The 144,179-nt window shown below is 45.0% G+C and overlaps 1 protein-coding gene across 1 annotated transcript; it reads right to left on the reverse strand.

Annotated features, from left to right (window-relative positions):
* Window positions 1-20,985: 20,985 nt before the first annotated feature.
* Window positions 20,986-86,493, reverse strand: XKR4 (XK related 4). Its single transcript, XM_009904122.2, has 2 exons — window positions 86,301-86,493; window positions 20,986-22,673 (listed from the first exon to the last, which is right to left on the reverse strand). Exons 1-2 carry the CDS (start codon window positions 86,422-86,424, stop codon window positions 21,727-21,729), a joined length of 1,071 nt encoding a protein of 356 aa, XP_009902424.1. The 5' UTR covers window positions 86,425-86,493; the 3' UTR covers window positions 20,986-21,726.
* Window positions 86,494-144,179: the final 57,686 nt, after the last annotated feature.

The following is a 144,179-nucleotide window of genomic DNA, read 5'->3' on the forward strand; positions in this document are numbered from 1 at the left end:
CATGGTGAATTCAAAAGCACTGGCATGAGTGGAAACCCACCTTGCTGAGACAGAGGTGGTTCCTCTGAACACTTCAGCTGAGCACACACACACACCAACTCCTGCATCCCCATCCTGACAGCTGCAGGAAGAGCTTGGGCACCATCTAGGCCAGCAGCAATGCAAACTGGCACCTAAGGAGCGAGTTACTCATGCAGCCTGATGAGCTCTGAAACAGGCACCATGAAAAAGTCCTCTTTGCAGCCTCTGCTTGAAAAAATGGATGTGTGGGACCTGGAAAGTGCCTAGACAAGGAACACTACCCTGCATGGATGAAAGCTCAGCCCTGGCAAAGCAGCAGGCTCCATTACACATCTCTCCACCACGCCTCACTGGCTGTATCTCCTCGCTGGCTCTGCCTGCTCCTGCCACAAGATCTGATCTGCACACTTACCCCTGGACACCCAGGTGCAGAGTCTTATATATTTGTCCCAGGCACATGCTAGGTAAATAACAGAGACATCCTGAACCCAGGAACTTCTCTGCTTTCTTGCCCCTGCAGCAGCTGCCTTCATAAGAGGCAGAGCATCTCCCCTGAGGTCTGGCTTCCCATAGGGTGCATCCAAAAGCACATCTCTGGTGCTCCTTTTGAACTGAGGGTAGTAGAGAAGGCAGAGCAAATTATTGCTTCTGATAGCTTAGGTTTCACAGAAATGTCAGAGAAATTCTTCCAGGCAAACTGCAATGAGCACAAGATTTCTATGTTCTTCTAAGATTTTGTTTTACTTGTTTTGCTTTGGTTTTTCTCTCAGGCTGCTCTGTTTTTCCTCTTTCTCTAGGAAATATGAGAGCTATGAGCTCAAAAGATGGTGCACATAAGCAAAAGTACTCCAAAGGATAAAAGTGCAACCAAACTCTTCCCTTCCCATTTTAATTCTGCTTCAGGGAGAAAGAGAGAGAGAGTCTGTTATCCTCTCTGCACAGCCAGGAGCATCCCGTGGCACACAGGCTGCTGGTGAAAGTGAATTATCTGTGCAAGGAAAGTTAATTAAAGAAAAAGGCTATTGAGATCTGTATTCAAAACAATGTTGCAAGGAGTTAAATTTAAACTGGGGGTTTCTCATCTCCTCCTTGCATGCACAGCCAGGAGAATGGCAGACAGAGCTGGGTGGAAATTCACTGCGGGGAGTTCTCAGCCAGCACTCAGGGAGGGGATGTACCAAACCAGACCCTTAGCCCATATGCCACTTAGCCAAGGCAAGCACTGGTGAGAGCTGCAAATCCCTGCCAGGCAGGCTCCCCTTCTGCCTTTCCCTAGGGATGCACAACAGGTGAGATGAATCCAGACCAAGCAGCAATGCCCCTGCACCAAGCAGGAGGCACAAGGACCTTGTAAAGGGGCAGAAGGCACTGGTGAGAGCTGCAAATCCCTGCCAGGCAGCCTCCCCTTGTGCCTTTCCCTAGGGATGCACAGCAGGTGAGATGAATCCAGACCAAGCAGCAATGCCCCTGCACCAAGCAGGAAGCACAAGGACCTTGTAAAGGGGCAGAAGGCACTGGTGAGAGGCTAATGGGATCAGGCAAGAGCAAAAATGGTCAGTTTGGTTCCCTGCTTCCCAGCCTGTATTTTAATGTCTCACCTTCCAATACCTGAAGGGATCCTACAGGGAGGCTGGAGAGGGACTTTTCATGAGGGTGTCTAGAGATAGGACAAGGGGTTTGAAGCTGAGGGTTAGACTGCATCTCAGGAAGAAGTTCTTCAGTACAAGGGCGATGAGACTCCGGAATCAGTTGCCCAGGGATGCTGTGGATGCCTCCTCCCTGAGGGTGTCCCTGGCCAGGCTGGATGAGGCCTTGAGCAGCTGAGTCTAGCTGAGAGGTGTCCCTGGCCAGGCTGGATGAGGCCTTGAGCAGCTGAGTCTAGCTGAGAGGTGTCCCTGCCCCTAAGTGGGGGAGCAGATGATCTCTGAGGTCCTTTCCACCCTGAGCCACCCTGTGATGACTTTCAGAAGCCCGGAAGTTAGCATCCCCTTTGCCACTCCTCCTGGCCGAAGAGAGCTTTCAAACAAGACTCTGGAGCCATGGTAAAATGACCACAGTGTACTTTATTTAATGATTTTGGTACCTTGTGTTGCAATAAAATTAAAAAAAATCTACAAAATCCAAATAGATAGAAAAATTTTCAAGTTTTCCTTTGAAGTCTTCCAAGACAAAAAAAAAAAAAGAAGAAGAATTAATAAGGAAAAGCAAAGAACCCAAAACAGAACCCCCCCAAAAAAATTAATAAACCAGCCCCCCCCAAAATATTATATATTAAAATAATAATCAAGGCATAACCAAAGGAAAAAAAAAAAGAAATAGTCAGTATGAAGCACTACTTTCAACTTCATTTCATCACAAATTGCAACTTGACTTTTGAACAGACCAAAAGAACTATGGTACTGCAGCACATCAAATACTTCACACACTGTGTTCTTTACTATAGCACATGGGAAACCTCTGCCCCAGCAGGCAGGGGGAGGGGAGGGGGGGAAGGGGGGGGTCTCTAGCCAATAAAAGACACTCTTCACAATCTCAACTCTAAAGGAATGTTTGTATACATGGATTCAGAATATATATATTTACAGGAAGAGTTTTATTCTTTTCTTTTCTTTTCTCTCTCTTTTTTTTTTGTCTTTTTCTTTTTTAATAACTATTTTGCTTCTTCATTTCAAATAAAATAACAAATACATTTGCTTTGATTCTTTTTTTAATCATCTTTTTTTTCCCCCTTTCCTTTCCTTTTCTTTACAATGTTTACAAGTCAAAGCACAAGGTCTGCAATGATTATCATTCACCTCGAGTCACTGTGCTTGTACTGGGAGAAGGAGGGGGTGGGGGGTGTGGGGGGTGGGAGGAGGATATCTACACTGTTCCATAGACACAACTGTGACCTTCCATCACTTCTTTATTCCTGCAGTGGTGACCAAGGAGTAGAAGCACAGTAACAACTGTTTTGTCAGCACAATCAGTGTAGAATGCAACAGTTCACAACAGAGAACTGAGAGACTCTTGGTCCATTTCTGTCCAGTTTTGCTGTTTGCCTGCCTACTGTCTGCGTGACATAAGTTGTCTACAAGAGAAGAGTTCAAATGACACAACTTGAGTAGGAAAAGAGCACACATTTAAGTCTTTATTAATTATTTTTTTAAGGCAAATTAATAAGCAGCTTATGGTGTTTTGTTTAGTTTTTTATTTTCTCCCTTTGAACTAGAGCCTAAAAGAACCAAAATAAAGAGAGACCCCAAAAAATTATGTATGTTCTGCCACTGTCAGCAATGATGTCCTGTTCAATTGATCTCCTCTACCAATTGATCAACATGGCTTTGAACCTGGCTATTCAAAATGGAAAGCAAAGCTCTCCCCCCCACCCCCACCCCCTCTGCTCCCAACCCTCCTCTCCTCCCCAGCCCCTCCTCTGCTCCCCAACCCCCCCCCTCTGCTCCCCACCCCACCCCTAAATCCCCAGATATAGAAAGTGCATGACTCCATATGTGCCAAACCAAAACAAAAGGCAGCTGAGGTAGTTAGATGTAAAATGGTTTCATGGAGAGAGGGGAAAATAAAACCACCACCACCACCAAACCCCAAACAAAACCAACATTAAACACCACCTGAAAAACTAAACCCCAGGATATATCTATGGCAGCAACTCAGTCACTTGGGATTGTTTACAGCATGCAGCAACTCAGAGCAGGAAACTTTAGGATTTAAAAAGAAAAGAAAAGAACAGGAAAAAATGATTTTACTGATGGGATGAATGCAGAAGACACTGCTAGAATCTGAGTTTCAAGTATCTGAGTCCATTGGCATGTGCATTTTTGTAGCAGGCTTTTATTTTTACAGGATTAGGAAGTCATTTACTTGTTCATCAGGCATCACATGGGAGCTGGCCTGCCTCTGGGACTGCAGCTGCTGGAAGGGCAGCAATGCACTGCCAGTGCCTGAAGATGTGCCACCAGGCGTGCCCAGAGCCAGCTCAGCTTGGGTGAGCTTCTACACACGTCCTCCATGGGGTCCTCCTGAGAGTCATAAGGCCAGGGATCTGCCTGTGGCTCCTGGGGGCTGGTCAGAGAGATGTCTTGGGATGTGCCCACAGTTCTGCCCATGTGAGGGGAATCCCTCATTGATGTTCCTGCAGAGCCTGTGTACACACCCAGCCCAGGCTGCACACCAAGCAGTCACCAGAGAGAATCAACCTCCAACTTGGACTACAGAGTCACAACTACTCTTAGACCTTCCTGTCCATGTCCAGCACCATTGCATTTCAGCCCTCATCTGGAGTGAGGGATGATGGTCCCCCTCTTGTAGACAGGACAGTCTCCAAGAAACTGTGGCTCAAGCCCACTTGAGCAGGAATTTGGGCTCATAGCATGGTCCCACAGCTCCAGCTAACAACCCCTGGCACAGCACCAGCTTTCCTTTCCTTTCCTACCTAGAAAGAGGAGCAGAAGACAGCTTTTTCTACCAAAGTGCACAACCTGAGTGTGCAAATGCAAGAGAAGACTTCAGGCCCTGGGACTGAAGTTCATCAAAAATAAAAAGCCTGCTTCTAGGAGACAGACAGAGAAATCTGGAGCTGTGTTCCTGTCTTCAGCAGCATCAACCTCATGCAACCCATTGCTGAATGGCCAGGGCACTGGCTCTTCTCAGCCCTGCTGTTGGACCCCACTGCTGATGGTCACAACATGTGGGTACGCTCAGTTTGGCACCACAAAGCCTGCACCAGGCACCTGCCTTGAAGAAGTCACAGCAGGGAGCATCCCAGCCTGAAACAGCTTTGATGGGTTGGGTTTATTGTCTTGCTTGGCCTGTGAAAATGCAGGGTTTGTGTTTCTGATGTGTGAGCAGATGGTTTACACAGAACTTCTGACAGAGAAAAATGTATTTGTGCCTTCTTTCATTTCTGTCTTCAATTAAGCAAGGAAATCCTGAAACTCCATCTATCTATCTATCTATCTATCTATCTATCTATCTACCTACCTACCTACCTACCTGCCTATTTTACCTTTCTAAGCTCCCTGTCTTTTGATTATGCATTTCAGGAGTGGTGTGATTTTGGCCATCTTGAGCAGCCCCAAAAGAGCCCTCTGATGTTCTCAGCAAGCTGAACCTACTTAGTAGGGTGGCAGAGCCACGGGCAATTGCCAGTTAACACTTGCACATCCTGCACATCCTGGGCCTTTCATTTTTCCTACTCCTTGCCCCAGAACTAAATGAAAAACTAGGGAACTGTAGTGTGAGATTTCTTGGTGTGGTGCTGCAGCTGTCCCCAGACTGTGTCTGGAATTCCTGCTCAGTTGCTCAGATTGGTTTTGTGGGGTGTTTTTTGAGGGGAAGAGGGAGTGGGGCTCTAAGAATCTCAGTTTCTCAGAGGACTCAAAGCTTTGTAGCTAGCTTCCTGCAAACCTCAGCAGAAAAAGATATTCTGATTTTGAAAGGGGAAGAAGTACTTCTCAGGCTTTATTCCATAAACCACACAGATGTGAAAGGCACACCCATGAAATGGATGGAAAAAAACCTTTTTCTCCCTGTGAAACAACAGCAGAGGCAACCCCTCAGCTTTCCCTATCTGTACCAGTTTGCAAAGGACAGAAAACCACAACCTGCACCTTTGAGGGCTGCATTGCACCAGCCAATGAACTACTTCTTAGCACTGACCTCTGCAGAGGAGGCCTCCAGCTTGATGTTTCAGTTTTGGTGTGGTGGGTGTCTGATGTACAGAGGCATCCTCCTTGCTGCCTCACAGCTTTTATTCACCACCTTTGCTCTTCAGAGGCATGCTACAGATGTCCTCACGGCCCTGTACTCACAGACAACATCTGCCCCAAGAAGAAGCAGTCCCTCTCCCCATCAGCAGTTCAGCTGTCAGTGGTAGCCATCAAAGAAGAAGAGAAACTCTCCCTGCACCTGCCTGGTCCTACCCTCAACGCCATCGAGGTGCCTCCATCCCCTTCCTGTACGACCCAGCAGTGAGGACTGAGATGAGGTTTGGCAGGATCCAAACCCTTAGATCCATTTTCAGGGGGAGGGCTGGGCTGGCAGGCTGGTGAGGAAAACAGAAGGACTCTTGCCTGAGCTTAGGATAAAATTTCACCTCCCCCACTTGTCCAATTTTTTGGCTGCTGCCCTGGAGGCCAGTGACTTAGGCTTTATGGAGAGAAGTGGATTGAAGTTTATAGCTGAAAGGATATATACACATATATTCATCTCTTTTTTTTTTCATAGAAAACATCAAAATACAATGAATCAGCTGTCTGAAAATGCAAACAGCTATTTTAATTTACCCTGGAATCCAGCCAGGTTACGTTGGCCTCATCCAGTGACTTGGAAGACCTAGAAATGCTTCAGTGTTACTTCCAGGGGGCTGGTTTTTAATGCAAAGCCTTCCTCAGACATTTTCATTGCCTTTGCCTAATCAGTCCTGGGTGCACAATGGCAATTTCACTTGATAGCAGAGTTCAAGCAAGCTATGAAACAGTTATTAAAGGGATTGCTTACAAATACATTTCACTTAGAGAGGCATTGAGGAATTGAAAAGCAAAATGCCCATGTGCTTACTCCTGGGGCTTATTGGACTCCATTAAAGTCAAAAGCCAGCAATCCATTTGCTAGGGTGGACCTTCAGGGAAGCCCTTTATGATTATAAACTACCTGTAATCAAAGCAAATCCCAGTGTAATAAACGTTCCTGTCCAAGTGCTGGTGTAAGTGCGAGTTATTGATGTGGTCTGCCAGGCAGGATTTCTCTCTCAGTCCTTTAAGGGTGTCTTTTGGTTTGGGGTTTGTAGATAATTCAAGAAGGTTTTGTAAGCACAACTGTTCTCAAGCCTCACTCAAAATTGCTTTGGAAGGCTCAGCCACTTTACCAATAGACTGGAAGGACTTCTGCAGCCCATATTTCTCCAAAAGAAATCAAATCCTCCAGTCCACCTGAAAACTAACCTTGAGTTCTGTATCTGAAGAGATGAAGGGTGGAAGCACGAACAGCTTAGCTTGATCTGAGTATACATGTTGCTGTAATGACTGCAGAATGGGCAGAATTACTACTGCCTTTATTAATAGTTATGGTCAGAATCCATTGGAGTTGCCCAGTGTGAATCATCAGATGTGCTTGTTCCTTGCACATCACCAGTGTCAAGAGAACAAAGTATACTGAGGAAGAGCAATTAAAGTTGGGTTTGGTTTTGGTTTTAGTTTTAGTTCCTTCCCTCCTTCCCTCCTTCCTTCCTTCCCTCCTTCCTTCCCTCCTTCCTTCCTTCCTCCCTTCATTCCTTCCTTCCTTCCTCCCTTCTTTCCTTCCCTCCCTTCCTTACCTCCCTCCCTTGCTTCCCTTCCTTCCATCCCTTCCTCCCTTCCTTCCTTCCTTCCTTCCTTCCTTCCCTCCTTCCTTCCTTCCCTCCCTCCCTTCCTTCCCTTCCTCCCCTTCCTTCCTTCCCTTCCTTCCTTCCCTTCCTTCCTTCCCTTTTATTTTTTTCCTTTCTTTCATTTTTTTAATGATATATTTTTATTTATTTATAATACAAGCGGATTACAGAGAGCTGCACCAAGTTTTAAAGCACAGCTGTACTCTGGCAATCCATCAAATCAGCCTGCTAAGGAACTCTTGCTTATTTACATCCCATCAAGTACCAATTTCACTGCATTTGGCTTACAGGAGGAAGATGACTCTCCCCCTTGCTAATGCCAGAGGTCAAATCCAGAAGTCAGGCTGAGCTCTGCAGCATGAGAACTAGCAATTACTGAGCTGGCATTTGAGTAAAGAGGCAGGAAAGCAAGGATGGGGAGAAGGACAGTGCCAGCCTCCACTGCTGAGCCAGCCTTACACAGGGTGTGACACCTGCAGGAGCACATGGCAATGCTCATCTGCTAAATCAACATTAGCTTGTTAAGAACATACCCCTCAAAGACCAGGCAACAAACTATCTGTGCTGTTGAGCAGAACAAATTCTGTAGGGGCTGGTTTCTGCCCTTGAGAATCAATGGGAATCGATTTAAAGGACCTGCAGTCCTGTTACAGAAGAGGTGCAATGGATGGCAGAGTTTTGCTTGCTAAGCCAACAGGACCCCCAGTTAGTGGCTGTTCTGTCAGCCAAAAGCCACCACAGAAACAAAAGAGATTTACTTCTAGTTTGCTATGGGCACACAGCAGAGCTTTGGAAGGATGAAGTAAGCTAGTTGAGCAGCAAAACAGAATGGCCAGCTTTAAAAATGCTCCTGCTTTGCACTTGATAAAATGCCTTCAGCATCTGCATCCTCAACTTGCTTTTTCTTCTTTAATTGTAGAGGTTGTCTCACTAACCAGGTGTTCCACAAAGGAATTGTTGAGTTCTGCACTACAACATAAGCAAGTCTGTCAGGTAACCTGAGCACCGTCTGCTCTTCTTGGTGGGGTTTGCATGTGAGACTCATAAGCACAGGAGGAAAATGGAAGCAAGGCAGAAGATTAGAAGAGTGTCTAGGAGACTTTACAAACCTGTCTGAATGCCTCTTTGAAGAAAACAGAGCTGTCATGAGGTGTGACACTCATAGATCATGCATGAGACTGTGGGTGCCTCCAGAGTGATTTCTGCTGAAATCAGATGACACTGCTCCTGCCCCTAAACCAGCAAGAATGGATGGTGACTTTTAATTCAGCAGTGATTTCCATGATGAGCTGAGTGACAGAATACCTGAGTATGAACAAATACTATGAGGGCTCACCTACTCTAGAGATTCACAGCTCTTCCTTTATTATAACAAGGCTCCTCCTACACCATCTACTCATCTCCATCCTCTCTGGGTTTTAACCTGCTCTGCACCTTTACAAGTGCACACCTCCCCATGCATGTGCTCCTCAGCTGTGCCTGGACAAGTTGATGTGAGGGCTTTTAGCACGAAAGGAGCCTGCTCCTGCAAATCCACTGTTTGCTTGTGGATGTAGTGCATGAGGAGCTGAGAGCAAGCACAAGCACTTGACCCCCACCAAGCCTATGATATTCCATCTTCTGAGCCTCTTTTAAACCTTAGGGTTTGTTTTGTTTTCCTGGAAGCCAGCTGAGATTTATCCTCTCTAAAGAAAATAATAGTAATAATAATAGTAATAATAGTAATAGTAGTAATAGTAATAATAATAATAATAATAATAATAATAATAATAATAATAATAATAATAATAATAATAATAATAATAATGTAATAACAATAATAAGTTATTTGAGCTATAATCTATTATAAAGTTCTATGATTTCTACATTTAACAATCCCTGGCCTTACAGCCTACAAACCCCCTTGTCTCTCAGGCCTCAGTTTGAGACACTTTTAAATCTTATTGCTAATAAACAACTCCTGTCAATGGCAACACAGTTATGCCTAAGAAGTTTTCCTTCACTGCCTCGCTGTGTGTTCCAGTTTGCATCACACTCAGAATGTTCTCACTCAGCATCTTTCCTAGAGGAGAGGGTAATTGCACCACGAGTAGAATGTTGGCATTAAGGTTTGTTGGTTTGGGGTGGGGTGTTTTTTTTTGCTGCTGAAAGACTCTGCTCCTCTCTTTATGCACTGAAACCACAGGGACAGCTTTTCCACAGTGTTTCACAAACACCTCCTAATCCTGACTGGAGGGAAAACTTCTGTGCTTTCATGTCTCTTTGATCTCTGGCCTCCCTGCTAAGGTTGCAGTGATGTTTCCACAACAGAATGTGTGAGCACAGACTTCTCACTGATGCACATCCATGTGCACCCTGTGCAGATGGACTGGAGGGGGCTGTGACAGCTCCCTGCTTCAAAACTCTGCACCAGGAGGGGGTACAGCCACGCTGTGAGCCCTTGCTGACTTCTGTGTCGCTGTCACTGTGTTCCTCCAAGCACCAGAGTCAAGTTAAATATTAAACCTTGCTCCTACTGCTGTTTATAAACTGCAGGTGTGCTAACCCACATCCTTCCTGCTCATGGAAGGACATAAATGCTTTGCTGATCAGAAGCCTTTTTTTATGCAGAGCTCATGTTTGGCATAGGCAAAATTATAATTCCTTTTTCCCCCCACTTCTGCTTCAGTGTCAAAGTAGCTCAAATCCACCTAGCTGTTAAAAGCAATGAATAAAAGATTTTCTCCACTCATTCACCCCATTCTTGTGCTGTTGCTAAAGGTGGTATGTGTTTTGTTAGAGCCATTTCTCCAGGATAGATTGTTCCACAACCAGCACAGTCATCTCAGAAATGAAATTGTACTGCTGCTGGGGAGAATGACTTTTTGGCTGGTAATGAACTATATGACCAGAAGGAAGTTTGGCCAGCTCCCCACTGACAGGAACAAGAGCTGTCTCAATCCTCTTTTAAATACAACTCCTTGCATGTACATAACCAGCTGAATGGATGAATGATTCATAAGATGAACGCTGAAAGCTTAGCTAGGATGAATTTACTAATGCTACATCTCTTCTAGAGCTCTCTTTCCAGTGTGGGCACCATGCTGAACACAGCTAACAGCAGCTTTCTTCCCCCCACCCCCCCAGCTGATTAATGTTTGCTCATGGGAGCTTGATTACTGTATTACAAGTCACAAATTTGCAAGATTAAAAATGTCTGCTGAATTAATTAGCTGCAAATCAACCCCAGTGAAGCTCAACAAGTTCCAAGCTGTTCCAGCAAATAAAAAGGGGGAATCAATAGTGGCCACAACTGCATGACAACATGATGGCCCTTTGTGACCATACCTAGTGGCAGCTGCCCTCTCTTGCTGACAAAGGAAGGTCTTTCATTGTCCATACAGTGCTGTCTAAATCCTGCCCAGATCCATGTGGCAGTCTTGTTGATGGCTGCAGTGCTCCTGCTAAAGTAGCTCCTGCGGGTCAGCCTCACTACCTAGGGGGAACTGGGGCTGGATAAGAGCTGCCTGCTCTGTCTTCCCCTTCAGCAAGAGTGAACACCTGCAGTGCCAGCACTGGGGCTGATCATGGCATGGATGGATGCTGGCCCACAGGGAGGTTACATGTACCTGAAGGGGGCTACAAGAAAGCTGAGGAAAGACTTTTTACAAGGGCTTATGGTGATAGGACGAGAGGGAAGATGGGGAGATTTAGACTGGAGATTAGGAAGAAATTCTTTACAGTGAGGGTGGGGAGACACTGGAACAGGTTGCACAGGGAGGTGGTGGCTGCCCCCTCCCTGGAATTGTCCAAAGCCAGGCTGGATGAGGTCTTGAGCAACCTGGGCTAGTGGAAGGTGTCCCTGCCCATGGCAGGGGGGGAGGAACCAGATGATCTTGAAGGTCCCTTCCAACCCAAACTACTCTATGGTTCTTTATGATCCTATGTGTCCTGACACTCCTGGTCAGGTTGGATGGGTCCCTGAGCAACCTGCTCTAGTTAAAGATGGTTGGACAAGATGATCTTTAAAGATCCCTTCCAACCTCATCCATTCTACCATTCTATGACACATACTTGACCTTCAGTATAGGAAGTGCCTTGAGTGGTTTGTAGTTTTTTCCTCAGCTTCCTAAAACTGAACATGAATTGTTAGCAAACATGATCTAAGAAACAATCTGGGGATAAACAGATAATTAGTGCCAAACACACCCTGGAAAAAGCATCAGTAATGGAATCTTCAGACCCAGCTACAGTGTATGCATGGCACATTCCAAATGATACCTGCATTTGGAGTTCATCTTCACTACCTAATCCACAAACTAGCAAACCTCTCCTCCTGACAGCCTCTATCAGGCAACTGCTCTTGGGTGCTCTTCAGCCAAAATTCCAATGAACCATCCCAGCTACTGCAGAGCAATTCCTTCAGAAACTACTGCCACTGAGGACTGATAGGGAAACAAATACAACCAACATTACATGAACCAAACTGAGCCCTTTGCCATCCCAACATTAAATGACCCAAAGGTCCAACTGATCCCTTTGCCATCCCAACATTAAATGACCCAAAGGTCCAACTGATCCCTTTGCCATACATTAAATGACCCAAAGGTCCAACTGATCCCTTTGCCATACATTGAATGACCCAAAGGTCCAACTGAGCCCTTTGCCATACCAACATTAAATGACCCAAAGGTCCAACTGATCCCTTTGCCATACATTAAATGAACCAAAGGTCCAACTGATCTCTTTGCCATACACTGAATGACCCAAAGGTCCAACTGAGCCCTTTGCCATACCAACATTAAATGACCCAAAGGTCCAACTGATCCCTTTGCCATACATTAAACGAACCAAAGGTCCAACTGATCTCTTTGCCATACACTGAATGACCCAAAGGTCCAACTGATCCCTTTGCCATACATTAAATGAACCAAAGATCCAACTGATCCCTTTGCCATACATTAAATGAACCAAAGGTCCAATTGAGCCCTTTGCCATACATTAAATGAACCAAAGATCCAACTGATCCCTTTGCCATACATTAAATGAACCAAAGGTCCAATTGAGCCCTTTGCAATTTGCCATTTGTCTCTCTCTTTTTTGACTTGATTAGCTAAATGTGACAATTCTTTATTTTGTACAAATCTTATTGATTTCCCTCCCCCCCCTTTACCTCTCTATCTTTTTTCCCCAACCATCTTTGGCCAAAATAGTTAAGATGATGAAATACATCATTGGCCATATTTCCACCATGACCTTTCATTATCTACTGCAAAGCTGTCTGCAGTGATGGCTGCAATGTGCTTTCCAAAACTGTTCTTTTGGCAGTTTTCATTTGATTACCCCTTAATAAAGGTACTCCTGGTGCATTGTATCATTTTTTTTTTAGGCTTAAGAGCTTAAATGAACTGAAAGATTGAAGCCTAATAGAATCTCAGGACTCACTGTCATGTGTCCACACACACACACACATATATATACATGTTTATATCTAAAAGTGTGTTTTATCCTGTAGATCAGCCCCCAAGTATGAGACATGATCCCACTAGTTTTATTATGAGAAAAGCCAAACACTTTCCCAAAGTGCACCCTTTATAGCATGCCCCAAACTGTGGGCACTGAAATTACTCCTTGCATCTGCTGGAACCTGGGCAATCTGCACACAGCTGTGGTTTAAAAGCTCTGCCCAGAGAAAACACTTCTGCTCCACATGCTTTGTGAGACAGCACACAGCCTGGCTGCCCTTTGCTCAGCCCAAACTGATCTTTGAGCCCAAACTGGGATAGCAAAGGGAGTGCACCACGGGCACAGGAGAGTAGGGATGAGCTCTGTGGTGTAGCTGTGGTGCACTTGCAAAGTTTGCCTGAGCTACAAGAGGCAAGCAGGTGAAGGTGGCCAGAGCAGCACACAGTGCATTAGTAGACCTGATTCAAGGCAGTGTGTAGAGCTTCAGGTTTTGTCACAGTGCTAACCATGGCCATGCAGCTTTTGGTCAGGCTGCAAGGTGAGCAAAGGGATTTTGCATCTGCCCCATTACTCTGGCTGGATGTGGGCAATGGCACTGGACCTGCACTACTGTAGAGTCCTCAGTGCTTACAGATGCCAAATACATCAGAATACTGAAGTATGTCTTGTTGCACAGGATAACCTTCATGTTTCCCACCAAGAGGAAGAACAGGTCAAAAGAAGAGGGAGGGAGCATGCCCTTCTCCTCAGTAGCATGCAGCCCTGGAATCTTCCCCTGAGAGATAGTAGCTGGAGATAGGAATCATTGCTAGCTGAAGAGAAAACTGAGCCTGGCTCTCCCCTCAGCCTCTTGCTCAGCACAAATCTACTGCTGGAAAAGCAATCATGAGCATTTCTGTGCAAAGCTCCATCTGACAGCACAGCAGAGGACCCAAGCCCTTCAGGTGAGATGGGCAGAAGCAGGAGATCCTTGCAGGCTTAGGTGAGAGACTGGAGCTGAGTTACTCTGCACTGTGAAGACTGAAGTGTTTCTGATCCAGTCTGGAAACCACCTTTTAGGTGATTGAGAAGTTCAGGAGCTCCTGGTTGGTGCACTCTGGGGGATCACAGTATTAACCACAAGGCTCCTGATGTGCCTCCACTGACTGTGTGCTGCATCATGCCAGGCAACTGGTCTCAAGGTGTTGTGGCTTTCATCCAGCACATGCAGGTGGTTCTCCTCTCTGTGGGCTCTTTGGTGCATGAGGTGGGGAGAGACAGTGCTGGACTGTGACCAGGCCTTGCCCTGAGCAGACTCATAGCACCCAAACAGCCTACACCTTGCCTTGGCACTATGTTATGTCTCTGAAGGCTCTTCCAGACCCTCAGCTCACAGCTTTTCTACCTTGAGGAAATCACTTACCCATGACATTCTGTTTTGCAGTACCTCTTACATACCAGGTGCCTGAGTGGACACACATTTCACACTAGAAATGCTTTTGTAAGGTTTAGTTAAGTGCAAAAAAAAATCCCAACAACAAAACCCAACCCCAAACCATGCCTTTGTTAAAAGGATGTGGATTTTCCTCCAGCAGAAGAGATCTCATGGAGAAAAGCATGCCTGGGACTAGAGCATGCCCAGGGTAGGATCCAGCAGCAGCTGCTTCTAAAGATACCTGAACTAAGGAAATGTTTGCATCCACAGCAGCTGTGCCTTGCTTTCACCAAGTTACACCAAGAGGTCCATTATATATAGATAGATATTTAAGTTTATCCCACCCATTCCTAGAAATGAGCTTTTTGGTTGCATTTTTGGCTGTTTTTCTTTTGCAGTGCCTTGCATACAGAAGTTTAGAGTTGATCTTTCTATCAGTTGGCCTCTTCTCTCACAATTCCTTGGAAAATCAGTGAATACAGCATCTATGACCCTGTTGTAACTATACACAGCATCTATGACCCTGTTGTAACTATACACAGCATTTATGACCCTATTGTAACTATACACATCTATAACCCTGTTGTAACTATACACAGCATCTATAACCCTTTTGTAACTATACACAAGCTTCCCTCTTACCTCTCTAGCTTATGCAAACCACCCCATAAATGTGCTGAAGAAGACTTTCTCCCCCTGTATCTGGCATATCTGTCCTCTTTGCTCCAAGATTCAGGGTTGGCACATGGCTTACTAATGGGTATCCGAGGTGCTGTGCATAAGAATGAAATGCTTAGCATTCAGAACAAAATGTAAGCGCAGGAGCCAAGCTTGCACAGTCAGAAGAGTTCCTGCACCTGAGTGTGGGGGTCAGCAGCTGGCTTTTGTAAGGCTGGCTGGGAATGACTGGTGCCAGAGGCATTTGGCAAAGCCTCCCCAAAAGGCTCACAAAATGGCAGCTCGGTCAAAATGGGCTTGTTCTGAAATGTTTGACGTGACAAGGAAAGAAGAAGAGATGCTTTGATTCATGCAGGGCTAGCACTAAGTTTAGAGTATGGATTTCTGGCTAAGCCAAGTGACACTTAGGCTCTTTGGTGTGAGCCAGATCTCCAGATGACTTCAGACAGGAGCTAGGAGGTGAAGACTTCTGCTACCGTGGTCTGAATTCATGCAGTTTTCACCCACAGCCAGGAGCTTGGCTTTCTCATATTCATACCAGTGAAACAGGGAAGAAATCCCACAAATGCCTGCAGTGAGGGCACTATGGTGAAACAAATGGCCCCAGGGGATCCCTCACACGTTAAAAAAGCTTTGTGAATGATCTGTAGATCAGTGACATTAACCTTGGGTGAGCAAGGCTTTGCAAGGTCATTTCCACCTCTCCTGTACTGAAATCTGCTCAGACCACACGCGAGAAACGCAGATCACTCAGCAATCCGCAGCCAGGTGAGGATTTGTTCCCAAAGAATCACTGGAGGTGAACTGCAGGAATCTCTGGTGGGCTTGGTTTGTTCTGAATTTCCAGGTTTGAAAGGACCTGTTCTCATTTTGCATTGGATCTGTTTTATCAGAACAAAGAGGGCTGCATTCGCTGCTGTCACGAACAGACATCATTCTCTAGCTGCTCAAGGGAAGCTTTCATAACGTGATGGCCCTTCACCACTGGCTTTGTGCTGAGAGCATGGGCTTCAGCCAAGCTACTCTAATTGCTACAATTAGCAGACTTAAAATGGCTTACTGTATATTTAGACAATTCTTCCCACATCCTGCATTGTTGCACTACAGGAGTTAGCAATTAGAGAGCTGGGCTTGCAAAGCCACAGCCATGTGTCGTGATTATCTTCACCACACACCTCTGGCTGGGACTCATCCTCAAGAGCTTGTTTAGCTGGATGCACAGATGCAATTTACTCTGCTTCCCACCCTGCACAGGCGCAGGAAAGGCAGCAGTAGGACCCCAGCAGTCTGCTGAAGTCTTTTCCTTGGCATTGTGCAGGCAGTGCAGGGGGTGCAGAGTAAATCACAGCATCCCAGTCCCACTGGAGTGCACGGCTTCAGGGGTGGAGCAGGCAAAGGGCAGAGGCTTTGGCAGCTGAAGCACTGGCAGAGCCAGCTAAAACTCAGTGCACCTCCACTTTTAAGGCTCAGTGTGATTAAATCACAACTCCAAAACTGTTTAATTTGGGTCCTCCAATAAGCAACAAGCCAATATTTGCTGGCTAGTAAGAAGTAAATTAATATATTGTGTGATGGGGGGGTGGGAGGGTGTGACCCTTTCCAAACAAAGCAGCACTCACACTCCTAGAACCACTCATGAAGCGCTAGGATGGCTAGACTGTCACATAGAATTGTCAGGGTTCAAAGTGACCTCAAGGATCATCCAGTTCCAATCCCCCTGCCATGGGCAGGGACACCTCACACTACAGCAGGTTGCTCACAGCCACATCCAGCCTGGCCTTCAAAACCTCCAGGGATGAGGCGGCTTCCACCACCTCCCTGTTCCAGTGTCTCACCACCCTCATGGGGATAACTTCTTCCTAACATCCAATCTGAATCTCCCCATTTCTAGTTTTGCTCCATTCCCCCTGGTTCCATCACTCCCTGACACCCTAAAAAGTCCCTCCCCAGCATTTTCATAGCCCCGTTCAGATACTGGGAGGCCACAAGAAGGCCTCCTTGGAGCCTTCTCTTCTCCAGACTCCTTTTGAAAAGGGTATGGGTTTAGCAGCCATTCACCACACACCAAAGGCTGCAGCTCCATACAATTTTCCTTTACCTTCTCTGCTTAAAAGCCTACAAAACCAGGCAGCATTTATTTTTGGAAGGGAAACTATCTCCAATGGTACAGAAAATAGAAACTTTGATGTTTTGCCAGGGAGGGTATAGTTGATATGCCATCAAGCCCATACAAACACAAGCACAGAAACATCTTTCTAGCACAAGAAGCATATTGAAATTGACTAAACAAAAGTGGGAATGATCCTTTTTTTTTTGGGGGGGTCTTCATTATTAAATCTGCAAGGGGGAGAGGGGGGAAACAAAAAAAGTATTGCATGTAAACAAATTAATGAAGGTTGATTTTTTCATAAACAATTACCCTACCATAAGAACAAATCACTTATAAAATAAGACAGAAGGTTTATCTCAACATTTGCTTTCTGACTGATGGTTACCTGCCCCTCAGCTAGCTGGAGCAGTGGATGCTGGGGACAGTGCCTTTTCTGCAACACACAACCCCCAAACTCTCCACCTTTTAGGACCAAGCCTTTAACCAGCTAAGCTACCATCAAATCTGCTGGCCAATTTGGCTCAGTAGAACAATGCCCACATAATTCTTACCCCTAACAGAGAGATGTGATTGCTGCTCCTTATCAAAATGCAATTACCAACCCTTCTGTTTTCCTGTGTTCCAGAATGAAATTTCAAAGACCTGATATTTTTTTTCCCCCCTTGGTCATTATTTGATAAGCAGAAGTTAATTATTTTTGCAATGATAGAATTATATATTTTATTTTTTTTGCTATTGCTGTCTTCACTGAAGGTTATTGATTTTCCCAGCTGTCTGGGGGGGAAAAAGAATAGTGCATATAGATTATTAACTGTCCATAAGGCCATCATGGGATTTCAACGTGGACTGTGTTTGATCTTCTCTTCTCTCAAGCAACCAGCACCAGAACAAGAGGACACAGTCTCAAGCTGTGTCAGGGGAAGTTTAGGCTGGAGGTGAGGAGAAAGTTCTTTACTGAGAAAGTCGTTAGCCATTGGAATGTGCTGCCCAGGGAGGTGGTGGAGTCACCATCCCTGGAGGTGTTCAAGAGGGGATTGGATGTGGCACTTGGTGCCATGGTTTAGTAGTCATGAGGTGTTGGGTGACAGGTTGGACTTGATGATCTTTGAGGTCTCCTCCAACCTTGGTGATTCTGTGATTTTTTGGGTGACTATTCACAGCAATGCAAACCAAGAAGCTGTCCCTGCAGTCATCTGAGTGGTTAAAGGTGGTTGCCCTGTTCTCAGCGCAAGCCTCGCTGATGTGACTGATGGTTTTGGAGAGCTGGTTTTGACTCGGTGTAAAATCATAGAATCATAGAATCAGTTAGGTTGGAAAAGACCTCAAAGATCATCAAGTCCAACCTGTCACCCAATGAGTCCTCCCCCATCCTCAAAGAGCCAGACTGAATCCTGAAGACAAGATGTCCTGCCACGGGTGGTGTGGTGTACTCTGACCCTGCAGCAGTTTGCTTAAGATTTCTCTAAGCATCCCTAAAAAAGCCCCAACCAAACAAAACTGCTGGGAGAGTAAAGGAAGTGTTAAGACATTAAAATCCCCATGGATACGTAACGCCTGCGTGTCCTTCCCTCCAGAACCAAACAAAAGCAAATCAAATGAACTCACCCCAAACCTTCTTCAGACACAGCGGGCCAGGCCATAACCTCTTCTAATCAAAAGGTTTGAGGAAGATCAAGGCAGGATGAGAGGGACATCAGAGGAGGCTAAGCCTGGCTGGTGTCTGTGGCGCTGCCCCTCTCCCCAGGAGGTGCTGGAGGAGAGCAAGAGCTTGCGAGCTGCTGTGCCTCACTCATGCCCTAATTCCAGACTTGCTCAATCAGCAGCAAACACATCAAACTGCTTCCAACAGGAACCCTCAGCTCTTGGATGACAGAGCTTACCACCTGCCTTGTCTGGAAGGAAAAGCAGCAACTTCCTTGTGTGAGCTGGTGTTTGATTCTGGAGTGAAGGCTCTGCACAATTTGACAGGATAAAGGACTTGCTCCCAAAACCTTTTTTCTTGGGGTTTTTTGTTTGTTTTTCAGTGGTATGTTTTCTGACAAAATGTGAGTGCTTTTCTTGGAATAAGCAGCTGTGTCTCCATGGAGGGAAGAGCAATCACTTTGTACAAAGCTTCAGGTTTGGACTATCAAAGAATTGTTTTATTAAAAACATTTTTTATAGAGGCAGTTGGCCACTGCTGAACTTGAAAATACTTCAGAAACCCTTGCAGGTGTTTGCTGATCTGCGTAAAGTTCCCTCTGCCTCGCAGACTGCTGCACTTCCACAGATGTTTTGCTGTGAGGAACTGTCCCCAGCAAAGCACGCCAGGTATCCAAGGGTTCAGTGCTAAAAAAGGGGTCGACATTAAAAATGGCTAATTGAACAGATACAAACACACACAGCCTGCGCAACCTCGGCCATCCCATAGTACAAAGAGTAAGAAAAGGAAAGACTGACATTTACCCAGCAGCATGTACAGCAGTGACTGCACTGGAGGTACCTGACAGGGAAGATTACAACACCAACCATCAGGTCTTCTCCATCCTGACAGTGCCACTTACAACAGTAAAAACTCTTCGGCTGCGCTTCGCTCTCCTAAAACGGACGGAAATAGTTACAGCAAATCCTCGCTCGTGGAATCAAAGTGTTGCTTCTGGAACCCAATTGATGCTCAGGGAATCATCACCCGGTGTCTTTGCAAGCCACTGGACATCTGAAGCAGGATCCAGGGTTTCTGGAGCAGTTCTAAAAGTACCCGTGTAGGCTTTCACATGGCATTACACTGCAAAACAAACCCGTGCCGTGGTGAGAAACAGGTTTCTAGCAACCTGCCCCCAAAAAGCCAGCTGATAAAATTCATGGACCAATTCTTAAAATCTAAGCTATAAAGAGAATGAAATGTATTAAAAGATCTGAGGTTTATAAAAAGCAACCTTTTCACACCTTGGTGGTTGTTGTTTGTTTTTTTTTGTTGTTGTTTCTGTGGTTTTGTTTTTACTTTACAAAAATATTGAAATCATTCATGAGTTTGTTTTGTTGTTCTGTTGTTTCTTTTTTTTCTCTCTGCACCAGCTTTAAAAAAAATACTATCAAATTTTGGCTTGCACCTTGAATGCATCTGAAAGCACCATCAGGGGATACTTTTAACACAAAGGAGGGTACCACTGACCAGATTCAGGGAGGTATTTAGAACCCAAAAGCTTGCAGCCAAAGCGCTCCGTTACAAGAGATTCGACGTGCGTTGGAGACATCGTCTGGACACAAGCCTTGGCCAGGCAGAAGAGAGTCTTCCACACAGCTTGCTTAGGTTATATTTCGGTGAAGATACTTACTAACAGGTGGCTGAAAGCCTTTGAAAGCCATGGCTTTCACCTCAGGTTGGGGGGGTTGGGGGGGGGTGTGGGAAATCACAGCTGTCTCTACACGTTGAGGACTTGCTTGGTCTTTCCTGCTTCTTGTTCTGGCAGGGCTCATGCCACTCGTCAGCTGTCCCTCAGGCAACATCAACCTCGCAGTTCTACAATGTTTGGCACTAGAAGGGTATGGCATGGCACAGTCTCTTGTCACCCCTGCGTACATTCACACACCGAATCGCGAGTTCTCGCTCCTGAAAGAGAGATCTTTCAGTGTGTTCATCTCCTTGGAGTTTCTTCTGAAATATCTGAATGGGGTCCTCCCAGAAAAAAAAATAATGAAGAAGTTTAGAATATGAAAAGTAGACTTCCCTGTTCTTTTACACATGTACTGGATTAGTAGTAGTATTGTTTTTTTTTTGCAAACTGAACACTGAATCATGATTATCATTTAATTTACATCACTACGTGCTAGAGCTCCTTAACTTCTCCTGAAAAAAACCCAGAAGTGAGCTGCATAGGATTTCTGTTGAAAGTAAAGAACTGAAAATTGCATTGGAAAAGACTTTAAAATCCCAGAGGAAAAAAAAACAAACCAAAACCAAAGCAAAACAAAACAAAACAAAGCAAAACAGCCAAACAACAAACAAACCAAAAACCCAAACAGTTCTGGCAGCATTAATGTTCATCACCTTAATGAATCAGATTTTAGTTCCTTTGCCATTGACAGCCTTACAAACATGACAATGTAGTGCTTGAATGAAGACCTATTTTTGCAACCCTCAGTCTAGTCTGACTGGTTGATTTATGGGAGTGTTGAAGATGACCAATGCTCCTTTTTTGACCTCAGAAAACAGTTTTCACAACAAGCAACAGTTTTGTTGTTTTTGAAAAGGTGTGGGGGGATGTCTTTTTGTGTTTGTTTGGGTTGGTTTTGTGTGGGGTTTGTGGGTTTTTTTTTTTTGCCATTGCTTATGGAAATATCAATCATTCATTTCTAAAATAAAATGCACTACTGGCTAAAGTTGAAAGCTCTGCTCAGAGCCTCCCTATAGCTCTGATTTTAGGGACTGTGCAGTCGGAGTTTCATAGCAGCAAGGAGTCGTGGGTGAGTTTCCCCAGCTGAAGAAACTGTGTGGGTCAGGGTTTGGGGGGGTTCGGAGGCTTTCAGGTGCTGCTGCTGTATCAGTGTCCTGCAGACAGACTGCACACAGTGGATCAAATGATAATCATGATGGTAGCCAGACTAAGAACACTACAGCTTGCTGCTCTACTGGTAGTACACAGTTTAGTTACGCCTACAGCCCCTTAACGTGGACTGTAAGCTCGGAGCTTCTTCAAGCTGCGGTTTGGTTTTTGTTTACAAGGTGGTTTCGTACTCCAAGCGCTCCTGGATCAGGGCATCGTCTTTATACTGTAGCCGCGGAGGAGCAGGGGAACATTCAAACGCTAAGATGGCCTTCCTCAGGCTCCTGTCCAACACGTGCCTCTCCCAGGCTGGGTACCTGTTCCTGAACAGATCGATTTTAATGACAGACTCCTCAATCCTTGGCGGGCGGGAGGAAGGCGTGGACGGTGCCGTGGGTCTCACCTGGAACACCGGCACGCACCCATCCCTCTCCGCGAATTTCTGATCCCGCTCGCTCGTCACGCTCCGGTTGTTGGAGATGGACCTCAGAGTGTTTGTGGCCACCTCCGGGGGGAGGGTGAAGGCGGCGGCAGGGTCCTCACAAGCACAGCTTGGCGACTGCCCAAACCTTGGTCCGTTGGGGTGGAAGAAGGCATAGTACATCAGCATAAAAACAATGCCCGTTAAAAAGCTGCTGAACACTACACACAGTGCTGGTATGGCGAACGCGTCGGAGATCGGGGGGGCCTTGTACAGGTACCAGAGAGCACTCAAGGCTGTGTTTTCTAAAAGGATCACAAAATAGTAAATGAAAAGCCTGCAGCGTGTCCTGCCTTCCTTGACATTGAACCAGCTGAAGATGTAGATTATCCCAACCACCATGTCGAAGACGATCTCCTCCCATTTAGTGATGCAAAACTCCGTCTCGCAGTGGACGATCCAGAAGGTCATGATGCACCAGTGCAACACGATGAAGATCCCAAAGTACAGCTGGAAAACCGAGGCAAACAGAGCAAAAGTAATGACCCTCGCCGCAATGGTGAAGAAATGCCAGCAAAACTGGATGATAACAGCCATGTAACTGATGGGCTTCTTGTCATCGCGGGAGTCGCGGAGGGCTTTTTGGTAGGAAGCCAAAGCCCAAGCCAGGGACACAAGAGATGCAGCAGCAGTTAGACCTAGGAGTAAACAGGAGATGCAGTTAAGGCATAATTAGCACATCAGCGCCTGGTTGACACCGGCAAGATTCCTGCTGCTTTAAATGCTCCCTCCACCGCTGCCGTAACTAAACCTCTTCCCTCTCCTTTCACTCAGCCAGCACTGAGAAATGGACCTGCTGAGACCTCATTGCCCTGACAGCGTTGGATACACACAAACAAGAGTGGCTATCAAACTGTGTTCTGAAATGTTACTCTGGTGATTTTGTGTCTGAAACAAATGAATTCATTCCCAGCTTGAACAAGTAGGGAATAGGTGTCTGTCAGCTGTGTCATTTAACAGGACCTACTGTGGGGTTGGTTTTAAAGGAAGAACAGGAGTTTTCTGATTTTGTAAGTCAGTCAAGAAGCCTCATATAGAGCAACCAAGTCTTCTGGAGTTCCAGCATCACTAACAATGTGGGCAGAAATCTCCATTTTAAACTAAACTAATAGAATCAGAAAATCATAGAATCAACCAGGTTGGAAAAGACCTCAGAGATCATCAACTCCAACCTATTACCCATCACCTAGCACTTCATGAGAACTAAAGCATGGCTTCAAGTGCCATGTCCAATCCTTTTTGAACACCTCCAGGGATGGTGACTGCACCACCTCCCTGAGCAGCACATTCCAATGGCCAATCACTCTTTCTGTGAAGAACTTTCTCTTCACCTCGAGCCTAAACTTCCCCGGGAGCAGCTTGAGACTGTGTCCTCTTGTTCTGGTGTTGGCTGCCTGAGAGAAGAGACCAACCCCCACCTGTTTGAAGCAGGTCCAACCTACTTCAGAACTCTTGTTACATCCAAATTCAAACTAAACTGCCTTGCTTTTGATGAGAGAGAGAGAGAGAAAAAAATGTTGCCCGTTTGGGTCTTTCTGCCACCGTAAAAGAGAATTTTAATAAGCAGGAAATGCCAAAACTTTATTTTCTTTCAGCTGGAAATCAAATTGATTTTTGATACATGCTGGAATGTTCTACTGAATTGAGATTTTGAGTTTAGATGCTCCTAAAGCAGGGAGTTATGAGTTAGTGCTCATACAGCCAGAGCATTAGGTGGTGTCTTCCATATATCAGAGAATTGCCTATTTAGCAAGGCCCTGAACAATCATATTTCTGGGAAACCAACCAAATGACAAATGTAATTCACTTAAAATTCTATTATCATGAGGTTCTCAAATATTATTTTTGTGAAGATAATTCCTGCTCAGTTGAAAATACAAAGACCTCTACATTAAATAAAAAAAACCCCTTTCTATGCATGTTTGGTATCTGTATTTTTCTTTTTCCCTTGAGTCAGTTGCGTTGCTGTTGGTTAAAAAGTTGTTTTGCAACTGAGTCTAACTTTTAAATTCATTTATTTCCATAAACTACCAGAAAAATACCTTGCAGTCCCATTTTAAAAGTTATATAGCTCAGCATAATTGTTAAAATGCTTAACACACATACATAGCTTCCTGCTAGAAGGGAGCAATAATTCTTCTTCCCATGAGAGTGGTGAAGCCCTGGAATGGGTTGTCCAGGGAGGTGGTTGAGGCCCCATCCCTGGAGGTGTTTAAGCCCAGGCTGGATGAGGCTCTGGCCAGCCTGATCTAGTGTGAGGTGTCCCTGCCCATGACAGGGGGGTTGGAACTGGATGATCCTTGTGGTCCCTTCCAACCCTGACTGATTCTATGATTCTTTACTAGAAGATAAATTTTGCTTTAGTTATGGCTTGTATCAAGCTGCCTTGGATGGAAATGGGAATTCAATTAAAATGGAAAAGCCCAGCTTCCAGGTGTATTTATTATTGAAATAGAATGGCAATAAATATGTTGTGTACAGGGGGAGGGAAAAAAAGGTATCAAACATTTTACACTTCAAACTGGTTTATCACCAGAGCAAATGTGGCATACAGCTAATGGATGAATTCAGAGGTCTCAGCGTCCCAGACTTAGAATCGATTCACAGAACATTTGAAGATAATAATGCTTCAAGCCTGCTCCATTTCTATGCTGCTCCTTACCTTTGAATTTGTTACTGAAGTAAATCAAACTGAAATGAAGAAAACATTCCTTTTGTCTGCCGTTGAAAGCTGTTTAACCATTTCACCACCCTTTGGTTCTGGAAGCACAGGCAGTAGTTTCCTTCCCTGTTCCAACAGCTTCCTTTAGAGCTTCACCATCAAGAATGTGTCACTTAAATATTATAAATGGCATGCAAATTTTGCTAATATGGAGTGGTAAATTTCAAGCCTAAATGTCTCTTGACTGCTGAAAAAGAAAGTTTATTTGAAACCAGAAAAAGGCAGACCCCAGAATCATTGAGGCTGGAATCATCCAGCCCAGCCCATGAGCCAACACCACCACATCGACCAGACCATGCCACTAAGTGCCACATCCAATCTTTCCTTAAACACCTCCAGGGATGGTGACTCCACCACCTCCCTGAGCAGCCCATTCCAGAGTCTAAATTATGGGAATTCTGAAGGAAAAGAATCTGTTTCAGCAATCCAGCCTGGTTTAGCACACTAAGGTTTTGCTCAGCAAGTAGCACAGAGGATTCATCACTCTCAGGAGGGATTGTGTTTGCTGCTGCTCCTCCCTCAGCCATCGGCAGGGTGCTGATTACATTTTGAGCTCCCCTGAGTCCACGAATTTTAAACCCCTTTGTTTTTAAAATAAACAGATTGTTTAGCCTGGAGAAGAGGAGGCTCAGGGGAGACCTTCTTGCTCTCTACAACTACCTGAAGGGAGGTTGTAGCCAGCTGGGGGTTGGTCTCTTCTCCCAGGCAACCAGCACCAGAACAAGAGGACATAGTCTCAAGCTGTGCCAGGGAGGTTTAGGCTCAAGGTGAGGAGAAAGTTCTTCCCAGAGAGACTTGTTAGCCATTGGAATGTGCTGTGGGAGGTGGTGGAGTCACCGTCCCTGGAGGTGTTCAAGAGGGGATTGGACGTGGCACTTGCTAGCATCACAGAATCACCAAGGTTGGAAGAGACCTCAAAGATCATCAAGTCCAACCTGTCACCACAGACCTCATGACCAAACCATGGCACCAAGTGCCATGAGGTCTCAGGTGACAGGTTGGACTTGATGATCTTTGAGGTCTTTTCCAACTTTGTTGATTCTATGATTCAATAATAATAATAATAAAACACAACAACAATCAGCAGAAGCAGGATAAACTTAAGTCTCTAGGGAGGATTGTTAGTAAAACTTCATCATGTTTTCTTCCCACGCAGATGCCTGGATGCCAAAACACCAACGTTTCTTCTGGAGTCCTTCATGGAGAGAATAAACTCTCAGCAATAAAGACAGGAAGGAGAGGTGGTATAAATTGTTACTTTCATTTCTGACATGGGTATTTGCTTTTCACACTGGGCTGCCTTTCAGTGGCCATGGTCTCTGGAGACAGCACAAGCAGCTAAAAACGCAACTCCTCTATTTCCTGTGGGAATGTCTGAAGTATTGAAACAACACAGTTAGTTTCCCTCATGAAATGAAAGGTTTGGAAAGTTAGATGGATAGGAGAAAGGATAAGAGAATCTTTCAATACAAATGGGCCACTCTGAATGAGAACTCAAAAACAGTATTTATCAGCAAAGGAAAGAAGAATGTGGGAGAGAAATCCATACATTTGCTTTGCAAATCTAACTTCAGTGACCTCACACACTCCCTCAGAGGTTTGTAGAGATATCATCAGTTTTGCATTAGGAGGTGTAAAATCATTCAGTAATGCACAGAGAATGTTCCAACCCAAATGTTAAAATTCATAGGAATTTCCAGTGTTCTAATGCTAATTAATTCACAGGCATGGTCTGGAACAGAAAGAAGCAAGTAAAATAGCAATGTAATTCTGTTCTTTAAATAGCCATTAATGGGGAAACATCCTTGGTTTTTACAGAGCAGTTCCAGAGATACTGGCATGCAGGGGAGAAAAGACACCAGGGGAATATACAAAAGGAAAGAACTGCCAGTTAAAGTATCATGGATCTTCCCCTTGTGCTATTGGCAATGCTGTTAGGGATGCAGAATTAAGATAAGGCTAAATGCCTTCGAGGGCACCATTCAATTTTCTTTATTGATGAGACCAGGCACTAAAGAATTATTAGAAGTGTAATTAATAATGAGAACAATAATGTAAAAGTGATGGAAATAGCAGTTTGCTAATAAATGTCACTATGTAAGTCATTCCCTGGGAATACTTGGAGACAAAGTGAATTACTGCAGCAGGAGAATTCATTTATTAGAACGCTTGCTGACTCTGTGCTCATATAAGCCTCTTTATCCCTATTTCTAAAGAACTACAAGCAATTTTTTTTGCCACTATCAGACCAAAACTTTAAAGGCACTAATGTGGCACCAGGAGAAAAGGATATCAGACCCAATGGCAAGCAAATAATGTGTAACATTGCAGGCAGTTTCACTGCCACAGGTGGGAAGGCTTATTTGCCATCCAGAAACAAAGAGAGGAGACAGGACTGTGACCTGTGGAGCCACTCTTCATGAAGAACAAGAACCAGCCTCCACACTGACAGTCTGAGAATCACAGAACTGTTGAGACTGCAAGAGACACTGAGATCATCATGTCCAACCACTCCTCTAGGGCTCACAGTCTCAGCTACTGCCAAGTTGCTACCATCAAACCAATTTCCTCAGCACTACATCCATTTCTTAAGATACTTGAAGTGAAGTCACACTGCCAGAATATGCTGGCTGAGGCCAGTTACTACCTGAGTGAGCATCCTGGAAGATCTCTTCTCTGCCTTCACAAGTACCTTCTCCAAATATTTGTTAGCTGCTTGTTCTATTAAAGACACATTATATTTATAAGGTACAACTTAGGAGTCCTTATTAGCCACTAATCAAGACCAGTCCTTCACAGGCAGTGACAGCCGTCAGGTACTCAGGTAGTCATGCTGTCTGTATCCTGCCAAGCTTGGCAAGACAGCAGGAGATCATTTTGCTTGTTAGGAGGCTAAACTTAGGCTTCTGTACTTTCACAGCTAGACTCCTTGCCTGTTAGGTAATTTGGTATCTTTATATTCCAGTGAAGTATGTGCAGCACAAACATACCCACTGACTCCAGGCTCATTTCCATGATTCGTACTTTTCTTTTGAGCAAAAAGTGCTTTTGATGTCTTGAGGTTGCTGCGAGTAGCTCAGAGCAATCAAGGGATTATCTTGAGGCTGCAGCAAGCCCAAGCAGAACAAAACCCCTGCCACTGCCTCTGAGGAGCAAGAGAACACAGTGCTAAGCTAAAGAGAGGGCACCATCTATGGGAGAAGGCTCCACCTGCACTGCTCACTGCACACAGGGACACCTTCCATGGAGTCAACAGCAGATAGAATCTTAGAATGGTTTGAGTTGCAGGGGGCCTTTAAAGGGCACCCAGTCCAACTCCCCTGCAGTCAGCAGAGACATCTGCAACTAAAGCAGGTTGCTCAGAGCCCCAGACAAGATGCAGTAGCTCTTGTGTTTTAAAAACATACATGTTTTGAAGCCAGGAATATGCAAATAATGACCACTAATTGAGTTTTCTGATTTGTTTTCCATCAGCATCCCACAAGGAAACCAGCTTGAAATGACCACACTGGCTGCAATGTGTTGAAACATATCAGAAGTAGTATTTGATGGATCCAAACTCCCTCCTAAATTCCACCCCCCTCCCCCTCCCCAACAGATACTGATCATCATCAAATACACCTCACAGATTCACCCTGGCTCTAGAAATGCCTGTTGAGGATTTGGAAGAGGAAGGGATAAATATATTCTTAATACAGCAGAGATCTATTTATTTATTGATGGATATTGCACTAGCAGTGGCCAACAAAGAGAAGATTAGAAGCCATGACAAGCTTTGGCATGAGAAATATTCCAACTACCTCACATCAAGCCTTGTCACAAATCAACAGCACAGGACCAGGTCACTGGCAACGAAACACTGGGTTCATGCAGAAAGAGAGCACAGAGCCATGACTCCCTTTAAACCTCCCTAAGCCAGAAGTTTAGGATTGGCTTACAGTGGTCCTTAGACTCACACTGGCTTTCTGAAGGGGGATACATTTCAGCCTCATTAACCAGCTGCTATTTTCCCCATGTGCACATTAAAGTCATTCTGAAGTTAGTAGCTTATTTGCCACGATTTGTCCAAGACATATTTTATATACATATAAACCATTTTTCTGTGTTTGCCTTTTAAGCTTCCCTAAGCTTTGCAGCTCTGAAGAGATCTGAGGGTAATGCCTGATGGAGTGCCCAGGGACAAAAGGCAATTAGTATCACTCTGGAAAGGAAATCGATTTAGCATTTGTGCAATCCCTCTTAGCAGAGGGAGAAGTGGGGCTGTTAGCTTTGGCTGCTACATGCTGCTGTTTCAGTTTCCCCTGGATCAAACTGAGATATTAGGGTTCTCACTCGTTGTGGTGTTTCTTTGACTTTGAAAAACTTCAAATCTCTTTCCACAATAATTCATTCAACAGACTGATTTGCCTCTTAGTGGAAGAGTGATCACTACCCTCCTCTCCTCCCTCCCAAAAGGAAATCCTTATTTTCACCTGCTGTGCACACAATGTAAATTGAAGCAAAGTCTAACTTCACCATCTGAAAAAAACATTCAGCATATTCTGGAAAGCAGGAGATTAATTCTGCTTCTACCTCATGCTCAGCTTTGGATGATTTTTAGATTTCATGGTGATATCTTTGGCTTCAATATTTGCACTAAAGCCATTCATTATCAGTAAGGAAGCTCTACAACTACAGCTCTGCCTGTCTTGGATATATCTAGAACATGTCCATGTGATGAACATAGGGAAGTGTCATGGAGCTGTCTATGCTTTATATGCAGAGTGTATTTAGAATGGAATGGAATGGAATAGACTAGACTAGAATAGAATAGAATAAACCAGGTTGGAAAAGACCTTCAAGATCATCAAGTCCAACCTATCATCCAACACCATCTAATCAACTAAACCATGGCACCAAGCACCCCATCCAGTCTCTTCCTAAACACCTCCAGTGATGGTGACTCCACCACCTCCCTGGGCAGCACATTCCCATGGCCAGTCTCTCCTTCTGGGAAGAACTTCTTCCTAACATCCAGCCTAAACCTCCCCTGGTGCAGCTTGAGACTGTGTCCTCTTGTTCTGGTGCTGGTTGCCTGGGAGAAGAGACCAACCCCCTCCTGGCTACAACCTTCCTTCAGGTAGTTGTAGACAGCAATAAGGTCTCCCCTGAGCCTCCTCTTCTCCAGGCTAAGCAACCCCAGCTCCCTCAGCCTCTCCTCACAGGGCACAGCTCCAGACCTCTCCCCAGTTTTGTTGCCCTTCTCTGGACACATTTAGATTTGCTATGCTACACACAGACAGATAAACTGGCACAGTTGGAAGACTCCAGGAGAAATAATGACTCAACATTTCCTCTGAAAAGCTTTTTCAATATTTATATGTGGTTTGTGCCAAAATTTTGCACCTCATTGCAAGATCTAATTAATCTAATCTACATTCTTAGTGCTTGTCTAGAAGATTGAAAAAGCTTCCCTGGCTTCTTGCCACCAAACTTTCTTTGTTCTTTTTTTTTTTTATGCACAAATATCTATACAGATGATCAAATTACTTCTGCAGCCTTTCCCCAACATTTTGGGCTGATCGGTCCCTTGAATTTTTATATCCAAATGGTTGATTGATATCCCCTGGGACCATTTTTTCCCTACTCTGTTCCTGAAAAGTAAGGTTTATTGAGGTGGAGGAATGTGAGCCAATTTGTGCTTTCTCAGACACTCAGTGCTTCCTTCTCCTCTTGCAAAATATGTGCCATAGGTGATGGCTCCAGCACCTCATTCATTTTGCTTTTCCTTCCAGTGTTTCTGCCCCTTAAAGCCTTCAGCATCACCTGCCGCCCAAGTGTTCCTCAGGACACCTCTCTTTATCATTGCATCTGCAAGGTTTTCAAGCAACTCTCTTCTCAGTGCTCCTCATATTTCTTGCTTTTCAACAGGTCTCCTAACCCCTATATTTTTTTTTCTCTAGAGCTGCTCTGAACCCTCAAACCGGCCTCCTTCCCTTCCACACCCACCTCACCTGTTGTCTCCATAGTCTTGTGGCTGTCCCAGCACCAGGAGAAGGTGCTCAGGCCTCTGCTTTTAGGTAAAACACATTGATGGCTGAGGCATTGAATAGAATAGAGTAGACTGGAATAGACTAGACTAGACTAGACTACAATAGACTAGACTAGACTAGACTAGAATAGAACAGAATAAAACAGGCTGGAAAAGACCTTTGAGATCATTGAGTCCAACCTATCACCCAACACCATCTAATCAACTAAACCATGGCACCAAGTGCCTCATCCAGGCTCTTTGTAACCACTTCCAGTGATGCTGACTCCACCACCTCCCTGGACAGCACATTCCAATGGCCAATCTCTCTTTCTCTGAAGAATTTATTCCTAACATCCAGCCTAAACCTCCCCTGGTGCAGCTTGAGACTGTGTCCTCTTGTTCTGGTGCTGGTTGCCTGGGAGAAGAGAACAACCCCCAGCTGGCTACAACCTTCCTTCAGGTAGTTGTAGACAGCAAGAAGGTCCCCCCTGAGCCTCCTCTTCTCCAGGCTAAGCAACCCCAGCTCCCTCAGCCTCTCCTCACAGGGCTGTGCTCCAAACCCCTCCCCAGCTTTGTTGCCCTTCTCTGGACACCTTCCAGCAACTCAACATCTTTCCTAAACTGAGGGGCCCAGAACTGGACACAGTACCATAGCTGAGACCATAGCTGTCTGGTTCAGGAAGACATCACAGTCTACCACAAAACCTAGGCAGCTGCCATCTCCTACTCCTCCCAGCAGCAGGCCGGTAGCAGCTCACTGCTCTGGTGTCCAGGCAGTACAGAACTATAGACAGGTTGCATCTCTCTGTTGCATCTCTCTGCATCTCTCAGACTTTCTCCCCAAGGTCAGCTCTTCTGATTTCTTTTAACAGCCAGTCCTTTCAAAATCCTGTGGTGGCTGGGTTCTTAAAAAGATCCTCCTACAGCAATGAATTCCATAAGAAACTCATATTCTTCTTAATTGTAAAGGAAGTGTCGGGTTCATTAACTGCCTTATATTTTAATATGAGATGTCACACTGAGGACAAAAGTCAGCTTGTGGGAATAACTAGCAAGTGAGCAAGGGCATTCACTTCTTCCTTCTTTTTCCAAAGCAACCCTCATTATCTAGGGCATTTCAATTCACTTCCTTCTATTCTGATTAATTCTCCTCCTTGCTGAATTATGTCACCAGAATCACCCCTGCCCCGTGCCTCGCTTCATTTTTATTACCTCTCTTTCTCACAATGAGCTGAGAAAAAAACCTGAATACAACAGTCAAATACTCAAGGTAAAGGTCCAGAGAATGCAGGAATAGAATTGTTTGCTGTCACACGGTTTTTCTTTCTGCATGAAAATAATTTATGCTATTCACAGAGCATCCAGATCCAGAAATTCCCAATTTAACATGAAAATGGACAAAGTAATGGCTGTAATCTCTGCACATCCCATTTGCAGTGCAACTGCACGAAGAGTTCACAACCTGCCTATCTCGGAGGCCTACAGGAAATGTGAGTGATGTTCCTGCAAGGGATGTGCCTGCCAATATTCAGTTAGTAAAACACATTATTTCTGTCCCCAGTATAAGATTCCCTCTCCTTTATCTGCGCTGAAAAGGTGACAAAATTTCCCCCTTACAGCTCCATTGTATTCATCTGAGTTATTCAAGCTGAGCAAGGTATTAGCTCCCAGAAGGTGCCTGCTCCTGTGAATGGGATATTGTAACAATGCTTTGCAGATCTAACACCCTTTCTTAAAATATTTTAGTATTCTCTTCAGTCATTACATCATTCTTAAAATAGCTCATGAAGAATGTCAGTATGGCATCCATTTTCCTGCTGGATGGAGCAGGGCAAGAGGGGCTGAATGCTGTGCCTGAAATGCCAGCGTGCAAAACCTGCCGAAGAGAAGGAGCCCTCGAGTTTGGAAGCAGAGTCTATTACCCCAGCCACAAGGTACAAGCCTTCAGGAGCACCTTAGTACCACTTCACAGCAGCCTCTTTGGCCAAGCTTTCAAACAATAAATTAGCTGTCTGCCTTCGTGCTGTGCTTATGGAGCACAAGCCCTATGAGGAGAGGCTGAGGGAGCTGGGATTGTTCAGCCTGGAGAAGAGGAGGCTCAGGGGAGACCTTATTGCTCTCTACAACTATGTGAAGGGTGGTTGTAGCCATGTGGTGGTTGGTCTCTTCTCTGAGGTAACCACCAGAAGAATAAGAGGACAAAGTGCCAGGGGAAGTTTAGGCTGGAGGTGAGGAGAAAGTTCTTCGCAGAGAGAGTTGTTAGCCATTGGAATGGGCTGCCCAGGGAGGTGGTGGAGTCACCATCCCTGGAGGTGTTCAGAAGGGGATTGGATGTGGCACTTGGTGCTGTGGTTTAGTAGTCATGAGGTGTTGGGTGACAGGTTGGACTTGATGATCTTTGAGGTCTTTTCCAACCTTGGTGATTCTATGATTATCCACCATTGTCCAGGAGCCAGCACTGCAGTCTGTGCCTGCACTGCTAGAGATAGCTTATCAGGGTAGGGTTGGGTCTTTGGAAAGTTGTTTGCTGTGTGAGCAGGTTACCAAAGAGATCAACAACTTCTTTGTTTGGGAAGCCTGTTGAGTTCCATTCAATCTAACAAGAGCAACTGGGCTTTGAAAATGAGTCAAAGCAACAAGGAGAAAATGTTTTCAAATTAGCCAGTCCTGGGCAGCGACAGAGGTTTCATCCTTACCAGCACATGGTTAGAATAACCACACTTCAGAATGACCATCATTAGGCTTTTTGCCCCCCAGAGCTACATAAATAAAACCATCTTATCAAATTGCCAGCTTTCTACATCCTAGATGAAGAAGTGTCTAATCTATCTTCTTGCATCTGCAGGTGAAGCTCTGTGCCTGTGCTCACCCAAGGCAGCACCTAACCACTGTCTTCCAGGCGTGCTGCCAACACCTGCCACAAACATTGGCACATCTTTGGGTGAGGACAGGAGAAAGAAGTTTCCCCAACCTTAGATGCTGCTCACAGGATTATCACAGCAGTGACAGATCTGTTCAAGACTTCACATTTGTGCAAACAATCTTCTAATGGGATTCATGCAAATTCACTGGCAGAACTTCTGAGATGAGCGAATTCTTCTTAGATTAGTTCTACAGAAGTGTAAAAACTTCAATAGCTTTCCTCATCTGGGTATTTGTGAGCACACACTCCACAGATCAGTAGCAGGATTTGCTTCACTAAATCCTTACAGGCCTTTTGAAAATGCCTTCTCTGAAGTATTTAGCACCATTATTCCATCAAACACTTTGACTTGCACTTATCATTTCTGGCCAGTGGCACATTCCAGCACAGTCACATCTGGCGCTCCTGTACTTGTTGCTGCAGTGGATATATTCTGCTGTTTAAATAGCAGCTGAATAGCAGCACTGGCTAAGCAAGGACATTGCCTGAAATCCATATTTTCTGAAAGATGAATGGAGGCAAAGATTTGCCACTTATCTTAAAATGATTCTTTTCTCTGTTTAGAGCAGGAATCAAGCAGCTATTTTATTGACAGATTTGTAAGCAGGACGCTAACAAATCCCCCTGAGTCTATAAAAAGCTGCTGTACAGTAGGTATCACCAACCTGAACAGAGTTGTTACTGCATGATAATAATGTCCTCAGAATAGAAGTCTATAATGTGAGCACTTAAGCTCACAAAATGAATGCCAGGCTATCACACAATTATTCCTCTGCACAGGGTATAATTACAGAAACTGGAGAATATTCTGGGCTTGCAGTTTCTCTATTGTTGGGCTGTTTGGTAAACTTGATTGGCAGCTTCTCTGTTCATTTTTTTCCCCCTCTCCCCCAGCAGGGAATCGAGTCGTGCAGTCACTTTGAGTGACAGTGAAAGCAAACTGATTAATAAGCCAGCACCCCACACTGCATTTCAGAAACTGCAAACACCACCCAGGAAAAAGGAATTGAAGTAGCCAATTTGTGTGCTAAGTGACTTTAGAAGGCATGCAGGATAAAAGAACTGAGGAACAAAATGGGATGCCAATCCAGGTGGGCTGCCTGCAGCAGGCATCCACAGCACAGGACGCCTTTGCATCCCGAAAAGCCACCACTGCACACCTTGGCTAAAATGACAACTAATGAAAGAAACTGTTCATGTAATTAGTTTGATGATTTGGGGGTGGTTGGGCTTTTTTGTGGTTTTTGGTTTGGTTTGGTTTTGTGGGTTTTTTTTTGAGATGAAATCAACCAAAGCTCGCTTTGTACCTTTGAAGACAAATGCATAAATAATCACACATCTGTCACAGGAAATGTAGGTCCTCAGCCCCCAAAGCAGCTGGAGTGACAGATTTTTGCCAATACAGGAGGCTGGTATAAATTAAAGCAGCTTGAAGGTGGCTGTCATTGGCCTTTGCTGCTAACAGTTTTAAAGGACTATTGATTCAGCTGATGAGCTCTGGAGGAGCGTGGCCACGCTGCCTTTCCCAGGGCCATGCTCTCTGCACAGGAGGGAACAGCTACTCGCCTTCTAGAGCATCAAGGGATAGCTGCACACTGCAAAGCTCTCCTGCAGTCCCTGGCTGTGAATTAAGGGCTGCTGGGTGGTGGGAGGGAGTGCCTGCATTTGTGAACCGGGTCATCCTGCCAAGCAATGCAAGCCTCTTTCCTCAGCTACACAGCATCAAAGCCCCAGAAAACTACCTAGGCTAAATGGTTGAGAAAGAAGGTGGGGAAAGAGGGTGGGAGGAAAGAAAGAGGAGCAAAGGCTTAATAGTTGTGACTAGAAACCCCCTGTGATCCTTTCCCAGAGGAAACACAAGGCTCCCCAGAACTGCTTTCAGTACAGGCACATAGTCACATGCGAAGAAAGGAACACAAAGAGCTGTTTGTTAACAACATTCTCTTCCTTGTGCCGCTGACTGTGTTTCATCTTAGGGGCAACACTTCGTGCTGCTGCTCGCGGAACGGCGAGCCACTGCACAACGCGGTGCAAAGGCGACACGCAACACAGCAGGACTGCAGTCATGTTAATTCCATCAGCAGAAAGGTTTTACTTGAAATTTGTGAAAAGTTCTGGCTCCACTTTCAAAAGTAACTTGCACTCTGCTCTCTGGCAGTATTTAGGTGTTTAAGCCCCCTGATGTCAGTGGGAACGAGACATGAAAGCCCTTCAGATGAAATCCTATGGGCTAAGATCTCCACATTTAAAAATAACACTGACATGAAGTTTTGCTGTGAGATCTCTATTACAGCTCAAAAACCCCCATTATGTTGAATCCTCAGTGCCAGTTCCCATTCAGTTACAGCTCTGGAAATGTAACCTGAGGGCACATTGACCTGGTCCCTTGCTGAGGACATATTCACTGCCTGCCTGGGAAAATTACACTTTCCCCAAGACTTGCACTATGTTTTCAATGGCAGGTTTCTTCTGCTAACTTTTTAATTTTCAGCCTTTCCCTGCTGGTTCCAGGGGCAGACAAAGAGGCTTTATCTAGCTAAGAAACCTGTATATCTTTTTCTGCTTTTGGTCAGTCAGGCACCCATTAACTTGCCTTTTCTCTGTGCTAAAGCTCCTGCTTAAACAACAGCAGAAATCAATAAAACAGCCAAGACGAGGTAAAAGCACCATTAGAACAACCTCCCAGGAGGGAAAACACATCATCATTCAGAGGTCAATATATTTATAGAGCAGAAGTTCTTTGACAAATTGCTAATCCTTTGCAGCAGCCCATGGCTGTCACTAAACCCTGCAAAGTGAGCATGGAAAGGTGGAAGGTCCCTTTCCAACCACTGAAGACATGAGCAGCCATATAGGAATGTACCTTTTTTTTTGCCATGAAGTGCACAAATGCTGCATGCTAACCAGCCACAGGTGTAGATAGGTGGAACTACCTACCAGGAAATCCAGGCCAGTGCAAAGAGGCACACTCATTCACCATGTACTCAAAGCAGAGAGCAGGCAACTTCGACACTGTCCCACACCACATCCTGGTCTCCAAGCTGGTGACACATGGGTTTGATGGGTGGAGCACTAGATGGATACAGAACTGGCTTGATGGCTGCACCCAAAGAGTGGCTGTCAATGGTCCATGTCCCAGTGGAGGCCAGTGACAAGCAGAGTCCCTCAGGGATCAGTCCTGGGACCAGACTTGTTCAACATCTTTGTGGGTGCCATGGACAGTGGCATTGAGGGCACCCTCAGCAAGTTTGCTGATGACACCAAGCTGTGTGGTGCAGCAGACACACTGGAGGGAAGGGATGCCATCCAGAGGGACCTGGACAGGCTGGAGAAGTGGGCACAAGCCAACCTCATGAGGTTCAACAAGACCAAGTGCAGGGTCCTGCATCTGGGTGGAGGCAATCCCAGGCACAAATCCAGGCTGGGCAGGGACTGGCTGGAAAGCAGCCCTGAGGAGAGAGACTTGGGGGTGCTGGTGGAGGAGAAGCTCAACATGAGCTCTCAATGTGCACTTGCAGCCCAGAAAGCCAATCAGATCCTGGGCTGCAGCAAGAGAAGTGTGGCCAGCAGGGCAAGGGAGGGGATTCTCCCCCTCTACTCAGCTCTGAGGAGACCCCACGTGGAGTACTGCATCCAGTTCTGGAGCCTCTATTACAAGAGGGATGTGAACATGCTGGAAGGTGTCCAGAGAAGGGCCACCAAGGATGATCAGAGGGCTGGAGCACCTCTCCTGTGAGGACAGACTTAAAGAGTTGGGGCTGTTCAGTCTGGAGAAGAGAAGGCTCCAAGGTGACCTTATTGTGACCTTCCAGTATCTGAAGGGGGCTACAAGAAGGCTGGGGAAGGACTTCTCAGGATCTCAGGTAGTGATAGGACTAGGGGGAATGGAATGAAGCTGGAGGTGGGGAGATTCAGGCTGGATGTGAGGAGGAAGTTCTTCACTGTGAGAGCGGTGAAGCCCTGGAATGGGTTGTCCAGGGAGGTGGTTGAGGCCCCAGCCCTGGAGGTGTTTAAGACCAGATTGGATGAGGAGTTGGCCAGCCTGATCTAGCATGAGGTGTCCCTGCCCATGGCAGGGGGGTTGGAACTGGATGATCCTTGTGGTCCCTTCCAACCCTGACTGATTCCGTGATTCTATGAACTTTCTGGCATAACCTCCCAGGGTCATTTTTGCCCAAAGCACAGCACCATCCCCCCATCTGACCAGATATGTTACTGGCAGTCATAGGGCATAGAAAAAAAAGGAGGTAGACATGGCCAACTTTTCTTCTGAATTAACTGAATACAGAGGAACAGAGGAAGCATCAACACGAACGGCTTCACATCTGGCTGAAACATCAAACATCCAACCCAGAAAACATTCCAAACCCCTACCCATGATTCTGACAGAGAGGAAATTACTATTGTCCCCTTGCTGTTTGTGATTATCCTCTCCAATCCAAAGGAAAGATGTGCCAGAATGATTTTTTTCTCCAAAGAATTTGGGTTTTGCTCAGGAAAAAAAACCAACAAACAACCACCCAACAACCATTCAACAGGGTTCAGAAATCCTCAAGGTTAATTGCCAAATGCTACATGACACCATGTCAACTTCTCTGTGGTAAATATAGGCTTTTGATCAGCAGACTGTCAACTGTATTTATTTATAAGTCAGTGTTCCTAGAAACACATCTAAAGGCTATACTTAGAGGTTGTGCCACGGTACTGCAGTGCTGCAAAAACTGGTCACATATGGAGGCAAACAGTTGGGAAAGGTTAACCCTCCTCAGCCGTGATGTGCTCTGACATCCTGTGGATGCCAACTGGCTGCAGACAGCACCAGAGAGGAAGAGCTGTGGGCATGTCAGGAAAGGAGACAGCTGCATATTTGGATGTAAATTCACAGCTTGAAAGGCTGGGATGGGGAATCTGCAGGGTTATTGCAGGAAGGTCAATGATATGGATGCTAAGACTGGGAACGGGCTCGCAACTGACTGAATCCTGAGTGAGTTTTGTGTCTGAGATCATGAATATTTATTCCAAGTAATCAATTATTTATATTAGCATGGATACAGTGTGATATACAGTATTAGTTCAAAAGCATAAGGCATCTAGCACAGTCAGCCTAGGCAAGCAGGCAAAAATTCTCCAAAAGGCTTTCAAGGTCTAATTTGGTGCAAACTCAAAATAAACATGTCTCACCCTCATCTGTCCTGAGACAATCTCCTCAGCAAGTGTGAGCTGAGTGTCAGTAAATCCAGTTTGTGATGTACTCCTCTTCCATCTAACAGAGCCCACACTACCAAACAACTCTCTCAATTAAAGCCTCCTCAGTATCTAGGGTTGAACCTCAGACATCCTTGTGAAGTATTATTATGTCTCTATTTCTAGTTTGTTAATCAGAAATGGAGACTTAAACAGACTTCTTTGGGAGATGTTGACTATTTCAGCAGTTTCTTTGATATAGGTCTCTTCCAACCTGGTCTATTCCATTCCATTCCATTCCATTCCATTCCATTCCATTCCATTCCATTCCATTCCATTCCATTCCATTCCATTCCATTCCATCCCATCCCATCCCATTCCATACTTTGGGAACTGAAGAACCATCAGCTCATCCCATTCTCTCCATGTGGATAGGTTAGGTGCCTTTAGAAATCAAAGGCAGCCTGACTCAAGTCTTTAAGCTTGGTGTAAGATAGCTGGGTAAAACTTAATGGACAAGGATATACAGACAGTTGGACCCTAATTCCTGTGAAACTACAAGTGCCCAAACCAACAGAATGGCGTCTGGGAAAAGCTGAAAGGTGAATCCATCTCTCCCATGACTCAGGTCCTTTCTTTTCTACAAGGCTCTCTCTTCTCTTGGCAAGAAGAGGAGATTATTCCAGGGTCAAGAATTCTTTACAGAAAGCATTGAGCTTCTTCCCTTAAGCCCATCAATAAGTCTTGGAATGCATGCAGTGCCCAGAGCGTGTCCAGAGAAGGGAAACGAGGCTGGGGAGAGGTCTGAAGCACAGCCCGACGAGGAGAGGCTGAGGGAGCTGGGGTTGTTTAGCCTGGAAAGGAAGAGGCTCAGGGGAGACCTTCCTGCTGTCTACAACTACCTGAAGGGAGGTTGTAGCCAGGAGGGGGTTGGTCTCTTCTCCCAGGCAACCAGCACCAGAACAAGAGGACACAGTCTCAAGCTGCACCAGGGGAGGTTTAGGCTCAAGGTGAGGAGAAAGTTCTTCACAGAGGGGGTTATTTGCCATTGGAATATGCTGCCCAGGGAGGTGGTGGAGTCGCCATCCCTGGAGGTGTTCAAGAGGGGATTGGATGTGTCACTTGAAGCCATGGTTTAGTTTGTCAGGAGGTGTTGGGTGATAGGTTGGACTTGATGATCTCTGAGGTCTTTTCCAACCTTATTGATTCTATGATTCTATGATATTTCCCTCCCTGGAAGTGTTCAAGGCCAAGCTGGATGGGGCTTTGAGCAGCCTGGCCCGGTAGAAGGTGTCCCTGCCCATGGCTGAAGGGTTAGTGCTGGATGATCTTTAAGGTCTTTTTCAACCCAAACCACTCTGTGATTCTGTGGTCACAAAAGTACAGCTCAGAGGGGCAAACAATCTGTCCGTGGCATGTTAACTCTGCAGAACCAGACTTCTATATAGAAATGTAATAGAAACACCATCTGATCATTAAAGACACTGGCAGAGAAAACAAAGGAACCCAAGGAAAAGCCATTCACTCATGTTCACATCTACAACTTCTTTTTGCTTGGAGAGTGTTTGAAAGCAAATGTTGCCCTTAAGGGTTTCTAAGAGAGAAAGTAAAGTCAAAAGGAAGATGTTCTGCCTTGTAAATTCAAAAGGAAGATGTTCTGCCTTGTGCAGGCCAAAACAGAAGAACAAGCTAATTGCATATAGGCAGATTTAGGCTTACCAGTGAAGCTAATCCATCTCTAGTATCTTCTTTTCAGACCAGCCAGTATGGTGTGTGGTCCTGTGCTGCTATGACTGGGGCTCTGCAGCTCTGCAGAACCATTTCCTTGTGTATTGATGTTCCCCCACCCTTTGACAACCTTTCTGGCAGTCTTTGCTGGCTCACTGGGCTTTACATGAGTGTGGCTGGCTTCATGATGCTTGAGGGAGCATCCTCAAAGGTAATGGTCCTGACAGGACCACTTAAAGCTTTCATATGGCTGATGAAATCTCTGCAGGAATGCATAGCATCCTTTAGGCAGGAGAATTAGGGTGATGGAGACCTAGGTCTTGCTGTTGAGTGGCAATAAGTATTGATGAGTCTGCAGGAGTGGATGCTTGCTTATTTGGTTGCTATAAGTATGGGCAACTGTGTAATACTTAGGTGTCTGAATCATCAGCCAGAGGCACCATCTTGTGATAATTTCTCAATTTGTTAGAGTCTTTTTTAAGTACCTGATTACCTCCAAATAACAGTGCTGGTGACTCATTATTTTTTAATAGCAAAGCAAGAGAAAAGCCTCTCTTATGCATAAATACCAAAGAAGAAAGGTGAAGAAGACAGGAGTTGCCACAGGCAAAGGTGCATCTGGCAGTGGCCCAGATCAGTCACACCAACAGGACAGCCAAATCTGGATTCATGTTTTAGCTACCTTCAATTCTCTTTCTCTTCCATGTCTGCTCCCACCTTCTCTTTGGACTTGTATAGCATTTATCACCCAGAACACAGCAAGGAGCCCCACTCTTTAGGTATAGCCTCTATGAAAAGCCACATCTGAACCTACCATCTGCTAACTTCCCTTCTTAGTCATCAGATCTTGTACCAAAAACCCTGCAAGCCCCTGGGCACTGCTCACTGCACTAACAAGTTCCTAGCAGATGCAAATAATTTGAGTTTTTAGTTGTCAGAGAAGGCTGTAAACATGCCCCACATGTGTCCAGTGTCTTCAGTGTAACAACACATCTACTTTTGGCCTCCAAGAATGAGAAGAGGAGCTGCCAGTAGGACAAAGAAGAGACTGCAGAGCTGAATCAGGCGCTGTAGGATTGACTCATCCCTGGTGGAGGGTGGACAAAAAACAACGCCAGATTTTTTTCTGCTGCACAGTGGGCTGTTCCAGTCAGAAAGTTGAGGGAGAAAATGATACAACTTCTCAATAAACCCCCTAAGGATGAGAATAAAAGGACGTTTCTGCATGTATAATACATGTTCTTCACCATGAGGGTGGTGAAACACTGGAACAGGTTGCTTGGGGAGGTGGTAGAGGCCCCATGCCTGGAGACATTACAAATCAGGCTGGGGTTCTGAGCAACCTGATCTAGTTAAAGATGTCCCTGCAGACAACACCAAGTTGGGAGCTGGTGTTGATCAGTTAGAGGGCAGAAGGGCCCTGCAGAGGGACCTTGACAGGCTGGACAGATGGGCAGAGTTCAACATGATGACATTCAACAAGTCCAAGTGCCAGGTGCTGCACTTTGGTCACAACAACCCCATGCAGTGCTACAGGCTGGGGTCAGAGTGGCTGGAGAGCAGCCCAACAGAAAGGGACCTGGGAGTGCTGATTAACAGCTGGCTAAACATGAGCCAGCAGTGTGCCCAGCTGGCCAAGAAGGCCAATGGCATCCTGGCCTGCATCAGAAATAGTGTGACCAGCAGGAGCAGGGAAGTCATTGTGCCCTGTACTTAGCGCTGGTTAGGCCACACGTTGAGTCCTGTGTCCAGTTCTGGGCTCCTCAATTTAAGAAGGACATTGAGACACTTGAATGTGTCCAGAGAAGGGCAACAAAGCTGGGGAGGGGTCTGGAGCACAGCCCTGTGAGGAGAGGCTGAGGGAGCTGGGGTTGCTTAGCCTGGAAAAGAAGGGGCTTGGGGGAGACCTTCTTGCTCTCTACAACTACCTGAAGGGAGGTTGTAGCCAGGAGGGGGTTGGTCTCTTCTCCCAGGCAACCAGCACCAGAACAAGAGGACACAGTCTCAAACTGCATCAGGGGAGGTTTAGGCTCAAGGTGAGCAGAAAGTTCTTCCCAGAGAGAGTTGTTGGCCATTGGAATGTGCTGCCCAGGGAGGTGGTGGAGTCGCCATCCCTGGAGGTGTTCAAGAGGGGATTGGATGTGGCGCTTGGTGCCATGATTTAGTAGTCATGAGGTGTTGGGTGATAGGTTGGACTTGATGATCTTTGAGGTCTTTTCCAGCCTTATTGATGCTATGATTCTATAAGAATCAAAGTAGTTAAGAAAACAGGGGAAAAATGAAACCCAAAATTGGAACATTTTGTACCACAGAAGGCAAAAAGCAGCCATTCCCCCTGCTTACTTGAGTTTCTTTTATGGCTGGATTATCTTTCCAGACAACAGGAAGGACAGAGAATAGTCAGTCTGCTTGTAAGAGGAGTGATTATGTTGAATTGGCTGAAGAACATGGTGTAGTCAACAAAATGCACGCAGGACCTGCTGCCCTTAAAGTCTCTAACTGCTGCCTACTTGGACAATTGTCCTAGAACCCATTTTGGTAATGAGGCAATCACAAAAAAGTGTTTGCCCTAGAGCTATTCCAGTATGAGATTGTGAACCAGCTGCTCCAATTGCCTTTGGAAGGGGTTGGTGACACGCACACCAGCAGCAGGGCTCATGCAACCAATTCTTATTTTCTACTAGCAGTTCCACACAAGTATTTCTACAGGTTGAATTAGGAAACTCCCCACTGGCTACAAGAAGCTTGGAGGACTGTTTACAAAGGCCTGCAGTGATAGGATGAGGGGCAATGGGTTGAAATTAGAGAGGAGCAGATTTAGATTGGATAAGAACAAGCTCTTTACCATGAGGCTGGTGGGACATTGGAACAGGTCGCTCAGGGAGGTAATTGAGACCCCATCCCTGGAGGTATTCAAGGACAGGCTCAACAAGGCTCTGAGCAACCTGATCCAGTGCACACTGCAGAGGGGTTGGACTAGATAGACTTTGGAGGTCCCTTCCAACCCAAACCATTCTGTGATTCTATATTCTAGGGACTGAAATGATTGCCAACTTATTTCTTTCTTGCATCTGATCCATGGGTCATAAATATAGCTTATCTTATAAATACATCTTATCTATCTTATCTTATCTTACCTTACCTTACCTTATCATCTTATCTTTATGGGTCATAAATATATCTTTCAGTCAGCTGATATCAAAACCACACATAGGAGTCATTGTTTTCTTACAAAGAGTTATTAACTAAGGCATTATTCAGATTCTTAGCACATCAAGGTTTCCACCCCAGGGTGTAGGTATTTTCATGTCATTTAATTTCACAGACAATCCTGTCATGTCTCCCCCCACCCTTTCCAACAATAAATGCTCTGACAAATGTGAGATTAAATAAAATCCTAGGCACTACACCAAGCTCCCTCTAGAAATACCTTATGCTCAAGATGAACTTTACAGAGTTGGTAAGATGACTTATACAGGCCTCAATGGATCATGCAGGAGACAGTCTAGAGCTCAGTTAGTCATGAAGAGTATTTGGCCCAAGGCACTTACTCCTGTCAATGGAGTTGCAGTGCTTCAGCAACACCAGCTGTAACAGTAAGAGATGGGTTGCACCAAATTACTCAGCTTGGAAGTGACAACAGCTGTTGTTCTGGCATGTTACTTGAAAGGCAGAAGATGGGAAGGTCTTGTTTCCTGAATTATATTGGTATCTGCTCTGCTGTGTGTGTGTGAGAAGGTGAGAGACTGAGCTCTGTGCAATGACAGCAAGAGGTTGCACTGAAGTGGCCACTTAGGAGTGGGAGGAATTGCATTTGGTTCTAGGTAGGCAGAGCAGAAGGAGGCCTATATATACCCCTGTGATACAAATCATGTCATCCTTGTTGGCTAATATCCATATGATCCCTTGCTGTCTCTGCCAGCTTTTCTCCATTTATCACCTTTCAGTCTGGATTGATTCATACATCCCTCCTACAGAACACCACACAGCTGGCAGTACATCACATCTACTCACAACCCACATTAAACAGACAGGAAGGCAATTACCCACAGCTACTCATGAGGTCCTGCCAGAGGACAAAACCAGAGCAAGGTAAGGACCACGCTACCCACCCTGTCAGGACCTGCAACATCTCTTTCATAATAGTAATGCACAACTTCTCACATGTCTGGAGGAATTAGAGTCTATAACTTGCTCCTTCCGCTGCCAGGCAGGTGTGAACGGGTTCACGCAACTTATTTCCCACATTCAGATCCCAATCAGAGAAGCTGATGGAAACCAAAAGCCAAAATTACCCTGGCAGCTCCTCTTGAAAGACCTCCATTAAAAAGTGGAGGAAAAGCAACTCAGAAAATAGCCAAGACTCTCACCACCAAACGTCGAGAGGTTTTGTGCAGAGCCTAAGAGCTTAATCTGCTTCATTTCAGAAGAACTCACACTCTCCAACAAACTACAGGCTGCATGGCCTTCACAGTCTGGTAGGTGAAAGAGATTTTAGAACATGCAATGATAGAAGTTGAATCAGTGACTGGTGTCTTTCTGGTACAGGTTTTGGGGCAGTGTAGACCTGAGCTATCTAATCTTCAAAACAGCTCGGTGAGGAATGGCCCAGCTGATGACCATTCAAAGCAGCCTTCCAAGGCAGTTCTGCTTGTGAACTCTTTTGTAACTATTCAAGCTATAGCTTCAATACCTTGCTTATAGCACAAGCCCTGTGAGGAGAGGCTGAGGGAGCTGGTGTTGCTTAGCCTAGAGAAGAGGGGGCTCAGGGGAGACCTTAATGCTGTCTCCAACTACGTGTAAGGAGATTGTAGCCAGGGGGGTTTGGTCTCTTTTCCTGGCTGGCCAGCACCAGAACAAGAGCACACAGTCTCAAGCTGCACCAGAGGAGTTTTAGGCTGGATGTTAGGAAGAAGTTCTTCCCAGAAAGAGAGACTGGCCATTGGAATGGGCTGCCCAGGGAGGTGTTTAAGAAGAGACTGGATGGGGTGCTTGCTGCTATGGTTTAGTTGATTAGATGGTGTTGGATGATAGGTTGGACTGGATGATCTCAAAAGTCTATTCTATTCTATTCTATTCTATTCTATTCTATTCTATTCTATTCTATTCTATTCTATTCTATTCTATCAAAGATACATTAGTAGAACCCCCCCAACCCCTATAGTGAAAGCTTGCATCATCATTATTCTCTGTTCTGGACTAGTTAGTTAGTCATGAGGTGTTAGGTATTAGGTAATAGGTTGGACTTGATGATCTCTGAGGTCTTTTCCAACCTGGCTGATTCTGTGATTCTATGTTTCTATACAGCCTTGTAGTCCTGGTAAATTTTAAGAGCCAAATAGCTCCTTAGTTAAGAAGAGTTAAATGCAAAGAGTAATTAACCATGCAGTAACTTGCTTTATTTCTAATTCCAGTGTTGCTTTCATTGACAACCCCCCCAAGTGTTCTTTGGCTACCAGGAAAACACTTAAAAGAAGCACTGCAGCATTTAAATGATGTGGATGATCTCTGGTACAGTTGCTTAATTAAACAGCAAGGTTTACCCAGGCACAGCCCAAGGCATAAAGCTCTGTTTGATTTAGATCCTGGCTATCAAACAGGTCTGGAACTAGTATGCTAAAACCAACAGCTCCTTTTTATGAGTTGACAGGCATCTCTGTGCTAAGGTGTATTAAGGGAGAGACCCTCGAGTCTGAAAACTCATTTTCACTTTTCAGTGAGCAGAATAGAAACCAATTCACCTAAGGGTTTTCATCTGGATTTGTGCAGGGCTCCTGTTTTCATTTACATTTTTATGTTTATGTTGGGTGCAGTTTCTGAACTAAGTGTAAGCTGTGCATTTTCTAATGGTAAAGTTTTATGTGAAGTTTTATCTAGCACCGAAGCACTACGTAGCTGCAGTCTGTTCCTACTCCCATAAGGACATCTGTGTTGATCAAATCCTAGCAGATTCAACTGGGGACCTCAAGAGCTAAAAAACTTAACATGCTACAGCCTGAGCTAAAACAAATGCAGATTTCTTGAGTAGCACTGTAAGAAACTAGGCACAGGTGGAAGACAACCTGCTACATGCTGCCTAATACAGAATGGTTTGGAAGGGACCTCCAAAGGTCAACCAGTCCAACTCCCATGCAGTCAGCAGGGACATCCTCCACTAGATCAGGTTGCTCAGAGCTTTGTCAAGCCTGACCTTGAGTATCTCCTGGGATGGGGCCTCAACTACCTCCCTGGGCAGCTTGTTGCAGTATTCCACCACCTCATGGTAAATAACTTGTTCCTAACATCCAATTCAGATCTACTTGTCTCTAATCTCAACCCATTACCCCTTGTCCTATTGCTGCAGGCCTTTATAAACAGTCCCTTTGCAGCCTTCTTGTTTCCCTCTTGAGGTACTGGAAGGTTGCCATTAGGTCTCCCTGGAGCCTTCTCTTCTCCAGGCTGAACAGCTCCAGCTCCCTCAGACTGTCCTCATAGCAGGCTGACCATTTTCATGGTCCTCTTCTGGACCCATCCTCTCAGGTCCATGTCCTTCCTGTGTTGAGTGCCCCAGAGCTGGATGCAGTGCTCCAGGTGAGGTCTGCCCAGACTGTAGGATACACAACATAATAATGATCCAAGTCTTAACCAGAACTAGTTAATACCTGAAGATGATATATCTCTATCACAAAGGATTTCAGGCCTTCTGGTCCATATATAAGAATATTTGTACTTTCCAGTTGAAGAAGAAATATCAATATTCAGACCACTACTCCTGTTTGCCAGTGTAAGCTGACCCCACAAAGAAATCTTACTTGAAATGATTCATTCACAGCCTGCTTAGAGATTAGACCTTTCTCTTACTTGCCTCTGAGGATTTTATAAGCTGTGGAGGGCTGAACTAGGTCAGATCTAGAAGCAGTTTAAAGATGCTTTGAAAAAACAAGGTACTCTACTTGAATGTCTCAATGCTGAAGTTTTGGTCTCACTTTTATCCAAGTGTTTCAATTACACTGAAATATGACTCTATAAAGTGACTTCAAAAAGGCTTTTCCTAACTTATGGAAGTCTAGTAGAAAAAATACTTGCAATGCAAGCATGCTCTTTCTCCATACATATTAAAAGGTTCTGCTGACATTACATGGTTATGATATTGTTCAGTGTAACTTCAAACAAATGACTTCAGGCTCCCCTAGAAAGCCCAGCTATAACTACCATGGATTTGTGGAAGCAGTTGGGCATACAGTGGACACACAGCATGATTTTGGCTCATAAATGTGATGAATAATTGATCAGCAGCTGTGGCAACTAACCATTTTCCACTTGCCGGTACCAGAAGGCAGCACAGCATTGTCTTCCCTCATCCTGCTCACATCCTTGCCCAGTTTATTGCAGGCCACTGCTATACTGGGGCAACTTGCTGAGTGGCTGATGTAAGCCTCTGAGCCTTCATTCAGCACAAGAAAGCCCCTTTAATTGTAAGGCTTTGTATTAAGGTCATGTCAGGTATTGAATTGGTACAAATGAGTACTGCACTTGAGCAGGATCAGCCAGTTTGCCACACGTGTGTGTCTGCACTGAATAGTTCCTTCCTCTGCCCTTTGCCCACTGGGGGTTAGTGATGCCATTGGAAAGTTAAAGCCTTTTCCTGTCTCTGGACAGGTAACAGGAGAAGCTGCCTTGATTTTCTCAGACCCTGGTGATGTAAACACAGTTAGGTAGCACATTACCTGTGTGCTGGATGGATGTGAAAGAGTTCCAACGTGTCTGTTGAGAGTGGATCTGATAAACATGTCATGAATTGATTCATTGCTGCCATTGCAGCTGTTAAGAGGTCTTATACAACCATGTGGAATGCTTGGAATTGCTAAACAAAAGTTACATCACTCCATCTCTCTAGTGCATTTTTAAAAGGAAGGTTGGACTCATTTCCAAGAGCTTCTTTGATAGTGCTGATAATACTGTGATTAAGCAGGCTCTTCACAGACAGACTCAACAGTTTGCAGTCACAAAAGGGTCACCACAGATACTGAGAGTTTCTGATCAAAGCCTAAGTGAGGAATTCATTTATGCCATCAAGTTTCTCATCTAAGGCTATGTCATTTTCATTTGTTTCAGGGTAACAGTCATGTGCACACCTAAATACATTTCAAATGTTGATTCTTGATACCCTCCACAGCCTGAGAAAGTCTTACTTTATGTTCACTGTGATCAGGCTACAGCTTTAGAAAGGTGACTGGTGGCCTCCTGAGTTCTTTCCTTTCCTGTCTTGCACTCCTCTTAAAAATACCACCTTTAAGAGTGAAGAAGGAGCTTATTAATACTCCCAGGTATTCAAGGGTACAAAAGCCTTTCACAGAAAGGATGAGAACCCCCAAAAGATGGTTGAAGGCTCACACTTAATGTAGCATGAAAAAGAGTGGACAGAAAAAGAGACACTCCAAGTCTGAACCTTAAGCTTGTTGAACATGGATTTTCATTGTTGGTAAAACTGAAGCAGGAGGAGAGAGATATCAAAGGAAGGAAATCACAGGCTGTCTCTAAAGACACCTTTTAAATAAAGCAGCTCCAGTTCTGTAGCTTTAGGGATCTCAGTAGGGCTTCAAGGACTCAGTAAATCTGGGTCTGGGTTGCACTGGACTCCACAGCCCAAAGTGCTCAGGCATCTCTCAACATACATCTCCAATTCTTCCAAAGGTTTCTCTCCCCTTTCTTGATGAGTACTTCAGTAACACACTAATCCACCCCTGGGCCACTTCCAATTCTGCCTGCACTTCACTGGGATTCCAGCTCATGGTGTTTGAGTGAAGTAAAACTAAAAACTTAGGACCTTAGAGAGATTATAGGTACTGCAAATACTGCTGGCCCAGGAATTAGGGCTCTACTCTCCCGCTCTTTGCTCTGTGTTTTTAATGGTGGAAGGTTTTTCTCAATAGAAATACTGACCTTAAAAGTTTGACTAGAATAGAGTAGAGGAGAAGAAGAGAAGAGAAGAGAAGAGAAGAGAAGAGAAGAGAAGAGAAGAGAAGAGAAGAGAAGAGAAGAGAAGAGAAGAGAAGAGAAGAGAAGAGAAGAGAAGAGAAGAGAAGAGAAGAGAAGAGAAGAGAAGAGAAGAGAAGAGAAGAGAAGAGAAGAGAAGAGAAGAGAAGAGAAGAGAAGAGACCAGACCAGACCAGACCAGACCAGGTTGGAAGAGACCTTCAAGACCATCGTGTCCAACCCATCATCCAGTTCTTATCTTCTTTCTCTCTACTCTCCTCCATATGCCTTAACCTTCACCTCCTCTATCAGAAACATTTATATGATTAAGGAAGCTGCTGAGAAAACCAGGACTTTAAAAGCTTGGGTGGCTGAAGTTATCCAGTTTAGAAGGTAAAGCCCTAAGCAGCTGCAACAACACAAGGGTGAATGGTAAGCCTCGGGAGGGGACAGGAATAAAAAGGTTGCTTTGACACTTATCTTGTGGTTACAGGCTGAATCTGAATGACCAGTTTATGAGCCCAGAAGTTGTCAGCATCATTTAATAGACTTTAAAAAGTTGTGAGTGCCTTTCTACTGCTTAGGTGTGCAAATGATTACTTTACATGCAAATCAAAGGCTGGCTGTGGGTTCCTTTAAAATGCTGCCTGAAGCGTGGTTCTTTGCTGAAAAGCTACTGGAAGAAAACTACTGCAAGAAAAACACGGGGCAGGGTTTGTTTTTTTCAAATCCAATGCACTTAACATACAACTCAAAGCTGTGCTGTTTTTTCTGCCACTGATAAAACAGGATACACTTGAAAGTGACACTAGTGTCTTACTTCAGCAGCTATGACATTTCTGCATAGTTAGGGCTAAATCTCGGATCATGGAAAGGGATCTTGGTGCTCTTTTGACTAAAGAATGGGCAAAACCTTCCCTTAGGCTGACACATTGCTGAGTGGTGGAGAGCTATGACCATTGTCCTCCAACATGCATTGAGTTTCAGGGGCAAAACTAGAGATTTTTCCCAGCTGTTTTGAGGGAAGACTAGGAAGAACTAACCTTCCCTTCCCCAGCAATGCCAGCCACTGCTTGCAGGTGCTTGAAGACTGAGGAGAGAGTCACAGAATCACCAAGGTTGGAAGAGACCTCCAAGATCATCAAGTCCAACCTGTCCACAGACCTCATGACTAAACCATGGCACCAAGTGCCACATCCAATCCCCCCTTGAACACCTCTAGGGATGGTGACTCCACCACCTCCCTGGGCAGCACATTCCAATGGCTAACAACTCTCTCAGTGAAGAACTTTCTCCTCACCTCGGGCTGAGTCGTCAGTTACTTAGATGATGCACAAGCTGAAACAGCAGCACCCTTTGGAGCTTTGTTGGAGGTTTAAGGACCCTTTGGGTAAGGGCTGGCAGGGGGCTCAGATGCTGTGCTCAGCTTTGCATAGATTAAACCAGTTGGCCACTGTTTGGTTGCAATAAAGGGAAACAAAACTAATGGGTTTTAGTTAGACTTAAAACTGTGCCACCCTGGATCATCTGGAAGAAAATTCTTTCAGAAGCAATGAGGACTATTTATGGAGTAGAGTGGAGGAACTTCCCAGTGCAACTTAGAGTGTCAAATCTTGCAAGAATTGACAGAAGAAGTGGAGAATGTTAGTTGTTCCTAAGCACACCCAGAAAAACCAACCCAGTTTCAAAATCAGAATATGTAAGCATGGTTGCCTCACATTCCACAACAGTCATGTGAGCTTGACAAAAGATTTGGGGGAGGAAAGAAGCAATTCAAGCTGCCTGATGACCAAAAAGCATTAGGTGGTTTTTGTAGGGGTTGCTTTTTTCTTCTTTTAGAAGGAGGATTGAGATCAGCTGTGAGTCGTGTCATTATCTACAATTCTTTTAACAGCAGCATGGAGAAAAGCTGCCAAAGCATTTAAAATTAATTCAATCAAGCTAAAAGGAATATGTCAAACTGACTTCTTTGCCTGCAAATTACAAAATTATCTCTAGTTAAAATTAGTTTCTAACCATCGTGGAGAGGGAGGAGACGAGCTCCTAAACCTACTGTAAGCTGTGATGAGGCTGTGATGTAGGCTGAGCCCATCAGAAGTATTTGTGAAGTCAGCTGCTGTTGGTGGAGCTGCTGAGGTGCATGTGTGGTGCACATGTGATAACCACTGGAGGACAAAGGGGAAGATAATAGTAACTGTAAACTATGAATAGCAAGTTATTAGCATAAAGAAAAAGGAGAACCATCTAGACACTGAATTATTCTCTCCTTTCCACAAGCCAGCACAGCATAGCCTACTTAACTCTTGCATATAGCAGAATTTGTATTTTTACTTATTACTACTAGCTAGAAATGTCAATAGAATTTCCCTTAGCAAATGTGGTTTGAGTCACATCTATCTTCTGGTTCCTGCCCTTCAACACAGGGACCACTGCAGTCAATTACATTGTTATCTGACTCACACACGTGGACAGCTTAGTCAGTGACTTTAATTACTTTCTCATCAAAGCCACGTTGGACAGTCTCTGGAATTTTTTCTTTGCCTCCTAGGACGTTGTAAAGGACAAATGATTTTTGCATCCTGCTACTCAGACATGACAGGAAATCTTTTTGTTTAGTTATCTCAAGTCAAGGTCTACAAAAACCTGTATGTATGTGTGGGTTGGCAGTGGACTCTATCTCGTGAGATCTGACAGGCACTGGATGCCCTGATCTCCATGGATTAGTTTCAGAAGCAATAGGCAAAAATGCACCTCTCCACTCACAGACTCTGTGAACCTGACTGAAATCAATATATTAACAGAACCCTTTTGTTAAATGAGACCCTTCACAATACAAATCTGTTTTCAAGTGCTCTCCACTGGAATGGGGATTTAGTAGATCCCCTGCTTACATGCTAGTTAATTAGAATAGAATAGAATAGAATAGAATAGAATAGAATAAACCAGGTTGGAAAAGTACCTTTGAGATCATCAAGTCCAACCTATCACCCAACATCATCTAATCAATTAAACTATGGCACCAAGTGCCCCTTCCAGTCTCTTCCTAAACACCTCCAGTGATGGGGACTCCACCACCTCCCTGGGCAGCCAATCTCTCTTTCTGGGAAGAACTTCTTCCTAACATCCAGCCTAAATCTCCCCTGGTGCAGCTTGAGACCGTGTCCTCTTGTTCTGGTGCTGGCTGCCCAGGAGAAGAGACCATTTGTGCTCTGCTCTAGCCTTGTCAGAACTACTGGATGGCGAACACAGATTCATTGTTTCTTTCCAGATTGGTCCTAACTGTAACTGCCAAGACACCAATCTAGAGGGTTAATTTCCAGTTTGCTCTAGAAATTCAAAGCATCACATCCCCAAAACCAACCAAACAAAAGATCAGACTGTTTGGAGCTTATTTTGAATGTGCAATGAACGTAATAATACTTAAGTACTTCTTATCACTCCTAAAGTCCATGAACACGTGGGTAAGAGATAAACAGGATGCAATTACTCTTCATGTCATCAACAGAGGGATGTTGCACTATTATTGTAGAAAGCAGGGCAGACACCTATAGCAGATGCACTCATAAAACACATCCCAGGTATACTAAAAACGATTCCCCCACGGGCCCAGATGAAAACTTTGTTTTATCAAGAACACTCATTTCCCCAGAAAAAAGGTGTACTGCAAATGTCACTGATTTCTTTTTGATAGCTACAGCTGCCAGTCCCTGCATCTAAGAGGGGCATTTGAGTCAGTGTTTGAATAAAAATAATCATGGCTTCAGAGAGAATAAAACCCTATGAAATTATAGTCTAAATACTGTTGCCTTTAGAACAGACAAAACTGCAGCTGTTCATTTCATGAAGAACAGATTTAGCGACAAGTAATCAGGGTGAGAACTTCTCAGAGATGTGATAGCTCTGATTGCAGAAAGGACAATTACTCCTACATGGTTTCTAGAATCCTCGAATCACTGAGCTTGGAGGGGCCTGGGTCACCTAGTCAGACTCCTTCCCAAAGTAGGATCAAGACTGAACACAAGCAAGGCTGCTCAAGGCTTTTGAAAATCTCCAAGGAGGTAGAGTTCACAACTTCTCCGGACAATCTGTTTCCATACCTAGTTCTCTCTTGCTGACGTTTCCCCCCTGCCTCTTATATACAGTCAGAACATCTCCTGTTTCACTTTGTGATCATTGGTTCTCGTATTCCTCTTGTGCAACACAGAGAAGAACCTGCCAAGAGGAGGAAGTGATATTTCCTACACATTTTCCCTAAGCATCTCTTCTACTGGCCACTGTCAGAAACCAATTACTGGTCTAGAAGAACTTTTAATTTCATCAAGTGCAGTGCCTCATGCTCCTGTGACAGAACCTCCACTCCTTTTCTATGCAGATCACTGAAGAGTAATTTCTGACTTCTTTTTTTCCAACACCACCTCTCAGCACCGAGTGACATAAAGAGACACGCAGCAAAGAAGGGTGTGATCTCCAAATAGAGAGGTGGCAAAAGTTGTTTGAAGCACTAAATGCCTCACATGTTGGAATTTAGAAACATAATTGAAGAAAGAACCTAATAAGTTATGGTGCAGGGATCAGGAACAGAAAACAGCATGGAGGAGGAGCATGCAAAAAAAAAAGTGCAGGTGGCAAATGTGCATTTGTTGGTAAGTGTGTCAGTATGACTGAACTGGAAACTGCTGTCTCCCACTGCCTGGGCACTTTTGCACCTCTGCTCTTACATAAACCTGCAAGAAGAAGAAACTGCAAGTGGCAGAGTGGAGGTGGGGACGCGTGATCGCAACCACCCCCACTCTGGGAGGCAACCAGGCATTGCTGAAGGAAACAACAGGTTCAGACCTGTAGGAGTGCAGCTTGGAGGTGATGCCAATGCTGTTGAAACTAGTGACTTGACTGGTTTGTTAGGAGCTGAGCTGGAAGCATGTGTGCTGTAAAAGGTTTGGGCAATGCAATAGAGAGCTATCACGTAACAAGAAGACTGCTTCAGAATCCTTATCAGGGATTAAAGTGGGCTGGTACTGAGCTGATGATCTGAGCACACTCTTGATTTCTTCACACAGAGTTCAGATAGGCTAACAGACTGCCATTTAAATATGTCAGATTCATTTTGGAGTTTATGTAGCATTGAGAGGCACTGGGATTTCTCTGTTACAGCTTGAAGAGCAAGTACTGCACTGCCTTTTGTTCACTCTTCTGTAGCCTCTCTATGCAACTCCTTCAGAGTTGGGATTTTTAGCTTTTGCTGCAAAACCTGCTTCTTCCTTAAACAACTTACTTTAGGACAAGTCTGTAGGGAGAACAATACTTTTTATTACAACAACTTCACCTTATTCACAGATTGGAAGGGACCCTTAAAAGTCATCTTGTCCACCTGCCCTGCAGTCAGCAGGGACAACTCCAACTAACTCAGGCTGCCCAGGGCCACATCAAGTCTGAGCTTGAATGTCTGCAGGAACAGGGCCTCAACCACATTCCTGGCCATCCCTCCTTAGAGCATCCATGGTTACATTATTAATTACAATTTCCTTAGAAGAAAAAAGAAAAATGGATTGCATGGCATTCTTGGAACTGGAATCCTCCTCAACTCTGCCAACCCATACACTGGCAGTATTCACTTGGCACTTTCAACACACAAAAAAAAACCCTCCACAAAAAAAAACCAAACCAGCAAGAAAACCAACCAACCAACCAACAAATTTGAAGTAAATATTATATACACACACAAAAAAGTAGCTGAAACATTTAGTCAAATTAAAAACTGCCCACATGCACCCCCTAAGTCATGGTTTCTAGTAAACACAAAGTAAGCTGTTAAAACAGGGAGTAAAAACGTGCCAGATATTTTGCTCTTTTTAAATCCCTCAACTTTTAGATATTAATTTGGTTTATAAAACAAATGGTGGTGGGTTTTTGTTTGTTTGTTTGTTTGTCTGGTTTGGCTTTTCTTGAGGTAGCACATGGCAGAGCATATGTTTTTGCAGCTCTATAAAAAAAAAGTGTAATCATTAAGGCACTGCAACTAGGGGATGGGAAATCTGCACAGATTTCACAGTTGTGCCCCAAGACCCTTTCCCTCCAAACTCTGCCTGCTCACACACCATTTGCATTTGAGGAGACTATAACCTACCAAATGGAAACAGAATGCAGCATGGACCATAGAATGGTTTGGGTTGGAAGGGACCTTTAGAGCTTATCCAGTCCAAACCTCCTACAGTAAGCAGGGACACCTACAAATAGATCAGGTTGCTCAGAGCCCCTTCCAACCTGACCTGGAATGTTTGCAGGGATGGGGATGGAAGGACATCGAGACACTTGAACGTGTCCAGAGAATGGCAACAAGGCTGGTGAGAGGCCTTGAGTACAAGCCCTATGAGGAGAGGCTGAGGGAGCTGGGATTGTTTAGCCTGGAGAAGAGAAAGATCAGAGGTGACCTCATTGCCCTCTACAACTACCTGAAAGGTGGTTGTAGACAGGAGGGGGTTGGTCTCTTCTCCCAGGCAACCAGCACCAGAACAAGGGGACACAGTCTCAAGCTGTGCCAGGGGAGGTTTAGACTCGAGGTGAGGAAAAAGTTCTTCACTGAGCGAGTCATTCGTCATTGGAATGTGCTGCCCAGGGAGGTGGTGGAGTCACCGTCCCTGGAGGTGTTCAAGGGGAGATTGGACGTGGCACTTGGTGCCATGGTCTAGTTGTGAGGTCTGTTGGAACAGGTTGGACTTGATGATCCTTGGGGTCTCTTCCAACCTTAGTTACTGTTTCCAGGGCCAGTCACACCAGGCCCTGCAAAGTCCAGCACCAGAACAAGGGGACACAGTCTCAAGCTGTGCCAGGGGAGGTTTAGACTCGAGGTGAGGAGAAAGTTCTTCACCGAGAGAGTCATTTGCCATTGGAATGTGCTGCCCAGGGAGGTGGTGGAGTCACCATCCCTGGAGGTGTTCAAGAGGAGATTGGACGTGGCACTTGGTGCCATGGTCTAGTCATGAGGTTTGTGGTGACAGGTTGGGCTCGGTGATCCTCGAGGTCTCTTCCAACCTTAGTGATACTGTGATACTGCGATGTATATGGTGTCCTTTCTGGAGACAAACTTGTGCTTGGTGTAACAACATGCAGAAAGTTCACTGCATGGTTCACTGCATCTCCTAAAGCAAAGCCATCAAAACATGCCCTCAAAAGTCTGCATTGCACAATGGGATGGCAAGTGCATCGTGGAGCAGCTTTATGATGCATTTTTCTAGGCTCTTGCAAAATGCCTTTGAACTTCCTTCCACAGTAGATAACATCAACTTTCACCTTGTGCACCAACAGCGACTACTGGCTGTATTTAATGAATTTAAACTGTCAGAACTTCTTTGTCAGGTGCCATTCCCTCACTGGGAAGTTAACACCCTTGTAACTTGATTTTTTGGTTGTGGTTTGTTTTCAGCTTAGCAGAACAATTGGAACATTAATAACGAGAAAGAAAGGAACATTAATAACGAGAAAGAAGGGCACATTAATAACGAGAAAAAAATCTGAGATTGACTTTTCTGCACAGTCTCTAAGCCTGAGCAAACGAGCTTAGAGAAGATATTTTCTACTGGCATGTCAGAATATGTAGAGAATGTATATTTTATATATAGAGAGAATACATTTTCAACTGAATGCACCACACAGAGATAATTCTGCGCCCAGCTGGAGGCAAAGTATTTGCTTTAAAATAAGATTCAAATCTGTTTGGAAGCAATTTTTGAAATGGACATATTGAGAAGCACAGATAGCATTATGCTGTGGTATTAAAAAAAGCACCAGCTCAAAACCTGGGAAAGTGCAGAGATTAGCCAATCAGAGGGGGAAAAAAAAACCAGGAAAGTGGAAGTTTTGATTTAATGGAGAAAGATAACTTCTTGTAATTATCTCTTCCTTGGCTTTCCTTTCTGCTGCAGATACACTTTGCCCAGTCTCTCTCCTTTTTGGAGAGGAAAGCCAGTTCAGGCTGCCTTCCCATGAAAGCCTCTTAGATCCTTTCAGCAAAGTGACAGGGGTGAAAAATCCCACCTTGATCCACGTTCAGACAGGGGGGTGGCACTTCCTGCCTTTGCCTCGTGTTTGTTATTTCTCACAGGCATAGCCCATGGCCAACTTTGCCCATTTCAAAGTGCTGCCTACTTTCACGCTCGTGGGTGAAGTATTGCCTTTCTTCTTGCAAGGGCAAGGACACTGACATTGATTCTGCTCAGGCTTTAATTTAAAGAGGACAATATAACGGAAGCATTATGTGCACACTTGTCTGCTCTCAGCTCCACCATTCATCACAGTCTCAGATCGCTTAATAGGTGTTTTCAACTGGGAATGCCCCTTCTGGGCAAATGACAAGCTTGGGATTCTTTGAGGGTTGCCCTAGAGGAATGTGGCAGACAAGGAAACAGATTAAACAAAGCTGATGTTAAAGGAAAAAAAATCTGAAGTGCATCAGTGTCCCTGGAAACTTTGCTGTTACTGCTTTTCAAAGGTCACCCAACATAAGCCTGCGAGGGAGGAGTCAGATGCTACCAAAAGGCAGGAATTTCATCCAGCTGATCTTTGTGCCTCTCTCCCCCCACTATCTGCCACATCGGTTCCACCACCAAGACAGCAAGCAGGTGAGGAGGATTTTTCCCAGCTCCCTTTCCTTTTCCTGGGCTCAGACTCCCTCTCATGGCCTCTGGCACCACTGCAACTTTATCTCCCCCCACTTACCCAGTCCTAGGAATTAAATGCCCCTTTCAGTGTCATTGCTCCCAGCAGAAACTTAGTAGAGTCAGCTTCCCAGAACTCCACCACAGCACCTGGTCGTCTCCACATGGACCTGCCTGTTGCCATTTCCCCATATTTTCCTTCTAGCACATAGAAAAACCTTGCAGTGACCTATCTGAAATAGCTGTGGGGTTTTTTTCAACAGAGATTTAAACCCTGGGATATCTAAAGGCAGGGATAAATTTTCACTTCATTTGCTATGTGCTACAAAGACTCAGGCATAAAGCAAAGAAAATGAATGTCCGTCCTAAGCTGATCATTTTCCTTCTCAGAATGAGTGCATTGATTGGACAGGACATAGTGGTTTTGTCTTTTAATAATCTTGGTGAAATTAGGTTTGTACATACTATAACTTTTGCTCACTTATGTCTTTAATCTATAGCAATTCTCTTGATGTTATTTTCAGCTTCTAAAGTCCTGTTCTGGTAACAATTTCTGGAACCAAACTGAAGTGCTTCCCCAACGCAGGAGTGACTGTCCATGATGTTTGCTCTGGTGAGACCCCACCTGGAGTACTGTGTCCAGCTCTGGAGCCCCTATTACAGGAAGGATCTGGAGGTGCTGGAAGGTGTCCAGAGAAGGGCCAAGAGGATGAGCAGAGGGCTGGAGCTGCTCTGCTATGAGGACAGACAGAGCTGAGGCTGTTCAGTCCGGAAAAGAGAAGGCTCTGAGGAGACCTAATTGTGGTCTTCCAGTATCTGAAGGGGGCTACAAGAAAGCTGGGGAGGGACTTTTGAGGGTGTCAGGGAGTGATAGGACTGGGGGGAGTGGAAAATAAAACCTAGAAATGGGTAGATTCAGATTGGATGTTAGGAACAAATTCTTCCCCGTGAGGGTGGTGAGACACTGGAATAGGTTGACCAGAGAGGTGGTGGAAGCCTCATCCCTGGAGATTTTTGCAGCCAGGCTGGATGTGGCTGTGAGCAACCTGATTGAGTGTGAGGTGTCCCTGCCATGGCAGGGGGGTTAGAACCTGATGATCCTTGAGGTCCCTTCCAACCCTACGATTATGTGGTGGGACAAACAGGCATCACCTGCAAACAATGCCCTAGAGAGTGGATTAGGAAATCTAAAACACCTCTGGGAAAGTAATTTCCTCCATTACTCCAAAGTAAGAAAGTCATGGGCTGTGATTATTACTTTTCTTAACAAGCTGTAGTGGCTTAGGAACCCAACATCCATTTTTCATTTCAGGAAAAATTGCATGGAAGAAAAGTGCAAGGAGAGAAGGATGGATGCTCACTGCAAAGCCACGGTGCCAGCTGGATGAACACAGCAGAACTACCTTCACTTTGTGACCCAGCTGCAGTGTAGCAACAAACAGCTTCTAGTTCACAGCTGTCTGGATAGGGATAACATCTTAAGCTTTGCTCACAAAAGTGTCTGTGTTACCAAGGTATGATGAAGGGGAATCTGAGGCTGTTGAGATTGGCTAAACAAATGTAAATCTGGGAAAGCTGCCCTTGAGCCAGTGCTCATGGCACAGGAGGAAGCACTCCAGAGCACTTCACCTCGCGCTGAGCTCTTCAGCTCTCACAGCATCGAGTCTCTAAGTGGCTCTTCACATTTGTTCCTTTATCCAGAGCCTGTCAAGCTGTGGTCAAGGGGTCTGCAGCGTTAGCCAGCTCTAGGCACCAGAAGCCAGAGCAGACAGTAATATGGCTTGGAGCCTTCTTCAGGAAAGCCAGTGTAATTATTGTTTGCCCTGACTACAACCCCAAAGTACACTGGTCCCTACCCTGATAAATCTACCACCTTCTTGAGGACAGGACCTGTCCTCCTCATAACTGTCATGACCATTTCATCTATTGCCTTCCATTCCCTCTCCTTGCCTCTGCTTTCCCAAAAACACAGCCCCCCACTGCCCGTCGGCCCAGCTCTTCTTGGTGCTCTTTTGTAGTCTCTCTGGTCCCTTTCACTCACAGCAAGAACTTCAATAAAATACCTGAATTCAGAACAAAAGTGTCCTCTCCTTCATTCTTCCTCAAATCTCATCTCCATGCCACAGGTAGGGCAGCTGACAGCCTGCAAAGCTGTTTGGTATTTTCAGTGGCTATTTATACGGGGTACTTGGTGCTGTGGGTTAGTTGCTTGGGCGGAGTTGGATTGGTGATGGGTTGGACGCGATGATCTTGAAGGTCTCTTCCAACCTGGTTTATTCTATGTATTCTATTCTATGTATTCTATGTATCTCTCCCTTCCATTTTTTGTTATGTTTCTGCTTTGCCCTCCATGTGTTTTAACTCACTGTGAGTTAGTGCTTTCAGTATAGGTAGGGATGGCACATACCACAATTTGGCAAGCTTGAACAAGTATAACTCAATACTACCTCAGAGTAAAACAGCAATTAAAGAGAAACAAAGAGATCCTTACAATACTTTCTGCATGTTCCTAAATGTCCCTTGACAGAACCCTGCTTGCTTAAATGCTCTGCAGCTTTCTGGCACTTTCCTCTCAAGACTGCTGTGGTACATCTTCTGATTCCATTCCCTCATCTTTATGTTCTCCAAGTCACACTTTGAATTTCAGCTTCAAAAGATAAGGTATCATGAAAGAGACACTGTGGAAATTCTAAGTGTAGTAGACCATTTGTGAGAGGGAAAACAGGATGCTTTCATGTATTAACTTATCTGACACGAATGCTCTGCTCTGAATTCATACAGCTTGAATCAAACCAGGAAACCAGAATTTTGATTTAATAGCATGCACTCCAGATTTCCTGGAGAAGCCTGAACAATAGTGATCTTTTAGCTGAACAGTGCTTGAGTCTGGAAAGCAATCAGTATTTGAGTTTGTTATGCAACCATGAGTAAGAGCAAGCAACTTGAATTGTAAAGTGAATGATTTGCATTGTGCTGTCTCCACTTTGTGCTGGATAGGGGAGTGATCTTGCACACCATTGCTCTCTTCAACACTGGAAACTTTTCTCATTACTTTGCACCTCCTGAAGTGTTGTATGGCTGTGTAAAGTGAGTATTTAAAACACACCATTTAGCTGTAATCCTGCTTTGCACAGCACACAGAGAAGAGACTTTGCATGTCACTCCAGCTGTCCATTACCACAGACATCATGACCTCTTCACTTACTAAATTTGTCATATTTAGAAGCATAAAACCACCTTTCTCATCCTCATGCCCACTTCAGGAATCGATGCTTTGATGCATTAAAGGGGCACTTTCAAAGTCAACTTGCATCTCCATCTCCTTCTCCCTATATTAACATCATAAAAGGAATAGAAGGAAGTTTAAGTAAGCCAGATGGCACCTCTGGGGCTGAGGTAATACCCTGCCAGCATGCTTCCAGATCACTTACTCTCAGCTTGTTATATGGAAGCTGGAGGTTCCTGTATCCCAAAAATGTGTCAACATAGCAGACACCAGCTAGCTCCTGTGATAGTTATTAGGGAAGACAGAAAATGCAGGAGATACTGAATCTCAGCCCACCAAACATTAACACATGGAACACACTGTCATTTTTGCAGTATCTGGACCATCAGATGGCAGGGCAAGATTGAAAGAAAAAGCTAAAAACAGGACCTTAACCAGAGCTTTGTGGAGTGTGTTAATTACCTACAGGGGAGAAGATGCTACAATGGAAGACTGTGGTTTAAAGTCCTTTTCCTGAGACTCTGGAGCTTGCATTTGTTCCGAGTGAGCAGCATGTTGTGCAGGGACTCTGGGGTAAACCCAGAGTGGATGTGTTTTGTGATCAGTGGACTGTGTAATGAAACACTGATGCAATATATTTCCCTTTTTCTGCAGGAGAGTCCCTCTGGGATTGGATGTAGCTACATTTGATATTATAAAGTATTTAAACCTGGCAATAAACGTGTGCATATCTGCTCCTAAAAAAAAAAAGGCCTGCATTTTGATGCACTGACTATTTACTATGTCTGGAGCTGGTTATTTTCCAAGCAATATAACAAATCTGCCTTGCCTGCCTCTCTTTCAGTGCTTTGGAACTGTGTTACATGCAGCACAGCAGGTATAAGGAAACACTTTTTCTGCTGTGAGGATGCTGGAGCCCTGGAGCAGGCTGCCCAGAGAGGTGGTAGATTCTCCTTCTCTGGAGAAATTCCACACCTGCCTGAATGTGAACCTGTGCAACCTGATCTAAGTATGCCTGCTTTAGCAGGGGCATTGAACTAGATGATCTCCAGAGGTCCCTTCCAATTCCCACCATTCTGTGATTCTGTGATTTACTCAATGTGGGTTTCTGGCAATATATTTATTATCAGAAATCATACAATGGTCCAGGCTGGAAGGGACCTCCAAAGGTCATCTAGTCTGACCTAAAATATAAAGGTCAAAGATATGAAGGACAAAGTTTGAACTCATTCCCATTAGGTTTTTTCAGCTTCATAAACTCTAAATTATACTCAGCAGCACCTACTTAACCACCAGCCATTCTGATAAGAGCCACCAGAGCACTTCCAAGCTTCTCCTGGAAGAGCACGCCTAAATTTCCCCAGGAGGTGTTTTAAATGCCACAATCTATGCACTGAACTGCCAGAGCTGTCCCATCACTCTCTCTTTCAATGCTCTTCAAAACAAACAGGTTCGGCTGCATTACTCCAGCCGAGAACTTCTCCGCGAGGACCTGGGCCACCACCCCGCGAGGTGTTCAATGAAAACACTGTTCCCTCTAAAACTCCCTAGGGGAACTCCCTAAAAACCTCAAGTGCAGGATGCTTCCAGCTGCGGAACGCGGAGATGAAGCTGCACAAGCGGCGCGGGGTCAGCCCCGGTCAAGGACGACAAACTGCGGTCACAGTAAGGACGTCAGCGCCGGTGGCTCCCAGCTGGACCACCACTAGATGGCGCTGCGGGGCTGACCAGCGCCGGGACCGCTCCCTCCTGCCGCTCCCCAGCTTTGTCTGAATGAAGGCTAAGCCAGCTAGGAAGGGCTTCCCGTACATTTTGACAGCCAAGGGAAAATAGGATCTGCCAGCTGAACAGTCCTGCTGCCTCCCTCCACTATGAGTAAAGCACCGAGAAGGCTTTTCTGGGCTGGTTCCTGCATGGGGATGGAGTTTTCTCTCACGTCAAAGTCCCTGCGGCTTGCAGGAGTGGGAAATCCTGCTTCACAGCTCACTTGCCTGAACTTTGACTCATACAGCAGAGTTGCACCCAAATGTTTTAGGAGATCCTTGTGCTCATAAATTTTTTGCACCTTTCAATAAAAGATGGGGGCAGTCTTTTCAGCAGGGCCTGTTGTGACAGGATAAGGGGTGATGGCTTCAAACTAAAAGAGGAAGATCAGGCTAGATATAAAAAAGAAAATGTTCACACTGAGGGTGGTGAGACACTGGCCTAGGTTGCCCAGAGAGGTGGTAAATGCCCTTTCTGTGGAACCATTCCAGGTTAGGTTGTTTGGGGCTCTGAGCAATCTAGTTGAAGCTGTCCCTGCTCACTGCAGGGGAGGCGGACTAGACGACCTTTAAAGGTCCCTTCCAAACCAAACCATTCCTTGACTCTGTGAAAATTCCTCAAAATAAAGCTGACCTGTCACAGAGACCTTGTCTAACCTCTGCAGAAATGTCCCTCCCAGCCTGAACTTCCACATGCAGCAGCTGCCAAGCAGCAGCATCCCTGATGTAGTGGGAAGAGGCTGGAGTTTTTTGATTCCACACACAGCTAAGCCAGATGGACACAAACTGCTCATTACAGATCACGTCAGAGAAGCTGCATGAAAGACAGGCTGGAAATAGATGAAATTCCATTTTAATTGCAGAGGAATCACCTTTGGCTAATATGGGGCACGGGGATGCTGAGTAAACAACGGTGCTAGAGGCAACAGCAACCTTTTCACATTGCACTGCTCAAAAGTGAAGAAATAAACAGGCTGCATTAGCGAGGCTTTCAGCCTGGAGATCTGAAAGTAGCATTAATCCCTTGGATGAATTATAAATTAATACACTGGTGAAGCATTAGGAAAATATACAGGATTAATTGCAAATGTGACCTGAGCTCCTTGACCTAGAAGCAGTCCTCAGCTTAATGAAACTCCTGGAGAAGCCTTTGTTGTGGTAACTAAGAGGCACTCTGCGTGCACGACGAGTAAACAGTTCAATAGTAGAGGTGGATCATGTTCTGGCTGACTATGATTTCACTTCTACAGACCTATTTGGCAAAGACTATGACAAGATGTTTATAATCCATACTGCCCAGGACATTTAACTGCCATTAGGGTAATTTTTGAGGGTGTTCCACCTACTTATGAGTCTTCTTTCGAAGGATGACACCAAGTTGGGAACGGATGTTAATCAGTTAGAGGGTAGAAAGGCTCTGCAGAGGGACCTCGACCGACTGGACAGATGGGCAGAGTCTAATGGCATGGCATTTAACAAGTCCAAATGCCAGGGGCTGCACTTTGGCCACGGCAACCCCATGCAGAGCTACAGGCTGGGGTCAGAGTGGCTGAGAGTTGCCAAACAGAGAGGGACCTGGGGGTGATGATTGACACCCGCCTAAACATGAGCCAGCAGTGTGCCCAGGTGGCCAAGAGGGCCAATGGCATCCTGGCCTGTATTAGGAATAGTGTGGCCAGCAGGAGCAGGGAGGTCATTGTGCCCCTGGACTCTGCATTGGTTAGGCCACACCTTGAGTACTGTGTCCAGTTCTGGGCCCCTCAGTTTAGGAAGGACATCGAGACACTTGAATGTGTCCAGAGAAGGGCAACAAGGATGGTGAGAGGCCTTGAGCACAGCCCTGTGAGGAGAGGCTGAGGGAGCTGGGATTGTTTAGCCTGGAGAAGAGAAGGCTCAGGGGTGACCTCATTGCCCTCTACAACTACCTGAAAGGTGGTTGTAGACAGGAAGGGGTTGGTCTCTTCTCCCAGGCAACCAGCACCAGAACAAGGGGACACAGTCTCAAGCTGTGCCAGGGGAGGTTTAGACTCGAGGTGAGGAGAAAGTTCTTCACTGAGCGAGTCATTCGTCATTGGGATGTGCTGCCCAGGGAGGTGGTGGAGTCGCCGTCCCTGGAGGTGCTCAAGAGGGGATTGGACGTGGCACTTGGTGCCATGGTCTAGTTGTGAGGTCTGTTGGGACAGGTTGGACTTGATGATCCTTGGGGTCTCTTCCAACCTTGGTTATACTGTGATACTGTGGAATACAAGACATTGCTACCAAGACATAAAATGCTAAGACTTAAGTATTTTTCTCCTCCTTTGTCTTTAATTTATTCTTGGTAGTTGAGAGATCAGACCTTCTGATTAATCAACTTGAAGCTGCTGAAGCAAGGGAAGAATTACTTAGTGAAGAGTTTTTCCATTATTTCTATCACTTGCATAATCTCTCACAGGAACGACAATATCTACCCCAAACATAAAGGAGTCAGCAAGCAAAACTAGCTAGACATAATCCAGGCTCCCTGGCACCATGTACCTTCAATTTACTGATTATTTCCATCCAATATACTTCAGAAACAACTTCACAGCTCAGGCCTCCTTGGCTCTATTAGCCTCCTTTTTATTTGATTTGAAATCACTCTAAAGGTAAGAAATCATGCTAGCTGCTAGATACTATCTGTTAATTGCTCCTGCAGATAACGAGCACCCTAAGGGGTGAAAAAAAGGTTACAAGGCCTACAGAGACACATCAGAAATGCATAATTTATGCTTCCTCCAGCAGTTAACATTGCAATGTTTCTGTGTGCACAGTCAATCTTAGGCTGTTCAGCCTCCAGCTTTTCAGGCATTTCATGGTTCACCATTAAACAAACTAGTGAAACCTCCAAAAGAGAAATCTCCTTAGGGCTTTTCCCTCCTAAATCCTCTTCTATCATAAGCCTCAGTTGTTTGATGGTGAAGGAATTTCTGTTTGCCTGCCCTTTGTTCCTCTCCTCACATCCCCACTTGCAGCCCAAAAGAAGTGCCAAGCAGTGAAAAGTGTTTAAAATAATTAGCTTGGCACCTTGATTGCAAAGCACAAATTATTACTACAAGCGAGCAATGCCTGCAGGACCTCTGATATAATTGTTGGGTTTGTTTATGCTGACAAAGTGTAATGTTTGCATTTTGTTATTCAGATGTTATTAAGATCTTTGAGACAGTGAGGATAAGTCTTCAGTCTACGGAGAGGCACTTGGGATGACTAGAACAATGTAAAATGTAGTGCAAGATCGGCACCATCACGTCTGCCTGTGAGAACCAGTTCAACCAGGGGCCAGAGAGTTCATCTTCCAGCCCTAGAAAACCACTTTCCTTACGCATGCCCCATTGGCAGTGCTTGCAATACAGGGGGCTTGCAATTAAGTGGCCTCATCTCCTTTCAGAGATTCACAGGATGGTTTGGGTTGGAAGGGATTTTGAAGATCACTGAGTGCCAAACCTCCTGCCACGGGTAGGGACACCTTCCACTAGCCCAGGTTGCTCAAGGCTTCATCCAAACTGGCACTGAACACCTCCAGGGAAGGAGCACCCAAGACCTCCCTGGGCAACCTGTTCCAGTGTCTTCCTGCCCTCACTGTGAAGAATTTCTTCCTAATTTCTAGTCTAAATCTGTCCTCCTCAAGCTTCAATCTGTTCCCTCTCACCCTATCACTACAAGCCCTTGTGAAAAGTCCCTCCCCAGCTTTCTTGTAGCCCCCCTCCAGGAACTAGAGGGCTGTAATAAGATCTCCCTAGAGCTTTCTTTTCTTCACCTCTCTCAGCCTGTCCCCATAGGGGAGGCACTCCAGCCCTCTGATAATCTTCATGGCCCTCCTCTGGACCCACTCCAGCAGTTTGATTTCCTTTGCCCCACCAGTGCTCTGAAGCAGCTGCCGGACGCTCGTGGTGCCGGCAGTTGGTCTACTGAAATGATCTTGCTGATGAGATCTCAAGCATTTTCTGATTCATTTAATTCAGATTGTGCCTGCCAGGATGAATTAGACAAACCAGTTGTATGAGGACACTCCTAAGGTATCATATGGAAGCTTTTTCTGTACAGGGCTGGAAGGCTGATCCTGTAGCAGGTGGAACATGCTGTTCCTTCCTCTGTCATTTTGAAGGCAGCCTCTGCACTGTAACTCACTGCATGACCTGTAGCAGTGTTAAGTCACAAACATTTCATAGAATCATACAATTGTCAGGGTTGGAAGGGACCTCAAGGATCAGCCAGTTCCAACCCCCCTGCCATGGGCAGGGACACCTCACACTACAGCAGGTTGCTCACAGCCACATCCAGCCTGGCCTTCAAAACCTCCAGGGATGAGGCTTCCACCACCTCCCTGGGCAACCTGTTCCACTGTCTCACGACCCTCATGGGGAAGAATTTCTTCTTAACATCCACTCTGAGTCTACCCATTTCTATTTTTGTTCCATTTCCCCTAGTCCTATCACTACCTGACACCCTAAAAAGCTTTCTTGTAGGCTCCCTTCAGATACTGAAAGGACCCAGAAGGTCTCCTCGAAGCCTTCTCTTCTCCAGAGTCTCTTACACACAACTGCCATGAGTTCAAGCGTAAGACAGCATCCTGTTTCCAGTCAAACTTTTAGCTTAGTCCTGAGTGATAATGTAGGAAAACTTTTCATGGTGGAAGAATTCAAACTGTCTCAGATACTAAAGCAATACAAGCTCCTGGCATGTACAAGGAGCCCCATGGAAGCTCTCTCCACAAATCTTTTAAGCAGGCATGCTACAACGGAAGGTGTAGAAAAAGCGAATTTGTGACCATCTCCCTTGATTTTAGCCACCTTGAAGTCAGGCACTGAAACTAAATTAATTACCTGGGCTGCATTTCTACACCACAGAGAAACAAACATATCTGAAGGGTAAATCATTTCATCTGCACTGGATGCCGCTCAAGGAAGAATGTCCTTCAGGTGCCTCTCTCTATAAAAGTACCTTAGGACATCTAACTTTTAAACAGAACTACAATTGATGAGATTAATCCCACCCTTACCATGTAGTTTCCTCAGCACCATCCCCACCATTCAGCAAGGTATTTAAAGACAGGCCCAAGCTTTCCACAGCTGAATAACTCCAATCACACGGTCTGGCTTAAGTATCTTGTTAAACCAGGACTTGATGGTTTCTTGAATGGACTGCTTAATGCTCTGCCCGGCTGACTCTGTTAGGCTCCAGGCTGCTTGTTTATGACACTAATTTCCTTCAGCTTTCTTGAGCAGGAGCCTCCATATTTCAGAAGACAAAAGGGGGGAAAAAAAAAAAAGACCCTGTTCTAATTTCTTGATATTTCCCCAAGAAATACATGGCATCATTTACTGCCACGCTCTGTGCTGCAAGCCTGATGAAGACTTTGAATTATTTCTACTTTCCCTTGCCTGAACCTTTTAAATTTATTTATTCTCTGCTGTTATTTACTGAGACTGTTTTATCTAACTCTGTTAAGTGTTCTGGGAGGCAGATGGTATGAAATGCTCCACACATAATAAAGACTCATTGTTCAGGCAGCTCCTGTGGCAGTTGATTGTAGAGATTACAGTGCTGGGCCATAAATTGTCCCAGTCCTGTGTAAGCAGGACAGTGATGACACTTGATCTTCCCAATTAAAAAAAGAAAGATAATAAAAATCTTAGGTTTTTTGAGCATCTTCCACTAATTCTTCACATGAGGATCTAAGGAGCATTAAGCAGACAGTTAGCAGCTCTCGGTTTGGTGTAATGTTGAGCTCAAGCAAACATTTCCTCCACAAGTAGCTAAGAAATACCTAGTTTTAAACAGTTTTTCCTCTCTTGTTGACTTAACTCTACATGTTCTTGCATAAAACTCACACTCATGACAGGAAGAATTGGAGCCTGGTCTAGTGGGAGGTGTCCCTGACCATGACAGGGGGATTGGAACTAGATGATCCTTAAGATCCCTTCCAACCCAACCCATTCTATGATTCTATAATATTCAGAGTAGCATTATAAGAAGGTGGGGTTCAAAAGCCCACTGAACCCAATGGAAAACCAAGCCCCCAACCAAGCAGACAGCAGAAAGGAGAACACTGCTAAAACAAGCTCATTGGAGATAGCTTGAATTCTGGCAGAAAACAAAACAAGCCAAAACAAATGTCAGCTCATTTAATATACAAGCCAGACGGAGAACCTGAGCCAGATGATCAATGATGTTTGAGAGAGTTGGCATATTCCACCAGAATCCATCTAAAAGAATCACTCACAGTAACCCTGTGGCAGCAGAAGATATCTGAGAAGCAGAACTCAAAATCACTGAGCCAAACTGAACTGAAACCTGAGCCAAAACCAGAGCAAACCACTCTTTGTCAGGAGCCAAAGCTGAACTCATACCACCTTTTGTGCCCTTCCCAGTGTCAGATGCTTGTGCTGGGGGCCCGGTCCCCAGGGCTTGCTCAAACAGCCCCAGCGTGGAGGGGCAGCAGCTGATCTGCTGTCCTGCAGGACACAGAGCCTTTTGGCTTCCTCACCAAAGATCCACAGGATCTTTGCCACTGACAGACTGGTTAGGAGAGACTGTCTGCCCTACCTTCAGGTCTTACAACATGAGTTACACCTGGCAGGGGGGTCAGCTGGAGATGACCTGTGTGGATGGGATCCCCATGGGCAAAGAGTGAAGCAGGAGTGAAGGTTATGCTATGACAATTGCTACCTTGACTGGAAGAAAAGGGCCATGTGCTTTTCTTCAGTGTAATGCTGCAGAAGACACTCAGTCCCACAACATCTCACAAGGGCTTTGAGTGAAGCTTGTGCAATGATGAGAATTAAACCCTTCAGTGAAAGCTTGCTGGGTCAGTTTCATGCTCACACTCTGCTGGACAGTGCCTTTATCTGTCTGCCTCTTTCTTCCCCAAACAGAGCAGCACATTTCTTCTATTTTAGACCTAGTTTTTCAGTATCCTTGGGCTATAGCACTTCATGGAAGCAAGAAGGTATAATTTTAGCATATTTTAGGGTTTTTTGTGCCATGCTGTCTCGATCTGCCTCCTTACCTCCTTTTGTTCCTTTCCTCTTAAGCAGAAAGGCAACAGAAACCAAGCACTGAGGAAAATGAATACTGCTCCCTGACAACAAAATCTAGAGCCAACTGTTGCAGTCAGTTTTAATTTGCATTCCCTGGTGAAACCCTGAAGCTTACTGGGACATGGAAACACACAGGCTAGAGCAATTTATGGTCGTGCACATAGCTGCTGCTTTTGTAACTTCTCCCTTGCAGCTGTTTAAAGGAAATGTTAGCAGAGATGCAGACTTCTGCCAAACCTATGCAGCTTTGAGGAGGTCCATATGCAGGGTGAATTCTCAGTCCTGAGTGAAAGGAGGTGGGCAGCATTCTCATGCCCCAGCTGGAGAACAGTATGAATTTGGGATCTATTTGCCTGGAAATCCCTAACCTCAGCCCTGAGTCCCTCCACAATCTGCAAACAACAAGGAGGGAAAAGTGTATTTAGGAGGGGGAATGGAAGGGAGGACAGGAGGGAGGAGGAATAGGATTTGTGACTGTGGATTAATAAGGCAGAGAATGAAAATTTGGGCAGTAGTGCTGAACTGGAACCAGCATCAAACAGTCACTGTGAAAAACTAATAAACATTTTAGCACTCACTGGTGAGGTGCTAATGAATTTGTGTCTATGTTTTTTTGTGTCCATATGGGGGAAGCAATCAAAACTGGACTATTAGTTAGTTAATTAATACTGCCCTTAAGGAAAGGTTTTGTTCCTCTTGGTCATCTTATTGGCAGCAAAAAATTGAGACCCACTTACAAGTAAGTTCACAGCCTGATAAGCATGAGATACTGCAGTAAAAGAGCAAACATGAAAGAGAATCTGAGGGTGTTCCAGAGAAACCCTGCTGTTTTAAATAGATATTCAAAATCCAGGGATGATTTTAGGGTGCTTATTAATGGAGTCAAGAAAACATTACAAGCTACAAAATATCTTGTGACTGGATTATTATCTGTCACAAGACTGTAAGATATTAATCAGTATTAATTAATCATAAAATGCTTTCAGTTGGAAGGGGGCCTTTAAAGGTCATCCAGTCCATCAATGATTAATTAATGATTATCCAGGTTGAATAGAACCTTGAGCAATGTGGTCTAGTAGGAGGTGTCCCTGCCCATGGCAGGAGGGTTGGAACTAGATGATCTTTAAGGGCACTTCCAACCCAACCCATTCTGTGATTTCACAAGGTATCATAACAAGAGAAATAGTTTAAGGACTTTATGTGATTTCAGTTTTTTAAAGGGGCAAGTAGCCATTTGGGGCAATGGGCACTTAAAGGATTCCTCTGTAGCCATGACGTGTTTACAAACACACAATTGCAAACTTAAAGTTGCAGATGCTTCTCCATTTGAAAGGCAGGTAACCTATTCCTGTGCTTCACTATGGATCCCTTTTCCCAACTGTAGGTACTCAGTTGTGAAGATGTTTGTCAAAGTTACAGGAAGAAACCAAAATAGCATCCCAAAGACTTGAGCTAAAAGTCTAGTGTTCCCTTCAGGATATCCCAACTTTCCTCAGACTTCAGATCTTTATCTTCCAGACTTGGCAGTAGAGGCATTTGGCAAAGTTTTCTAGACAGTTCTTGGGATGAGGAATGTGGTCCCTGAGAGCCATCTTTCCAAGTCCTGCCAGCAGGGCTGTTTTATTTCATGGCAGGTAGAGCTCATGTCCCTAACTGGAAATGTCTCTTAGTTGAGGGCTTTGTTCTACAAATTACTCGTGTTTAGGAGATTTGTGTAACCATCTCCTACAGCACCTTTCAATTTTACTCTCTACTTCTGTATATGCAGTGATCTGCCACTTCTGTTCCAAGGCTGCATAAAGAACTCTCTACTTAGCATCAAATCTGGAAATCAGTTCACAGTGTGTACAGATATCAAGACTGTCAAAACAGGAGATATTTTTAAGTGTCTGATCTTCCACATTTGTTCTGCAGAGCCACTTTAGGTACTTCTGAATGTATAATCTCAAAGACTGTTCCTTACTGATGAAACCTCAAGTAGGAGAAGAAAAATCCACAATGCAGAAATGTTGCCCAAGTGTAGTCACAGATGAACACAAGACAAGTCTGGCTGCTCTGGACTTGCAGGACAGTTACTGTGTTGCTGGTAACCACCCCCCAATAAGCAGTTCAGGAATATCCTGCCATAAAGAAAAGGGCTTTTTCTTCCTCAGGAAATAGACCTCTGAAAGACACAGCATATAAATACCTCCAGAATGGTAGGATTGTAAGCATCTGCTGTTGAAATTCTGGTTATGAATAATGAGGAGGTTCTTCAATCCTTGGTCACCCCTACTGGTTCCTTGTTCTCAGTGATACTTCATAACAAAGGGGTTGGATTAGATGAACTTCAGAGGTCCCTTCCAACCCCTACCTTTCTGTGATACCTTACACAAGCTAATGTTTTCAAGAGGGCATTTTCTCAACACACAATTTTGACTGTCAATTTAGTAGTCCTCTAGCCTTCACGTTAGGTGAAGCGTGGCTGACGTGCTCTCCCAGAGGTCATTTGCAGCTCTGTACATTTTATACAGCTGATTTAAATTGGGTAGTAGAAAAAATACCTTTACTGAGTGAGTGGTTAGGTGTCAGAACAGGATGCTCTAGGAGGTGGTGGAATCACCATGTGTTAAAAAACCAAGTAGATGTGGCACTTCAGGACATGGTGGTGTTGGGTTGGTGGTTGGACTTGATCTTAAAGGTCTTTTCCAACCAAGATGATTCTACGAGTCTGAGAGCTTTTTTCAAAGCTCTGTTCCTTCTCATTGTGACACTGCCATCCCAGCTTCAGACACAAACACAAGATCCTATCTGTGGGGAAGAAGACTTTGCAGCCTTCTTACATTTAAGCTTTTTTATATTGGGAAGCCTTTTATACAGTGACAAGCTGGGACCCCCTTTTTAGATTGCTCTGGGTCTTGGCCCACGTCCCTTGTTCAAGCCTCAGCTAAAAGTGAATTTTTTACAGCTGCTTGAAGTCATTGAGATTTGAAATTTAGAAGTGAAATGCTGACACCACCTTCCCTATTACAGCATTTAGCCGCTTCTGTCATGCCGCAATCAGCCCTGTATTGTAAGTGTCTGTGTTGTGAGCATCTCTGATCTAAACATTTGTTAGCTTAAAATACCAATTCAATTGCAATCCATTATGCTCTGCTCAGAAAACCCATCTGGCTCCAAAGGCTGCTGCCACAAGATGTGCTGCTGCTGCTGCTGTGAAGCCAAAGGATTGATTCTGCCTTTGCTTGCACTGCTCTGCATCTCCAGGAATGGCATTGAAGTAGCTGGAAGTGAATCACCTCAGAGCAGGTGTTGGGGGTGAGTCAGACAGGTGTGAGGCTGCATCATGCACTCTTTCTAATTTGTTTTCCCTTTTTTCCCCCCTCTACCTTCATTATCAAGGAATTGAAATTGAAAGTCTAAAAAACAAAACCCCAAACAACCAAACCCCATCAAAACTAGGAAATGCCTTTGAGGTTTTTTTTTCCTTGAGGAGATGATTGTAACTCCATTTCTTTCCTGCTCAATCACTATTCAAGACACTTTCAGGCATTTCTGAGACAGCTCTTTAAAACAAAACTGACTCTATAGGAGTGGAGAGTAAACCCCTGCTTTCTAAAGGAAATGCCAAGAAAAAGATATAAAATATTCATCACCTAGAAGAATCACTTTCTACTTTTCAGTCTCTTATTGTGCTTGCAGGTGAAAACACCTGATTAAAACCCTCTGGATGAGAGTTTTGGTCTCACAGCATGCCTGTGAGATCTGCCAGGGCTTCAGTGGGTCTGAAGAAAAGACACAGGAAGCCATTTACAGTTTACTGTTGCCTTGGACTCACATTGTGTGTGTTCTGCCTTCTGCTGAGCAAAACCAGCGAAGAGGCCAGTTGCCTAGGAAAGCAGTTCTGGTTTGTGCTATATATAAGTAAGAAAGATGACAAGCTGCTACGAGTACTCGGGGAGTAAATGCTACCATGCCACTTAGGGTCAGGATCAAGAAGATCACCAGAGCTCAATTTTTTTTTTTATGGCTTTGGGGCAGCTTACTCATTAAGCTTCATTACCAAGAGTGACTAACCCAGGAGTTCCAGATGAGCTCTGAATGCCTCTCTGTGGCACAAGAGACCCGAGAAAGATCCAATTTAACTCGATGGGCAACAGGAACATCCCTACCTTTCCAGCCATAATGACGCACTCAAGACATTTTTCCACAGAGCAGGAAAGAGAATCTGAAAGCACCAAAGGCACTCATCAAAACCTGCAAACAGCCTGAAGTTGCATAAGCTTTGGGAGGGCTTTGAGGCAGGGGTGGCAGCAGATGGCTGAAGGAGGGGTACACCCCGTCGCTCGCTTGCCCCTGTGATGGGGACGACAGCAGGGCTCACGAAACAGCCCCTGAGCTACCACATTTTTTAGCACAGCTGAGAACAGTAGGCTGGGAGGGAGGGGGAGAGGCGGTTTGGTTTGTTTAATTTCACAAATTGAAAACTGCAGCGAGGCAGGAGGTTTTCTGTGAGTCATTCGGACGTCCCCACCGCCGGGGACACGGCAGCAGCCTTGCTCAGAGCAATGCTGCAGCTGGCAGAAGGGGCTTGCTGCTGCTGCTGCTGCTCTATGTCACATGTGAGTCCCAAAAGCCCCACGGCCCCAGAGCCCAGCACCTGCAGGATGCTCCCAATCAGTCCCTTGGCCACTCTCTGATCCTGCCATGGGGGTGCTGGGTCCTCCCGGTCACACTGGGTGGGTGCTGCCAGAGGGTGTTGCTGTCAGAGCTCCTGCTAAACCCTCTGACAGTCCCAGATGGCTGCTAGAGGGTGACAGGGAGGACTATTTGTGGCTGTGACAGGAGAGCCACACTGACAGAGGATTCAGTTCATGCTTTTGACTCAATTATGTGAGAGTGGAACAATGTACCTTGGAATGTCCACAGGGTGGGGAAGAGCATGCAGAAGCAGTGTCTGTTAAATGTAACAGACTGGGATCAATAATGATTCAGTAGCCTCATAACAGGATATTGTTCCTGCCCAGGCTATTTAACTCCCCAGAGCACAGTGGCCACCCATGCACAAATGATAGGCTAAATGCCCCAATCCAAACTAAAACTAGAAATTCTCTCCCAACTCTAGCACAACAGCCATTAATGATTTGCTTTTAACTTGAGTTCTGAAGAACAGGATATATTTCACCACTTTATTAACTGACACACTGCAAGAAATAACACCCAAAGGAAAGAAAAAAACCCCAAATAATGTGAAATTTATTGTCATTATAATTTAGCTGAGGAAACTGCAAACTAATAAAGAGGATAGGATTTTATAGGCTTGTATCCCCATTAGGTTAGGTAGAATTTCAAGCCTAACACCAAAGCAAGCTATTTAATAACTCTGTCTAAAGCAATGGACCTGTAATGGTCCTGTTACTTGCTCTGGTGAGAGCTCACCTGGAATGCTGTGTCCAGCTTTGGGGCCCCAACACAAGAGAGACATGGACCTGCTGGAGTGGGTTCAGAAGAGGGCCACAAAGATGATCAGAGGGCTGGAGCACCTCTACGATGGGGACAGGCTGGGAGAGTTGGGGCTGTTCAGCCTGAAGAAGAGAAGGCTCTGAGTGGACCCCAGAGCTACATTTCACCGTCTGAAGGGAACCTACTAGCTGGGGAGAGACTGTTTAGAAGGGCCTGTGGTCTTAGGGGAAGGGGCAATGGTTTGAAATTGGAGCAGGGCAGATTTTGGACATCAGGAGGAAGCTCTTTACAGAGAGTGGTGAAATACTGGAACAGGCTGCTTAGGGATGGAGTTGACCCTGCAGACATTCAAGCTCAGACTTGATGTGACCCTGAGCAGCCTGATCTAGTTGGAGGTGTCCCTGCTGACTGCAGGGGGGAGGTTGGACCAGATGACCTTTGAGGGTCCTTTCCAACCCAATGCAATCTGTGACTCTGTAAAGCCCAGCCCAGTGAATAGTCTTTATTCATGAAAGTAGTCCCACATACTCCAGTGAGAAGGTGCCCACAGGGCTGAGCCTCCTATGCCAGACTGTGACTTTCATTTGAGTCTTGCTGAAGCACTGCCTAGTCATCAATACATGCAAAACTCAGAGCACAAAGCAAGAAAGCCATGGGGTTTGTGTATACTTGCAGTTTGATGCTCATTTGGTGTGTGCATAACAGGAAAACACTGATCCTCATAAAGTAATTGACAGATAAGAAGTTCTCCATAGAAAGAGTCATTGCCCATTGGAATGTGCTGCCCAGGGAGGTGGTGGAGTCACCATCACTGGAGGTGTTTAGGAAGAGACTGGATGGGGTGCTTGGTGCCCTGGTTTAGTTGATTAGATGGTGTTGGATGATAGGTTGGATGCCATGATCTCAAAGGTCTTTTCCAACCTGGTCTGGTCTATTCTATTCTATTCTATTCTATTCCTATTCCTATTCTATTCCTATTCCTATTCTTATTCTATTTCTATTCTATTCTATTTCTATTCCTATTCTATTCATATCCTGCATATCCTGCATGCAACTAAACCTGAACACCACGTGAGACACATTTTACAACACAGAGTCCTACTCTGACCTGCAACTTCCATCTAAAATCACTCTCCAAAAGAACTGTTGGCCACAAAAAGTGATTTTGCAGATAGGCTAAAAGAAGAAGAAAGGAAGGGATGCATCGTGCAGTAAAACAGAAAATGGCTGAAAAAATATCAGTGGTGTGTTTGGACTAAATCTGAACTACTGCATTGGCTCCCCAAAATGAAGCTTACAGGGCTGCTGCTGCATGCTGAAGACTCCCAATTAATTCTCATCTGCGCAGTCTTTGGGCGAGGCACAATCACGACTGAATTTTCTCACGGCTATATCAGAGACAAGAAAGCTTTTTCTGTGCCAAGCATGCATCACTTCTTCCCTCCTACCCCTGAAGTGAAGGTAGCAGTCATAGAAAACACAGCAACCCAAAATGAAACGAGGGGTTTGCTCGTTGGTACATGGGCTTTTAGCACAGCCAAAAGGGAGCAGGAGGATGTGCCACAAACTTTCTGACGTTCCCCAATGGATCAGATTCGGTGTGTAGGCAACGTATCACACTCCCAGAAACTTGTGTCTGGGCTGTCTTTACCACTGTGTATATATTAGCAGCTTTGTGGAGCCACTGTTAAATTTAAAAACCTTGAAAGTAATATTAGGTTGTTGGGGTGGTTGGGGGTTTTTTGCCATTACCCCTAACAGTGAGGAATTTCTCTTCACAATACCTCCAGGCTCATTGTGATCTGAAAGCCTGGACCCATCAGAAGGGAGCAGCTGATGTGCTGGCGGGCATGGCTGCCCTGCAGAGGGGTCTCAGCAGGCTGAGAGGAGCCACAAAAGAAGACCAGCAAAGAACAACTCTCACAGGTTGCTAATATTAACTCAGCATTGAGTTGGGGTTGTTACCCTGGAGTAAAGAAAGTTCAGTGCACTTGAAGAGAAAGAAGAGAAACGCTCACTAATATCTTCCCTGGCTGACTTTCAGAGGTTGAGCTCCTGTACACTGGGTTTGTCATGGATGTGCTGAGAAACAACATCATAGAATTAGAGAATAATAGGATGGTAGGGGTTGGAAGGGAACATCATGCCTTTGCCAACTCCTTTTCTTCCTGCCAATACCTGCCACATCGCATACATTGCCGCCTTCTACATTTACAAGTTGTGGTGAGGTGTCCCACCTACAGAGAGATGGAAAAGACCCCCAAGATCATCATGTCCAACCATTGATCCTAATCTACAAGGTTCACCACTAAACCATATCCCCAAGCACCAGATCCAAATGACCTCTAAACACACTCAGTGATGGTGACTCAACCACCTCCCTGGGCAGCCTATTCCAACATCCAACCAATGATGGATGAATGGATAGGGACAGGACAGCTATCTGGAAATGCAGGATTAGAATAGAATAGGATGGGATGGGATGGGATGGGATGGGATGGGATGGGATAGGATATGATAGGATAGGATAGGATAGGATAGGATAGGATAGGATAGGATAGGATAGGATAGGATAGGATAGGATAGGATAGGATAGGATAGACCAGGTTGGAAAAGACCTTTGAGATCATCGAGTCCAACCTATCACCCAACACCATCTAATCAACAAAACCATGGCACTGAGTGCCCCATCCAGTCTCTTCTTAAACACTTCCAGCCATGGGTGAAGGACACTGTAAGGTTACAAAGAGGGCTCTAGGGTTACAGAAACATCATGGACTTGCAGCCATACCAACTGAAAGGGAGCTGCTATTCAGAGAAGATGCAAATAATGGTGAAAACGGTGTGTGTGTGACTGGAATGACAGGCTGCTGTTTCAGAAAGGGATCCCTGATAAAACAGATTCTGTTTGCATAGGGAATTACCTTGGGGAAAGATAGTGGGTAGCTGTTAAAAGCCTGCTGTAGAACTCCACAGTTAAATGTGGAGATGGATAGAGACGTTCAAGCCGTTATTACAGGGAGGGATTCTGCAGGGAATTGTCTCCCCATGGCACACTCCCATTTCCCAGATACAGACCAGAGAACAAATGCTACTGAAGGCAAATGCTACTCCAGATATTCTGGAGTTTATCAACTGACAGATTTTCTGACAGAAAGCAGGGAGGCTTCTTTCTAAACTTAGTTACAGAAACTACTGAGGTTGTTACAGGACAGCTAATGGTAAAAAATAGCATTGGATCACATCATGTTGGGTTCATTTAAACAGAATGGAGGCCTAAACAAAAATAGAGGTGTTGGTAGGTTTGTCTATCAGATTTTTAACAAAGTGAGTGAAGGCAGCAGAAGCTAATTGTTTGGGGGACTTCTCTGTGGAGGAGACTTGGATTTTCTTTAAGGCAGAAGACAGATGATTTTCTGGAGCTTTTAAACCCTGCAAAGCAGAAACCTTCCACAAAGAGCCTCAAAACCTAGCTGCATGCAAACCCACCTCAGAAATGGTGCCTAGATGGGAATAGAAAAAGGATGATCAGCAATAGAAGCTGTGCCTCTTTCCAATGAGGAATCTTGATCCAGAGCCAGCTGATAGGAAATGAGAACAGAAAGGAAATCTGCACTGCTGTAGGTGGAAACAAAACTCTTAAGCTCCTTATTTTCACTCAGTGCAACCAGAAAACCTCTGTTTCAGGATTCAAAAGAAGGCTGGTGTATCAAATCCTGCTGCTGGTGAGCAGCATCTCAAGTGACTCTCTCCACTCAGAACTGGTTCTATGAGACTGGAAAAGAGGCAGTCTGGGGAATTTCACATGCAAGTGGCTAAAGCAGGACCACAGCTTAGGCTTCTATTCAACACAAAGCTTTAGAGCAGCTTTTAATGCAAAAGTGAATTGAAAATGATGGTAAACATAAAAAAATATGAAAAGTAACAGATCATATGAGCCACAGAGTCTCAGCTAACTTGGTATCTTTCTTTTATAAACCCTTGCTCAAGGAAAAAACCCCAATGTGGCAGCTTTAATCTGTGAAACCTTTGACAGAATGGTGATTACCACACCAAGGGGAAAGGCCTGGTGAAGCTTGAGAAAGCGGAGATTAGTAGAAGGTAGCTAAGGCAGATAAAGGAAGTAGTTAAAGAAAGATAGTGCAGGATTATAGGGGGAAATTCTTGGGCTGGAGGAGGATTACTCTTACCCTTTTCAGTACTGATTATCCTTGAAACCAGTCTTGTCTGGGTGTTTCTCTTAATGACCTTGGTTTCAAAAAGTAATCTACTAATAAGGTTTTCTGGGACATTATTGATGAAGGAAAGGAGAGTGATGTGTGGAAAACAACAGGAATACCTTGAGGCTTGAAAAGTAGAAACGAGATGAAATTTCATTACATGCATTTAGCTGCTAATAATTTATTTAGTTGGGGTTTTTTTTTTGCAGCTTTATCAGTGACATGACACCTGAAGAGCCTGTGTGTTTTAAAAGATGATGAAATAGCCAGGATTAACCAGTGCAATGCCCAAGTGAACAAGGACAAGGTGGTGGAGTCACCGTCCCTGGAGGTGTTCAAGGGGAGATTGGACGTGGCACTTGGTGCCATGGTCTAGTTGTGAGGTCTGTTGGGACAGGTTGGACTTGATGATCCTTGGGGTCTCTTCCAAACTTGGTTATACTGTGATACTGTGATACTGTGACTTGCAATTCTAGATCACACCTAGTGAGATATCACAAAATCACAGAATGGTAGAGCTTGGAAGTGACCTCAAAACCTCATCCAGTCCAACCCCCCTGCCAGAGCAGGAGCACCTATACCAGATCACACAGGAACGCATCCAAGTGGGCTTTGAGTATCTCTAGAGAGGGAGATTCCACAACCTCCCTGGGCAGCCTGTAATGTGGGAGCACTCTGTACAGCCTTGGTCATCCATATTCACCACAGCTGAATTCAGACTGGAACTGCTGAAGGGCAAGTCTATGAAGATAATAAAGAGAATGACAGAACAAGCAGCAGGAGGAAGGACTCTTACTTTCTCATCAACATGTCTCTTATTCCCTAATGCCATCTGTCTATCACAACAGTCCCACTGGGCAGGGGAGAGCAGTGGAGTGCCTTGTCTGGAAGGATGCCCATTTGGGGTGGCTGGTAGCTGCTCCCTAAGAAAAACCCTCACAGTTGAAGCCTGCCTGATTTTCCCTTCTCATTTGTATTTTTTTTCCCCCCAGCATTAAAAAACCCCATAATTATCTGTGAGGTGTTGGCTCTTCTTTTGTGTTTGATTGGAGTAGTGCAATGGATCTGAAGTTCTTACAAGTCAGGACTGAAGGGCAGAAATGGACTTTATAATGGCATGAACCTCATTCCCTTAGGGAACAAGTAGCAAACCAGGGGTGGCACAAGAATAAATAAGGACAGGCTGCTGATGAAATTAAAAAGGCAGAACAGCAGCAGCAGGTCTCTGTGAATCAGAGAATTAAACTTCCAAGTGGTGTATTAGATAGAAAGGGTACAACTAGTTTTAACATCATAAACAAGTTATGAAATGGATTATATGACATGATTGCCTTCAGGAAGTGCTCTCCTGTCCTACCAGAAACAAGAGTGTGCTAGTGTGGGGGCTCTCTCCTAACAAATAAAAGATAACAATTTAAGATATGCAAAAGGGCCTACAGAGCAGTTTAAAAGCCATTTACAGAAGACACAATTACTCCATAGTTTATCATATTTGTTCTTCAGCACTGGAAAAACTTGCTTTGCCAAGCTGCTGGCAGACTCTGTGACTATTGCTTGCCCTGTGACTACTGCTTGCTCTGCTTTTCCTTCCCTCTGGAAGGCTGGGCACCGGACTGCAGTGGTGCAGAACCTTGACAGCGCGGAGCAAACCAGTGGCAGCTTGCCCAGAACTCAAATGCTTCTCCTTATTTCCATACAAATATACACTGAAGTGGCTAAGATTTTACATCAGAACTAATACACACTGAAGTGGATAAGATTTTACATCAGAATTCTTTTTCTTTTCTTTCTTTCTTTCTTTACTTTTTTAATGTATTATTTCAAGGGCACTGCAAAGGTAGGCAGCAGTTTACAGAGCAATCCAAAATTGCTGTGAAGGTTAAAGAGCAAGAAAAAAAGAAAAGCCAGGTAAATGCATAGCTTTGTCCTCACAAATTTTAAAGCCCTAAATGAATTTCAGTTTATTGCACTGATATGAAAGGAGTTTGAATTCCTGATGCACGAGGATCAGCTTTGCCAGAGGATTTTTTAATGAACTGGCTAACACAATTTCCTTCTGCCAGATAAAGTTAGGACCTATCAGCCATGCCATAAGTGCAAGCAACTTCTTGTTCAGCTCAGGCAGAAAACAGCATTTTGTTTGGAGTAGAGAGACTGGAGGTTGGTGTCACTGTGAGCCGCTGGCTGCCGTGTCAGCAGATGAGCAGTGCAGGAGTTTCCAACAGGGCTGGGAGAAAATGGGAAGATGGTTGGCCAGAGAGATTTCAAGGGAATGCAGTTTCAGCAGTACTCAGCAGCTCTGTGGCAGCGTGGTGACTTCAGAGGAACTTGATGAATTTATAAATTCACAAATGGGATGGAAGGGACCTTCAAAGGTCATCTTGTCCAAACCCCTGCACTCAGCAGGGACACCTCCAACTAGATCAGGCTGCACAGGAACACATCAAGCCTGATCTTGGATGTCTCCAGGGATGGGGCCTCAACCACATTCCTGGGCAGCCTGTTCCAGTATTTTACCACTCTTATAGAACAGAACCTCCTTATGTCCAACATAAATCTACCCTGCTCCAGTTTCAAACTACTGCCTCTCATCCTACCACTGCAAGCCCTTCTATGCAGTCCCTCCCCAGCCTTCCTGTAGACTCTCTTCAGATAGTTATAAGGTGTCCCTGGAGCCTTCTCTTCCCCAGGCTGAACAAACCAATTTTTTTCAGCTTGCCTTCACAGGAGAGGTGCTGCAGCTCTCTGATCACTTTTGTGACCTTCCTCTGGACCTGCTCCATCAGGTCCATGTCTCCATTGTGTTGGGGAGGCCCCAGAGCTGGGACACAATGCTCTAAGTGAGGTCTCACAGGAGCAGAATGGAGTAGCAGAGTCACCTTTCTCGATCTGCTGGCCCATTTTGCTTCCACACTACTGTCAGTCTATGTTAAGAACTGATACAAACTTTGATTAGACTTTGATTAAACTTTGATAGAGACTTTGATTAACACTACTGTATGGAGAAGCCAGAACAACCCCCCCAGGGGCTGAGGAAGAAAATTGTCAAGTGCTGACTAGCCAGCATAACATGCAGTAAACAGGAATGAGAAGCTGATCTATAATTTAAACAATGTGTTAATTAATACAGCATTAACAACGGAATCTGTGGTAAATCCAGGGAGTAATCTTGCCTATCTGCTCATCTAGGAGCAGCTAGAACACCATGCCCTTGACTAAGATGATAGTCACTGTATGCTAACTGATGGGAGTCTCTCTCCAATCAGAAGATCAGCAGGATCCTTTGCTTGCTGTTTTTTACTAACTTTAAGATGGGAATGCTTTCTAAAATGGAATGGTGTAGTGAGGAAACAGAAGGATGTACAAGGAGACTGCCAAGGGATGACTGCCAGGCTATGAGTGCTGAGTTGATGCACATTGGTACACAATTCCTGCTAGAAGTTCACACTCTAGCTTTTTAATTCAAGCTTGGAGAGTTCAGGCAAGCACTAAAGAATCCTTGTGATGATTCCTCTGGGCTTTTGAAGTGGCCCTCAAGTGGTGGTGTATGGGACACAGAGGGAAGGGTTTGCATAGACTGAGTAATAATTTTCTTGCTCTTCATAGGATTGCAGGTACCTGCCTGTATATGTTTCTTACCTTGATTAGCAGGGCTTGAGGACTGAAACAAGAAATAATCCACACCTAGCTAACACCCATTACAGAACAGGGAACCTTCAGTCACGCCAACAGCATTCTCCTGGTGGGAAGGATGCTGTTTTGGTGCATTTGGAATGGAAAAGATACCATTTCATGAATAAAGCTTTTAACAGCTCTTCTTTCTGGTCATTAATGGCTTGAAATTAGAAATACCCTGCTTATAGCCCAAGACTTTTCCAGTATCATTCATTTCCCATGCTCTATTTGTGGTTTGTGACAGAAGTATACTTTAAGAAGGTGGAGCAGTGATGGCACTTATCAACTGTCATGATAACTGGGGCCTGTGGGGGACAGAGAGCTAAAAGAACAATAATAAAAACCAAGTAGCATTCTCTGAGCAAATAAAATCAATCCAACACTCTGTTTATTGATCCATGCTGGCAATAGCTATAACAGGCTCAGTGGATGGACAGCTGGCTGGAGCACAGAACTTATGGCTAGGTCCTTTAAAACACCCAGCTGTAGCACAGCAGCCCTGAGAGAAATTATGCTTTCCTTATGCAGCTCACAGCAGCTCTCCCATCCTATAGTGCAACACATTATTCCCAACATTTCATTAAAAAAGGAGAGAGAACAGAAGAGATTTTCACAGCTGGCAATGTACTAAAACATCCCAGCTTTCATCAGGGGAATATAATGGTACTACTGTTTAAGAAATGCTGCAACCTTGTTTAATTTTCTTAGCTCTTTTCAGTGGGGCCTTTTCTCCTTGGAAGATGGGGAAAAAAATAGAGGAAGAGAGGATAAGTAAATATTTTCAGCCTTCTCAGGTGGAATCCATAATTAGGGCTTTATTCCTTTCTGCCTTCTGATACATAGATTTCACCAAGCTGATTGCAGGCTTCAGGAACCATTTTTGCCTTTTAAATGGAAGCATTTCAGGTTTTCCTCTAATTAACAACCACTTGCAGAGTACATCACAGGCTTAGTGCCTACTCACCAGCCACATTTCTCATAGACAGCTCTGTTATTGCACTGAAATGAGGGCAAGAGGCCTTCTGTATTAATAGTTTATGAAGACAGCTGAATTAGAGCTGACCATACAGTATTCTGGCTATCTTCTCCTCCTAAGCCTTTCTCTCTAGAGTTTATTTTTTCTGGGGGGACAATGCTTCTTGAAGTGATAATATCTTCTCCTGACTGATAATGGTTTGGACTGGTTGGTGTGGGGCAGCTTCATTTTGAGACATAGCTGTAGGAAATGCTCAGGCAACCTTCCTTGTACAGAGCACCAACTAATTAAAACAGAAACTTTAGCTTTCTTTTCCCCTTAGGGTGACAGAGTTTTAGATCTAAAGAAACAAAACCCAAAAACACAGGAAGCAGGGCAGCTGTTATTAGACATCAGTTCAAAGGGGAGGTAAATGAAAAGCCTCTGATTTATCCACAGGAAACTGCCCAGGATCAAGGTCTTCAATCAGAAACCCACTTTATTCCCAGTCCTTTTTCACCCCCATCAGTCTCACTGCATGTAACTCACAAGCAGCTAACTAGACCCAGAGCCTCTTGGAGCAAGGTGCTGCCACAGTTTTATGTGCAGTGTGCAAGGCACATGAATCATTTCTTAGAAACAAATGGCAAAACTGTTGCAGTTCCTTCCTCCTTCTGTCTCTTTGCTCCCCCCCCCATGACATTTGTGTCACCTTCTGGATCCCCAGTTCTCATTTACCTTTTTCCCTTGCCAATAATTTCTGCCTAGGCACATCCATAAGGCAGAACAGTGGTGCAATATGAAAGGAAAGATATCAGGTAAGCAAAGGCAGTGCTGCAAAAGCAACAGTGAGGAGATATTCTTACACCTGTATCACTGACTTACAACCCCTATGGCAGGACATAGAAACATAGAATCAATAAGGTTGGAAAAGACCTCAGAGATCATCAAGTGCAACCTGTCACCCAACACCTCATGACTACTAAACCATGGCTTCAAGTGCCACATCCAGTCCCCTCTTGAACACCTCCAGGCATGGTGACTCCACCACCTCCCTGGGCAGCACATTCCAGCGGCTAACAACTCTCTCTGTGAAGAACTTTCTCCTCACCTCCAGCCTAAACCTCCCCTGGCACAGCTTGAGACTGTGTCCTCTTGTTCTGGTGCTGATGCACATGCCTTCACCATTTTGAAGAATAAATCACAGTTGCTGAAAGCACCAACCTTAGGAGGAGACCCAGGGCCTAAAGGAATGAGCACTGTTGTAGTGTTCAGGAGCTAACTTTTATCACTTCAGATGAACACAACCAAGGACTGATGGACATGTGTGCCACAGACACGGACACTCTCTTCACAGAATAGTTGTTTTCTGGTTTTGCATAGTACCACATGAACCTCATTACTGCAGTTGGAGGGGTTTGAACATCCAGAGGAAGAAGGGCAATAGTCTGACTGAGGCAATGTTCACATCGACCCAGTGGATAATCAGAAGAGCTCCATTGTTACAAGGACGCGCAGAAAGCAAGGCATTATAAATCCTACCCAGAAACCAAGGCCAGCAAGGAAGGCTGAAAAAGCAACAACACAGCCTTTCCTGAGAGAGTCATTGTTAACAGCTTCATAGCAGCTAGCAGGCAGGATCAGCTCGAGCGTGAGGCACACAGCAGTCCGAAGGAAGGCTAGCTATGAAGGCACAGAAATGACATCTCCATAGCGTGACACGACCCAAACAGATTCAATGAACTCCTACCTTGGAGAGCCTGGAGCGTCCGAGTCTGTACGACAATGCAGAGTTGCAGGACCAGCTGTGGTGCACTTTCCAGGAAGGTGGCTAGCAAATGCAGCATGCTCACATCTGCATACTCATACACCATCTTCCAATAGAACCTCCACCGGTCATTCTCTCCGCTCCGCCGACTCCGGATACCCAAGTAGATTGTGTGAAAATACCTAGAAATAAAAGAGAGACAGGTGTAACAGGAATGCAGGGGGTGATATTTTGCAGGTAACACATCTGCACCAACCATTTATTTATTTATTTATTTTCCAGTGCTGAGGGAGCTGGGTCTCTTTAGCTTGAAGAAGAAGAGGCTGAGGGGTAACCTGATTCATGCTTATAAAGACGTGAAAGGCGGTGTCAGGAGGATGAAGCCAGTGGTGTCCAGTGATAGGACAAGGGCCAATGGGTGCAGGCTGCAAGATAGGCAACTCCATGTGAAGTTTTTCTCTGTGAGGGTCACAGGACACTGGAAGAGGTTGCCCAGAGAGGTTATGGAGTCTCCTTCTCTGGAGACATTCAAAACCCACCTGAGTGCATTCCTGTGTGACCTACTGTAGGTGATCCTGCTCTAGCAGGGAGGTTGGACTCGATGATCTTTTGAGGTCCCTTCCAACCCCTATCATTCTGTGATTCTGTAAAAGCTTAGCATTGTCTTACTTGTTAAACAGCATTCAAAGCCTTAGTTTTCTGAAACGAACTGTAAGGGGGAGGTGGTGATTACATGGCTTCCCTCAAATTATGTGAGGGAAAAAAAAGAAGCTGATTCTGCAAGGATTTCTACCCAGAACCTGCAAGGAGCTGCATTCCTTTCTGTGAGGCTCTATATGGACTTGGAAGACCAACTGTACTGCAAGGCTGAGGTGGTCTTAGCCTGGAGCCCTGATATAGCTGAGCTCATTGTCTTGCTTTTCCACCCATTTAGCACACTGCATATCATATTTCAGATACTGCCAAATATATGCTGCTTTTTCCTCATAGTTTGATTATTTTAGGAAGAGAGAAGGTGTAGCTGTGAGTTCCTATTTTAGGAGGAGCAGAGATCTGGCTGTGGGTTCCCTTGGTGATTAGAAATGAGTCACTACGATAGCTCCCGTGCAGCAGCAGCAGTAAGAAGCAGCAGGAGGCAAGAGCCCAACAGGCTGCTGCTGCTTACAGGAGGAACAACTAAGATGAGAGCAGGGACAGTCAGAAAGCACATGTGAGCTCTGACGGCCTGTGCAAGCAGCACAAAAACACCTGGAGACCAGCCAGTTAAACAGATTGCACTGAGTGCAGGAGAAATGAGTGGCTTCAGAAAGCAAGGGTCACAGGATCACAGGAGGTTAGGGGTGAGAAGGGACCTCCAGAGGTCATTGAGACCAACTCCCCTTCCAGAGCAGGACCATAGAATCCAGCACACAGGTTGCAAAGGAATGCATCCAGATGGGTCTTGAATGTCTCCAGAGAAGGAGACTCCACAACCCCTCTGGGGAGCCTGCTCCAGTGCTCTGTGACCCTCACAGTGAAGAAGTTCCTCCTCATGTTGAGATGGAACCTCCTGCACTGTAGTTTATATCCATTGCCCCTTGTCTTATCCCAGGGTGCAACTGAGCAGAGCCTGTCCCCTCCCTCTTGACACTCAGCTCTCAGGTATTTATAAACAGTGATCAGGTCCCCTCTCAGTCTTCCCTTCTCCAGACTAAAGAAGACTTCTGACGACCAAGCCACCCGGCTGCTGTGATGCTGTTCATGATCCTCACAGAGCCTGTAGTGGTCTTCTATGACACACCTGTGTCACAGCACAGGGATCACTCTGGGTGGCCTCTGATCTGCTCTCTGTTATTCTGTGTCAGAAAGTCTCAGCTCCCACCTTGTTCCTACAATTTTAGTTCAAAACTAATTAAGCCTGGCTGAACACCACCCCCCTTCCCCCCAGTCTTGACTTAATGAAAACCTCTGACAATTAAGACACTGTCTTGCACTAGGGTGCTGTGCATCCTACTGGAGTGCTCTGTTGGGTTGCTAACTGACGTGGGTCTCTGATTCTCTTTTTTCCCAACATATCTTCCACATTCTGGTCTTGAAAGCATTCCCTCAGGATCTTTTTCATATGTTTTCACAGCCCTTTTGTATTTTTTGTTAGCTTAACATTTCCAATAAGAAGAAAAAAAATTAGCAAGTTCTAACACTTCCAGTAGAAGTAGTTCCAACTGGCTAAAATAAAACACCTCAGTATTACTCTTCTCTTCCTTTTCACTACTGCTTGTTAAAACTCCCCTTTTTTTCCCCACAACTGATGGGGCATGGTGAATTGGGGAACCTCTTTTCACACAGACTGCATGCAACCTATCATCCCTCTTCTGTTCAGTTGTGACTTTGGAGGAGTCTTTTGCTGATGAAAGGATTTTTCTTGGCCTCTGACTGGCAAACAGCCCAAGACTCAGCTGCTCCTTTGAAGACTGTCCACTGTGCTTGTACCCAATGGACCCTTGTCCCCAACACGCACCACCGCACAGCAGCTGCTTTATGCACCAAACAAAACCAGGGAGCAGCAGAGAGAAAGAGCTGAGAGGCCAGATCTAAGCCTGCAGCATTTCTCTTGACAACACACATCACAGCAATAGAAAAGAAAAACACATTAAAATCACATTCAAATTAAAATCACACCAGGTGGCTTTGAATTTTATCAAAGTCCCGTGTGGGAGTGAAGCAGCAATGAGGCGCTCAGAGGCTGAGACCACAGAGGTACAGTAAACAAGACACCAACACTGCTCCTTCTGCAGAACACTGAGCAAGTCTGCATGGGTCAGGGTAAGATGGGATAACAGGGGCTCTCCAGTGTCCTCAGGGCCAGGTAAAGTGAAATGGCCTGCAGCTCAGACGTGCAAGAAGCCACTAAATTGGAAAAGTCAGCTTCTGCTGCACAGTTCAGCTACTGGGGTCCCTCAGACCCCCAGGTTCTCAGTCACAATCAGGTTAACGGTTCCTAGACCTCCCATTAGTGTCCTGCAGCACAACAGCGCCAGGTAAAGTTGGGTTTCCTTCTGCAGTTTGCTTTGCAGATGAGGTTTGGATTGGATAGGATAGGATGGGATGGGATGGGATGGAATGGAATGGAATGGAATGGAATGGAATGGAATGGAATGGAATGGAATAGGGTTTGATAGGATAGGACAGAATAGGATTCGATAGGATAGAATAGGACAGGATAGGATAGAATAGAATAGAGCAGGTTGGGGTTTGCTTGGCCTGCCTCTCATGTCCTCCCAAGGGGCACACCTGGGAACATGGCACACAGAAAGGGTAGGCAGCATCTTCAGCATCCTGCTTTTGAGACCTCTCTAAACCTCACTGCAAATACCTAAAGCAGCTCTAGGTTGTGCCAGGAGGCCCTAGCTCTGCCAGCAGAGCCATCTGCAACTTCAGTTCTACAGCATTTGTGCATAAAACAAACAAACAAAAAAATATCCTTTTCCCATTATAAAAATGACATGCTGTGCCTGGCAGTGTCCCTCAGGATTCTTTACCTGCTCTGCAGAGTGGTTGTGCATGGCAAATATGTTGTGATTAATGAACCCTTACGGAAATATTTCCTCTCCCATTGCACTTTATTGTGAAACACTGGCAGTGAGTTATTGGAGGCTGGGGAATCATTGCTCTTTGTCTACTTAGCTCTCTACAACTTAGACACAAGAGGCTGAGGAGGAAGATACTTTCTCTTCTGACACACTAGGGACCAAACTTCAGCCTAGGGTGGTACTCTCTTTTTTGTCCTACCAATTGTGGCCCAATTAATTGCAGGCTGAAACGAGCATTTACACACATAATTACTGTCACTGATTTATAGGCACAATCAGGTGATTAGACAGCCAAACATTCTCGTTTGCATCCACAATTAATTGGGCCAGCAATTGATGTTAGGTGTGCAAATTAGGAGTTATTAAAGTAAAAAGATGTTCTCATAAAATGCTTCATATATCAAAGAAACTTTTCCCCCCTCTTTTTTCCCCCTAGTGAAATAGAATGGGGGGGGGAGGGTAGGGGGGGGAATAAATGGGAGAAAGAGCTTTTCTTTTTGTGGTTTCTAAAGATAGCTTCACACTGCAGTAATGACACATTCCATCCTTTACATATACATGCATTATGTAATTGCATCTTAGAATCCCTCACGGGAGCCCTATTGTCAGCAAATGTTAGACAGACACTCAGGGGTAGTTCCTGCCCCAAAGAGGTTTTGTAGTTTTGGTCTTCTTGTACCATTTTTTGGTGGCAAGTCACATTTTTCTGTGAGTCCAGGTTGTGGCTCTTCCTTCCAGTTATTCCAGAAAGATATAGGAAGAAGTAATAACAGCTCTGCCCTAGAAAATACCTCAGGTTCATGGCAGGGTAAACTGATGCCAACGAACCTGAAAGAGCAGATGTGCAAGTTATTATTTAGGTTGTGATTGCATCCAGAGGCCTCAGCTACAGCTTTGTGCAGGTGCTGTACAAATGCACAAAAATTGCCCACCTCTTGCCCCAAAGAGTATTTAACTGCCATGAAAGAAAAAGAAATGACAAGGAGTGGAGAAGTCAGAGCTGGAGCACCAGAGGAAGAAAGGCAAAAGCAGATGGAACGGGAAGCACAGTACCAATGCTGCCACCTCATAAAGCAGCTACTTCAGCCAAAGAAACCAGGATTGTTCATTCAAGTTTCTGCTTTCACTAGAAAAGTTAATAAGTAAAAAACTCCATCCTCCAAAAACACCTCCATAAGTTCACAGGTGTACAGACTGCATCAGGTTGGAAGGGACCCTCAAAGATCACCTGGTTCAACCCCCCTGGAAGTCAGCAGGCATACCTCCAACTCGATCAGGCTGCCCAGGAGCACACCAAGTCTGAGCTTGAATGTCTCCTGGGATGAGGCCTCAACCACATCCCTGGACAGCCTGTACAGAATTTCTTCCTAATGTCCAACCTTAATCTGCCCTGCTCCAAAGCTGGTGAGGGGTTTGGAGTACAAGCCCTCTGAGGAGAGGCTGAGGGAGCAGGGGTTGTTTAGCCCGGAGGAGGCTCAGGGCAGACCTTATTGCTGTCTACAACTACCTGAAGGGAGGTTGTAGCCAGTGGGGTTTGGTCTCTTCTCTCAGCACCAGAACAAGAGGACACAGTCTCAAGCTGTGTCAGGGAAGGTTTAGACTGGATGTTAGGAAGAAATTCTTCATAGTGAGAGTGATTGGCCATTAGAATGTGCTGCCCAGGGAGGTGGTGGAGTTGCCATCACTGGAGGTGTTTAGAAGGAGACTTGATGGGGTGCTTGGTGCCATGGTTTAGTTGATTAGATGGTGTTGGACGCAATGATCTCAAAGGTCTCTTCCAACCTAGTCTGGTCTATTCTATTCTATTCTAATTTCAAACCATTGCCCCTCATCCTGTCAGCGCAAGCTGTGCTAAACAGTCCCTCCCTGCCTCCCAGCAGGTCTCCTTCAGATAGTGAAATGTAGCTATAAGGTCTCCCCAGAGCTTTCTCTTCTCCAGGCTGAACAATCCCAATTGTTTCAGCCTGTCTTCACAGGAGAGGTGCTGCAGCCCTCTGATCATCTTTTTGATGCTCCAAGTTTACATGCCAGGCAGCATACACTGAGATACTTACATTTGAAATACTTCTGGTGACACACCAAGTACATAATTAAAGCTTGCCCAATTGTGCCTTTAATTGAGATGTGGCAGGGCAATTACATGATAATACCAAATATTTATAGGAGTGCTTTCCAGTTTTAAAGTGCTTTACAAACATTCATTGATTAATTGGGATGAATGTAAATAATCTCACAGGGTTCATTCCCCAGGAGTTGGCAGCTGACCAACCCAACACCTTTCGGCAGAAGCAAGGCAGAGCTTTAACTCAGCAGACTCAGAACACCTTACTCTATGGGGACAGGCTGAGAGAGCCAGATCTGTGCAGCCTGGAGAAGAGTGTGCTCCAGGGAAAACTTATAGCAGCCTTCCAGTGCTTGAAGTGGGCTACAGGAAAGCTGGGGAGGACTATTTACAAGAGCTTCTAGTGACAGGATGAGAAGGAATGGATTGAAGCTTGAGGAGGGCAGATTCAGACTGGAGATTAGGAAGAAGTTCTTTCTAGTGAGGCAGGTGAGACAATGGAACAGGTTGTCCAGGAAAGCTGTGGATGTCCCCTCCCTGGAGGTGTTCAAGGGATGGTTGGATGAGGCCTTGAGCAACCTGGGCTAGTGAAAAGTGTCCCTGCCCATGGCAAGGACTTTGGAACTAGATGAGAATCTTGAGGTCCCTTCCAACCCTGACAATTCTATGATTCTATGATTTTTCAGCATTCTGAGCATCTCACCTCAAAGTCTGCAATTTCCCCTTACCTCCTTTCTTGCAGCCCCCAACATATGGCAAATTTGAAGCTAAAAGTTGCTACTTTAGAGAGTAGGAAGAGTTATGTTCAACTGCTCTCCACTTAGTGTGCACAAGCAGTGCAAAGCCACATGCAAGTCCAGCCTGACTATGGCTCTGAGCACTTCTTGCTACAGGTTTTCACCTATCTGATGGTGATAGACACAGCTCTAGCAAAAAGTCTTCAGCTTAGAAGTGTCAAAGGCTCCTTTGCTGCTATGTTCTTAATACAAGAAGTCCTCAGGATGATCCACATTTGCATTCTCTGGAAAAATGGAAACATTCTGATTTTAAGCCTCATGTAGTCCATATTTATTACAATTGCCTAAGTCAGTAGAGGACATTTGCTTATGCTACATATCCACTGCAACGTCGGGGAGAGGATCAGAAGGCATTAATGGCTACTTGCAGCAGTGCCAGACATTTGTTCTGCTGCCTAATGTGCCCCTGCATCAAACAGCACATTAAACAATTTAGCCATACCATAAACAGTTGTTCTTTCTGCATTTGAGGTGTGGAGAATAAAAAACCCACTACTGCAGAGCTAAAGAACAGGAGAATAAACAGCAATTCAGATAAGTGATATTTTCTTCTGTTGCTTAGTTACCAGAGAAAACTTAACTGTATTTGTATCTCAACAGTGTTTGCCTTGTTAAATAACAACAGATTGTTCTATTTTGCTTCTTATGTGCCTTTTTATTAGGTGTACCTGAATATTTAAGGGGGAAAAAAAAAGGGAAGTGTCTCCAGCAGGAATATTCCTTCATCAGAACATGCTAATGCTTATTCTTTTTGTCCTGAAGAAATGGACAAATAAATCCCTTCAGTTTTAATTCATTTCTCCAGGAAGGAACAAGCAGCCAGCTTTTAATTTTCCAATCAAATTATATTTTGATGGAAGCATTAAGGTTTAATGTGCAAAAGGAAACTGAATTCCATTCTGTAGCACAGCAGTGACCAAAGCTTGTCCAACCAAGCACGGTACTGGCAATTTACCAACAGTCAAAAGTCTGGGCTTAATTTACTTTAAATTATGAGTGCAGCATCCTCATCTGTGTCACTGAGATGAGATCCATGTGAGGACAGATCCCACTGGGGAATATTTCACCATAAGAGATGTTAAAAGGCTTATTTCCAGAATAAACTTACTGCCATTAAAATGATTTTTAAAAGCCCAAACAACTTCTTGTGTTTAATTTTCCTGTGCAGTATTTAAGATACCAGAGAAATATCTCCATTGCTTCCTCTAATACAAAGCAAGACACTTTATGAGCATAAACAAAATGATTACATCTGTTTCATTATGACCTATAAAGCATTCCCCAGCATCTTTCACGACTGGGTGATCCTTCCCAAATGGCCAGGAGTTGTATTACAGCAGCGTTTTATGGTCATCTAAATTTTTATGGCCAGCTGAATTTAGCTACTGTCTGAATTCCCCAAACAGAACTGGTCATCCCCCTAACTTTCCTGCCACTGCCAAACTGCAGACCTCCAGTATCTAAGCCAACGGTGCAAGGAGAAGGTTGGACCTGGTAGGACTAGGTACAGGGCAGGCTAAGGAAATCCTGGTGCCCCCTGCTCCCCTACTGACCTCCTTCCTCACTTGTGGGATATAGCAGATTCATAGAATCAGTAAGGTTGGAAAACACCTCAAAGATCATCAAGTCCAACCTGTCACCCAACACCTCATGACTACTAAACCATGGCACCAAGTGCCACGTCCAGTCCCCTCTTGAACACCTCCAGGGGTGGTGACTCCACCACCTCCCTGGGCAGCACATTCCAATGGCTAACAACCTTCTCAGTGAAGAACTTTCTCCTCACCTTGAGCCTAAACTTCCCCTGGTGCAGCTTGAGACTGTGTCCTCTTGTTCTGGTGCTGGTTGCCTGGGAGAAGAGAACAACCCCCAGCTGGCTACAACCTCCCTTCAGGTAGTTGTAGACAGCAATAAGGTCTCCCCTGAGCCTCCTCTTCTCCAGGCTAAACAATCCCAGCGCCCTCAACCTCTCCTCATAGGGCTGTGCTCGAGGCCATTGCTCAGGCTATGGTGGGACTACACCTTAGCAGAGGCAAAGGCCCCCACCAGGATGCAAATCTCCTTGTATGGCAGGAGAACTGAACAGCATGGATGGTGGGCTGTCCCATGCCCACATCCCTCCACAGTTTACTGTCCCCTCCTTCTCTCTGAATCCTGCAGATTCAGGTGAGATGGGCAGCAAACCCCCTGCCTACGCACACAGTGAGGTCATACCCCTACAACATATGCTGTCACATCAGCCAGAAGTACCCCTGGACATTTTCCATGTAGTTTACACATTTCCCTGTTTCTCTGCAGTATATTCTGGCCTCCCAGGGCTCCCCAACATCCTGGTGGCTCTGCAGCATCCTGGGGGGCCTTTGACTCCCCATGTTGCCAGGTTGCCCCTGCTGTGTCTGTGATACTTGCTCTCCTATCAGCTTCTCCCTCTGTAGCTTCCAGGAGTGTCCACTGAGGGTGCCCAAGAGGGTGCTCTCCGTCCTGTGAGCAGGAGCTGAGCTCCCCAACCAACAGTGTTTTACACTGACCATCCTTCTCCTCCTCTCCCTTCCTCCCCATGCCATATTTTCATTTCTTTCCAAGCCTCTCTGCATGTACTCATCCCAAAGCACCCTAGGAGCTGAATCCTGGTTTGCTTCTGTGTCTCAATCTGAAGATACCAAGAAACACCAGGGAACAGAGAAGCAGATTCCCCTAGAGGGCTTCAGGCATTCCCTGGAAAGGCAATTAGTCATGGCCAAGGATCTGTACCATGCAGCTGTCACAGGAGTATAATCATTATCATGGGCATCCTCACTTCACCAGCCCCTGGGGTTGCAGAAGCAGTTGAATGGTTTCCCTGTTCCTTCCCAGCTATGACAGAATTATGATGACAGCCTTTGGAAATAGTGCTGAGATCCCTCTTGTGTGACTGGCAAGAAAGATGCACCTGTCTCCCGACCACCTATTTGGCTGCACTTGAAGAAAGGACCACTTGTAGAGTTAAGAAGTGGGCACAGCTGGAGAACAGTGCCTCTGGCTTCTTCTCAGCTTGGGGTACCAGGTGTATTTTCCAGCTCTCTGAAGATGCAGCTGGGCAGCATCCCATCACCACATAAGGATAAGAGCATCAAGAACCCTTCGACTACTTTATCACATCCTAGTTTCCACAGGAGCAAAGTGCACAATGGCACACTGAGTATCTGTGTCTCATGGCTGGAGAGCTTGCAGTCTGGAGACAGGCTCCTCTCCTGGGTACCAGTGTTTATTATTCACACTGCATGCAGGGAGATGCTCAGGCCCCTCTGGGGGAGACAAGTCTCTCCCAGCATCCACCTCTCAGGCCATTTCCAGAGGGACATGGGCTATTTATTGTTCTGAACAGTCCACAGGGGAGGGTTCAACATGGAGGTGGAGCAGCAGAGCAAGCTCCTTAAGCATTCCTGCACCACTTCATGGCTGGCTTTGTTAGGGGACCCTTCAGTGGTGAGCTCTCCAACTCCTGGTCAGGTTCACCATCTGGCAGAGGGAACACCTTCATGCCATCCTTCACAAGAGCTCATGCTGTTTGGTGTTTTCTCCAATGTCTTAAGACTAAGTAGCCTGCAGAATAAGCAGCTTCCCCAGAGCAAGAGCAGGCAGCTGTGTTTCCTTGGTCCAAGAAAGGAAAAAAGAACTGAATTTTTAAAGCAGAGGAGATGCCTGCAGCCTCTTTTGCAAAAGTCAAGAGAAGCAGCCCAAATACTCAGGAACTGGAATGGGGAGGGTAGAGGCTATATTTTATCCCTACAGACAAACTCTAATGTGTTTCCTTCCACACACACATCCTTCTTTTGTGACCATCAGTGTGTGCCAGGATGAATCTGGGTTGTGTCACTCTGGGGGCCTCGCAAGTAATCTCACACTGTGAAACAGCAGGAGGTAGCTGCCTCCACTAACCAGTAAAAATGAACTATTGCCAACCTTTCCCTTCTTTCCTCCAGAAAACCTTCCAAATTGCCTGTAAGAGCTTTTATAGGACCTGCCTGCTCTTTCTGGCTCAGAGTAAACACACAACTGAGAATTCAGTTTGGAAATATCTACGCTGTAAATAACTTTTTATTCATCCTAATTATGTAGCAGCCTATGCTTCAGCTTTTTCTTTTGAAGTACTTGGGCAAAGCTGTTAGCTAATCCTCTGATAGAAAACTCCTAATAAGTTGAATGCTTATTGTTTGGATGGAGCAATCTGTAAGCATTCAGGAAGCAATGTAGGATTAGTCACTCATTTAGATACGGACAGACAGCGCTTGTGTGATCTTTCTGTGATATTCAAATGGCTGCCAGTGTTATTTAACAGGAATGCAGGCTAGCTTCCTGTTGGTGCTTGTGAGTGGTCTTGACTAATGGAGAAAGTGCTTCAAATGTTGCCTGCTTGAAGACTTTTCTACCAGATTTAATTCCAAACCAAATTTGCCAGCTAATAGTAATAGCAGTGCTGAACAGCATCTCACAAAGAAATGGTCCTGAATACATACATATACATAGAATACATACATATACATAGAATAAACCAGGTTGGAAGAGACCTTCAAGATCATCGCATCCAACCCATCAACCAATCCAACACCGCCCAAACAACTAACCCACGGCACCAAGCACCCCATCAAGTCTTCTCCTGAAAACCTCCAGTGATGGCGACTCCACCACCTCCCCAGGCAGCCCATTCCAATGTGCAATCACTCTTTCTGTATAGAACTTTTTTCTAACATCCAGCCTGAACCTCCCCTGGTGCAGCCTGAGACTGTGTCCTCTTGTTCTGGTACTGCTTGCCTGGGAGAAGAGACCAACATCCATCTGTCCACAACCTCCCTTCAGGTAGCTGAACACCATGCCACACACTAGATCTGAGTGCTCTGCACATGTAGCATTCAGAAATCCTTGTCATGAGGTTCCTAGCTTGGGTTTTGCCTAGGGGAAAAGCTCCAGGGCAAATGGCAGCGTTTGCTTTGCAGCCTTTCATCAATTCCCACAGGCCAAAATCCAGAGGATGAGAATGGGAAAAAGACCCTGAGGAATTTGATGGGAATGGTGCCAGCTCACAGACCTCCCCCTTATCAATATGGCATAGAAAAAGATGAAAACAGATAAGAGGTGACATACTGGCAGCAACACACAAGCCAAAAGAGAAAACAACATGAACTGGCAAGATGGCAACCAGCTTTAGGCTCTTGAAAGCAAACTGGGTGCACTGCTGGCTGATGTTCAACTTGGTGTCCACCAGGACCTCTTCTACTAGGTCCTTTTCTACCAAGCTGTTTTCCAGCTGGGCAGCCCCCAGCATACTGGTGCATGGGGCTGCTCCTCTCTAGGTGCAGGACTTTGCACTCTCCTTGTTGAGCTTAAAGAGGTTCCTGTCAGCCCATTCATTTCTCCAGCCCGTCAAGGTCACTCTGGATGGCAGTATGACCCTCTGGCACAGCAGCCATTTCTCTGAGATTTGGGGCATTAATAAACTTGCTGAAGGTACAGTCTGCCCCCTTATCCAAATCATGGATGTAACACCTCTCAAGATGTTAAACAGGAGCAGAGCCAGCACTGACCCCTGGGGTGCACTGCTAGTTACAGGTCTCCAGCTAGATTTCATGCTGCTGTCACAACACTTGGAGCTCAGCTGTTCAGCCAGTTTGCAAACCACCTCACTAACTGTTTCTCCAGGCCATACTTCACCACCTTCTATAGGAGGGTCTTATGGGAGACAGCATCAAAAGCCCTGCTTGAAATCTGGGTAGACAAAATCCACTGCTCTCCATGCACCTTCCAGGCCAGTCATTTCATCATGGAAGGTTTCTACTACGAAGAGCTCAGCATGGCAGAACTTATGTTTATAGGTACAGCATTGGTGAAACAAAATGAAAGCTTACAAGTAAATTAAATATTAAAAATATTAAATATTTCACTAAATGCAAATTCCAGCATCTGTACAGCTAGAAGACAGCTCTTCAGCTACCTGCCCCTGCCACCACAAATCCCTCAGACTTATGGCAGACGCCAGAGCTAGAATTCCTTGCTCAGACTGGCACCCCACCTCCTAAATGCCAGCTGCTGCAAGTCTGATTCTTGGCCTAGACTTCACAGATGATGATTTCAAGGGATGCACAATACAGATCTTCACAGCTCTTTGCACAGTGAATAAAAATGCTCTTGAAATCCTAAGTGCAGCTGAAGTTATGCAGTGCTAATGATGCCACTGTTAATAATAACTATTCTAAGGCTGTTTGCCATTACTTGCTTAAATTGAAAACCATTTATATTAATCCTGACAGTAAACTGCATGAACTTCCTTTAACCTTTGGAAATCATTAAGAAATTCAGTGTTTTGGGCTAATTATGGTTGCAATTCATAAGTCTGCAAAGCCTTCTGTGCTAGCTAGGTAAAACACCAGTGCCTCCATGACATTTCCTTCCTCCTTGCCTGCCAACCATCCAAGTGCAGAAACTTTCAGGAGTATTTGAGGTGAAGGTGGACAGGGATGAAAGTGTGCCTGATAAAGGAAGCAATAAAACTATGAACTGCTCTTCTCAGCTTTTCAAGAGCACTATGGAGAGCTTGCTCTGTCTGCTGGTAGAGCAGAGACCAGAAGCTAAAAGAGCTTGGGGAAGCAAGAAAAAGTAACTTTTGCAGGTTTGGGGTTTTTTCCCCCTATGGAGTATATAATAAAGGGAAGCTTTCCCCTTTTAGACCTAGCAATCTGCCCAATTGCTGCTGACTCCCAGGCCACACATATGCCCTCAGTTTCCAGAGGAAATTCAAGAAGAGAGAGTAACTCAGAAGACTGCTTCCATATAAAGAAATCTCCCCTATGGGGACAGGCTGCCAGAGTTAGAGCTGTTCGGCCTGGAGAGGAGAAGGCTCCGGGGAGACCTTAGAGCAGCCTTCCAGTACCTGAAGGGGGCCCACAAGAAAGTTGGGAAGGGACTTTTTCCAAGGGCTTGCAGGGATAGGACAGAGGGAATGGATTAAAACTTGAGGAGGGGAGATTTAGACTGGATATCAGAAAGATATTCTTTACAGTGAGGGTGAGGAGACACTGGAACAGGTTGCCTGAGAGAGGTTGTGGATGCCCCCTCCCTGGAGGTGTTCAAGGCCAGGTTGAATGATGCCTTGAGCAACCTGGGCTGGTGGGAGGTGTCCCTGCCCATGGCAGGGGGTTTAGAACTAGATGATCTTTGAGATCCCTTTCAACCCAACCCATTCTATGATTTTATACATTCTGTGAAGTGTTTATAGGAGGGGCAAAGGAAACATACAGCTCATCCTGGGTGCTCAAAAGAAAACAAGAGACTTGTGATAAATTAAGAGGGTAGAAGACTATGTAGATGGCTTCCCTACACCCACAGCCATGGCTGGTCCCTCTGTGTTCCTTGGCACTTGCACCATCTTGCTGGAACTTTCAGCCTTCCACACTCTGCTGGGAAAGAAATTGTTTAGACCCAGCAGTGATTCCTGAATGCAGCTCCACCAAAGATCTATGTATTAGTGTTCAAAGATGCATATCATTTCCTACAGCTAGAGGCAGCCATTTAGATTTGGCAGATGTTATTTTATTTGTTCAGGCTGAAAGGTCACTATAATTCTGCCAGCTTTATTTTCCCTATTTAAAATGTCACCCCAAACAGGTAGCTAAGGTAACACATTTGCTTTCTACATGTCTTTTACCATTTTCCATGTCAGAGAAGGTCTTTTATGTCTCAGGAATGTTAATTAAGCTGGAGAACTGGTCTTTGGGAAAAAAAAAACCCACACCAAAAAACACTTGAAGGAAGTGAAGCACCTATTTAAGATGATTGTCTCTGTTCCAAGGATGTTGGATGCTATTGTTTTTTCCAAGGGCTTTGACATGTTTGCTTCTGGCAGCATTTCTTTGCACCCTCAAAACATCTCTTCATGCAAGAAGACAAATACATGATCTGAAAGGTTTCCTGCCACTACTGTCCTCCAGTTCTGTGGCCTCATTTACTTGGGCCTGCAATTTGCACCTACACAGTTACACGACAAATCTGACCTTGTGCTATGAAGGTCACTCCAAAGGGGAGAAAAAAAAAAGAGGCAATTAAAGCCATGGCTCTATGGAAGCCTACATGGATCTATCTGGTCATGTCCACCCTCCACAAATCCTGTACAGACCTACTCCATCATGTCAGCTCCTGCACACAGCTGAGTCTGTGCTGAGCTGTACCAACAAGTCATGCAGGTCAAGAGCTACTCGTTTTTCTCATTTACTTTTGGTTAGTTTTGTCATCTTAGCATCCTGAAATGGCTCTGTGAGGATCACAGAGTACCTCAGGGAGAGGCAAGAAAACAGTAAGCCATGGACAGACAAAGGCAGGAGGAAGCTACCTTGGAGGAACTCTCCCTGCCAGGGCAAGGCAACTTCATTTAATGTAAAGACCTTAGTGGCTCCAAGGATGCAGTTGTGCCTTGTCCCATTTCCCCAGGGAATATTTTGATTCTTTGCCTAATTAGAAACCATTCTACTGACATTTGCAATGCAGGTTATCTAAATGCATTTCAACTTGCACACTGGTCAAACATGGCTAACTGTACTCCAGAGAGTCCTCTCTGCTTCTTAACTAACTTAAACCAGGGACAGAACAGTAAAAGAAGATCTCTCAGTGCACTGTTTAATTCAGTGCACTCCAATTTTAGTTCTTTTGTTGTTGTTGTTTGTTTGGCTTTTTTTTTTCCCTTCAGAAGAAATGAAGATTGAAAGCATTTGGTTTGTGTTATAAATTACTTGAAAAGAAGATAAAAACACTCTGGTATCGAGCTGTGTTTCTGGATGGTTTTCTTCATATATTTTGTTTTCCCATCTTGTCCTTGTCAAGATGGACATGAAAGTGAAAAGACTAAGAAACAAAAATCTCTCTACAGAAGAATACTTCCTTGCAAAATACATTAGTGATCAACACTGTCTCTAAGGATCCTGTGATTCTTTCTGCCTGATTTTTGATTAGCACCATACATTTTTGGAGCACTGAAACCCTAGGTCAAGATAAAGACCATCATTCACTCTTTTAATTTGCCTATGGAAGTGAGATTTAAAAGTCTGCAGAAAACCTGTTCCTCTGCCAAGGGTTTCCTTCTGTACTGACTAGTTAAGTATTCTGGAGCTCCTATTATAAGAGGGATATGACAGACTGAAAGAGTTGGGGCTGTTCAGTCTGGAGAAAAGAAGGCTCCGAGGTGACCTTGTTGTGGCCTTCCAGTATCTGAAGGGGGCTACAAGAAGGCTGGGGAAGGACTTCTCAGGATCTCAGGTAGTGATAGGACTAGGGGGAATGGAATGAAGCTGGAGGTGGGGAGATTCAGACTGGACATGAGGAGGAAGTTCTTCATCACGAGAGTGGTGAAGCCCTGGAATGGGTTGTCCAGGGAGGTGGTTGAGGCCCCATCCCTGGAGGTATTTAAGCCCAGGCTGGATGAGGCTGTGGCCAGCCTGATCTAGCGTGAGGTGTCCCTGCCCATGGCAGGGGGGTTGGAACTAGCTGATCCTTGTGCTCCCTTCCAACCCTGACTGATTCTATGATTCTAGGATTTTCACAAATGCTTTTTTTAATCTTCTCTCCCCGCTCCCCTTTCCTGACCTCCTGGTTTGGGCATACAGGTCAATGTGACCTTATAACTTCCTGGGGGAAAATTAGTAGCAGCAAGGCAGCACTCAAAGAAAGAGGCACTGATGAAAAGAAATAATCAGTGTGTTTTCTGCAAAATGCATTTACTGTTTCTTGGCAGCTTCTGCCCTCAACTCCCACCTTTGCTTTAGTAGCATCTGCTGTGATTTTCTTATCTCACACTGAGTGGCCCAAGCAGGATTTCATTATTTGGAAAGTGCATTCCATTCACTAATGTGTATCTGATTAAACTTGGCTCCAGATTACCTTAAGTTAGGAGCACATTATAGCTGCATCTTCACAGAACACTAAAACATCCCACTTCCCAGAAAGCGTTGGCAGAGACCCAGCTCTCGCTGAAATCACAGGGATTGAGAACCTGCAGCTTCCTCTAAATACTGGCTCTGATCAATAAAATGGGACAGGCTGAGTGTTACATATCCAGGCATACACAGATGCACGTGGACACATGCCCCATACACACACACACACTGACACACCATACCGCAGTTATACATCTGCTGACTTGATGATCTCTGAGGTCTTTTCCAACCTGGTTGATTCTATGCTGGATGCTCTACAGGAGTCTGCATGCTTATGACCCAAGGTGGTGGTGTTTTTTTTTTCCCTAGAAGCAGACCAAGATTCAAGAAAACCATCTGAGGGAAATGAAGGCAAGGAAATCAAGGCAACGCCAACAGAAGCCCTCTCAGCTAAATCCCCCCTGACAGCAAATTCAACTAAAGGCAAAGAACAAGCCCCAGGCTTCTTCTCACACCTGCCCACCTTGTGGGATGCAGCTGCCTCTGTAGTCCCCAGGCTTGTGTGCCACGTCCTCGGACCGAATGAATTCTGTGGTACCTCCCTCCTGCTGCAATCTGTCCGGCTGTAAATGCGTCTGCTACACCTCCTTTCCCCACGGGGCTGAATCTGGCATCAAATTGCCATAGCTAGGATCAGGCAACTCTGTCTCAAAGGAGAGTGGATTAAAAAGAAGTGAACCTGATCTTTGCCATTCAAAATTAAGATGGCCTTAATAACAATAAGCAACCCAAAATTCTCTGAATGAGCCAGCCCAAATCCCTTCCTTTAGCTGGCTTTCGACATTGGTTTTTCCACACTCTTGGGCCTCAGCATATCAAACAAGCCTGGAAGCTGATGAAACAAATTTCAGCACTCTGGGAATCTGGCCTATGTTTGCAATGGGTGGACCTTAGCTAGACAGAGGGAGTGCCAGAAGTCCTAAAGAAGACGGATCCTCTTGAAACCTCCAAATTAATTTTAATGAACTGAGGAATTTGACTAAGCTTCTGTTAAGCTCTCCACGTGTGAAACTGCCTTTTCAAGGCAAACCTGTGGGGTTTCATCCATCTCTGTCTTCTTGGCTTGATTTGAATTGTATCCTGGTGACAAGGGGAAACACTTCAAGCAGGAGGGAGGAAATGCTCTAAATGATTAACATCAGGAGTGAGGAAGATTCAGCCCTAATTCTCCTTCCGCACATCTCTCATAAGGCTGCAGAATCGCTTAAGTGGAGATAGGCTAACGACATACTCAGAGAAGATAAAGACAGGGATCCACAAAAAGCAGCTGTGCTCATGGAGCTGAATACAACTCAATTTAAGCACCAAGAGCCCAGGGACTGATAAAAAGCTTGACTGCTCCTCTGAGGAACAAACAGCTGGTGGTATCTCCAGTTCTATTCACACAGACCACCAGAATTAGAGCAATGCCCAGGGGTGCTACCACACAGGCTCAGCTGAATAGCTCAGTATCTCCTCCTTACTCTTGTCCACAAGTGATGTACCAAAACTGACATGCTGCCACTCTGATATGGACCCAGTCCTGGCTATACCCTCAGTCACTCCTGCAGACAAAATCTCTCAGTCCTCCCTTCCCTTTTTTGTGGCCCAAACATGTTCAGTGCTCAAAAGCAGAACATGATCTTACTGCAAACCTTTCCTGGGGCCACTCTAAAGCAGTGCAATAGCTTTACCTTCCTGCACATCTCTCATCATCTCTGTATGGGACTGGTCCTGTTGAGTAACATTGCGGGTCTGTTTGCAGGCTAATTAAATTAGGACTATAGAAGTGAAAGATTCTATTTTAAATGTCATGTTAAGTTTTGGGGTTTTTTAATATATTTTTTCCCTTCAGAAGATTCTCTCACAGAAATCCTCAATGTGCTTGAAAATTGAAATGTCATTAACAAGTTGTCAACACCAGCCCCTCCTCCCAAACTCCTCTCTTTTCCCTCCCACTCCTTCCCCAAAACATCCTCTCAAAGCACCTAGAATGGTAAAGGAAAGCCTGGCATGTTTTAAGAAGGGTAGGAAGCAAAGTAAGCAACAGGAAAAGTTTCTTTCCTTCTTTCTTTTTCTTTTTTTTAGGGCTAAAAATGCTTCTCTGTCTCACACATACAAAGTTAACCTTATACATGAACACGTGGGGACACACACGTGTATGCGCACGTTTGACAGCTGCACTTATGCAAGCAAATACAATTACAGGTTAAATGAAACAAAACATCATCTCAGCAGCAAAGAAATCACGACAGGGGACTTTCATCCACCTTGCTCCTCCTTTTTAAGCTTTGTGGTGGTTTTTTACTTGTTAAATTAATGAGTTAGCAGAGCAGAGGTTCCAGTTCTAAAACGCAAGTAAGGACGCTTCCAATGCAGTTTTGACCAGGACAATAGACTATATGGATAGACTAGAATAAACCATGTTGGAAGAGACCTTCAAGATCATCGTGTCCAACCTATCATCCAACACCACCTAATCAACTAAACCATGGAACCAAGCTGCTTCACAGCAGATACTGCTTAGAAATCAAAACTTCCACGTTTGAGGAAATAGCAGTACTGCACCCCTTCCAAAACAGCCATGTCAAGCTCAGCTATGTTCTAATGAGGACTTCCCCACTTCATCTGTACCACATAGAATCATAGAATCAATAAGGTTGGAAGAGACCTCAAAGATCATCAAGTCAAACCTGTCACCCAACACCTCATGGCTACTACTACCATGGCACCAAGTGCCTCATCCAATCCCCTCTTGAACACCTCCAGGGATGGTGACTCCACCACCTCCCTGGGCAGCACATTCCAATGGCCAACAACTCTCTCTGTGAAGGACTTTCTCCTCACCTCCAGCCTAAACTTGCCCTAGCACAGCTTGAGACTGTGTCCTCTTGTTTTGGTGCTGGTTGCCTGGGAGAAAAGACCAACCCCCTGTCTTAAAATCACATGCAGTGAAGGTACAGAACCAAAACAGGCAAGGCTCTCCTAAAATATTATCACTCATGGAAAATTAAGAGAATTCAACTACATATAGAGTAGATTTGTCAGGGGTTTGAATCCTCACAGCCCCTTCTCTTCCTCATTACATCCAGGAACATTACAGACTCAAACTAGGGCTGCATCCTAAAGTTAAGATGTGTTAATACCCTGTATGGCTGCTGCCTTCCAGAGTTAGATCAGCCTTTAAGTGAAATCATCAGGAGCTATAGAAACACAGTATCTCCTTCAAATAATTTTTCCTCAAGTGCTATTACTTGAAGAATCCAGATACAGGTATCTCAACACAAAGTAATAAGTCAAAAATCTCCCTCTCCTACTTCACTATTCACAGCAGTTTCACCCAGATCAATGCAATTACACCAATATTTGACCTGCACTTGCATAAAGCAGGATGAAAGTAGAATTACATCCCAGACCCAGAACTTATCTCCTATTTTACACTCATTATATACTAGTGAATTATTTCTCATGTCTGCAAGCTTGCCTTCTCCTTCCTTTCTGCATTGCCAGGTCCTAAGATGACATTACCAAGCCCACATTAAACAAATGTTCTACCCTGGTGACTATTAGCATACATCCAGGATCTTTATATCTCAATGGGAAATCAATCTGTGACCTTTCAGTGCATGTGTTCCTAGTTTGTAACCACAATTAATATCTTGAGTTTTCCTTCAAATACAATTACAATGATGTGACTTCCTCATAATGCATCTGATCAGCCTTCCAGGCCACATCAATGCCAATAAGCCAGGTGGCTATAAAGAACCCAAATGGATCATTCAGAGAACCAACTTCAATTTTATGTTTTTTCAGTTTATAACTGGAATATTCCAGCTATGAAGGCAGTAGATTAAGGGTGTTCCTGCAACAAGTGCTCCCTTGCACTCCTCAACCTCCTCCAAGCCCTACAGAGTCAGCCTGGGAATTCAGGTAACACTAATCAAAACACTGAATTGTACCTCTGTTTTGTTCTGTTACGACCCAGGGGCTTACACACTTCACCTGCAAGCAAGAAAATACAGTGAAGAGATGTGTTTGGCAGCTGCCTTTTCTATTGAAATGTCAAGTTCTTATTGTCAAGTATTGCCTTCAATTCTACAGTGCTTAAACTGCTCCAGCTTGGGGGGTGGAAAAGAAAAGTGCTCCAGGGTCAATTTTCCATGTTTGATTTACAGGGAGAGCATGAGAAACCCTGCTGGGTTTTACATTTGTCCATGTCACACGTGCTTCCCTGTGTGATCAGATGTGGTGGCACCAGCAATTAGCCACCAGTTTATTCATCAAGTCCTTTAGCTCTTTCCAGACCATACTTTTCAGGTGCTTCTCCTCAGAAAATGTATTTTTAAAGATGCCCAGATAAAACAACTGCCAGAAAGCTAATAAAAAGTACCTTTTTGGCAAGAGTTTCATTTGCTCTGCATGTTCCAGGCAGATCATAGAATGGCTTAGGTTGCAAAGAACCTCAGAGATCATCTACTCCGTGTGGAGAGATGCCTCTCAACTAATGTCAGCTGCTCAAGGCCTCATCCAGGTTCACCCTTGAACAACCCCAGGGAGGGGGCATCCACAACCTCCCTGGGCAGCCTATTCCAGATTCCTACATCCTTGTACTGAAGAACTTCTTCCTAAGATCCAGCCCAAACCTACTCTCCCTCAGCTTAAAACCATTCCCCCTTGTCCTACTGCCAGACACTCTCACAAGAAGTCCCTCTCCAGCCTTCCTGTAAGATCCCTTCAGGTCCTGTAAGGCAACTGTGAAGTCCCCTGGAGACTCCTTGTGTCTAGGCTGAACAACCCCAGCTCCTTCATCCTCTCAGATACAAAACCTGTGTGAGAATAACTGTAACTGCACAGAAATTCATTAAAACATAGTTTGTTCCTGGGATTATGAGCGTGGGCATTTCGTTTCACCAACTCACATTTTGGTTTCTTGTTTTTTTTTTTTTTTTTTTTGGCATGATACAAATATTTAAACTGCTGGAGGAGCCAGCTGTTAGACACAGAGCATACACCCAGGGCTGCCATGCTGGTTACACTGTTCAATCTCTCTGTTCTGACCAGAGTCTAGCGATAAACTCTTCCTTCTTCAGGGTAAAATCCATGCACGTAGACAAGTCAGTTGTGTGGCCAGCAGGTCAAGGGAGGTGATTCTCCCCCTCTACTCAGCTCTGAGGAGACCCCACCTGAAGTACTGCAACCAGTTCTGGAGCCCCTATTACAAGAGGGATCTGGAGGTGCTGGAAGGTGTGCAGAGAAGGGCCACAAGGATGATCAGAAGGCTGGAGCACCTCTCCTATGAGGACAGACTGAAAGAGTTGGGGCTGTTCAGTCTGGAGAAGGCTCTGAGGTGACCTTGTTGTGGCCTTCCAGTATCTGAAGGGGACCTACAAGAATGCTGGGGAGGGACTTCTTAGGATATCAAGCAGTGATAGGACTAGGGGGAATGGAATGAAGCTGGAGGTGGGGAGATTCAGGCTGGATGTGAGGAAGAAGTTCTTTACCATGAGAGTGGTGAAGCCCTGGAATGGGTTGTCCAGGGATGTGGTTGAGGCCCCGTCCCTGGAGGTGTTTAAGCCCAGGCTGGATGAGGCTCTGGCCAGCCTGAACTAGTGTGAGGTGTCCCTGCCCATGGCAAGGGGGTTGGAACTGGATGATCCTTGTGCTCCCTTCCAACCCTGGCTGATTCTATGATTCTGTGGTTTGTGGTAAATCTTGCAGGTTGAACTTACTTGGAAAATAAACTTCTGTGGCAGCTAATGATGACACCATTTGGTTTAAAAAGTGAGTAACTCTCTGGAGTGAGCTGGTACAACCTTTTTTCCCTTCCAAAAGACATTATTTTGCACAGATCTATGATGAATTTCAGCTGACACAAACCTCCTGATACAGTGATGCATTTACCCAGTTACTGTGCCCTGCCTCAGAGTGCACCTTGCCATGGTTTTATTCTTCATGCTGTTGTGTCTAAACCCAAAGTAAAACCACTCAGACCCAGCCAGCAGCCTTCTGCAGAGCAGTTTTGATCATCTTGACACATACTGGAGTGCGACAGGCTCAAGATGTCTGTTTTAACTCCTGACTCTGGGACCATGAGAGTGGGAGGCAAAGACTGATCGTCCCTTCCATGAGGTTATTTACAAAACCTTTAGAAACAAGCTTTTCAGAAGGAGGGTGTCAAACCCATCCTGTCTGCATATCTGATTTTTCACATTTCTGGAACAAAAGAAGGCCATTTCTGCTGGGCTTTCAATGCCAGCTTGTCTCTCCAGGCAGCTGCTCAAAGAAGCTGACCTCTTACAGCTTTGCAGATTTCCTTTCAGCTCGAACTCTCCACTGGTAAAGCAGGATTTTCACCATCTTAAAAATGAGGAACAGGGTCTTTTAAGCTGACAGCTGCTTCCTCTGTCTCTGCAATGTATACCAAGATGATCTCATTTGAGGAGCCATTATGATACTTGATATGGATTTAAGATAGAGTAATGAATTCATGCTGGAAATAAATCCCAATGCTACATCTTACTTACATTTTTCTTACATCAGGCACCAACCACAGTTCAGTTCAAAGAGAAGACAGAGTTTCAGAGTCCTCTTTTTTTGTTTTCTTTGGGATTAATCTAATACTTAGTTATTCTCAAATTTTGCCACATCTCATTTCACTCAAGTCATTAATGCACATATGGATCATCAGCCCTTGTACAATGCCCTGGAGAAAGCTGCTAATTAACCTACTTCCATACTGACCATAAGCCATCTACCACTCCTCTTTGTTTCCCTCAGTCAGTTTACAGTCTGTAACACTGCTTTATTTTGAGCCTGCCTACCCTGAATACTTAATTTCTTTATCTACCTCTGACAAAGCCACAGAAAGGTCACAAGGCATAGCTGAATTTGTCCTCTTTCTTTGGGCAGTAGCACTGTGAAGGTCCTTGAGAAACCTAGAAAGAGTCATTGGGGTTTTGAAGGTCTGTAGAGAGGAAGAAATCAATTAAAGGCTAATTGGCATCTCAGGACACATGGATAATAGAGAAGATCGATGAAGTTTCACACAGGTATGTGAAGGTCTTTTTTGTCTGGAAACAGTTGCTCACCCCCAACCAAATGATGCTCTGCCCTTTCCCGAGCAGCAGCCTCCCCACCAACCCTTCTCCAGCTTTATACACTAAGCATGACCTCACATGGTCTGGAATACCCTTTTGGGCAGTTCAGATCAGCTGTGCCAGCTGTGCCCCTTCCCAATTTTATGTGAACCATCAGCCCACTCACTGGTAAGGTTGTGTGAGGAACAGCAAAGGCCTTGACTCTGTGCAAACATTGCTCAGCAACAGCTAAATCATCCCTGTGCTATCAGCACTGCTTCCAGCACAAATCCCAAACAGCCCACACCAGCTACTGTGGAGAGAATAAACTCCTATCCCAGTCAAAACCAGCAGCCCTAGACAGCCTCCTACTATGACAAAGGCCAGACACCACATCCTGCCAGAGACTTTTGACAAAGTCTTTTCATCAGTCTAGATAAAGAACTGGCTGACAAAACACTTTCTGCTATGTTAATGACAGATCTAAATTCTATGAGATCAGTAAGATTAGGTTTGGTTTTTTTCCCCTCACAGAAGCTGGACTGATTTGCATCTATTATATCCTGCCTAGTTTCATGTTTGATAGGCTCTGCTTGGCTTTTTCAGCTGATGCTCCTGATCTTAATTTCAGGGCAGTGTTTATGTTCCCCAAGTCATCCTTCACGCTTTCATTATTTTTAAAGAGAAAGGCAGTGTTTGTTACACTCCAGGGCTGTAAGCAAGCTCTATTTGTAAGCTATATTTTCATCAGCTGCTCAGCCACTTGCTTCTCAAGCATGCCTCTGATTCCTGCATGAACAGTGCTCAGCCCACTACCTAATGTCAGCTTATCCTAGGGAGCAGTACAGGCATCATCTTCTGTGACAGGCACTAATGCCAAGTCATAAAAGCCAAGTCATAATCAAGCTGCTTTGGAATGACACTACAGACCTGCCTTCCCCTGACTCAGGGCTTTGACCACAGGAACTAAAGGAGAAGGAGCTGTACACTGCACTGGTTAGGCCACACCTCGAGTCCTGTGTCCAGTTCTGGGCCCCTCAGTTTAGGAAGGATGTTGACTTGCTGGAGCGTGTCCAGAAAAGGGCAACAAGGTTGGTGAGAGGTTTGGAGCACAAGCCCTATGAGGAGAGACTGAGGGAGCTGGGGTTGCTTAGTCTGGAGAAGAGGAGGCTCAGGGGTGACCTTATTGCTCTCTACAACTACCTGAAGGGAGGCTGTAGTGAGGCGGAGGTTGGTCTCTTCTCCCAGGCAACCAGTACCAGAACAAGAGGGCACAGTCTCAGGCTGCGTCAGGGGAGGTTTAGGCTGGAGGTTAGGAGGAAGTTTTACACAGAGAGAGTGATTGCCCACTGGAATGGGCTGCCTGAGGAGGTGGTGGGGTCGCCGTCGCTGGGGGTGTTCAGGGCGAGGCTTGACAGGATGCTTGGTTCCATGGGTTAGTTGATTGGGTAGTGTTGGATGATAGGTTGGACACGATGATCTTGAAGGTCTCTTCCAACCTGGTTTATTCTATTCTATTCTATGAGGGTGGTGAGACACCAGAATGGATTGTGGGCTGAAGAAGTTGTGGACACTTCATCCCTAGAAGTGTTAAAGACCAGGCTGGATGAAGCTTTGAGCAGCCTGGTCCAGTGGGAGCTGTCCCTGCTCATGGCAGAGTGATTTGGAGCTAAATGATCCTTATGATCCCATCCAACTCAAGCCACTCTGTGACCTGCTCTCAACTCCCCTCCTCTCTCTGCTGGATGAAGACAACCAGCCTTTGAAGATGTGGCCACAGTCAAGACAGGATTTTGGGTTTTGAGACAGGAGGAGCAGGTTTCCTGATGCAGCTGAGAAAACTCTGACTTTTCTGGGTTTGATATCTTTTTGCTTGGTTGGTTTGGATTTTTCCTCCTTTTTTTCCCCCTTCCTGAGTTCTCTGTGTGTTTAGAGGTAAAATACTTGTGACCAGATTTGAGGGGAGAAAGAAGCAGAGATCAGCCTGTGGACCACTTTCACCTGAGAGGCTGTGAGGCTGGAAGAACTGTACCACGGTCATATTCTGCTTCCCAGAATTGGCATGGAACTTCTCTCCAGTGCATAGTGGTGTGAGGGTGCAGGTCATCTGTGTTCCTCTCTCTTCAGTGATGCTGTGTCATTCTGGGAGGTTTTTACCTTACATAGAGGAATATTAGGAAGGAAAGCATTTTGGGGAGGCTGGTGCAGCAGACACAGGCTGGCTTTTCCTCTTTTCTCTTCTGGACTATTACCTCTCTTACATGGTTGGCTGTCTTTGCAGGAACTAGGCTCAATGAACCATGAATGGTCATCTACTCCTGTGGGAAATAATCAGGGATAACAGGAACAAAATCTCTCCTATTGCAGAGAATTTGGGATTCTTGTTCCCCATTTCCCCTGTGTGCTGCAAGAGCTGCTGTGAATGCTTCAGCTTATCCCAAGCTTTCAGAGGTGTTAAAAGGTTTGCTGGGCTTGCAGACCTGTCTGGAACTCAGAGATGCTGAAAAAAAATAGTAACAGATTGGCTAGATAAAAGAACAAAGGGCTGCAAGCCAGAATCTGTCCTTTGGCAGATGGTCATCTGAATAATACTTTGCATAAATGTAGCATTAGGACTTGGTACTTTGGCCTCTGAAGTGGGTACATATCATTAATACTGTTTTACAAATGGGGAACCTGAGGATTGAAAAGGAACATCAGGAGGCTACCTGATAACTAAACATATATGCCAAGAATATTGACACACAGGTTATGCAGAAAAGGTCTTAGTGGCTACACTGCATTCATGGAGATCCCTGGAGTGAGCTGTGACACTCAAAGCACAGCATGTCCCAGCTGTCACAATATAAACCTGACTTAAAAGAGAATCCTGACTTTAGACCCAGAGATGTGTACAGCTGCATGGAGTATTGGAGTTTGCTCCATGACTTTATGGTAAAGGATGCTGCAGGATGATAGAAATCACTGGGAAATGAACATAGAATCATGAAATCACCTAGATGGAAAGACCTTAAGATCAAGTCAAAGCATAATGTAACAAAATACAGAACACAGAATTAACCAGGTTGGAAAAGGCCTTTGAGATCATCAATTCCAACCTATCACCCAACACCATCTAATCAACTAAACCATGGCACCAAGTGCCTCATCCAGTCTTATTTTAAACACCTCCAGGGATGGTGACTCCACCACTTCCCTGGGCAGCCCATTCCAATGGCCAATCTTTCTTTCAGTGAAGAATTTCTTCCTAACATCCAGTCTGAACCTCCCCTGGTGCAGCTTGAGACTTTGTCCTCTTGTTCTGGTACTGGTTGTCTGGGAGAAGAGACCAACTGCCACCTGGCTACAACCTCCCTTCAGGTAGTTGTAGAGGGCAATAAGGTCTCCCCTGAGCCTCCTCTTCTCCAGGCTAAGCAACCCCAGCTCCCTCAGCTGCTCCATACACAACTGTTAGAACATAGGTTCATAGATTCATAGAATACCAGGTTGGAAGTGAGCACAAGAATCATCTGGTCCAATCTTTCAAGGTAAGAATATAGTTTAAATGAGATGACCCAGCACCCTGTCAAGCTGGGCCTTGAAACTGTTCCTAAGCTCCTCATCCAAATATCTTTTAAACACTTCCAGGGATGGTCACTCCACCACTTCCCAGGCAGCCTCTCCCAGTGCTTGATGACCCTTTCAGTGAAGGCATTTTTCCTAACATCCAACCTAAGCCTCCAGTGGTGCAACTTGGAGGCCAATGATGCTTACAGACAGTCCTTCAGGGAGCTGGCTGGAGGTTGTACCACAGGTAATGCTTTGTGTGTACCACAGGTAATGCTTTGTGTGTACCACAGGTAATGCTTTGTGTGTACCACAGGTAATGCTTTGTGTGTACCACAGGTAATGCTTTGTGTGTACCACAGGTAATGCTTTGTGTGCATCACCTGTGCTTCCAATAAGCCAACTGCAATCCAGCTAAGTACCAGTGAAGTACTGGGACATATTTCTATAATCCAAACAAATGAGAAGCAGAGACAGGAGCTTACCAAGGAGGAGAGAGCACCTGCTGCAATATTGGAAACAGAGGCTTTAAGAGCAAAGAGGTAAAGCTCCCATCACACCACCCACACACGTGAAATGATTTTCTTTTACTGCTGAATCCCAGAGGAAATGGCCTGGCCCTGCCATGCCAGAGTCACTTTTGTTTAACACAAACCACTTAAGGATTATACACAGCAAAATACGGTATCATACAGAGCCTGGCATCTGCTTTTGCAGCTGTCACAGCAGCCCTGCAAGGGAGCATTTGGAGCTGCGAAAGAGGCCAAAGGGGACTATATTCCACACAATCATCACCAGGAAAGCAGAGTGCCAAGTGGGTATTTGAGTCAAATTTATAAACCAACTCGCTTTAGAACAGTGCTGCTATTTTTAACAGGCAGGGATGAGCCAAGAAACCCTGAAATAATGCATTGCAGCAAGAGGGGGTATTGCCCTAAGTTCCTCCCTGGTGCTCTTAAATATCTGAGCTTGGAGCCTATGTTCAGCCTTGGGCTAAGTGCAGCCTCATTTAGAAAAGGGATAAAAAGGAAACTGCTTACAATAATTCAAAACAAGGGCTTTTTTTGAAAACAAAAGTATCACTCCCTGTCAGTGACTGCTTAGTAATTCATAAACTGTTTTGGCAGGCAGTAATGATTCTGTGAGCTAGCTCTCCACTTAAATAAAACAAGCCAAGTCCTTTAGTTTGGTGTTCCCCATTTTGCATTACACAAACATCATTAAGAGACTACTAAACTGATCGTGGAATCACCAAGCTTGGAAAAGACCTCTAAGATCATCAAGTCCAGCCATCAACCATTCATTTAAGAAGGATATTGAGACACTTCAACATATCCAGAGAAGGGCAACGAGGCTGGGGAGAGGTCTGGAGCACAGCACTACGAGGAGAGGCTGAGGGAGCTGGGGTTGCTTAGCCTGGAGAAGAGGAGGCTCAGGGGAGACCTTATTGCTCTCTACAACTACCTGAAGGGAGGTTGTAGCCAGGTGGGGGTTGGTCTCTTCTCCCAAGCAACCAGCACCAGAACAAGAGGACACAGTCTCAAGCTGTGCCAGGGGAAGTTTAGGATGGAGGTGAGGAGAAAGTTCTTTACTGAGAGAGTTGTTAGCCATTGAAATATGCTGCCCAGGGAGGTGGTGGAGTCACCATCCCTGGAGGCGTTCAAGAGGGGATTGGATGTGGCACTTGGTGCCATGGTTTAGTCATGAAGTCTGTGGTGATGGGTTGGACTTGATGATCTTTGAGGTCTCTTCCAACCTTGGTGATTCTGTGATTCATTTGCTTCCACCTGAGCTGGTCTGGCAAAGTTAATGTTGGGGGTGGTGGAAATTTCAACCCACCACAAACACCTCTCGGGATGGTGACTCCAGCACTGTCCTGTTGCAATGTTTGACCTTGTTCCAGTGGCCCTATACAGGAGAAGATGTGATGTTCCCCTCTGCCCCAGAGCTCTCCAGGTATCTACTGGGTAGTTTAGAAATTCTAGACTGCAGAAACACTTCTCTGCAGATTCTTTCCCTTAGATGATTTCTTTTTTAATGTCATCTTTTCAGACAAGCAGAGGAAATCTCTGGATGCATGCAGGGCTCACTTCTTGGGGTTTTTTTTGGCTTCTGATTCATACAGTTATGTACAGAGCTGTTAGTATCACTGCTTTGGATCAGCTTCTATTTAATGACTCTCTCAATATTTTAAACAGTGTACACAAATTCACACTGTGGATTTTCATTGTGGCTTTCAAGACGTGTGCCTGTTAGCATAAATATTTCAAACTAGCAAACTGCCACCTGACAGTGCAACAACACATGCAATTTCATCAAACTCATGGAATTTTTATGCATTCTTTCACCCAGCTTGCACAGCTCTGATCATCCCTCACCTCATTTATGACGTTGGGCAGAATTCACTGGAATTTGTGTGTGCCAAGCTGCAGTATCAGTGGAAGACCTTCATACTAAAGCAATGCAGAAATCAGCTAGCATCCTGGCACCACCCATCTCTGCTACTCCTTGGTGCTGGCTTCTAGAACATCAGGGTAAAGAAATCTTTCTTCCCTGTACCAGAGAATGTTTCAATAGTGCAAAAGGACAGCTTTCAGCATGGGCACAAGCACCTGTGATCTCCTCACACTGGCAATTCAATGCTCCAAACTGCTCTTTGGAATAGTTACAGACCTGCTTTCCTCTGTCTGGTTCTGACATGTCATGGTCACATTCATGCTGTACATCATGCCAGGTCAAAATTTAGGGTTTGAACCCTCTCCTGGCTTTTGTTTAATTCCCCAGCCTACACCCCTGTCTCTTGATCCTTGCTTTTTAAGCACACAACTCTTCCAAGGTCATATTAAGGTCTTCCAAGCACATCAGCAAGGCAAAGGAGCTTGTTTTGGTCTTTATACTCTGTGAACAAGCTTGCCTGCAGCAATTCTATTTCAAGTATCCTCACTCCCAGGTCAGTACAGCCTATTTTTGTTGTGAATTTTCCCTGCCCCCACCTAACCACACATGTTTACCCTTGGACAACACCTAGTTTTCAACCTCACCAGCATTCATCTACTACTTCGCAAGTTGTCAAACGACTACTCAGGCGCTAAAAAACCCAACCAAGTCTCTCCAGAGTCTTAATTTAAGTGTTAGCAGGGAGCTGAAAATTAGCAGTAACATTCCTGCCTGCAGCTAGGAAAGAAGGGGGGAAAAAAAGAAAAGGCAGTGAGAACTGACACTTTAATGATTGCTAAGAAAGGCTGGGCAGCAGGTTTGCTACGTGCTCTCCATTCCACCTTCCCTGCCAACGCTGGGTGCGTAAGCACTGAACCTACATTCCTGCAGTTTCCCTCTTGAGGGGAGGAACAATCCAACTTTGGACAGTAAATGCCCTTGTCAAGCAAGCTGGTGAGGCCCAGCCATCTGCTCATGGAAGTCTAGAACATTCCCCACCGTGGAAAGCCTGACAGGCTGCTGCTCTCCAGCACACTAGACCACAAAGCTCTTAGACACAGGAACAGTGTGGCCAGCAGGAGCCAGGAGGTCATTCTGCCCCTGTACACTGCACTGGTTAGGCCACACCTTGAGTCCTGTGTCCAGTTCTGGGCTCCTCAGTTTAGGAAAGATGTTGACTTGCTGGAAGGTGTCCAGAGAAGGGCAACAAAGCTGGAGAGGGGTTTGGAACAAAAGCCTTATGAGGAGAGGCTGAGGGAGCTGGGGTTGCTTAGCCTGGAGAAGAGGAGGCTCAGGGGAGACCTTATTGCTGTCTACAACTACCTGAAAGGAGGTTGTAGACAGGCAGGGGCTGGTCTCTTCTCCCAGGCAAGCAGCACCAGAACAAGAGGACACAGTCTCAAGCTGTGCCAGGGGAGGTTTAGGCTGGATGTTAGGAAGAAGTTCTACACAGAGAGAGTGATTGCCCATTGGAATGTGCTGCTTGGGGAGGTGGTGGAGTCACCATCATTGGGGGAGTTTTGGAAGAGACTTGATAGGGTGCTTGGTTGCATGGTTTAGTTGATTAGATGGTGTTGGATGATAGGTTGGACTCGATGATCTTGAAGGTCTCTTCCAACCTGGTCTGGTCTGGTCTGGTCTATTCTATTCCAGCTCAACCATTTTCTTCAGCACCTGCTGTCTGTAGCTTTTACCTCCACCTGAAACTCCTCTCTAGTCTACTTTTTTCCCCCTTTTTTTCAGCTGGCAATATCTGCTCAGGCTCCACTCATTTTTATGTCCCTGCTCTCAGCCTTTGAGAACTTATTGCCTCTTTGATGCTGACTTAGCAGCTATATCCCATACAACCACAAATGGTGCTTGCTCTGCTGAAAGCTTTGCAATCAGTTCTGTGGGCTTTTCACTTTCAAATCAGCTTCCCACTCACACGTGGTGTACAGGGCTGCTTCCTGTCAGGCCAACAGCTGGTTCACAATAAACAGACTGTGCATCTCAGCATTTGCCTTGACAAGGCTGACTTGCTAGGTCCACCTGACCAAACCAGCTGAGAAACAAGGTGACAAATACTTCAGCTATCGAGTGGACTCATCTGCTGAGGGATCTACCACTCACACCCTTCTTCTATTTGTCTCCTCTGCTATTTGCTACCACAACATGAGTCAAGGTTGGCTCTGCTGTCCTCAAAGTGTGTGCCACCATGCTGCTCTTTGACTATATGACCCAAACCCCAACTCTGTGGTGTCACCACTGAGCAGCATCACTCTGTTCTGTATTCACTGTGAAGGTTTTTCATCTTGAGGACAATACACCTCCAACTTCCTACTGTAGCTTTCTCCTCTTCCTCTCTCCTTCCACTTTCTCTCAAATGCCAACATCCTTGATGGTCAGTTTAGCTACGCCACAGCTTCTTAGTGGCACAGTAGCATCTTGCCAGCAGACAGAAGGGGTCCCAATCTGCTTCTGTGTCAAAAGCCTGTCATTCAGAGAACAGCTTTGATAGACTGCATTAAATCTGGTCCCTCCTAAATTGCTGCTGGCCATGATCAATGTGTAGCCGGCACCCACAGCTGGGCTTTCAGAACAAGCTGTGGTGGCTACATGGCCAGGTGCACATTATGATTAACTGCACAGGGGAGGATCTGTTGGTCAGGGAGGCTCTAAACACATTGAACATTGCCAAGATTGTCATGGTTTGGGTCGGCCAGTTGTGCACACACTAAAACCAAAATGACAGCAGTAGACGACTGGGAAAAGCACTTAACTTCAGACAGAAATCTGTGGTGACAAGTATTAAAATCTCATGTCAAAAAATTTAATCTAGGACATCACAGGTCCAGCTGAACCCTGAGCCCAGGAGCCCTTTCCATCTCCCAGCTCTGGCTGTGCACCTTGGCTACAAGTCAGCCCAAGGCTGAAGATGTGGGTGGGATGGGGACAGTCACCCTGTGTCCCAGCAGGTCTGCATGACTGGGGCTTGGAGGCTGCAGGACACAGCACTGAACGTAGCCCTCCTGTGATTTGGGCACTGTGTAACATAAAACAGAGCACAGGGAACAATGAAAGCTGGAGAATTCACATCTTCTGTACACACAGCTTTCTCTGCATGAACTTTGACGGCTTTTAATCATGCTGCAAAGTTTATAAGAAGAGAAGATACTTGGGATACTGGAGGGACAGCAAGTTGGGTGGAACACAGGCCATTTTAGAGGCAAAATGAGCAACAACCCTCAAAATATGAGGCATTGGAGAGGTATTGGAGTAAGTGCCTACAGCAGTTTATGAACAGATTCAGAGCTGATGGTTCACAGTTCACCTATAAAACTGTAAACAGTTTTGAGAGAAAGATTAATTTCACAGAACATCTTGGAAATGTACTCTTCAGCTGTGACAGTCTCTAAAAGTTAAATGTATTTGTGCTGTCTAATACAAATATATCAGAGGGGGGGAAAAAAAACCCCACCTCTTTTTGCTGGAATGAGTAATCACTACCCAGTGTTGAATAGTGCAATTCTCCCTTTAATTGCCTGTTCCCTACTGCTGACTGTTCCAGTGATTGAAGAATAAATATCAAAGAATAAATAAAGTGGATGCAAGAGATTTCTTAATACATAATGACTGGGCTGCACTTTACAGATGAAATCTCAGACAATTCAATCATTGCATAACCAGGAGGCTGCTCATGGAAGCTCAGGAATTGCCGTGGATGAAGGCTGATGTCTCTCTCCTCTGCCTCACCTCACCGTAGCTTAATCATATTCTATTCCTGACTTAAGTTACAGCACCTCCCTGGCAACAGAACAGGAACTGATAGTATCTCGAAGACAAAGGAAAACTTCCTCTCTGAAGCACTGCAAAACTGAGTCATGCATAGTAATGCCCATCTTCAAAATAATTAAAGTCACTCATCATTTACATATGAGCTTCAAAGAACAAATCATTGCAGTGTCTACAGAGAATGAAACCTGCTGTCTCTCTCTTTGCACAGCTGCCAGGAAGGCAAGGGGACTTTGGGTACTTACACAGCGTAGACTGATGGCTTCCCTCACACATCATGTGCTGTCTGAGCACAAAGGGATGGCTGTAGTGACAGGGTGGCCTCAGCAAGCTCACCCATTCTCACCATTCCTTCAGGGCTGGCTCTCTTCAGAAGCGTTCAGGTTGTGCCCTTGTTCTGCCTTCTTCTTCCAGACATGACAGGGACCTCTTTGCCCTTGCCCAGCCTCTCTTTTCTCTTACACACTGCTTGATTCATATGACCCAGGTGGAATTCGCAGCAGTCAGCTGGCACTTGCACACACCAACTGGTGGCAGGAGGACTTCTGCTTATGGGGATACCTCTAGCACCCTTCCTGTATGCACCTTCATTCATATATTTAGTGGCCCTACTTTCACCACACTTTAAACCTACTGCTGTCCTAACTTAAAAAAGAAAACTTAGAATGTGCCATTCATAAAAGCCACTGATTGCTTGTTAGCATCACCACAGACATGTACTCTATGACCTGAAGACACCACTCTCCACATCTTTGTTCTACTGAATAACACAAACTGAAGAGAAGTTCACCCAGCAATTAGGCAAGAAGCCTTCATGTTCTCCTCTGGGAACTGTTTCTTCTAGCACCTAAGTACAGACACTGAACTCACACTGAACTTGGGTCTCACAGGATTTTCACAAGCAGCAGCTGCCACAGTGCTTCATCACTAACAAGTGAGTGACACAGGAACACAGCTTGTCCTGTGTGAGGCTACACAACAGCAAAACAAATGGCGCAAGAACCTGAAACGCACATGGATCATCCATGAAACTACATCCTGAAACTACAGATCCTCAATAACAGCCTCAAGAGCCAGTTCTGCACAGCAACAGCACCAAAGGGAGCACAGGATGACAACAGGAAAAGAGCTTAAATTGCACTGGGGGTGGTTGAGATTAGATATTAGGAAAAATTCATTGACTAAAAGAGTGGTGAGGTGTTGGAACAGGCTTGCCAGAGAGGTGGTGGAGTCACCATCCCTGGAGGTGGTCATCAATCTGTAGATGAGGTGATTCAGGATATAGTTTAGCTGGGTTATGGTTGGACTAGATGATCTTAAAGGTCTTTTCCAACCTTAATAATTCCATGATACCCAGACTTGGACAAATACGAATAGAATAGAACAGAATAGAATAGAACAGAACAGATGAGGTTGGAAGAGACCTTTGAGATCATTGAGTCCAACCTTTCACCCAACACTATCTAATCAACTAAACCATGGCACCGAGCACCTCATCCAGTCTCTTAAACACCTCCAGTGATGGTGACTCCGCCACCTCCCTGGGCAGCACATTCCAAGGGCCAATCTCTCTTTGTATGACAAACTTCTTCCTAACATCCAACCTAAACCTCCCCTGGTGCAGCTTGAGACTGTGTCCTCTTGTTCTGGTGCTAGTTGCCTGGGAGAAGAGACCAACCCCCACCTGGCTACAACCTGCTTTCAGGTAGTTGTAGAGAGCAAAAAAGTCTCCCCTGAGCCTCCTCTTCTCCAGCCTAAGCAACCCCAGCTCCCTCAGCCTCTCCTCATAGGGCTGTGCTCCAAACCCCTCACCAGCTTTGTTGCCCTTCTCTGGATGACACAGGTCATACAAAGGGAGCTTTAAGAGAGCCCAGGGTGTTGATAAAGAATCTGAGAATCATTTTGTTATGAAGAGACCTTCTAGGATCAAGTCCAGTTATTTCACCACTGCCATGTCACCACCATATGAACAGAGGACGGACAACAAAATCCTCCTCTTAGTTTCTGAGGAACACACACTTTGTTACCCGTGCTCTAATTACACTCTTGATTTGATTTAAGTCCAAATGAAACCCTGAGCCATGCTCTCATTAAAAAGCACTTATATTCCTATACTCTTTAGGTAAGCAGCAAATTGTAAATGGCTGGAAGATAAATTAATTGCATTAATTTTAATAACATTTCATTTAGAAGTCGAGGAGAAAACTAAATGAGATCAGTTAAACAGATAATGGGGCACACATTTTCATCATTCACTGATTTAGTGGAGAGATTCAATGTGATTCAGGCAGCTCCTCTCTTAGAAAGGCTGCATGGCATGGACCATGAGCATCTGTAGAAACAAACCAGGCCTCCTCCTGCAATGACCCAGCTAAAGGGCAACATAGGGTGAGGTCTGATCATTGCTGAGGCTGCTCTGGGTGGATTGTCTCACACACAAGCAGTTGAGACCAATTAGACAAGCATAAGAAGCTCAGCAATGCTGCTTCCCTTTCAATAACACAATAAAAAACCCTTTACAATTCCTGACTGGGTTTTGTTACTGCCTTCCAGAGCAGCGAACAAAACATCAGTAGCCACTGAACATACAAAATGGAACACTTAAAACTGAACTCCAAACGTCAAAAATACTGCTTTTATATACAGTTTTCCTTCAATATATATAGCTTAAACATTTTATAGCTTTAGTTCATAGATTCATAGAATGGTTTAGGTGGGAAGGGATCTTAGAGATCATCATTTGGTTGATGGGTTGGACGCGATGATCTTGAAGGTCTCTTCCAACCTGGTTTATTCTATGTATTCTATGTATCTGGCTCCACACCCCTTGCAACAGGCAGGGACACTTTCCACTAGACCAGGTTGTTCAAGCCTCATCCAACCTGGCCTTGAACACCTCCAGGAAGGGGTCATCCATGATGACCCTGGGTGACCTGCCCCAGTGTCTCACCACCCTCACTGTGAAGAATTCCTCACTAGTGTCCAGTCTGGATCTGCCCTCCTCAAGCTTAAAGCCATTATCCCTTGTCCTACCATTTAAAAAACACACCCCAAAACCAAACATTGTAAAGGCCTGGGGATGAGGCCATTTCTATTTCTTTGAAGCCCAGAAAACATGCCCTGGTGTTCAAGCAGTGTGGACCCAGTGCTTGGGGACATCGTTTAGTGTTGACGCTTCAATAGTGGGTTGAAAGTTGGCTTTCAAGGTCTCTTCCAACCAGATACGTTCTGTGGCTCAGGGGGTGGGGGGTTTATGTTATGCACTGAAATAAAATATATAGAAATGATCAGCTTGGACTAGCTTAAAAAGTTTTCCCTTGCAAGGATCAGATCCAAAGCTTTAGTTATGTATCAAGTCAAAGATAAAAATGTCTGCTGCAGCAAACCCTCAAACACAGGTGTCCACCTCGCATCTGAACTCCCCATCCACCAATCTACTCAATCACAATCTGCAGGTCCCTGAACATGATTTTCCCCTGATAAGGATTCATTTGCTTGCAATTTCAATCACTAGGGCATTTTCAAATAGGATAACCTACCAGAAAAGAGGTGGCACAAGATTCAGCCAGCCCTGCACCTTATCCCACAATGCTTCCCAGGTTCATTCTAATTTGCCAGGCTCCTGCATAGCAGGTTCAGTCTAAGTAGCATGTCAGATATGCTCTTAGTTGCCTCAATAAAACCTTTCCATCCTAACTTGATTTTTCCTCCCATGAGGGCTGCACATTGACTACTGCAATGATTCCCCTGTAGTTATTTAATTAGAGCCTGATCTTACCTGCTCACACAGAGGGAGGCTTTCTGCCCTGGTATCCATAAACAGCTATTTGGCAGCAGTGCTGCTTCTGCTGGTAAAAGCTGGGTTTCCTCTTTAGCACTCTCTAGGGCAGGATGAGATGTTCAGCTCCTCACAGCATCCCTGCCCTGTTGTGGTCCAAAGAGGGCTGGGGTGCAGGTCACAAAAATGAAGCCCACGGTGTAGGTCCCTCAAAGTCAACAGCCACAGCGAGGAACTGGGGAGCAGAGGCAGAAGGAGGAGCAGACAGGTATGGATGTTGCCCTTCCATCATGAGCCAGGAAAGGAGAATACAGCCAAAAGCAATTACTTCAGGAAAGTTCCCAGTTTGTGCAACACCAGGGCACTGTGAAGCTGTTAAGTGCTCACCTGGAGCCAAGACTCCATTACAACTGTTCGGCCAATTAACTCTTATCATCATCAACCTGTTCAAAGTAAACATGCTTCTGGTGCTTCTAAAGCCAGCAAGAAAGAAGTATAATCACAAATGAAGTCCAGGCACTTCCCTCAGGTAGGGAAGCACCCATGGGGACCAGAATCCATGCACAGAGTGCAGAACAGATTATCTCCTTGTAAATGAGGTAAAAATAACATTGGCTTTTAGAAGAGACTACCAGGTAAAGCTGCTTCTTCACTTAGAGAGAATATAAAGTATCCTTGGGCAGCTCCTCCCAAGTGTCTATAAGGTTCCCTCTAAGGCACAGAGGAAATACATACTCCTTCACATCTCGTTTTTAATCTCCAGGTTTTGCTTGTTAATTACTTCATTTAAAACACAGATTTACATTATATTAGCAGACCTGTCCTTCCCCAGCATCTCTGGCAGCCTTTCAGGTTTCATACATTCAGGAAGCCCTAAAGGGTATGCAAGTTACTTCAGTGCAACAACAGTGTGTGCATTTCCTAGGGACTTTGCCTGCTTCTGAGGAGCATCTCTGAGGAAGAGAGGCTGAGACGCCTGGGGATGTTTAGCCTGGAGACAAGAACACTGAGAGGGGATCTTATGAGTGCTGATCAATAGCTAAATGGCAGAGGTCAGGAGGATGGGACCGGAGCCTTTTCAGTGGTGCCCAGTGATAAGACAAGGGGGCACAAACTGGAACCCAGGAAGTTCCATCTAAACATGAGGAAAATCTTCCCTGTGAGGGTGCCAGGTTGGAACAGGTTGCCCAGAGAAACTATGGAGTCTCCTTCTATGGAGACTTTCCAAACCTGCCTGGGCTCAGTCTTGGGCAACCTGCTCTGGGTGACCCTGCTTCAGGTGGATCTGGGGAAAAAGTGACTATCTTGGTGAGAATGAGACTGTTGGGGTCCATAAGGACAGTATATAAACCAAGCTGAGGAACACAGCTAGGAATCAGGCCAAAACCTGCTCTTTACAGAAGTTCAAATGGGAAAAAAGATCCCAAAAAAGGAGCAGAGCCAGGATTAGGAAGGATAGGCAGCAACAGGATCTATCTTAAGGCCTGCAGAAGGCAAGATAAGGAGCCAAGAGGAGGCAGTTAGTGATTTTCTGAAGCAGCAGGTCAGAGCAGATTCCCAGACAGCCCACAAGCTCCCAGAGCATCTCCTACTGCAAGCAGCAGTGCTTTGGGCACAGCCTCTCTCCAGAGAGCTCAGAAATCAATAACCTGGAGAGGGACTGCCCTCAGCAAGCAGCAGCTAATTACAGAGACCACTGAAGGCTTTCATTGACAGATGTACCAGTAGTTCTTTTTTTGTTGTTGCTGTTAAGCTGACTGTAACAACTTCACAGGTTTTTCCTAGACCCACCCTAAACCTTTTTCAAATTGCAAGAAGAAATAGGCACAAAAGACCTCAACCCCCCCCCAAACCCCTGCTGCTCCCCAAAGAACAAAGGCGTAGTTTTGCCTCTGTTTCAATCTACAGCGTTGTGGGGTTTGTGTTATCCCATATTTTACTGCCTGATCCATTTGTGAGTCAGTGAAATTCTAAATAGTCTCCTAAAAGAAACTGAAGAAATACTTGATTTAATGTTTTCTATTAAAAAAAGTGCTACAACCATCCTCCTCTACTGTCTGTCATCCATAACTGGCAATTGGTTTTATCATATCCTAGCACCCAGGGCAGATTTTTGTGCATGATGGTGGTTTTTTTTGTTCAGTAAAATAGCCTAGACAGCAATAACTTAGTGTTGGACATATTTCCTAGAGCCCTGGATTGGTGACAAACCATTTACAAGCCACACATAAATTACAAAGGAGAGACCAAACCAAAGCCTTGTCTTCTTCAGCAAAATACCAAATGGAGCCTTTTGGAGAATTAAAGCATTGATCTACTCATGCTTTGTCCTGGCTTAGCTTATTTCTTACCAGGGCTTTTGTTCCCCCACCTTTTGTTTTGAGAGCTCTCCTGTCAACTTGCATTCAATAGTTTTACCTGAGGAAATCTGGCCTCCAAGTGGTTACACCAGGCAGGCTCAGTTTGATGATGGATTCTAAATGTTTTTCATCTTGATTAAACTTCAGAGGAAGCTTAATCTTTTCCCCTGCAATGATCTTGGAAGGAAGAAAGGAGGCCAAATACCTGTCTTAATTGCTGACATCATTTTGTGATCAAGCCTTGCCTATTTACCTGCCATTTTTTTGCTGCTGCATACTCATGCCCTACACTGCCTCAATTTTGTGTTGCATCCTGATGGTACTTGGTGTGCTGGGATTATTCAGAGCACTGCACTTTTTGGAAGAAGCCAAAAGCCATTTCTGAGGGTGATTGTTCACAAGCACCCAAACATACTGCACCACATCACCCTAAGCACATGCTTTACTGCCACAGCTCCTGGCTACCGCTCATCTGCATGGGGACTTACTGCCTTTCATGGCACAGCTATGCTGAACCTTAATTTTCCACACTCCTACTCTGCTACTTAGTCATGGATAACACTGCTGTTTCAGCACCATTAGTTTGGCCCTATTTTAATAGTTGAAGACCATCTATGGAACAGAGGCAGGCATGGGGTTGAGCCTCAGATTTGCATTTGCTGCATCATCGTGGGCCAGACTGCTCCCCTGGCTCTGGCTTCTCACACAGGAAAATGTAAGGATAACTGCTGCTCTTTCATGAGGGCTGGAGGAGGAAAAAAAAAAAGGCTTCACTAATTGAAATAAAACCTGAAATGCTGCCAAATTCAACTGTGAATCCCAGTATTCTGTCCCATGTGTGTGTTTCTCAAAGATAAACAAAGTATTCTTGGGTGCCTATGTCTATCAATCTTTTTCATGTGTGGATGCACACTTCAAAATCATTTTGGAAAGCATCCAAGGTGATGCACCATCTCTTCTCCAACCTTATTGACCTACTCCATTCTATTCCATCTCCTTTTAAGACATCATGACCAGCTGGAGGCACCTAGAATGAAACAGGCAAAGCTGCCTGGAAAGAAGAGTCTGTGACTGTGCTTCCCAGAGGTTCAGTTGACTGAGTGGGGAAGTGTAACAGGTCCTACACTCCACAACCACAGCTAGCCCCAAAATCTGCATGGCCCATTGTAAGACTTTGAAATGAAGTATTCCACAGTGGGAAAGGAGAAAACAGGGAGATAAAAGGTAAGAAGTTAACTTACCCAGAAGCAGTTCTCTCTAATCAGGGCACTAATGTCTCATTAGAAGAAAAGCAGGATACTCACATTCAGATAACATTGTGGGAGAGATGTATTTGAATTAAACAGTGCAATGCTTACACTAAATGAAAGAGCTACTGCAGTCCTGAAACATCTTGCAGATGGGAGAATCAGCTTCCTGACAAGTCCTTTTGTAAGTGATTCAATGGAAGCATTTGAAGAACATTGTGCCACTTCAATTAGGGAAGTTGCCATATGAAATAATTAATATTTAACTGTGGTAGAACTCTATCTTTCAGTCTTGATCTGGCGGTGTAAGGTAAATTTGCATAATAGGTGTGGGGCTTCAATTCTGTATTGTTTTAGCATCCACTGCTGCTGGCAGAAGCAGATCCATTTCGTCACTTTTTCAAAACTGTAATGAGAAAACTATGCTCCAAAAGCGCTTGCACAAGGCAGACAAAAAGCACAAAGAGACTCAAATAGCCTGGCATCAGCTCAGACTGCTCCCAGACCCCACACCTCTGACATCCCAGTCCAGGCTTGTATCATCTGAGCTCTCCTGCCTCCTTGCCCAGAGCACAAGTCTTACCAGGAGCAGCTGAGCAAACAGAGGTTGTTTCAGCTGGAGGAAAGGAGGCTCAGGGGAAACCTTCTGGCTCTCTACAACTATCTGAAAGAAGGTTGGAGACAGGTAGCTATTGATTTGTTCTCTCAAGTAACAAGCAATAAAGCAAGAGAAACTGCCTCAAGTTGTGCCAGGGAAGGTTTAGCTTGGACATTAGGAAAAATTTCTTCACTAAAAGGGTTGTCAGGCCCTGGCACAGGATGCCCAGGGAAGTGCTGGAGTCGCCATCCCTGGAAGCGTTTAGAAGCTGTATAGAACCATAGAATCGATAAGGTTGGAAGAGACCTCAAAGATCATCAAGTCCAACCTGTTACCCAACACCTCATGACTACTAAACCATGGCACCAAGTGCCACATCCAGTCCCCTCTTGAACACCTCCAGGGATGGGGACTCCACCACTTCCCTGGGCAGCACATTCCAATGGCTAACAACTCTCTCTGGGAAGAACTTTCTCCTCACTTTGAGCCTAAACTTCCCCTGGTACAGCTTGAGACTGTGTCCTCTTGTTCTGGTGCTTGGTGCCTGGGAGAAGATACCAACCACATCCTGGCTACAACCTCCCTTCAGATAGTTATAGACAGCAATAAGGTCTCCCCTGAGCCTTCTCTTCTCCAGGCTAAACAACCCCAGCTCCCTCAGCCTCTCCTCATAGGGCTTGTGCTCAAGGCCTCTCCCCAACCGTATAGATGTGGTGCTGAGGGATGTGGTCTAGTGGTGGCCTGGCAGTCCTGGGTTGATATTTGGACTTGGTAATCTTAAAGGTCTCTTCCAAGCAAAACAATTCTGTGATTCCATGATTAATTTATGCCAGTTTTTATTGTCTGCTGCTTAAGTGAATTACAGACTCCACAGGAACAGCTGGGGCTTACAAACTGGATATATCTTTTTAATAAGAAATGTTTAAAATCTTTATTTTAATTGTCAGTGGCCATACATCATCCACTAGCTTGTTTCCTTTTCTGAATATGAATGCACACTGCTTTCATTTCCTAAGCTAGTGATCATTCATCTAAGGCTAGGGAAGGCAATAATGGCACTCATGATAACAAAAAATCAATTGAGCTGTAAATAAGCTTGGTTACAGCTCCTAACAAATTTAAGTCATTCATTAGCTAGAAACACAGAGTGCCAACCAAAGAAATACACTGACTTTCTACACCAGTTTCTACACCTCCCCTGTAGTTGGAGCCATCACCTTCTACTTGCAGAAGTGGGCTTTGTAGAAGCAATGAATACATGGCCAACCCTGTGGCACAACGTAATGGGTTTGCTGAATAGTCAGAGGGATAATCGGTGTGTTTCCATGCATCCAGAAAGACTTCTGTTTCTGCCTTTTGGATTACATCCCTTTTCCAAACTCCCAGCCAGGTTTTCCAGAGGCCTCCAAGAAGAAAATAAGTTATTTCAATAAGTTTCAATCACATTTTGCCCTGTGGAAGGACAGTTGAAGCACTCATGCTGTATGTAGTTTACGCCTCTAACAGCAGAAGGTGAAACATCAGAGTGCAAAAGGACAAGCCCCCACAAGGGAAAAAGCATCTGGGAACTAGAAGTGCTGCTTAAAATGTGCTAAAATGGAGACCTTGAATTGGAACCCTTTCAGAAGGGCAGTGAGCAAAAGGGGAATTCGTCAGTCCTGATGGGATACTCCTAGGCAGGTGGCAACCCAAGTACTGGGGACCTAACGAGGTCAAATAATTGGCCACAGAATGCACTGCTTTCTCTTTGGCCTTAAGAAAATCAAAACACACCATGGGCAGTGCAGGAATACATCAAGAGACAAGATAGGAGAGGAAAGGCACAGCATTTTGAGGTCCTCTTCCAAATCCCTGAGCAAGGCAGCACTCTAAACCATATCCCATCCCATTTAATAGAATCATAGAATTGTTAGGGTTGGAAGGGACCTCAAGGATCATCCAGTTCCAGCCCCCCTGCCGTGGGCAGGGACACCTCACACTACATCATGTTGCTCAGAACCACAGCCAGCCTGGCCTTCAAATCCTCCAGGGATGAGGCTTCTACCACCTCCCTGGGCAATACATTGAGCTGTCTTGATCAAGCAGCAGATCCCTGGAAAATTTCCACAGACATGTTAGGAGGGAATAGTGCCTAAATGCCAAAATACATATACATTAGTTGAAATTGATTTGAGTTTTCTCTTACTTGCAACACGAATTTCCAGCTCATGTACTTTTGCAGAGCAAGTTGGAATCTGTGGGGTCCAATAAATGCAGTGGAAAAAAAATGTGAGGTACAAGAAATCCTGATAATCTTGATGTGTTTCTCAGAAGACTATGGAAGAAAGCTGGATTTGATTGCTTGCCAAAGAACAGAGGAAAAGGTCTTTAAGCTAAATCTTACTGGATCAAAGATGACATCTGACCACTGAGAAACAAATCCTTTACAGTTTAGTAAGTAGCAAAGCCTAAATAACTCCGCCAGAGCACCATATATTAACACACATCTGACAAGCCTGCCGACAGCAGCTCTAACTATTTAATCATAGAGGAATTTGGGGCTTAGCCTCCCAGGCTGACATATAAATATCTCCCGAGTCCAAAAAAAACCACCCTAAAATTTCTATCCCAAGTGCACACCTCCTTCACTACACATGGGGCAAAGAGATCTGCACAAGTCAGGTATTTTCAGGCTAAGACTCTATTTCCTCATGCGAGGCTCACACCATCTACTATTCATTTTATCTTGATGTCCACAGCGGCTGAGTTCTCTCAACTGCATCTAGAGCCAAAGGGTCCAGCCCTCATAAATAAATAAGCAAGTAAATCAGACTCCTATGGCTGGTCAGTCAGATTTACTCTTGGAGAACACAGCAAATATTTTCCCAGTGTAGCTATCCACAAGGAGCAGCTTATCTCCTAACCTGGGACTCACTTAGGGAGTCATTAAAGGAGGAAGATTAAACTTGAAGAATGCTCTTGTCCTAGAGACCTACAAACACATTTATCCTGGAGCCCAGGTGCCCCTGTTAATTGGCACTGACTTCCAAAGAGCCCACAAGAATATTCATAGAATTGAGAGCATGTTTCTAAATGATTCATGTTGCCAGTCCTCAATTATCCATTTGCAGCACCATTATCATATTAAATGTGACGTTGTGTGCACTCTTCATTATGTTCAGTGTCATTCTTTATTCTATTTATAGACCAAAAATCTGAATCTTAAACAGATGAATCCATTTCTGGGAAGTTTTGCCATAATTTTAGTCACTGAAATCTTGATCACAGTTTGGGTAAAAGAGAAAAGTTTGACTGGAAAGCCATTCTGTAGACAAGACAGGGTGCTGGGCCGTCTCATTTCAACTCCACTCTCACCTAGAAAGGTTGGACCAGGTGATCCTTGGGGTCCCTTCCAACCTGGCACTCTGTGAACACACAAATACTGCTGTAAGTTTATAAAGCAGATAAACTCTGAACTGCCAGGGTGAAGCTCCATCTAGCATCCACAACCTAGATTTGGGAGACCCTGTAGTACCAGAAATTCTCAGGCAAGATTACCTCATAAGCACCACCCTAGCACAACAACGTTTAATGTGTGCACCACATCACCATTCACCACAGGCACTGGTGCAAGTGGCCTGCACAATGTGTCCAAGAAGACCTAAAGGTCGCCTTCCAGTATCTTAAGGGGGCCTACAAGAAAGCTGGGGAGGGACTTTTTAGAGTGTCAGGGAATGATAGGACTAGGAGGAATGGGAAAAAGATAGAAATGGGTAGACTCAGATTGGATGTTAGGAAGAAGTTCTTCCCCATGAGGGTGGTGAGACACTGGCACAGGTTGGCCAGGGAGGTGGTGGAAGCCTCATCCCTGATGGATTTTAAAGCCAGGCTGGATGTGGCTCTGAGTCAACCTGATCTAGTGTGAGGTGTCCTTGCCCATGGCAGGGGGGTTGGAACTGGATGATCCTGAGCACACTTCCAACCCTAGCAAATCTATGATTCTATGATACCTACTCCAGAATCACCAAGCTGAAACTGCTGAGCCATATGTGGCTTGAAAATAGCTTCAGTGGCTCCAGTATGGGAGATACAGCCTGTGGTATGTAAATAAATGGTATGCCTGGCAGGATGGCTGCTGGGTAATATTTTATTGCTACAGCACAAGACTGCAGACCACTTGTGCTCTATGGGCAACCTTTGGAGATCAGCACAACACTCCTGGGACACTCTTATGGGAAGCAGCGCAGACTGCTTCTCAGCATTCCTGCAGCTGCTCTCTGGGGGGTCAGTCTCTCCTCTCCTGTATCAGGTGATAGAACAAGAGGAAATGGCCTGAAATTGTGCCAGGGGAGAGTTAGATTAGATATCAGGAAAAATTTCTTTCCTGACAGAGTGGTCAGGCATTGACTAGGTCACCTAGGGAGGTGGTAGAGTCACTCTCTCTGGAGGTGTTCAAGAAATGTGTGGACATGGCACTTCAGGACATGGTTTAATAGCCATAGTGGTGACAGATCAATGATTGGACTTGATGATCTTAGAGGTCTTTTCCAAGGAAAACGATTCTGTGGTTCTGTGAAACCTCTGAAGAGCCAGGAAAACTGCTGCTGAAAATGCCACTCAGTACAGACTAACTCCAGCAGCCGAACAAGAGTTCTAATGAGGAGGTGAGAATGACAAAAGGCTGCATGCAGAGCAACAACCAGATGAAACTGAAATAAAGCAAACCCTCTTGAGAGACAAAAATGATGATGGAACACACCAATACCTTTGGAGTCTGTGAGTGGTTTAGTGCTTGTGACACAAAATAAACAAATGAATAAATGGTTGGGAGTTGCTGTGTTGACATTTAAGGAACACAAAGAACCCGGGAACTAAATGCAGCTTTCATCTGTACAACCAGAAAGTTCATGTCTTCAGCAAGCCTGAACAGCTAATTCTCAGAAACCCAAGATGATGACTTCTCAGAAAAGGCCCTCAGCACCATGCAGCTGGATTGGTGATGTGAGTGTCTTGCTAATAGAAATCCTGACAGGTTTGGTGGTAGAGACTCCTCAAAGAGAAGTCCAGAAAGCAGTTAAAAGGTCAGGATCAGGAGATCTTGAAAAGCTGCTGAGGATCAAAGCTAAGCCAAAGCTACTTAAGTCTGGGAGAAAAAATGGTAGATATAAGAGGAAATTTAGGTATTTAAAAGTTGCCTTTTGACCTGTTCATTATAGTGTGACATGGAAAAATGCTTCCTTTTGAAGAAGCTGTTCTCCAGGACTCTATTTTCACAGAAATCACAGGACTGAGAACAAGAAGGGAAAAAAAATTCTATAACCAAAAGCCTCTTCAATAATACAATTGCTAATCAGGGGAACCCATTATCTATTGACCCAGCTAAGCAACACAGTGGGTCATGTGTTTCCTCTCTGTTAGAAGCTTCGGTCAGGCCAATAATCCAGAAAGAGTTATTCAGAGGAGAAAAAAATCAAAGACACTGCAGAGTCATCTCATTACAGTCAGCTCTGTATCATCTCTGCACAGTGTGAGAGCATGGCTGAGCCATCAAGCTGAAGGACTGGGAGGTCTAGAAACACTTCCTTGCTGAAATTCTTCATAGAGAGAGTGATTGGCCATTGGAATGGGCTGCCCAGGGAGGTGGTGGAGTTGCCATCACTGGGAGTGTTTAGGAGGAGACTGGATGGGGTGCTTGGTGCCATAGTTTAGTTGATTAGACGGTGTTGGATGATGGGTTGGACTCGATGACCTTGAAGGTCTCTTCCAGCCTGACCTGGTCTATTCCATTCTATTCTATTCTATTCCATTCCATTCCATTCTATTCCATTCTAACCTGTGGCTACAACTGTAGCTAATCATCTGGCCTGAGACCCTGCATGCCAGCTCTCCTTTGGGAATGCACTAGTGCCCAGTCATGGCCATGTCTATCTCCCATTTACTATGGCAGCAATTGCTGGCCTGTGCCAACAGCTTTGCCAGGGATGAGGCTAATGGTAAGGGCATTGACATAGCAATGCTTTAGCCCTAATCACCACCCCAGTTTTAGCAAAAAAAAAAAAGGTAGTTAATGAAAAATGAGTGATGAGCAGTAAATATTGATAACCATGAGCTGTAAAGGAAGGAGAAATACAAAATGAACTTTAGAATGAAGGAAAAGCAAATAACCTGTCAAAATAGAATAGAATAGAATTAACCAGACTGGAAAAGAGCTCTGAGATCATCGAGTCCAAGCTATCACCCAGCACCATCTAATCAACTAAACCATGGCACCAAGTACCTCATCCAGTCTCTTTAAACACCTCCAGTGATGGTGACTCCACCACCTCCCTGGGCAGCACATTCCAATGGCAAATCTCTCTTTGTACAAAGAACTTCTTCCTAACATCCAGCCTAAACCTTCCCTGGCACAGCTTGAGACTGGGCCCTCTTGTTCTCATGCTGGTTGCCTGGGAGAAGAGACCAACCTCCACCTGGCTACAACTTCCTTCAGGTAGTTGCAGACAGCACCTATTACAACTTCTTTCCCCCACCTTGTATTTTATCCTCCTGTGTGGTGACTGAGAGAAAAATCAGTTAAAAACACCCCAAAACATAAGAAATACCAGATGCTTAGGAACTTTGTATGCAGAAAGGCTTGAGGGTCACTGCCATCCTCCCAGCCCTCTGCAGAATTTTGATTATTTGAGGCAATCTGGAAGCAGTTCAGTGCCAAGAACAGTGGCTGCCTTCCATCACCCACATCTCCTGATCTGGTTAACAGGTTTGGTGGTTTGGCCCTTCCCTAAGCTTAATGCTCTTCTTGTACTTATTCTTCTCAAAGAAAGCCTTTTTCTTGACTGTGATTATCAGTGCATCATTTTAGGGAAGAATTTAGCCCCATATTTACCTTGCAAAGTATCTGCAAGCAGATTGTAACTCCCTTTTGTCAAGAATTCAAAGGTATTGGATGTATTTTTGAAAGATCTGAAGCACAAGTCCTGTGAGGAGCAGCTGAAAAGAACTGGGTTTGTTTAGCCTGGAGAAAAAAGAAGCTGAAGGGAGACCTTCTCACTCTCTCCAGCTCCCTGAAAGGAGGTTGGAGGGACGTGGGGGTCAGCCTCTCCTCCCAAGTAATAAATGGCAGGACAAGAGATAACAGCCTCAAGTTGCACCAGGAGAGATGTAGGGTGGATGCTAGGACACTTCTCCACTGAAATCATTGCCAAGCCTTGCAACAGGCTGCCCAGGGCAGTGGTGGAGTCTCGTCCCTGGAAGGATTTAAAAGCTATATAGATGTGGTGCTGAGGGACATGGTTCAGTATTGACCTGGCAGTGCTGGGTTAGTGGCTGACCATGGTAATTGTCTCTTCCAGCCAAAATGATTCTCTGATGCTAAGAAAATAAGACTGACACTCTTCCTGAAAAACTGTAACAAATATTAAGTGAAACACCTATGAAGTGGGCTTTAAAAATGCCATTTAGAGACCTTAGTCCAAATGTTTGTGAAGGCTCCAGCACAGCTGCCTTCTAACATAGCAACATCAACATTCCCTGGGCACTTGCAGGTCAAAGACCTCCCTTGGGGGAACAACAGATCTGCACCTGAGCACACACACAAGTCCCAAATGCCTCTAGGTCTGGCTACGTGACTCAGTAACAGTCATCTACAGCATTCAAACTAACTCCCGCAGCCCCAGCTTGCACTCCACTGCATTAGTTTTTCCCCTTTTGTGTGATTTTTTTTTTGTTTGCTTGCTTTGAGAGGTGGTTTTTTAGGCTGGCAGGCTCTCAGCAGGATGAATTTTCCCCCATCTGTGGCATTTCTAGCAGCTCCCTCTTCCTGCACTGCTCTCCTGGGGAGAAGGGCACAAGGGAAGAACAGTACCAAGAGATCTTGCTCTGTGGCTGTGTCTCCAAGGTAACAAATCTGGCTGAGGGCAAGGGCTTATCAGCTGGTGCATGCATGCTGCCACCACACTGCCTGCAAAACCAGAGCAGGCATCTGCCTGTGCTTGTACTAAGTGATCAGAGACCTCACAGAAACGGATGTGAAGGTGGTTATGCACCAGCTGGTGCATGGATGCACCGTCTTCTGCATGGATGGGAAGAGCAGAAAGGTCACAGCAAATCACAGCAAACCACAGCAGTGAAGGATCCCAGCCAGGGAACCATTACTATGCTAGGCTAAATTATCACCATGCCTTCACTGAAGTAAAAACCTGGACAAGTCACAGCCATATTAAACACAAACCTTGGCTTCTGGCAATGTCACCTTCAGGACTAGGGAGCTTGGAAAGTTGGCTCTCAACTGCCAAGAAAGTATTTTTTCTATGGTGAGGCAATTGAGTTTCCCTTTGAAAATGCAACTACCAAAATAAAATGAAATAAACTGAGCTATTTTGTGGAATTATGGTGACTGACAAATTGCTTTTCAATGGAAGAAAATCAAAAGTAAAAATTTTGATAGGACTTGACTCATGCTTTTAAAGCTCCTAAGCTTTAATACTAATTAGGTGCCTGCAGCTGATGTTATTGTTACATGCTATGGAGGATGCTGCATTAATGGGAAGCCAAACCCAGTGGTGCTTATGTTGGAGACAATCCATGAGTGGAGAAGGGAATGGCTGTTTCATGAGAAACTGAAATTGGGGGGTTCTTTCCATTTCACATTAGCACAAATCTGCCACTAACCTACTCTCCAAATGTTGGAATTACACACAGACTAGAAATATCTGTTTCCTACCAACTCTGGGTTCTATTACTGTGTCAGTCAAAGCACTCCATTTGCTAGCAGCTGCTCCCTCCACAAGTAAAAGCCTTAGGAAAAAAAGCCAACAAAAAAAAAAAATCAGCAAGTCTGTCACAAAACAATAGAATCATGAGGTCTGTGGTGATGGGTTGGACTTGATGATCTTTGAGGTCTCTTCCAACCTTGGTGATTCTGTGAATAGAATTAACCAGGTTGGAAAAGACCTTTGAGATCATTGAGTCCAACCTATCATCCAACACCATCTGATCAACTAAACCATGGCACCAAGCACCCCAGCCAGTCTCTTCCTAAACACCTCCAGCGATGGTGACTCCACCACCTCCCTGGGCAGCACATTCCAATGGGCAATCACTCTTTCTATGATGAATTTCTTCCTAACATCCAGCCTAAACCTCCCCTGGCACAGCATGAGACTGTGTCCTCTTGTTCTGATGCTGGTTGCCTGGGAGAAGAGACCAACCCCTACCTGGCTACAACCTCCCTTCAGGGAGTTGCAGACAGCAATAAGGTCTGCCCTGAGCCTCCTCTTCTCCAGGCTAAGCAACCTCAGCTCCCTCAGCCTCTCCTCACAGGGCTGTGTTCCAGACCCCTCCCCAGCTTTGTTGCCCTTCTCTGGACATGTTCCAGCAACTCAACATCTTTCCTACACTGAGGGACCCAGAACTGGACACAGGATTCAAGGTGTGGCCTAGCCAGTGCTGGAGATGACACAGGTGCACCTCAAAGGCAAGCCTAATGCTGAGGCCAGCTCCTCTTTGAAAACTCCCTGCAGCCAAACCTCTGCACATCATCAGAAGAGTGTCACCTCCAGCACATGAGGTGAAGGTAGAGGTGGCTGACAAGCAGGGCTCCCTGCTGGCAGATAAAGGATTTCTACATTCCCCCTCCCCCCCGTTGTTATTGAGTCTCATATTTTGGTCAAAATGGGACTAAATGTAAATGTTTCACTATTTCCAGAGAACCAAAATCCCCCTGAGCCTTGCAGCTACTTGGTAAAAGTGACTTTTCCATCAGACTCACTGCTGATGCTGCCAGGGAAATAGATGCTCCTCTTTTGAACTCTGCTTTGGTTTTGTGGAAGATTTCATCAAACACAGCACATTCTGAATCAGAGGATTCTGCCCCCAGGAACAAGCACTTCAGGATGAAACTTTGTGTTATCAGACATTTCCTGCACATGGTACTCAGAGGCTCTCAACAGCTGCTGTATCATAGGAGTAGGAAGAAGCTTTATGCCTCAGCCAGGATCCAAACTCAGTATTTGCACTCAAAGGCAAATTGAACTGAAACATCCTTTCTTTTCTGCCTTTATAATTGTGGTGTCCTGCTGTTTCCTTCACTAGAGATTTTTTAATCTCATCTGGTCACTTTTTAATCAAGACTTTTACAGCATAATTACGTGCTGGATTTGCCAGTTAGTTTGATCCCGAAATACCACCTCTTCTGGGAAGATAGGCAGGATGGTGCACGGATGCATGGATAATGTGTAAGGAGATGGCAGTCAGCTAAAAAAGGGAGTTTGCAATGATGATCTTGGAGTTTACCTGTTAATCTTCCCTCCCTCCAATACCTGGAGTGATAGAATAGAATAATAGAATCATAGAATAAATAAGGTTGGAGGAGACCTCAAAGATCATCAAGTCCAACCTGTCACCCAAGACATCATGACTACTAAACCATGGCACCAAGTGCCACGTCCAATCCCCTCTTGAACACCTCCAGGGATGGTGACTCCACCACCTCCCTGGGCAGCACATTCAAGATCCTACAGGAGGGCTGGAGAGGGACTTTTCACAAGAGTGTCTACAGACAGGACAAAGGGAAATGGTTTGAAGCTCAGGGAAAGCAGATTCAGACTGGAACTGAGGAAGAAGTTCTTCAGTATAAGGATAGTGAGACTATGGAATAGGTTGCCCAGGGAGGTTGTAGATGCCTCCTCCCTGGGGGTGCTCAAGGTCAGGTTGAACAAAGCCTTGAGCATCTCAGTCTAGTTGAGAGGCATCCTTGGAATTTGGAATAGATGACCTCTAAGGTCCTTTCCAACCTGAGCCATTCTATAAGCACCTAGAGTGCAAAATAAGGATGATGTACACTCCAACTGGACAATACCTAAAGAGCTCTCAGTATTTGGAGTAAAAAAACATCTGACCTGTCTATTTCAGCAGTGTTTTTTTTGCAGGGAATCACTTACTGGTAGTTAGTCTCCTCACTGAAAGCACTGGAGATGATTTTCATAGCTATGTTTTTGCATAAATACAACAATTGAGAGAAGCACAGCACAAGTTTGCTTCTTGCAGTGTGATGGAGGTTTTAAAACTACCCACAAGAATGTGGGATGATGGGCCCCTCTCAACCATAATCAGTTTCTTGTGGCTTTATTCCTATTGTGATCTTACAATTCTGCAGAGAGATATAGTTGTAAAGGTAAGAAGCCTGTCCATTAGAATAGAATAGACCAGACCAGGTTGGAAGAGACCTTCAAGATCGAGTCCAACCTATCATCCAACACCATCTAATCAACCCAAACATGGCACCGAGGACCCCACCAAGTCTCCTCCTAAACACCCCCAATGATGGTGACTCCACCACCTCCCCAGGCAGCCCATTCCAATGGGCAGACACTCTCTCTATGAAGAATGTCTTCCTAACATCCAGCCTAAACCTCCCCTGGAGCAGCTTGAGGCTGTGTCCTCTTGTTCTGCTGCTGGTTGCCTGGGAGAAGAGACCAACCACCACATGGCTACAACCTCCCTTCAGGTAGTTGTAGAGAGCAAGAAGGTCTCCCCTGAGCCTCCTCTTCTCCAGGCTAAGCAACCCCAGCTCCCTCAGCCTCTCCTCATAGGACTATGTTCCATACCCCTCACCAACTTCTCTGGACATGTTCCAGCAACTCAACATTCTGAGTGGTGACTTAGAATGAGAAGTGAAACGAAGCTGCTGAATTACGCATGGGACTAGCTGGGGGGACCTTGGTAGCAGTTTTATCTTCAAAAACCCCTCACCTGTAATGTCTGGTTTCTGAAAGCACAACAAATAAGAAGTAAAAATGACCAGAACAAGAAGAAAGGAAAACAATAAGAAAAATCAAGGTAGACTCACTGAAATAAGACTGAAGGACTGATTAAAGTGAATTCCCATTCTGCTGTCACTCTTTAGACATGGCTGAGCACCAGACTTGGTAGAGTTAGCTAGTGGTTGGACTTGGTGATCTTAAAGGTCTTTGCCAATCAAAAATGGTTCTGTGATTCTATGACCATGACATGCATGAACCACAGTCTGCAATTGCCTAGCATGACCAATACCAGCAGCGATACTCCCGCTGAAGAGTGCTTTATTTTAACAGCTGACTCACAAGAGTAGCGGCATACTGCTGTTGAAATATGCTATTGCAGGTGTGGAGGTGAAAAACAGAACAGTTCTGTATGCAAAGTGGATGATTCCTTGGAGGAGTTTGAGTCCTTAGGGTTGCTGTTGAACTACAGATAGAAACCCCCCCCCCCCCCCAGCTGCTACATTGCCGTGATTTGCTCAGGTGTTTGCCTCTTCCCATGAAAAATGCATGGGCTTTTATCTCAGCCCCTAAAGAGAATAGGATAAACTAAATGTGCTTTTCTCATTCAGCTATAAAAGTGAAAAACATATGCTTTTCCATTATAGGAGCAGTATATTATGCTTGCTACACCATTTTGGTAACTCTGTGATACTATCTGGCTGATGTCTAGGTTATTTAGCATAAGCAATCACAATCTAGCCATTATGCTAAATGAGTAATAATCTCTTCTGGGCTCAGAAATGACAGAAATTCATAGTTTCATAGACTTTGAACAGGTTTTTGCAGATACAGCAATATGAAGCTCCACGGTTGAATACACATTCAACCTTAAGTGAACACTAAAAGAGAGAAACTGTAGGTATCTGTCTCCTCCTCCTTTCCCTTCAGCAGGAAATTAAATTACAGCAGCAGTCAAAATAATTTCCTGCCAAAATAAACATGGCCATGCACACACTCTTTCTTCCTAACAATAACCCAAATGCTTTCCACCTGGGACTAGAAAAATATTATCTGTTTGATCTAGGGTGTGTTGCTTCAGAGGAGGGCCAGAACCCTCCCTCTCTAAAGCTTGATTGCATCATTTCGTCTCACCAGAGAGGCTCTCTGCGAATGCAAAACAGAAAGAGTCCATTCAGTGACAGAAGATGTTGTCATATTTTATCACCCTTGATTTTAAGTGCCTCTTACAGCTTCCCCAGTGGCCCCCAGGAAAGCCACCAACAATTTGAGATTGGCCCCCTGCTGCACAGCCATTGGAAAAAAAAAAAATACATAAATAAAGAGATAAAAAACTTGAGTTCCTGTGACTGTAAGAGGCTGAATGGGAAGTCTCTGAATGGACCAGCTGTTGCTGATCTGTAAAATGAAATTCAATAAGCCCCATTAGAGTTCATTTATAGTAGCTGTTGATAACAGCTACTCTGTATTTAATGACTGTTGGCTTCTTTTAAAACATTAATCCAAAAAAAAAAAAAAAGAAGTAAAAAAAATAATCATCTAGTGAGTCACCCTAGGTATGAAAATAATGTCAAGTACCAGCTTTGGAGAGCTGCATGTACCAAAAGTAGGTCTTTTGAGGTACATATCTTATCTCCCTGCCCACAACCCGCAGCACGAGTAAGAATGGCTATGCATAAAACATTAACATATGCTGGGCCTATATTTATAGATTAAAAAAAAAAAGAAGAAAGAAAGAAACCACCCCAAAATTTAGTCACAGCTTGAGTCTGCAATACTACAAAGTGAAGGGCAATTAAAGCATTTATATGCGATTTTAATTCTGCTCCCAGAAGCTGCCTGGCACAGCTGGAGCCACGTCTCTGTAATTCCCCCGCAGGATGGCTACACTATATTAAATAAAGAGAAGGGAGGGAGGAAAAAAAAACCACCACAACCCCCCCAAAACAAACAGGAAACACCCTGAATTTCTCACACTGTCACAGAACAGTAACTGCTGGCTTCTCCCATGAAGTCACTTAGTCATCTCCAAGCAGTGACATGGCATCCCCAAAATAATCTCGGCGCCATCATCGATAGAGATGTTCCGAGCTCACAATTCCCACGCTGTTGGGAAAGTCAATATTTAAGGAGAGGCTCATTTCATGCTGGAAAGATTAATGTTCCTGGGCAGGGAATCTTTCTCAAAGTGCATATCGGGGAAAGGAGACAGAACTAACCATTTTGCCAGATTGTTTTTTTCTCCCCCTCCAAATTAAGTTAAAAATAGAGAGCCCAGTTACAAAACGCTCTGAACAACAGACCCTGCAATGTTGAAATGACAGCTCCTGATCATTTCAGAGTGAAGAAAACAAAGCACATGAAGCATTTCTGTATGTTCCTTTAACCAAGCATTTATCTCGGTCAAAAAGGATACAGAAATCAACATTTTAGGAAGCTAACATCACCTGTCCTCCCGCAGCCAGCATCAAGTTGACCCAAGGCTATGACCCTCAAGTACACAGCTCTGAATTACAGGGCACATTCACACAGCTCTTGACCCAGCATTGTGCAGCCTGACTGGGCAGGACCTAGGGGCTCCACACAGCCCTAATCCTCTGACATCTCAAGGTACTGGTGGGGCTGTCAAACCCTGCTTTCCCTCAGGTGTCTCCCAGGTTTGGAACAGAAGACTTGAGGCAAGTGATGGGGAGGATTTCTGCTGGGCAAAGCCTGAGAAGGAAACCAGCTCCAGCTGGTGAGATGAGCATCAAAACCTACTGACTCAGTTCCTCAAAACACTGGGTTTCAGGGAACAACCTTTCTTGTCCCTCCTCACCTTCAACAGCCCAATGAGATTGTATTTATTTCTGCTGGAACTGCTACAGACCAGATCTGAGAAGTCTGCAGAGAATAAGTGACTTGGCTACTCAATGAACTTTTTCACATGATCCCTCTCTGACTCTCCATTTGTTTCAAAAAAAAAATAATAAATCAAAAGGTTAAGGATCAAATGGAATCACACAGAGAATTACTTCAAGGCTCAGAGCCACATCACCAGTACTTTGTGAGAGACAAAAAAGCAGCACCGCAGCCTTTGAAGTGCCTAGACAAATAATTATTTTAACCAGTAACTAGAAGTGAATTCCACCCCCAGAACAAGCCAGGGAAACCTTTAAGAGGTGTAAAGTTCAGTCTCGGGCTACAGAACCTGCCAAATCTTACACTAATGAACACTCAGGAGCAAACAGGGATGTCCAATGTTTCATACCAGAGCCATAAAGTGCCTTGAAAAAGCAGAGGTAAAACTTTTGAGCTAATATCCACCATTAAAGTGTGGATGAATAGGAGTGATGTCCTAAAAGTTAGAATTTTTGTACGGCCTGAACATAAGCCAGCAGTGTGCCCAAGTGGCCAAGAAGGCCAATGGCATCCTGGCATGCATCAAGAATAGTGTGACCAGCAGGAGCAGGGAAAACATTGTGTCCCTGTACTCAGCACAGGTTAGGTCACACATTGAGTACTGTGTCCAGTTCTGGGCCCCTCAGTTTAAGAAGGACATTGAGACTCTTCGTGTCCAGAGAAGGGCAACGAGGCTGGGGAGAGGCCTTGAGCACAAGCCCTACAAGGAGAGGCTGAGGGAGCTGGGGTTGTTTAGCCTGGAGAAGAGAAGGCTCAGGGGAGACCTTATTGCTCTCTACAACTACCTGAAGGGAGGTTGTAGCCAGGAGGGGGTTGGTCTCTTCTCCCAGGCAACCAGCACCAGAACAAGAGGACACAGTCTCAGGCTGTACCTGTGAATCTGTGATTCTGTGTCTCCATCATGTCATATCAAGGCCACACCTCAAAGAAGATACAGGAACTCCATGTTAAAGGTTAGAGCAATCAGCCCCCAAAATGAAAGGAATACACAGATTAGTAGTGGATTGATTTCCCTCCCCCTCCCTACTGAAAAAGATTCTCAGTATAATGATTTTTTTTTTTCCAGGTGTAAGAGGTTATCACAGAATCACCAAGGTTGGAAGAGACCTCAGAGATCAAGTCCAACATGTCACCCAACACCTCCTGACTAAACCATGGCACCAAGTGCCACATCCAATCCCCTCCTGAACACCTCCAGGGATGGTGACTACACCACCTCCCTGGGCAGCACATTCCAATGGCCAACAACTCTCTCAGTGAAGAACTTTCTCCTCACCTTGAGCCTAAACTTCCTCTGGTGCAGCTTGAGACTGTGTCCTCTAAGGTGGTTATTATTATTATTTGTTATGGTATTACAATTAATTTCATCTCCCTCTTAGGAATAAAACAAAAATATTTTTATATGGAGCTGGAACAAAAAAAAAAGATATTCTGTAAAGGTGTTGAGGAGTTAGGTTTGAAGAAACAATATTCATTTCAATTACATATTTGGGCAGGCACCAGAATAGGTTGCCCAGGGAGGTGGTGGAGTCACCATTTCTGGAGGTGCCCACGAAATGCGTGGACACGGCACTTTGGGACACGGTTTAACGGCCATGGTGGTCTTAGCTTGATGGTTGGACTTGATCTTGGAGATCTTTTCCAACCCAAACAATTCTATGATTCTATGAAGTGCTTTTGCAGAAGGGCAATGACTGTTCTGATAACTCTGGACAAAAGGTGAATTTTTATCAGCACGTAATTCACAGAGGAAAAAAAACAAACCAACAAAACATCTATCACTTATACCCAAGGGACCTGAGAACAAGAAGAACCAAGCTTGTCCTCAGTATATGAAGGATCAGCAGATTGAATAATTTAAATATGATTCACACACAAGCAAAGCAGCATCTGTGCTCAAAACAGTGATGGTGCGCTTGATGACCCTGGCAAATACCCAAGGACACCAAAGGAACTGAACAGGCTCTGTTCAGTAGGTTGTGATATGCCATCTCCAAACCCTCTGCTGTGCAAAAGCCTTTGTGAAGTCCACGTGGGAGTTTTC

Source organism: Dryobates pubescens, chromosome 3, assembly GCF_014839835.1.
Source record: "Dryobates pubescens isolate bDryPub1 chromosome 3, bDryPub1.pri, whole genome shotgun sequence".
Lineage (NCBI taxonomy): Eukaryota > Metazoa > Chordata > Aves > Piciformes > Picidae > Dryobates > Dryobates pubescens.

Bases quoted from the DNA above. Each gene is read 5' to 3' on its own strand.
- XKR4 (XM_009904122.2), bottom strand. From the start codon at position 86,424: ATGGTGTATGAGTATGCAGATGTGAGCATGCTGCATTTGCTAGCCACC. The intron at 22,674-86,300 runs GTAGGAGTTCAT...GTTTACTCCTAG, and splicing joins GACGCTCCAGGCTCTCCAAG to GTCTAACTGCTGCTGCATCT.